Source organism: Caloenas nicobarica, chromosome Z (genome assembly GCF_036013445.1).
Source record: "Caloenas nicobarica isolate bCalNic1 chromosome Z, bCalNic1.hap1, whole genome shotgun sequence".
Lineage (NCBI taxonomy): Eukaryota > Metazoa > Chordata > Aves > Columbiformes > Columbidae > Caloenas > Caloenas nicobarica.
The window spans coordinates 6,176,777-6,320,955 of NC_088284.1; positions in this window are offsets into that span (position 1 = coordinate 6,176,777).

Below are 144,179 nucleotides of genomic sequence, written 5' to 3' on the forward strand. Positions count from 1 at the left end.
TATAGATGGAAATTAAATAAAACATTTCATTGCTTGCAAACAATATTCTCTCACACGTAAAAAAATATAATTATAAATTACAGACTATCTTTCAGAACAAAATCTGACTTCAGAATATTTCTTATCCCAGTGTCTGTTCCTGTAAGGATTTATTTTAGTGGGGTTTTTTTGTTTGGTTGGTTGTTTTTTTGCTTTAAAGTAACACAGAACAAATGCAACAGAGGTAAGCATAATTCTTGGCTCTTTAAAGAGAGAAGAAAAGAGAAATGCCTCAAAAAGCTTACGGCCAAAAGAGGCAGAAATGCAGAGGGCAACATTCAGTATTGACAGCCAGAGAAGTTAATCCCAGGTCATACCACAGGTAAGAGCTGCAAACGGTCAAATGCAGTCCCCAACAGCACTGTATCCTCTTGCTTTTTCAAGTGCTCGTCAACATTCAGGCTGTAACTAGGCTGATGCAAATTGATAGAGGAAGAAAGCAGTGTGATTTGCACACTGAAGCTTTCACACCGAAGCGCCATGCATAGTTGTAAAGTGAAGCCTTCATCACATTCATCGCGTGATCCCTTGGATATCAATGCCAGACATTTCAGGGGTTTATAAACTTACTGCACCTCCATCAGATCTTATCTCCCCTTCTGATGTGACAGGGTAACTACTAACAGGACGTCTTCTAGGCTGATACAGTTCAAAGTTAACAGCTAACTTAAAATGTCATTATTCTTGGTAGTCTTAAACTGCTCAGCAAACTAGTACTTTGATAGCACCTCTTTGACTATATCTCATATTGGCACAGGAAAACAGTGGCTGAAATTAGGACAGCCCCTATCATGACTAGACCACAGTTTATGTTTTCTACTTCTCTCTCAGGGACATTGTGGAGAATAAGGAAATGATGGATGTAAACAATATTCAGGTAAACGTATTTTATGTTTACAGTCCCAGAAAGGCTTTTGAAAGGCAAGGGAAAGTGTGGTTTACAGGAACTCGGTGTTATTCTATACAGTTTACTCAGAGGAATTTGTTCAGCTGAAAAAAAATCTAAATCTGTAGAGCAAGGCACATACCCATGTTTTAAAACCCTTTACAAATATGTATGAGACTGTTTTTATTTACTAATGTGCAGATGAAACTGAAGCTTAATATTATTTTCAGACAAAGTAGTATTTCAGGGTAAATTTTAGCTCCATGGCTAGAAAGGTGGGAGACCAATACTGGAGAAGGATCCCTGGGTTTTTTTATGGGTCAGAGGGAAGCTCAGATTGTTAGGTTACCGGGCAAAATATAAGACTTTCAGGAAAAAGCTTTTCATCTGCTCTGGGTATTTTTCTGGGAGAAAGGATAAACCTAACTTAGGCACTCAGCTCCTAAAGAAGATCCATAAGTGTGCCTCCTCAGTAGACAGAGATACCCCATTCCTCCCCAGAAACAGGCAGCATCTATGCTCCACTCTTTCCCTGTCATTTCTATTACATTAAGCAGCACACATAACTAGCTGTCTCTGTTACAATATCAGAGGGCTTTGCTTATGGACTACCACCTGAAATCCATGTCTAGCTTGTGATCTAGCTGATGTACTGAGCATTACACATACTTGCCTACTTCTACATAGATATGAGGAAGTAAAAATACTTGAGAGGAGGAGGAGGCTGTCCAAGCAGTGGGGATAGCCAGCTCTGGTTGTTGCTCAGCTCACTTTTAGCTGAAGTGTAAGGTGTACCATCAACTGAAGAATACAGACCTTCCTGAAACCTCGTATACAGGACTTACTGTGCTCCCAAAATAAAGTTTTAGGAAGGTTATTTTATTCTTTTTTTTTTTTTTCTGCTTGGAGTTTGTATCAAATTCATGGACTAGCTCCAAAGCTTTCCAATGAAATGCACAATTAACAAAGAATACATATATATGTGTAATCGTGTGATGTTTAAGAGTTTAGATGTAGTTTGATGTTTTTTGCATGACAGAGCTATATAATGTGAGAAGTCTGGGGTGATGGTGATAAGGTTTGCTGGTCAGTCTGACTCCACAGCTAGAAGTGAGCCCAAGTTGTCTGGTTTCAGATACTGGAACCTTACTACATTCCCAGCAGTTAATGGGAAAAGAAATCTTGGACTGAAAAAGTAAAAACTGTTACTTCATGGGATACTATGACTGAAGACGAACCTTCTACAAATTAGTTTAACAATGAATTCTCTTAAGAACAGGCTGTCTCAGGAGATTTCTGGTGAGTTTTGTTTCTAGCTGTGCATAAAATACTGCAAGAAAAAAAAATGCCATCTTTCCACACAGCTGGTTTCACACTTTCTCTTCCAACCCCAGTCAATGCCAGGGATTGAAGATGAGAGTGAAAGTGCAAATGTGTATCAGAAGTACATTACAGAACTGTAACGAGCTTTTATCAGCATGAATTTGGAGGAGCTGGAGTGCTAAGGATGCAGCAGAGCTGTGGGGATAGGACAACATGTGTTTCTGTTCCAGTGACATTAAAGCTGGAATCTCTCAACAAAACCCATGTGGTGAATTGAACTCGGTATATAAATGATTTTCATTACACCAAAGAATGCTGAAGTCACTAGTTTGTTCTTTAGGATGTCTGAATTTAAAGACTTCTTTGTGACTTCAGGCTAGATCACAGTGACTACATCCAAATTACTAAGTTTAAGAAGACCAGAAATATTTTTAGGACACTGGAACTTAATCAACTGCAGCATTAAACTGTTCAGAAAGTCTCTGGCCTGCTTTAAACACAAGAGGATAATTTAAACCCATGTACATCCAGCAGCCAACAGCCAGCAAAGGATTACCAGTGCCAGACTTCTGGGGCCGTATTAAATTACTCAGCATCTTTTTGTTTGTTTGTATGTTAGCTTTTCACGTCATTTCTGAAAGATCTGGTTTTACTTCTTTCTCATGATGCATCTGCCTGATCCTTTTCTTGTCTTGTTTCTAGGTTACTAAGGACCCTATCTGTTTCCACGATTTCTTTGGCTTCTGGATTTTTATCCCTGAATTCTGTCCTGAAGAGGTTACACTGGGGCACTCTGGGCTCTCTATCCATGCCTTTGTATAGCTCCTGGGAGTTATGTTTCCCTTTCTTTATTCTTCATCTTTACTCCTCCTTGTCTTCAGAAAAAGTGACTCTGGGCCTGATAATGCAAGATTTACTTGTAATTTTACCCCACTCACATCAGTGATTACTGAATACACTGAACCTTATCCCTTTTTCACTTGCAACTGTAGTTCCTGCAGTATCTCTCCATCTTTCTTACAGGCCTCTAGGTCATAGAATCATAAAATCATTTCGGCTGGAAGAGACCCTCAGGATGATCGAGTCCAACCATAACCTAACTCTAGCACTAAACCGTGTCCCTAAGAACCGTGTCTAAATGCCTTTTAAACCCCTCCAGGGATGGTGACTCCTCCACTGCCCTGGGCAGCCTGTTCCAATGGCCGACAACCATTTACGTGAAGAATTTTTTCTAACTCTAACCTTAGGTCTAAATGCATTTGGCATTTAGTGCTTATCAATGTCTAATCAGGATCCGAGACACTGCTTTACATCACTTGAAGAACCTCGTCTGGTTGGACACCTCATGCGGACCAGAGCAGGCCATTTAAAAAAAATGTAGTATGGTGGCTCCCCATTTCATAACCATTGCTGCCAGGACAGGGAGGGATGCTCATGTCTGACTGCCTCTTGAAAACCGGCCTAGTGATGAGACACTTCACCTAGGACATGGGAAACTTGTTCTGGGTCTGTGTCAATAAAAGGTTTTCCACCCTCCAGCTCCCACTGCCTCGGATCATGTCATACCCTTCAGACGCATGAGAGATGAGGGGAAGATGTAATTTCTTCTACTAGAGGTGGGCCACTGCAAGGAAAGGCGTAGAAGATTCTGGAGAGGAGAAAACAAGAGTGCCATATGTAGCTCTATGATTAAAAAAGCCTGTGTATGAGACAAGCTCTTCTTTCTGCTCCTCTATCTCCTCTTCCTCAGTTAGCCTCACTTTAAAAGGGAAAAGTGAACTCTACTAAATACACAGAAGTGACTCTCCTCATGGGAGGCTTCTGGGGTGGGGATCTTGAGAAAAGAGACAGACTAACCCCTCCTACAGGGACTTTAATCTCTGGGGCCTAGGCACAGCACCTCAGGAGACAAAAATGACTGAAATGTGAAGCCTGCCTGGAAAAGCTCGTATACAATGTAAGCACACAGTACAAGGGAGCAGGACGAGACTGCAGACTGACAGGGGGATGCACACTGCAGCAGCAAGACAATTATGATTAGTGTAGGCACTTATGATTATGATTTAGCTGTAGGATCCCCAATAGCCATTAACATGATACTACATTTTCCTGACAAAAAAATAAAGAAAAGGGGGGAAATTCAGTGGCTAAGCAACAGTGCTGTAACAAAAGAGTAAATGTTTGCCTTGAACAGGGCTGTAAACCACACGAGAGAGACTAATTAAATGAGTCTCTGGCCTTTAGTTATGTCAGAAATGAGAGAAAAGGGGTATTGTTTTTGGTTTTTCAGTTCCCTGACTGATGAAGAGCAGTGGGGGGAGGCACAGCAAAAGGGTAAAGGGAACAGAGATATTCCAGGGTGAAATAAGATTTCCAAGGTTTCTTTTGTTCGCAAAGCCAGCGAAAGGAAATAACAGGTTTCTCCTTTTCTCTCCTGAAGATGGAGCTGTTGTAAAAGAAGAGAGGCTGTTTGAGCGCTCAGGCACACACACGCACCACCTCCCCCACACACAAAGTTCTACATTCTGCAGCAGAACTTCAAGGCTTCTCCGGAAACACAACTGCTTCCTTTCTGTAAGGAGAAATAAAAATCCGTATTATTATAACAGCTGCATTATTGCAAAATTCTACCAAAACACAACGACTGATATTAAGTATCTAACCCCTCTTAATTGTCTATTTCATGGGCTTTAGATTCCTGGATTGCTAAAATAACCATCTGAAGACAAGACTTCGATTCATTTTGTTTTATTAGTATTATTATTTCCTTACAATAATAATAACACTTTACACTTCTACAGCACTGTTCATCTGCAGATAGAGACAATAACGACTGGATTGCTGCTATTATCCTATCACACCCCACAAATGAAAGGGGATAGAAAATTCTCCAGAAAGCTGAGGCTGGGGGAGAAATTTCCTGAAACATTGGGTCCCAGGGGTGGTTCAGACAGAAGGGTAACTGACTCCATGACAGCAAAGTCAGCTGCTTCAGTGAATTTCTTTGTTGATACATCTTTTCAAAACCTATTTGTGTTACAGTTCTCATTGGAATGTTAACTGATAATAAGAACGCTTCAACAATGTCATTTGAACAATCTAGAAGCCAAGAATTTGGAGGTCTAGTTTGATTTCTCCTGAAATATGTGTTCTAGTTGAAGGACTTCTGGACAAATGTAAAATTGGTGTTGTTTAGGACACCAAACCTGGGAGTCTAAATGCCCCCTTTACTCTTCAGATCTGAAAATAAATGAAAGACCTGGTGCTCCTTAAACCAATCACTCAGCAATTTGGTAAGGGCTTTCTAGGAGTTAATGACTTCTGAAAGAATATTTGTTTTCAAATGCATTTCAGTTCAGAAATACACCTGTGTTGTTGGGAGGAATGCCAGGGAGTGCAGCTAGTTCAGCCCCTTCTGCTCCTTTCCTTGAAGCCCAGAGCAAGAAATGCTCTGACTTCAGCAAAGAAAATGGAAAAGGATGGCAGACAACATGGGCATGACATTTCCCTTTTGCTATGTGTTCACATGGGCTCTTCTGCCCAAGCAGGTTAAAAACAGCTCACATAAAATAAGAGGGTGACAGCAAGCTGATTAGAAATTCTATATTTCATTGTTGTTCCATTATCACACTTTATATATGGGGAAATTGAGGCATGGTTTAATGCTATCTAACTGTATATTCCCAGAATGCGGATATCTGAGCCCATGATAGAATAATAGAATCGTTTGGGTTGGAAGGGACCTTAAAGACCACGCAGTTCCACCTCCCCTACCATGGGCAGGGACACGTTCCACTGGACCAGGTTGCTCAAAGCCTTATCCAACCTGGCTTTGAACACCTCAAGGGATGGGGAATCCACAGCTGCTCTCGGCAGCCTGTTCCAGTGCCTCATGACCCTCATGGGAAAGAATTTCTTCCTTATATCTAATCTAAATCTCCCCTCTGCCAGTTTAAAGCCATTACCACTTGCCCTATCACTCCATGCCCTTGCAAAAAGTCTCTCAATACAGCTTTCTTGTAGGTCCATTTTAGGTACTGGAAGGCTACCATAAGGTTGCCCTGGAGCCTTTTCTTCTCCAGGCTGAATGACTCCATCATCATCTCTGTCTTTTATTAGAAAGAGGAAAAAAATCCAGCTCTTTTAGGTCATGGTTTATTTACAATCTTAGCCAATAAGTCCTTATTTCTCTCCACTGACAACCGAAGAAAAGTAGGTGACTCAGGTGAACCTCACCCTCAGTGTATTTAGGTTACGAGAGGTGGAAGGACCATGCCTATAAACTCTGTCACATGAGGCACAGCCAGCCTTGAGTGACACCACTGTCATACTGTCCTTCAGAAAGCAGCAAGGTGAAAGCCAAAGTGTCAGTCTGCGTGGCCAAGTATGCTCAACAAGAATTACTCTCTGCAGGACATGATCACTGTTGTGCAAGGTACAAGACCTGCATCTTCTCAGCTCCAAGTAAGCTGAGCAACATCGCACAAGACATCCATAGCAAAGTCAGGAAAGGAAGCCAGAAATAGACTCCCAGGCTCCTCATCTAACCCTCAGTCACATTCCCTTTCTTCAGTGGCTTAACTGAGAAGTTCCATGTGCTGAGTCCTGCCCCTGACACAAAGGGAGAAACTTACTGCAGGGACAGAAGCAGGTGACGCAAACCGCTCTGCTTATCTTTAAATACGAAAACAACAACAACAAAAAAGCATGCTCATTCTACCTGGCCCTTGGCTCTCGCCTTTGGTGCCGCTATTATTCCCATCTTAGGCTCTCTACTATCTCTCTTGCCAGCAGGAAAGAAGTAACACGGAGATGTTTTATGCCAGTGAGACAAAGAGGTATTGATCCTTTTTGCCTCTGGAAAAGGTTTCTAATAATTTCCAGATATATTGTAGATTGTGGTGCTGCTATCTTTAATTAAAACATGACACAGAATAGAAAGCAATTATTCGGTGGGTTTGTTCTCTGTTGTGATTTTTTTTTCTCCCAGTTTTTTTTTTAAGTGTAGATTCCTTTTTTGTTGTTTTTTGTTTTAATCAGCTATGGTACCAGATCAAATGACTTGCAAGTTAAGCATACAGGAAGTGGAAAGTGAGAAGAAGAATTTTTGGTTTGGTGCTTGTTGTTGATGATATTTAAATATGATGTTTTCCGCTTCATGTTCAAAAGATTTCTTCATCTGTGGCTTGTTAACTCACTTGGCCAGGGAAGCTGCAGAGGAAAAAAACAAATCCTCTATCCAAAGGAAGTCTATCCTCAGATCAATAAAACACACGAGTCTGTCAGCATCGCCCCTTTGCAATGACTGCAGTAACACCCCCATGCACAGGCCTTAGCCAGGTGTATTTGAGAGTTACCTGTTGGTGCAATAAAAAGGATAACGTGAACTCAGAGTGACCCTCTTTCTACACAAAGTACTTCAGGCAGAAGGAGATGTGAAGGATTGACTTCCCTATTGCTGCAGTCAGATTGAGCTTCATTCTGGTCAAAATGGTCTGTAAGATCCAAAGCTTTGCCACTCTGCTGGTAATAGGTACATACTAGTGAAATTTGGCACCAAAGATTGACTTCATTATTATATTTATTATGATGGTGGTAAGTATTATTGCTTCTGGTTTACCAATGAATTGATAAGGCTTCACCAATTCTAGCATAGAGAACAGTTAGAGCAAGGATCTGTTTTATCTCTGATTAAAATAACTCTTCTAGAAACTCATCCAAATACTATTTTGGATTTCCCTATGCTGAATTCAGGTGTCTTTAGAACTTTAACCTGGGAAGAAAAAAATACAACATGGGTTCAAGGTACTTAGAGTACTTGTAGAGTTTGGTATTCTCTCTCTTTTATAGAATAAACAACCTCTGTTAAATGGATGAGGCTTGAGATTTTGCTTTGTCCAACACATTAATTATACTCCTTTCCAGAACTCCAGCCTCACAGGCATTTAAATTTATGATTAATTTTTTCAGGAACACGTAGAAATTGAATCAAAGAAGCACTTTGCAAAACAAGTCTGTACTAAACACACGGTTCTCTCATTAGCAGTACAAAAGAATTGTACAGCATGTTTATGAAGGAGCAGACATCTCCATGCCATCCTGCCCACATTTTTGGGAGTCTGTGGGGACCCTTTGAATTGTTACAACCCACCACAGATTCAGTGAGACCCATGGGGATTCATTCTTCCTTACACCCACTTGCACAAGTTCAGTGGTGACCTGTTGTGAGAGAGAAAGACCAGTGCCCCAAATCTGTCAGTGTTTAAGAGGTATTTGGACAATGTCCTCAATAACATGCCTTACCTTGGTCAGCCCATGTCAGAGTCGAACAGGGTCTTATTTTACCTGAAATCATTCAGTCATCCCTTGTCTCAAACAAAACATTAAGAGACACACAAAAAAATCCTAGCAGTATCCCAAGGAATCAGAAACAATACACAAGCAAATAAATAAAACATTTGTTTAACACAAATGGGAGATTCTGGGCAAAAGGAAACACACGAACTACTCTTGTTGTTTTGAGATTTACAGATCCGTATTTCACAGATGCCCTATTGCTTTATTCATACTGTTAAGGGAGAGAGAAGCAGCCTCTAACCATCAACACCCATCATTAAATCATTACAAAACCTCTCTTGTTAAAGAGACAGAGTATGTACATATATAAAATATATATACACAGCTATGTATATATTTATAAAATTCTATGTATTGCTGTGTGTAAATATGAAATGCTTCTTGAGACTACTTAGCTTTATAGTGTATCCAGTGCTACCACTTGAAAGAAATAAATGTTTTCCAGTTGCCACATAAAAAGCAATCTTAGTACAGTTTAAGTTACCAAACAGAAAAGAAAAAAGAAAGCTGGAGGATTTTTCTAAGCAGTGGTGAAACAGAAAGGAAAGTTCGGTGATAAACACTGGATGCTAAACTAAAATGGCAGGAGGTGAGGTACAGGAATCACAAACACTACACCATGGAAGTCCTGTGAAAGAGAAACACATTTCAGATGGTATCAGGTAGTAAGGGCTTATTTCTGTGTGCTAGACATGATCTCAAGAATGTCCTGTATACAACACGTGTCACAGATGAACAGACCAGGACAGGTGATTTGGAGGAAAAAGAATCAGCAAAAACAAAAATGGGGGGGGGAAAAAAAAAAAAAGAAGTAGAAATAAGGACACCGATGAACCTGGCTAGTATAGATACAAAATCTTACCTAAAGATCCTAATCCTGAAATGACCAGCACAACAAGCCCCATCAGCTTATCAGCTTGAGCAGGCCAATAGATATGGCCCAGCTGACCTTTTGAAAACACTTAATTCTGTCCTCTACTAGTAGTGCAAAACCCTCCAACTCCTCCCTAATAGTGAAGAGCTTTGCCTGCAGTCTTGAGAAATTAGGGAAGCAAGGAATTAACACACTTTATTCAGACCCATTATCAGCTGAGCCAAAATTCCTGTTTCTAGCCATTACATTTGGAAGAGTGAAGAATCTTGATGTTAAGTAGACAAAAAAAATCTTCCTCCCATATAAATTTTCTTTTGGTCTGTGATATTAAAAGTAATCCTTATTACTAAACCCCTTGTTTACCTTTACCTAATAGTCTTCCAAAACATAACTGTAAATGAAACAGTCTCACTAGAAAAAAAATAACCCTCCTCAAACTCAAAATCTGATTTACAAATCTTCCGAAGAAGTAAATCTCCCTTGCCTTTGTACACTGTTGTTGGTTGGGATGCTCAGCACTTGCCTGTAAGGACACACTTGACTTGAGTGATAGAGGCAAATTCTGGAGCCATTGTGATGTCCAGTGTGACTCTAGACATATATTCAGAGAGTAAAGAGAAGTTGAAACATTCAGGGATGAAACAGCAACCATCATGAAAGAAAAGTGAAAAGAAGGGAAGAAAAAAAAAGTAATTTGGTCATTATGCACCCTGAAACTTCTGATTTTAAAGGGTTTCTTAAGAAACTTTTAAAGTCAGTAGCTAGAAATCTAATGACTCCTAAAAAATCATACAAAGGCACAGAAAATAAAAGAATAATTTACCCATAAAAGAATTCATAACATATCTCACTGATGCTACTTCAGGCAGGAGCGTAATTTATGGGTAGAAGATAAAATGGAGGAGTTTGGTAAGACTGAGGATCCTTTTTCAAGTGTTATAGAGAAACATCCTTAAGAATATTAGGAAATTTTAGTGAATCACTGACTTGAATTGAATCTACATTTCTCTAAAAGCAAACCAAATACTGGTAATGCACATCAAACAGTAATGTAGGGAAGAAAGTTAAATTTGTTGTTTATAATGGATTATTCTTAAGTCGTTTTAGTGGCCAGCTGAGATTTATCTCCTTATGATCCTGAAGTAATACATGCATAACCCCTAACACTGAGTATGTTTACACACATACACGGAATGTGAAGTATAGCTTCTGTCTGGTATTTGCCATTCCATGCTGTTGGTGGTCAGGATATTCACCACCTGGAAAGCTGTTAAAAGAACAAACTCAAAGAGATATTCCCTATTCCTAATGCTTCTGTGGATAAGTGCCCTCCAAGTCCTGTAAAAGGATGCAGATGTACCTCTGAGCAAATCAGCTGGGTCCACAAACCGGTGCAGTGATTTAAAAGGTCATTCCACCTGCTTTAATCTCTCCTTTTAACTATTTTGATTGTCTGACATTCCACATTGGGAAGAAGCAGCTATAAGGTTGGGAAGAAGTTATAAAGTTGAGACAAAATTTGTTTAATAAAAATAACGTGTTCTTCACTCACTCTGATGATCTACTTTGTTCCAAATAAGGAGTTTCCCAAAACGCCTGGTCCTAGATGATCTGACTTTTGTGTTTCTTACCTGCATCTTCCTTTATGAACTTTTTAAATAATACTTGTATATATGCTTGATAAAATGTGTGTTTGTAAGACTGCTCATAGCATAAAACAAACAGAAGATACGGAAGGGTATGGAAGGAGAGGGAAAAGAAGGAAAATTAATAATTTTGGGTCAGAAAGGAGAATGGTTTTCTCAGTTAAAAATGCTGCACTGAAGAAAGCACAGTATAACTCCCAAGTGCTGAAGTAGGATGTTCTATGCAGTGGGAAGTGTCCTGGATGTGCGTAAGTAGCTGCTGCATTTCATTGATGGGAAAGATGGTGTGTAAGTATGAGCTTTTGACTTCTTTTTATTCTTGTCTTGCTGGAGATGAAATAGTTAAGCCAGTGGAGCCAAAAAGAATAGATGAGGTCAAAGTGCTAGAGAGAGGAAATAAAGCATTCCCTATTGCTGATGATAAGCTGTACAGAAAATTCTTTCATCAACTATTTATCTTGCACCTAAAACCTTCAAAAAATACTTCTAGCTATAAAGAGTTTTAAGTCGATGGACAAGGCTTAGCTTGGCTCATGAGTCCAGTGGGTAATTCACCACCTCCCCGTTGATAAGGAAGAACAAATGTCACCACCTGGCTTAATAGTGACCCGTGTTCTTTTTCTGCCAGAATGTGCTGAGCACAGACAGCAGAATCGAGGTTGTTCCTCCCACAATAGATGAAATCAGGAGCTGATATCATTATTCTCATATATGAGTTCAGTTTTCTGTGGCTGAAGTTGTCCTGTAGCACTCATCCAAATTGATCAACCAGAATCAGAAGACTATTATATTTACTGGAAAATATTTTACTTTGGAGATCTGTCTGAAACTTATGTGGTTGTAATTAGTCTGGGAGGGCTCGAAACTACTGAAAGGCTGTAAATGTAACAGCAATGCATTGACTAAAAGACATAATTATGGGAAAGTTTCCATCATGCTAATTGAACCACACAGCTTATTGATGAAAATGAGACTTTTCTTGCTTTGGACACTACGGACTTTAGCTCTTGGGAACACAACAGAGCCCTGTTGTATGATCCACACCTGTGTATTGTGTGAGGGAGTGGCGTGACCACACAGGAGCAAGTGGAGGAGATGTGACAGATCAAAAAGTCATATCAAGCAGGAAAATGCCCTGTGTACTTCTTGGACCAACCACATTTAAAAGGGAATAGATTTTCACCTATTTTAATATCTCTGGAACAAAGCACATGAAACACCTACTGTGTATAACAGATGCACAAATTTACCTTAGGTGATTAATGTATTTTGAACACAGAACTGTCATCTCAGGTTCTATATGTCTGTGTCTGTTTTGGTGCTGCACATCTGCAGATGGTTGATAAAGCATTTGCTCTGCAATGAAGACAACTGCCAGGTTTAGTGCTTTTGCCCCTTAATTACCATCTCACATCATACACGTGCACATATGTACACAGAATAAATATGCTCAGGTAGTATTACAAAAATTAATAAATTGATGAGGAAAAGCAATAATAAATGACTGGTCCGGTGTTTGGCCTGGGTAACACTACAGGGCTGGATTAATCCACCATTCGTGGACAGTGTGTGTTGAGCAACCTTGTGGATCTGTGAGAAACCTGGAGGACAGTAACCTTGACCCATAGCTCTACAATATCATTATATGCCTTTCCATAGCCACACCTTTGACTGGGTTATATTTCAAGTTTCAGAACAAGCTGAATAATAACCTATCATCAAATTACAGGAGCACAACTGCTCGTGTTTAGTTAAGCACGGTAAGAATTGTAATGATCCAACCAAAACCCAGGTGTTGGACCAAACAATAAGTTACAATAATACAAAAAATCAAGTGTAAATCTTTCTTTTTAGCACTCAAATGGTGACAGGGTTTTAACCCTAGAAATAGCCACATCTAACTTAATAAATCAATTTTTACTTTAAGTATGGAACTTTAATTGATTTTCACTTCATAAAATTATATATTTCTAATATAACTATTGCCATTGCATAAAAAATTAAAAAAAAAAAAAAAGAAAATGAAGGAAATGCACCTTTTGGTTAAGGTATTAAAACTGAAAAGCTGAGCATTTAAGCTTAGCATGTAGTTTGCACCAGAAAAGAACATTGCTCACTGACAAAAGACTATGCAGTTCTTGTGAATGTATCTGCATGAAACAATAATTTTACTATAGGTCATAGTCATATGGTCCAAAATATTGCTCACTGTTTCATGACCTATCAAACCAAATCATTGTCATAACCATATATATACGTGCATGCTTACAATCTCTGAAAATTATTTGGGTAGAAGATTTACCTGTCTTAAGACTTACTGTTAAAAATGCTCATATTGTAGTTGACATTTATTTAAAATATATGCAACTGTATATTTCGGGTTTACATACCTGCATGTTCTCATCACAGCAGGGGGGACATACAAGCTTAATTTGATCATTATTTGGTTATACTACAGACTATTTTTCTTCTTCAGAATGGCTAGAAATAACTCACATTGCAACCTTAAATCACTAGCTGAGATCTTAGTTGCTTCAGCTGTACTATTTAAAGTGCACATGAAGCTACACACTAACAGAAAGCAGAAAATTAAGAAGAATTCCTCTCAAAACATGGCAAAATGTACCAGGGAAAATTCACTCACCTCTCTTGGAAAACATAGCTCTTTTTTGTGGGTGTATGTGAGTGCATGGTAACCCTGCAGTTTTCATTAAACTAGTTTGCTGCCCATGGCGCTGAAGAGACAATAGATGGCAGTATTGACACATCTATGAAAGGCAGCAGTTCATTGACTAAACTAGACTATTAGACTTCTTTGCATTTCATTTTTATAGTTTCTTTTTCATGTTTTTTTAAATTATTATTTTTCTTCGCCCCCACCCTCCACACAGACCTTCAAAAAGAAAAATAAAAAAAAAAACAACAACACAAAAAACCCCCCAAACCCCAAACAAACAAACAAAAAGCCCACACAAACCAAAACCACCCCAATGCCCTCCCCACTATCCCCTTTGAAATTTTTTCCTTTTCCACCCCTGTGAAACCACGGGAAATAAATAGATAGGATAATCTGAAAAGATTTTCTGGTATATTGAAATAAAGAATCAAAAACAAACAAAAGAACAGCAAAAAGGAAAGAGGGGCGGAAGGAAGAAAACATGATAAATTACTGATTACTGAATGGAATTGTTTCAATCAGGAGCTCTAAAAAAAAAGAAGGATGGGGAAAGAATGAAGTTGCTTCTTTCCTTGATTCTAGCTTTTTGCAAGAAGATCAAAGAGATTTATGACCTGTATCTCTTCGAGTCTGATGCCAGAAAATAACATGTTCTCATTAATAGTCATTTTCTCATCAAAATAGGGGTTTTATGCCGACAATGTGCAAAGCTTTTATAAAGCTGATTGTTGACAAAATTTTCAATAAGTTTCAGAGCAGCAAATGGCACACAAAGAACAAAACTAAAAGGGTGGCTGATAACTTTTATACATTCTGCAGGAAAAATAAAATCTGTCTTCAAATCAAGCCTCACCAATGAAATCTTGTGAGAATCACTACTGTGTTAGCTTGCAAGGGGAGAAGCTCAATGTTTTTGGATGATCTTTGCAGTGAAAAAACAGAAAGGCAGTCAATTTTTTTCTGTCTCTCTGAACTTAAAGCTGGAAATCTTAAGAGAATCAAGTTTTCTCTTGAGATTTCCTGTACATTCAGGTTTCAGATGAGTTAGTAACACAGGCAGCTGGGGACAATCTCCCATGGTATATTACTGCATAATTAGTTACAATATGGGGATTTTATGCCTCTCACTGCAGACTCCAGAGACCAGATACTAGGTAGAACGGGCCATTTGCTCGTTCTGGTATAGTGGTCCTTGTTACCAAGTAGACATTCTCACTCTGTTTAGATAGGATCTTCTAATCCTAAATAATAAAGTGATCTGCAACTATAAAATCAACACACATAAGAATATTTTTAGTCACAGAGGAATATAAAAGAGGGATGCAAGGTATTTGGGGTTTGAGGTTGGGATGAGGACCTCATCTGAGTCCTACCTTTAGTTTGGTCCACACTACTGCAGGAAATTCAGCTGAGAAGATTCCTGCTCCTGCCTTACCCCAGAAACTTGTTCCCTGTTGTGCTTATTGACCTGTTTTGTGGTTTTTGTTTGTTCGTTAGTTTGTTTTGTATGTGGTTTTTGTTTTCTTTTTGTTTCTTTGTTTGGGGTTTAGGTTTGGGTTTGGTTTTGTTTCTTTTTCTCCCCTGAAGTAAGTTTTTGCTATTCTTGTTTTCTAAACCAGAATTTTTACAGAAGTATTTTAAAGAATGTAATGAAGGCGTGGCAACACCTTTTGAAAACATGGAAGTAGACTGAAACAGGGACATTAGCAGAACCTTAATGCTTCAGCTTTCCCATCCCCTGATTTGTACTGAGGGACTGCTTTTTTTTCTTTTTGTAGTTTTAAAAAATTCTTTAATAGAGAGAAGCTGCTGCGTCTATGGGTAGACTAAAGTTCCACCAAACTTTTGTAATGTTTCAGGACTGAAGGAACTACTAAGGACAAGCTCTAGAATGGATTCAGCATGGCAGTCTGTAAGGTCTACAGCATTACAAGTGTAGCCCATTTGGTGCAAAAATAATTGTAAGGTATTTCTGCATTGCACAGTTCCTCTTTGATGGGTTGGAACCAAGTCCTGGGCAGTAGCTAAAGGAGCAACAGAAACCTCTTGAGTTTTTGAACAGTTTGTCTGGCAGAAAAGTGAATTTAATGTATTTTCTCTTTCTGCAATGCACACACAAGCACTTGCTATGTAAACATATATATCTACATACACGTAATGCATGTATGTGTATACAAATATATCTGTACTCAAATATGTGAGTACAGATTTTTTTTTTTTTTTATATATATATATATATATACACACAGATATAAAAGTGTGTTTTTAGGGATTGGCTGTAGACCAGATCATGAGAAGGAAAAGAATTTCTGAAGGCCATATTTTTTATATTCTGTCTCTCCCTTGTTTGCCTCACAGTTCTTTATATTGTCTCATCTTGACCTTTTGTAGGAAGGAAGGAACAAACAAGTAATCATGGAAAAGAGCAGGAAAGCTCTCTATTAACTTGCCTTGCCACTAGAAGAAATGTAACATCAAATTACATCCTCGGTAAACACCAGTCGCCCAGTATTCCTGCAGCATGGGCTGCCAGAGAATCACAGTCATAGAATATCTCAAGTTGGAAGGGATCCATAAAGGTCATTGTGTGAAACTTCCTGCTCCTCACAAGACTACCTAAAACTAAACCATATAACTAAAAGCATCATCCAGATGCACCTTATTGCCATGACAACCAGCCTCTCAGTGAAGAGCATTTTCCTAATGTTCAGGTGGAACTTCCCCTAGCACAGCTTCATTCAATTTCCTCCTGTCCTAACGCTGGTCACCAGGGAGAGGAGACCAGCATCTCCCCCTCTGCTGCCCCCCGTGAGGAATCCGTAGACTGAGGTGGGGTCATCCTTCAGTCTTCTCCAAGCTGAATGAACAAAGTGACCTCAGCAACTCCTCATAGGTCTTGCCTTCAAGACCTTTCACCATCCTGGTCACCCTTCTCTACACATGCTCTAATAGTTGGATGTCCTTCAGGTGCCCAAAATTGCACAGAGTATTAGAGGTGGGGTCACATCAGTGCAGTGTGGAGTGGGACAATCAGCTCACTTGACTGGTTAGCTAGAAGTTTGGATGGAGGCACACTGGAGGAGACTATAGCAATCTCTAGCTCTCAAGTTTGTTTTCTGTGACTCAAAGGATGTAAGTAGTAAGACATAGCAGAGCATGCAGTAATGAAATGAGGAGAAACAGTGTTATCTTTCACAGCTCTTAAGGAAATTTCTAGGTCAAGAAGACAAGGAAACACTTGACAGGCTCACCTCTGTGCCTGGGCAGATCATGGAACAGATCCTCTGAGAAGCTGTGTTAAGGCACATGGAGTACAGGGAGGTGATCTAAGACAGCGAGCATGGCTTCACCAAGGGCAAGTCCTGTCTGACCAAACTAGCAGCCTTCTGAGATGGAGTAATTAAATCAGTGGACAAAAGAAGGGCTATAGATGTTGTGTATCTGGACTTCATAAAGCCTTTGACACGGTTCCCCACAACATCCTTCTCTCTAAGTTGGAGAGGTATGGATTTGATGTGTGGACTATTTGGTGGCTGAGGAACTGGCTGGATGGCCACACCCAGAGAGTAGCGGTTCATGGCAAAATGTTTGGATGGACACCAGTGACAAGTGGTGTCCCTCAGGGGTCTGTACTGAGACAAATACTGTTTAATGTCTTCATCAGTGACACAAACAGTGGGATCAAGTGCACGCTCAGCAAGTTTGTGGATGACACTAAGCTGAGTGGTGCAGTCAACACACCTGAGGGACAGAATGCCATCCAGAGGGATGCTGGACAATCTCGAGAAGTGGACCCATGGGTACATCATGAGGTTCGACAAGGCCAAGTGCAAGGTCCTGCACATGGATTGGGGCAACCCCTGGTATCGATACAGGCTGGGGGATGAAGGGATTGAGAGCAGCCCTGCCGAGAAGGACTTGAGGGTACTGGTGGATGGAAGACTGGACATGAGCTGGCAATGTGTGCTTGCAGCCCATTAGGCAAATCATATCTTGGGCTGAATCACAAGGATTGTGGCCAGCAGGTGGAGGGAGGTGACTCTGCCCCTCTGCTCTGCTCTGGTGAGACCCCCCTGCAGTGCTGGTCCAGCTCTGCGGTTCTCAGCACAGGACACACATGGACCTGCTGGAGAGGGGCCAGAGGAGCCACAGAAATGATCCGAGGTGGGAACAGCTCTTCTGGGAGGACAGTCTTAGAGAATTGGGGTTGTTCAGCATGGAGAAGAGAAGGCTTCAGGAAGACCTTATTGCGGCCTTTCAGTACTTAAAAGGGGCCTGTAAAAAGTCGGGGACAGACTTTTGAGCAGAGCCTGTTGTGACAGGACAAGGGGTGATGGAGGGAAGATTCAGGTTAGACATGAGGAAGAAATTTTTTACCATGAGGGTGGAGAAACATTGTCCCAGGTTGCCCAGGGAGGTGGTCGATGCCCCCAGCCCTGGAGACATTCAAGGCCAGGTTAGACGGGGCTCTAAGCAACCTGATCTGGTTGAAGATGTCCCTGCTCATGGCTAGTTGGACTAGATGATCTTTGAAGGTCCCTTCCAACCCCAACAGTACTCTGATTCTAAGATTCTCTGATGCTTCACTGCAGATTTGAATAAAGCGAATGTGCCAAGTATTTAAGCTAAGCGCCTTTTTTTCAACATGTTCAGCGTACCTTCAGCGTACCTTCAGCATACTCATTTCTGAACCACAGAAAGTATTTGGCTGACAAGAACTCGAAGTGCAGTAAAAGATTCGGCCTGCACCAGTGTCCTGATTTAGAAATCATGGCAAGAATAATAGATTTGTCATAATAATTCCTGGTGTTCAACATTTTTCTACACCATCAAAAACTCCTGACTTCATCGCATTCTAATTTCACCAGCTGGCACAAGTGACATCAGTAAATAGCAGTCAGGAAGGAGGTAGAATAACAAGTGAAGGCTGTTCTTGGGATCAAATTAATGACTTAAGCAATCAACTAAGCCCTATGCAGCTACAGAAAGAGCAATTGTGAAGTTTTGCGGGTGCTGACAAACACTTATGAGGTTTGTTTTCTTTTTTTTTTTATTTTCCCCAGTGCACTGCAGCAGAATTCTTTCTCCACAAACTTGATGCACCAGGATCCACCAGGAAATGTTTTTTTTGTAATAATGCAGCATCTCAGTTGACTGAGTGGTGATTGCGTATAACGACACTAAGATTTAAGAAATGCTGTAAGCACTTTCAAATACACAGCCTAGATATAGCTTGATGAAATTAAATTTATGTACTTCATAATATCACCAGGAAGATGCTCTCGTACCTTCCATGTGTTATAGCAACCCAGCTGTGAATGTATTGTCACTAGATGACAGTCCTCCCATTTTAGCATCTTAGAGCAGAGCCATTGTCCTGAACAAGGTGAAAGAAATAGTAATTTTAAGCTTTTTGCTTTTCATAAGTGGGTGCTGAGATTCATTTTCAAGTCCCGGTGATTGTTATGACACTACAGCACTTCTTTTGAAAAAAATCACTGTGCTTTAGAATTCCCACTATCCTTTTCAAAGAAAGACTACATTTTTACACCCATAAAAGTTATTTTTAAAAGGTAGAGATGTATTATGTAGATAATTAAATGCTATTAAAAGTCACTACATTCTGTAGTTAAAAACTGACTGAAGTCTAATGATACTCTTATTGAAGCGTATGTTAGTGTGTTTATATAAATATATGCCTTCAAAACATGATGCCTAGCTCACAATAGCTCCAACTGCAGCCATGGACATATAGCTGACTGCACTTTTTCAAAAGGAAACAGGGTTAGAAGAATTAATGCTATGCTCATTCATTTCAGACCTTGAATAATAGAAGCAGGTAGCTGACTTATATATGTTGTGATTTAGGAACAGAAGACACTGAAAAGACTGCACATATATTCATTTGTGAGGTAAAATGGTGAGATGAAGAATCGTCTCTAACATTTCTGATATGAAAGTGAGGTCAGTCCAACAGTTCAGACATATATTTTATAAGAGGAATTAATAGATGAGTGTTCTTATAATATTCAAAAGCCTTCATATAGCACTTTTTATGTGTAGAGTTAAAGTGTTTTAAAGGAAAAATATAGGCCATCATCTCAGTATTATAGCTGTGCAAACCAAGTCTCAAGGAATGAGGATGTGTGTAGGAGAAGTGATTTAGCCAGTACTGCACAGGAGAGCCCTGTTTGAGTCAAAGCTGGATCTCAGCTAGCCTGTCTGATTTCAGTCAAATTTATATTCACTCACCAACACACAGGGGGAGAACAGTAAGTCCTTTTCTTGTTTGTTTTTATTTTTTGTTTGTGTTACAGTTTCTGGGATTTATTCCATAATAGATCAATTTATTTTGCAATAAATTATATTATTTTTATTTTAAACTAGTGACTTCTTTTTGCAAAGGTAGCATAAAGCTACACAGATATTGTTTTGTCCATTTATCTCTCTAAGCCTCAGGGCCTGATTGTCATTTTCACTGAGGCTACTATATACTGCTCTAACCATGACAATGAACCTTACAGTCATGGTCATAAATGTAATTTACACCTACTTGAGAGTTCCTATGCCTTGCCAGTAAGATGTATCTTAGGAAGAAAAAGGCTCTAATACACTTTGAAATCTAAATGTGGATCTCTTTTGAGGGAGAATTATTGTATATTCACTTCACAATCCAGAAGATGTAGGTAACGTGTGATGTTCCCAACAGGAATACTCTAAAAGCATCTCCTGCTCCTAATCCAAAAAATTATAACGGTCATTCTTGTTCACTTATAAGGCAGCTGTAACAAGGGAAGAACAGGGGAGAAACAATAAAAATCAACATCTGTGATGGTTGGAAAACACTCCATCCTTATTAATGTTTCGTGACTACAATAATGAAGTTGAAAAACACCCAAAGAATTAAAATGAGCTCCATTACAAGATCCTATGACAAATTCTGATCAGTAATTGAGCCTGAACTGGAGTTATACGTCTGCATCCTCTTACTTTCCAGTACACTTAGTTTCAAAGGGAAACCTACCATGGACCAGCCACAGTATAGCTATGCCCACCCATCAGTCTCAGAACGATGTTGGACCAAGACATATTGCTGAGCTAAAGGATCATGGTGGAGAGTACCTTCACTAACCCACTGGAGTGATTCGGGTTCTTTATTAGGTACAACTTTTCTCTGTTCAAATTTGTCCACTAACTCTACTATCAGAATCAATAACCATGGCATTTATCCACAACATATCTGATATTTTCAAACTGAAAACCACAGACTGTAAAAAATATTTTACAAAACAAAGAAAAAGAAGACTTTTCTAGACTTCTGGTGTCTGCATGTGCAAAGAAAAAATAAACCTATAGAAAAGTATTATAACTGCCATCTTGTAATAGATGTGTGTTTCTCATCCAGTAACCTATCTACAACTCTAGTCAATAGAAACAGCAGCAGAGAATTCATATAAAATCAAATGAACAAACAAACAAAACCACAAAACAACCACCAACAGTCAGACTGTGAAATTAAATATTTCTTTCAAAATATGTTAATGGGATTTTCTCTTAGTGTCCATACAGTTTTCTTAATCTTTCTTGATATTTATGGTATCTTTTGGCTTCATGATATCCCGTGTAGAGGAGTTCCACAGTCCATTTATGATTAATGTTTTCAAATTAATTAGTCAGTACCATGCGGACTTTCAGATTCGGTGAGTATCTGCTTCTAGGTCATCTATTCTCTCTGCCACCCAGAATGAGACATATTTTTGCTTTGTCCTCTTTTATGTATCTCACAATTATTTCAAATGCTAATCATGGTTGTGAGTTCTTTGTTTGTCACCCAAACTGGGACATCAACAGCTCTCTACAGAAATCTTCCCACTGGGGACAGTGTTGCAATGCAAACAGCAGCCTGTTCTCTTGAAGTTGAGCCTGAATTGCCAGCTTTTTCATTCTCAGCATCATATATTGTGTGACCCCGAGCAAGGCACTTAATTTTTCTGTCTGAACCTGTAAAATGTGGTAATAATGTTTCCTTCCTCACACCTTTCCTCTGGCTTGTCTTTTTGAAACCTCAGTTGTGTAATTGGCTCAATGTTGGAAACAATCTGCTGTAAGTTAAATGCAAGATCACAACTATATATTGTAAAATCCTGGCAGGAAGGACTTGTGATCTTTTTTACAGCATCTACCAGACTGGAGCCCTGATCTTGATTGAGGCTTCTAGACGGCAACTTGTGTCTAAGCTAGTAAAAATAATAATATTACACCTAGTATTGACGTCATGAGAGCAGGTAAACTGTCTGGCTTTTCATTCTCCTGATTGAGTCTTTTATGGACTACAGTACAGTTTTTAGTAAAGATTTTTTTTTGTTTATTTGGGGTTTTTATTCATTTGATTTTAATTTTTTTGTGTATGTCTTCTCAAGCCTGAGCAGGTTAAATTCTTGTCAGACCAAATTATAATTTATATCAGCTAGACAGATATTTTTAATATAATTAGTTATTAGTTCTGTTTATTATTAGTTATTAAATATTTGATTATTCCATTTGGAATAGAAGGTCTAGAAAGTAGTGGATTAAGACCAGAGCTGACTTTGAATGTCATACTTTTAAAATTTTTCTCTCTGTTTCTCATTTCTTTTTGTTATTTCTCTCAAAATCCTGCTTTTCTGCCAGTTAAGCATTTTACTGCCAGTTAATCACTTTTCTGCCAGTTAATCACTTTTCCATCAGCAGGACTACCCAAAAATTTGCAGCAAATTTCCTATCCAAGAATTTGTAGGAAATATGGCTGTGAATAAGTGAAAGAAACCTTTGTTCTTGCTGTAGCATTCTGTCTCTTTCTGATACAAAAGAGAGAGAGAAGGCAATGATGAAAGAAGTGAAAAAAATAACTCCTTAAATCACAAGCTCTCCACGCGTGTAAACCCAGTACTTAGTATACAGCCTTGTCACCTTGACATTTATTCAGCTTGCTGGAGACTCGTGTGCCCTCAGTCAAAGCTAATTAACACTTAATTGACTTCATGAGAATTTTGTTCAGCAGTTCTGATTTGCCACTCATCGTGAAACACATATCTGTGACTTTTGAGAGCTCAGCAGTTGTGGGAGGTTTGGCAGGTGTCAGGGGAGTCAAAGAGCGAAGGGGGAAAGGGGAGTGTGGGAGTTTCTGTCTCGTTCTTTTTTCTTTCCCTGTCTCTCATTGAAACAGATATAAGGGCACAAGAGTAACAAAATAAGGCATTCAATAAATTATCATTGTGGATACATTTTATTTAGCTAAAAGCACAATTTACAGTAGTTGAAGTTTGACTGATCTGTTGATAAACACTAATGTTTTGCAGTTGACAATTTCTCCGCGTTAATTTCCTTAACTTTGGCAGTCCTGGCTGGCAGGACCCTATAAATAGTATCAGTGTCATCATCCTTTTTAAGTTATTAATGAGCCATCATGTTTATAGAGGTTGAGATTTGGGGACAGGCTGTGCTTGACTGCAGTTTCTGACATTGATGCGTTAGCAGTTGGAACTGGGTCTAGTTTAGAACAAATAGGGGAAAAAAAGGGAAAAGGAAAAGCAAAAAGAAGCTCTGTGCTAGCCAAACGCATTTGGAGTGGACAAGAACTGTTAATAATTAAAAGATAATTAAAAGTATATAGAAAATTACAGGATACTATACACAATCTGCTCTGATGCTGCTGCCATTTGAAATACACGTCTCACTAATTATCATTTCACCTGTGTTGGAAGATTCTTTTTTTTCAGCCCTTCTTCCCACTGTGCTGTGCCTTAGCCTATGTCCAGACTTTCATGATTGCCAAGGACTGACAAGACACTAGAGAAGGCATGACTAATTAACTAGGCTAAGCAATCTACTGGCTGGATTCACAGCAACTTCAGTCAAAGATGCCAAACGTGTAAGTACATGTTTGGATAAGGATGTCCTTCTCCAATTTTGATGTTCTAACAAGCTGTTAAATATTTGCTTACTACTAAGTAGAAGGTGCTTTGTGTTACAAGAAGCATAGTGTCACTATTTTGTATCCCTTGAAAAGTCAGTGCATCCACCTCTTTTGTGTAGATGGGCACATCACAACCTCTTTCCTCCACTGACTAAATGACATGCTTGTGACATTGTGATGGCCTCCAGACTCTAACAGATGCTACAAATGTCCTTAATGCTATTGTAGGATGACACATGCCAGTAGAGGAGCCTCTTTTATTTTCACAGAGACAGCAACAATCCTGGGTGCAAATCACTCTGCTAGATAAATGCCTGCTCTGATTCTTCTGCTGGCAGAATATATAAAATGTGGTCTGCCTGAACCATTTTGTACTCTTTGGAGGTTCCTGTCTCTCCTCACAGAATCACAGAATGGTTAGGGTTGGAAGGGACCTCTGGAGATCATCCCACCATCATCAACCCACTGGCTAAAGCAGATTCACCCAGTGTAGATTGCACAAGAATGCGTCCAGGTGAGTCTTCAATGTCTCTGGAGAAGGAGACTCCAAAACCTCTCTGGGCAGCCTGTTCCAGGGCTCTGGCACCCTCAAGGTAAAGAAGTTTCTCCTCGTATTAAGATGGAACCTCCTGTGCTTCGTTCTGTGCCCGTTGCCCCTCATCCTATTGTTGGGCACCACTGAAAAGAGTCTAGTCCCATCCTCTTGACATCCACCCTTGAGATACTTATAAACGCTGATGAGATCCCCCCTCAGCCTTCTCTTCTCCAGGCTGAACAAACCCAGCACTGTCAGTATTTCCTCACAAGAAAGGTGCTTCTGTCCCCTCATCATCTTTGTAGCCCTCCACTGGACTCCCTCAGTAATTCCTCATCCTTCTTAAACTAAGGACCCCAGAACTGGATGCAGAACTCCAGATGTGGCCTCATCAGGGCAGAGTAGACGAAGAGGAACAACCTCCCTCGACCTACAGGTCGCACCTGGATACCGTTGGGCTACTTGGCCACAAAGGCACATGGTTGACTCATGGTCACTCTGTTGTCAACCAGAACTCCCAAGTCCTTCTCTGCTGTGCTACTTTCCAGCAGGTTGACCCATAATCTGTACTGGTGCCTGGGGTTGTTACTCCCCAAGTGCAGGACCCTACAATTGCCCTTGTTGAACCTCATTAGGTTCTTCTCTGCACAGTCCACCAGCCTGTCCAGGTCTCGCTGAATGGCAGCACAGACTTCTGGTGTGTCAACCCTTCCTCCCAGTTTAGTATCATCACTAAACTTGCTGAGGTCCTCTTTCATCTTCATAACACTTACAGAGAAATATATTTTATTTGTAATTAACAGGATCATTTCCTTATATTTATGTGTGTGTGTGTATACTCACATATGTATGTTTTTTTATACGTATGTACCCCAAAACTAACACAAACACACATGCATGTATATACACAAATCCAAAGATATTAAAACAAGCCAAAATTTTTTTGAAAACAAAATGATTCAATAATTAAATTTTAAAAAGTTATCAAAACATTTCTACCTTGAAGTATTGAATTTGTAAGCAAAGGTCTAGAGGAAACCACTAACATCATGACGTAGAGTGCCTTGAAATTAAAACCAATCATGAATATGTGGATAAGATTTACCTTATTTCTAGCCTCAATTAGAAGTTTATTTACTTGTTGGAATGTGTGTGTTTGTTTGTTTGTTTGTATTTGGATCAGGACTGCATTTATCTGACAAATTCCCTGTTCTTCCTCACTGGCTATACTCTGATTCACGTTGTGGAATATGTAAACTAGATTGTGCACAGATGAAACTGCTTTGTATAATGTGTTTCTGGAGCACATCCAGTGTAATTCAATCACAAGTGGACATTCAGTCCACTGGGCTGTAGCAGAGCTGATCTGAGGTGAAAAGAACGTATCTGCTAGGGACACCATATCATCAGCAGCTCTACAGATCCACACCTGTTGATCTTCACTGCTTGGTAAGACAGACAAATTCTAGTGAAAAACTGATTTAGTTATTGTCTAGGCTTCCTCTCTAGTCAATGAGGAGAGATAGACACCTTCAAGGGTGTTGCATCGCACTCACTGTGCACACTTACCTGAAAAAGAAATAAACTCCCTGTAAAGAAGATGTGCTTCAGAGAAGGCATGAAATTTGAGAACTGTTTATTGCTGAATTTAAGACAGACTTCTGCTAGGCATCTAGGTTTTCCTGGATCACATTTCTGAGGTATCTAATTATCCCAGTGCACATAATAAAACCCAAGTTAGTGTGAATTTCCTTTTGGGGATCAAGCTTGTAAAGCTTAGGCATTCGAGCAGTTCTGTAAGAACTGATGTTATTTGTTTAATTTAGCTATAAATTCTCTGAGAAAGAGACTGTTTTGTTTTGGGGTTTTTTTGTTTGGTTCGGTTTGGGGTTTTTTTTGTGGGTTTTTTTGTTTCTTTTTTTGGTTGTTGTTTTTGGTTTTGTTTGTTTGGTTTGTGTTTGTGGTTTTGTTTTTTTTTTTTATATGTGTTTGTTTGCATAGCACCCAGAACAATAACATCTTCGTTAGAGAAGCAGCTTTAAGACTGGTATTAATATGAATATACCTATTCCAAGGGTGAATGATCTTTTCAGGAGTGGCAGAAGGAAACTTAAGAATAAGAATACAAAAGCACAACTTCCATATCTTCCATGCTATAAAATGGGTAATTAGTTTATATGGCTGTTGTGTATTGATAAGGATCATGGCCAAAACCATTGTGGCAAAACTAGTTCCTCCAGCCCCTGGATTCAGGAGATGACACATTCAGTACAGGATGAACTGCGATTTACATATCAATGACAAGCTAACGAGCCACAGCCCAGGCCAGCTGGCCGATACTGGAGCTGGGGGATGTGCCGGAGGGCACATAGCTCCATCTTCTGATATGCCCAGCTTGGCACACCAAGGGGAAAAGCTGAGACCCTTCAACATGGCCCGGGACTTGTCGATCTTTTGCAATACCCCTTCCCCCCAGACTTTCCTTTACTCGGAGCGCTATAAAAAAGCTCACCTAAAACAGCACTGCTGGGGAACCCACCACCCTGAGGACCCTCCGCGCACCAGCCTTTGCTGTGGGAACTGGAGCAGACACCGGAGGACACCGCGCTCCTGAACTACAAACCCCAGCATCCTCGCCGTGGGACACCAGAGGCCATACGCCATCATACAAGTCTTGTCATCCACGCTGCGGAGTTGTAAGAGTGGTTGGATCCCTCACCCTTTTCTTCCTTTCTCTCTGCTCTTTCCTTCTCTCCTTTTTTCTATCTCCCTATTTCTTTGTCTCTCCTTCCGTGAGTGATATATTATTCTTTTTCCCTATCTCTTATACCTTAGTTTTCCTTCCCTCTCTACCACTATCTTTCTCTCTTTTCGTTTTTGAACATATAAGAGTAACAATATCTTAAGCTCTGCTGTTGGATTCTCGTTAAATTTTGTACTATAGCTACTAATGATTGCCAATACATTGCTTGTAGAAGGACCTTTTGCTGTTATACTTTTGCCAAGACACTATTCGCTGTAACTAGTATTCCAACACGTACTTTTAGTAAAACTCATCATTGAATTGGATCCCTGGAGTGATTTATGTCATTCACTTCGCATAACCGTGCAGAATTAACCCAGAGTTAAGTCACACCTGGTCTCAACTGTTGAGTCATGCTGCGTGTCGCATTCAGAGTTTACTCATCCCTCATCCCATTTGTTGGGACGGGACAAGGGCATGTGGTAGAAGACTCAATGAAACTTTCCAAGAAGAAAGAGAAAATGCCAGCCTAGAATCCAACATGGATTGAACTCGAAGTTCCAAGGCTGTAAGAAACACACCAAAGAACAGTTTTGAACTCTTACACATTACTTTTATCAGTTTCATCTATTTATTTTACACATAATCAGGCACTAAAACATACATCCAGTACCTCAGGCAACTTACTTCACCTTACTGCAGTAAAAGGTTCATAGAGAGTTCAATTATAGAAATATTGGCTGATTTCTATGGCTTGTTTTATCTATTAAGCCCTTCACAAAGACTTTATGAATGTTCTAATGAATACCTTGCAAGAATTTCAGTGTAATGAAATTTGTATTAAAACACTATAAGGAGTGTCCCACAATGTAAGGTCACTTCCATTTGTTCTCATTACAGTCCTAGAAGGACAAAAGAAGAAGAATACCTAGGTTTTCTAGTTGGGTTTTTTTGTGGGTTTTTTGTTTTGTTTTTTTGGGGGGAGTTTTTTTACTGTAGAATGCATGTTAACTTTGAGCACATAACTTGCAATGCTAACTTGCAGGCAATGCCACCACTGGCTTATGGTGACCTAGGAGACTGTTGAATAATATTGCTAAATTGATCTAGACTGGGCAAATGCACTCTTTCTCTTCAGGGACTAATACAAATGCAACTGCAGAATGTAAGACTGGGTTACAACAGTTCATGGTTGGTGGAGAATGGTACAAAGCAAACATAAGTGAGAAAGGGAATGATTAGAATCAACTGATATGTGAATACATATCTGTTAACTGTTGCAAAGAGGAACATGAGAGTTTTAAGACTATTTATACAATTTGAGAAACAGAGTACAAAGGGACCCTGACTCACCAGAAATTCTAGGAGAGTCATTTGAAAATAATAAGCCCAACAGCCTATCCCCAAAACATGGACCTACAAGAAGAAGACACTACTCAGACAGCAAAGACATGGAACACTACTTATAAAAAAGTATGCATTTTCAGTACACTGATTAATGCATTTTAAATAACTAACTTTGGCTTTCATGCAACCAATATGTTAATTAATCACTAATTTTTGTGGCCTGTGAAGAACAGGAGTCTAGCACAGTAGGTCCTGCACAGGTATGTGATCAGACACAGTCAACACTTGAGTTAATTTCTGCATAGTTTCACACAGACTGAAGTTGTGGCTTTACTTTATCTGAGGTGCAGTATTGCGTAAATGTTATGGGCTTGTCTATACGGAAGTGAGACACTTGCAAAATTATCTCAAATTTTTAAAGTGGATTATTTCCATATCATTAGACTGTCATGTGGATCTCTTACTGAGAATTAAAGTAGTCTTATTTTGATTTTGCTTGATTCACTTTCAAAGTTACATTGAATTAAGGCTGCTTAAATTTTGAGTATGTGCCCAGAGACCTTAGATCGTTCCACCATAAATTTGCTGTTCAATGGAGACTAAATTACTGAATGGGCTTGTGTACATAAAAGCAAGTATAGAACAATCTCAAGTTCACTATATTTAGACAAACATTAATCAATCGTTATAATTATTCATTATTTGCTTTCCTTTTTCATCATGCAAGATGGACAACAAGATTACATGCTTGTGGTCAGTTACACTAGTTCAGCTGATAGATTAGTACATTTTTTGTAATAGATGGTGTTTTCTCACAATCTAGCAACTTTTAAAGGCACACAGAGATATTAGAATGAGATTAGTTTTCTAAAACCTTGGACCCAGAGACAGATTTATGAAACATATCCTTCCTTCCTTCCTTCCTTCCTTCCTTCCTTCCTTCCTTCCTTCCTTCCTTCCTTCCTTCCTTCCTTCTTGCCTTCCTTCCTCTCCTCTCCTCTCCTCTCCTCTCCTCTCCTCTCCTCTCCTCTGGCTCATGGAGTACTTACACCTCTGTGGTGCTCAGTGTCTCTCTTCCCTCTGTCCATTTGCATTGTTGTGCCATGCACACACTGCTGTACATGTGCCTCTTCCAGATGAGTTAACTGCAAAATCTTCCTCCAACTGCATGTCTAAGAGACAGAAGCAGTGGAAGTGATTGGCACTGCAGATGATTTAGGGACTCATTTGATTCTGCTTTGAAACAAATGAGGACTACTCTAATGGCTTCATGTTAAGTCTTTACTGCCGAGCAATCCTAAATGCCTGAAGGCAAGAAGTGAAAGGTGAAAGGCAACGATTTCATAGACATCTCGGACTAGATAGCAAGCATTTCCCAAATATCTATGTTGGGGTTCATGTAAGTAAATGTAACGATTACAGCACGGGCACCTGTTTCTAAGCTAGTCACTGTAGGCACCCTTGATATGTAGAGGAGAGAAATGGGCACTTTTTGTGACAATCATCTCATCATAAAGTAGATGTCTGAAATTATGTCCCAATTATGTCCCAAAAATGGTTGGTTTTGTCTGCTAATTATAGAATAATGCAAGATGCCTCTCTTAGGTTCACATAACTAGTGCAGATGTAATTAATCTTACCCTTTTAGTTTGATTGTCTTGCTGCTATGCTGCATTATTTGGTTATGTTTTGTCATGATATATTACAGTCTTGTTTGCCACAAGTGAGAAATGATCAGTGCATGACAATCTCCTGTAAAGTTAATTTTTAAAGATGAAAGAAATTCTCAAAGTTCAGTTTCCTCATAATATGGAGTGCCATTTGCTAGGCTTCTTATCTGTTTACTTATATAACAATATACCCTGTCAATAACACCTTTCCTGAAAGGTATTTCCATTAAAAAATTAGTAAGTCACAGAGTGGTGGAGGAAGTGATTTTAGACAAGTTATCATTACCTAAATAAAAATAATATTTATTCTTACAGTTGATATTAGGATAGGGTGGTCACGACACTTATGCTGACATTCAGTTCATTCTGGTTAGATTTTGGACAGCAATTACACAAAGTCTAAACCTCTGACTGAAGTCTGCTCCATTCACATCTGAACTCTGAATGCTTGGTAGGGGGAAAAGGACGTGCAGCCCCAGGTTGCGTATTATGGCTCCTACAAAGAACAATATTCTGAAACGTGTACTTTCCTCGGAAACTGTGTTTTCCCATCCAGTTACAGAAAAGCATGATAACTCCCCCTGGAATGCCACACTCAGTTCCTATTCCTTTTTTTGTTATTTAATTCATTGAGTTGAAAGCCAACAGAATTTAAACTTAAAGATATTTACAATTTTTTGCAGAGTTTTCTGATTTCAAAGGTTTTTGCTGTGAGGTGTGACAAAAGCTTCTGAAGAGTTCAAAGCAACAAACAAAGATTGTCTTAGAGAAAAGAAAAAGAAGGTTTAGTTTCTATACTTGCTTTTCTTCTGACTGGATCATCCACCACTATGGAGACTGGTCTGCTGTTGTGAACTTCTCTGATTGTAATAATTTTCTACCTTTTATGCAAATTCTGGGCAAATGTCCCATTTGTTTTTGGAAAAGATTTTCCAGCATTGAAAAGCATCTTCGGACATGTTTTCTGACATTAGAAGGAGCTGCCTTACATCTTAAGCTACATCTTAACTGTCTTCAATATTTTTCAGGAGGGCAGAGGAGAAAACATACCTTTAAGAAGACATTATGAACCTTTAGATTAAACAGTCGGACAGGTAGACAGGCAGGGATGGAAATACTCTATTGTGTCTCAACCATCAGAGTCACTCAGGTCATTGTGGCATGGATGAATCCTGATCATTCTGCTTTCCTTCTCCTACACGATCCTACAGTTAAAAACAACGATTCAGCTTGCCTCTCTGTTAACATCAATTTTCCCACTTAAGATCTCACTTTTTACTGACTAAATTAATGTACAGCCTCATAAAGCAATAGAAATATGTGTGGTAAACTGCACTAAATCGGAATTCTTCTCTTGCCACTCTTAGTAAAGGTATTTCCTCTACACACTTACACTTTCATGAACCACCATTCCCACATGCATATGGCTACTTATTCCTCATGGTATGCTCTGAGCTCAGAATCTGAAACTAACATTGAAAGGTCTTTGTTAATTTTATTATTGTTCTCAAATCCAAGTCATCTTGAGAAAGGTTATGATGAGACACAGGTGTTGTATTTGCTTGTTTTCTCACACAAAAAAACTTCTGTTATCACCTGGGACGTCAGAGAAAATAGTTGTCTGTTCAATGAACTGCATCTTATGTACGAAAACCTTAGCATTGCAAATAAACATGTGCAATTATCATTAACCTGGTGATGCTAATTCTAGCCACAAAGGAAGTTGATTTGGCTAGAAAAAGGAGCATGAAAAGAGGTATCTTCCAGTGCAGAAACACTGATGATGTGCAGGGTAATCCATGACCATGAGATGCATCCTGTAATTTAAAGAGATTAAAGAACCAGAGAAGTCAAGTCTTCTTGAAACACTTCTAACAGACACCCACAACTCAATAACTCTCAGGCCAAAGAAACACGAGTCTGAAAATATCTGGAAGATATGAACATGTGTGACCAGAAAGACACAATCATACTGAACCCCTAAACATAGCACAGTTGCTATGCAAAAACGACCTGAAACTGAATGAAGTCTTCCTGAATATTCCTGATGTGTGCTATTTGTATGTGTGAGGGAGAAATAGGAGGGAGGTGAATGGAGAGTTCCATGTAAAAATGTTGATGGTGTGTGGTGCTTTAGTTTTAGTGAAAAAGTGCAATAGGGACATGAGACTAAAGACTTTATTTCTTCAAGAAACACAACTGAAATCAAATTAGATATGCACATTTCACTGGGAATAGCTCACAAACAATTTTCCATGGCCATATGCACTTCATTCAGTCCAGAGTTAATTTTGCATTTTGTTATCCTCAAAGGATAGCTTAACTTTAGCTCTCTTTTAAAGATGTAATGAATAGAAAACAGCGTAGTGTTGTATGTGTGTATGTGAAAGAGAAAATATTTGTTTATTTTAAAAATGAGAAAAAGAAAGATCGAAAATGTTTTTCTCTCAACTTCTCTTGAGTAAACTGTAGGTAAAGAATGTCTTGATTTAAGACAATTTACTGCAAATTCTGGATTAAACATATTTGTAGGTCTGAACAACAACTCCATATGCTCAAAAAGCAGATTTTTCAACATGTACAAATCACCATTTCGCTTTAAAAACTAATTTATTTCCACGAGGTAAAATGTTTCCACAGTTCAGTGCTACTAAAGATATCACAGTAAAACCTGAATTCGCCACAAATAGGAAAATGACAGAAAGTTTTGTAAACCAAGGCTGTATATTTGAGATAAAATGTGCTAGTTTAACTTATTATGGGAGGCACTATCATTACAGAGAAATATGAGAATATCATATAGGAATAACTGCATGATCTTGAGGACAGGAGGAATTGAAATAAAATCAATCTAACAGAGTGAATTGCCAGGCTATTTGCTTCGAGAAGGATAGTGAGAATTTTTACTTTTACAATCAGTCCTGATAGGGATGAAGATAATAATTTGGGGTGTATCAATCTTTCACCAATTATTTCAAGCTATCAGTTTAATGTGGATAGTTCTAAGATGTGGGTGATACAGGAAAGAACGAATGTCATTTGTACAATATACTACTCTGACTTCATCTGAAATACTGGGAATGATTATGGGAACAAAATTGAATGGGAAAAAGCACAAAGGAGGACTACTACAGAGTCTGGAGAGTGGAGAATCCATCAAACCATGGGAGATGAAAGCAGCTGCGTGTATTTAGCCTGGTAAAAGAAAAGGTGACAGGATATGACTCTAGCAAGTAAACATTTTGAGAGGTTAAACACCAGGAAGTAAGAGAGGCTATTTAAGCTAAAGAGCAATGTTGGTAGAAGTGAAAATACATGTGTGAACACTGAGAAACAAATGAACTAAAATGACATTTTATAAGCACAGAAAACCAAGGTTCTGGAACTGACTTGGTAGCATAGTCATAAAAGCAAAACAAAGCTGAATTCACTGAGTTTTCATTGTTGTCCGTATGTCACATTTGCCTGCAACAAACTGTGTCTGGACTTTATGTCTCAGGAGGTACCTTCTTGCCAACATCCTGAAGGCTATGGTATGTTTTGAAACTTTGCCTTTCGGTAATTAAATTTTAGAAGCAGAGATCTGAACAATAGATAGTTTGACTCCAGAGAACTGAATAGAAACAAGGTGGAACATGAATGATGTTACTAGCCTGAGTGGGTAAAAGACCTCAGTAAGTGTGTCATACTGGAAAAAACAGAAAACTGGAACTAGCTGAAATAACACCATAGAAATGAGAGGGATACCTCCAAAATCAGAAATTCCTGCACAAATCAGGAAGCCATGCAGAAAGAAATGCCACTTGAACAATGGTAAACTTTGGGTAAGAGTAACACATATATCATTAAGAAGTAAAAATAATGCTGAACTTAATTTACAAAACAAATGTAAAATTATTGTTGTCTTCGGTATTTACTTTCTTTTTGCTTTTTCATACTGAAGGAAAGATGTATGGGCATAAGCAGAACAAGTCATTCTATTGATTTCATTCTAACTACTTCTTCAGTTATGGAAAATCCTGGGTCATTTTTTGTATGTGAATGTAATTTTTATGGATTACTTTTAAAATGAAATAAAATAATTTTTAAACTGAATGAGATAAGATTTTCATAAAAGTCTGTACAGAGTTTCACAAAAGAAAAAGGAAAACAAACAAACAAAGTAACTAACAATGACAACAAAAACCACCACACTGAATAAAACGTAGGTCTTCAGTTTTGTTGGCTTTTCTGGAAGCTGTTCTCTGGTTTTTGTGTACAGAACTTTCATATTTATCACCTTGTTGCTTCTCTGCTTTTATCCTGCTGGAAAAACCTGTTTTTTACATATGGTAACTACCCATGGGACATTGAGCTAAAAAATAAAAATAAAATTGCTTAAATGTCCGATGCATGTGCTGAGCAACTCTTGATTGAGAAAAAGAGGCAGATGAAATTTGTTTTCCAAATTTTCAGCTTTTTAAAATAACCATCAAACAGCACTGGTCTCTGAAGGTTTTTATGTTTCATGCATGAAGGTTTGTTTCATGAGCAAAACATTTTGCAGGGTTCCAGTCACAGCTCACTGGATGTCGTTCTGAGGAGTATTTGTCTCCACCACTGGAAGTAACTGCCTGAAAAAGGCTGTATAGTCTCTTGACTGTACAGTTGACTGGAAGTTGGCAAACACGATGCCCATCTACAAGAAGGACCAGAAGGAGGATCTGGGAAACTACAGACCTGTCAGTCTAGCCTTGGTGCGGGGAAAGGTAATGGAGCAGGTCATGGGGAGTGACATCACAAAATACATACAAGAAAACCAAGAGATCAGGCCCAGTCAACATGAGTTTGTGAAAGGCAGGTCCTGCTTGACCAGCCTGATCTCCTTCTACGGCAAGGTGACCCACTTGTTAGATGAGGGAAAGGCTGTGGAAGTTGTGTACTTAGACTTCAGTAAAGCCTTTGACACCATATCCCACAGCATTCTCCTGGAGAAGCTGGCAGCTCATGGCCTGGATGGGTGTGTCCGCGATGGATAAAGAACTGGCTGGAGGGCTGGGCCCAAAGAGTTGTGGCAAATGGAGCCAAATCTGATTGGTGACCGGTCATGAGGGGCGTTCCCCAGGGCTCAGTACTGGGGCCAGGTCTGTTTAATCTCTTTATCAATTATGTGGATGAGGGGATTGAGTGCACCCTCAGTAAGTTTCCAGATGACACCAAATTGGGTGGGAGTGTTGATCTGCTGGAGGGTAGGATGGCCATACAGAGGGATCTGGAACAGCTGGATTGTTGATCTGAGTCTAAGTGTTTAAGGTTCAACAAGGCCAAGTGCATGTTCCTGCGCTTGGGTCACAACTACCCCATGGAGTGCTACAGGCTCGGGGAAGAGTGGCTGGAAAGCTGCATGGCAGAAAGGGATCTGGGGGTGTTGATTGACAGCAGCTGAATATGAGCCAGTAGTGTTCCCAGGTGGCCAAAAAGGCCAACAGCATCCTGGCTTGTATCAGGAATAGTGTGGCCAGCAGGACTAGAGAAGTGGTTGTGCCACTGTACTTGATGCTGGTGAGGCCCCATCTTGAATCCTGAGTTCAGTTTTGGGCCCCTCATCGTAAGAAAGACATTGAGGTACTAGAGAAGAGTGCAGAGGAGGTGATGAGGCTGGTGAGGGGCCTGGAGCACAAGTCTGATGAGGAGCAGTTGAGGGAGCTGGGGCTGTTCAGCCTGCAGAAAAGGAGGCTGAGGGGAGACCTTATCGCTGTCTGCAACTGCCTGACAGGAGGTTGGAGCATGGAGGGCCTGGTCTCTTCTCCTGAGTAGCAAGTGATAGGGCTAGAGGAAATATCCTCAAGTTGCACCAGGGGAGGTTTAGATTGAATATTAGGAAAAAAATTCTTCACGGAAAGGGTTTTCAGGCATGGGAACAGGCTGCCCAGGGCAGTAGTGGAGTTATCGTCCCTGGAGGTGTCTAAAAGGCATTTAGATGAGGTTCTTAGGGACATGGTTTAGTGCCAGAGTTAGGTTATGGTTGTACTTGATGATCCTGAGAGTCCAAAATGATTCTATGACTTCAGAAACATTTGAGCTTGAACACCAAAAGAGTACCTTAGCTCACCACCTGTGATATTTTTTCTCTGGACAGAACCTTTTGATTCCAAGGCTGTTCATTGTATATGGACAGTAACATTGGACAAACTGTGTGAAAGCGGCTATTTCACACAGAGGACTGTTTTGTTTGTTTGTTTGTTTTCCTATGTTTTTATAAACCTCATGATGCAAAAAACCTTTAGCAGTTCCTAACCTCTGTGATGGTTAACATGTTGTACTTGGAAGGTATCTCACATTTAGTATGGAAAGTGACTTTTTTGTGTATATTTAACATTTGCTTTAACTTTTTTTAGGAAAAACTAAGTGGAATAAACTTTACATCTCTGACAAGATACCCAACCAGGGTGTTTTGTTTTTTTGGCTTGACACTGGTCTCTGTCTGGCTATCATGGTAATTTTAAAGAAGGATAGAAGAATCAGGCCAGCTCTGTTTATCCTGTTTCACTTCAGTATATTCTGTTATTCAAAGAAGTGAATGAACATGTCTGCAACTAACTTGGGCTCTTTGCTGGAGTTTAGTTCTAAAAGACATGTGGTATGTTGGACTAAGCTACTTTGTATCCTGCAACATCTCTACACATAGACTTTGAGGATGAATCTACATTGGGATTTGAATCTGAGGACCTCCTGATAGGCTGGTGTTTTGGTCCTGCATCTCCTCACAGCTCTGTGGGGTAGCCTGCCAAAGCCAGCTTTCTTGCAGATGCAAAAGGCACAAATACCAAGAAAGTATTTTCCTTTGTCTTGGTTAGGAGACATCGCAGCTAAAACAAGGGAAATAAATGAGTCACCACTAGCTATTCTTCTGAAGTGTATTCATTCAAATTATCACAAAAAGTTTGGCACTTGGAGAGCAGATAATGGTGAGGAGGATACTTCCCTGGGCTGGGTTAAGTATGTAGAGAGAGAAGAGGGCATTGAAAGTTGAGCGTGGGGATGACTGAGCATTACTTCCTAATTGTAGTATGTCCAGGTAAGAAAAAATAAAGAAATGGTGGTAAGAGGTGTTGGCATTCCTCTAAATGACTTTGACCAGTCTTGCTGCATAATAGAGGGTTTCGAGAAATTAAGATCTGAACAAAGAGTCTGACCCATATATTTATCTATCTTGCTCCTCCAAAGGGTGTGAACCTACTGTCCAGAGCAGAGTATAAATATTATCAAAAAATGGCACAGAGCATACAAACTTATTTAGCAAATAATACAGCTTCTTCCCAGGTTTGTTATCATGGGAAATATTTTTGTTTAATTGGGAAAAGCAATTAAAAAATCTGCCAACCCACTCTGCCTTTGTTTAGAAACACAGATTCTCCAAGAATATTGTCTTTTATCACACATTAAGGGAGACATTATTTTTTGCTGTTTGAACCAGATCTGAATATTAATAGCGCAACATTGCTCTGGTACTTACCCAGAATCTTCTGTTCAAGGCTCTGTAAAAGGGCTATAAAACCGTAGCGACAGAGGACAAATCTCCCTCATGTAGCAGTTTCTGAAATCAACCTGTTGTCTGCTGTGTGTCTGTGATCTTTGCACTGCTGCCTGTGTTTTCAACACATTTCCAAGGCAAATAATCTTTTCTCAATTTCCAGAAATTAATACTGTTACAGATGCACTGACGCAGTTTCATAAGTAGACAGCAAGTGCCTTAATGAATAATATGAGTGCACCATGCAGAAAAAGCGACTTCCAGCTGTGACAAGTTCACCAAGTGTCCTGCTGGCTCTGCTGGCAGGAGGCCTCCCTTCTACAGAGGATCTGTTATGTCCATACCAAGTACAGGAGTCTCCTAGGGACTAAGCAAGTTCTGGTTTGAGAGCTGGCCTTGGCTATGGTCTCTCGCATGGGCTTCTTATCCAATGGATAACGATGTCCATACAGGAGATTTCAGCCAATAAAATGTCCTAGCCTTATCTTAATTGTCTTTCAGTGGTGAAGTAGATAAATTAATTTCAGTTCCCTGAATGATGGGTGTGGACAATTCTGGACAAAGTCCTTCTTCCCTTTCTAAAGCCTCATGGGCTTCTCAGCACTCTCTCCCACCTTAACACTTCAGCAGCCAGTGAAACCTTCAAGAAGAACGTGAAACGAGTCCAAAACATACCCAAAATTTAGGATTGTAAATAAATTGACTGATGTTCAAAAGGGTTGATCTCCTAGAAAAACATAACTCTGCCGTGTTTACATGTGTTAAGGAATCATAAATTAGGCTCCAGTTTCAGAAAATCTTAGCTAAGAAGATTAACTAGAATAGGAAAGGTTAAATCTGCTTTAATTTCTGGCAACAACTGTGATGAGTTCATTAGCAAAGAAAATGCAGTAACTGAGCTATGCAGAAAAGCTATTTTTCTGGAGCTCTTAGTATGGGGAAAAAATAAGATACTATCAAAACTGTTTTCTTTTGGAAAAACTGATATGAAGTATTTAATTTTCAGTTTAGTTCTCATAAATTATGTCATTTTTCAAAAGTATTTGCGAAAGTATCTTATACAAAATTTGTCATATTATATGTCATTATTGTGACTTTTCTTATTGAAAATCTAGTTTTGAGAACCATGATATCATGTGGCTTAGGTTTTCTGGAGGATTGTATAAAAAAAAAATTCTTTCTGTGGTGTATATTTTCATATTGATAACCTTGCTTCCATCTAAAACCAGATAGATATCTCTACAAATATTTGAAGATATAAGAGAAGAAAAGTTAATCAGTCATTTGCTACAAGAAAGGATTTTTCCTTTTTAATACACCAGTAAAATATTTTTTTCCCCACTTCTGAATCATAAGGTAAACTGTAAAGATCAATTAATGTAGTCTCTCATTGGGCTATTTTTTATATGAATAAGCATGATGGAGAAGAACACTTTCTCAAGTAATGAGATCTAAATGGAGAAAGGACACATTTTGCTGAATTTCAGAAATTTTAGAAATGTTTTTTCACAGTGAAGTTTATTGAGTTGTGCAATATCTCTCTAAAGTAGAAAAAGTTTGTCTTCAGACAGTTTGGAAAGTTCTGTAAAAGTTTTCAGTCAAAATTATGGTATATCCCTTTGTCTTAGGTTTATAACAGAAATCTTAACTTTTTCATTGGAAAAAAGACTCATATTGTTTTTTTCCTTCCTAGCCATCTTATTTTCTTCTTTAAATGTGAGGCAAGAAAAAGGATAAATAAAGATACATATGGAAAGAGAACGTGGTTTTGATTTTAGAAAATAGAGAAAAATCAGTCAGGTGTATTAAAAATGCTCATGTTAGGAAAAACAATCTTTAAAATATTTAATATAAAATATTAATCAGTTGTTGCTACTTTCAAGTAAAGAAGCCAGCAATAGCACTGTGTTTCTATATCTACTCCCTCTAATATACACAGTGGCACTATCTTGCCTGTTTACTCCTGGAGAGACAATATTAGTGCCTGTTGCTTCTGGAACAATCACCATCTCCTTGGTTCTTAAAACTAGTCATCACTTTAAATTCCTATTTCATCTTTCTCCATGTTTTCGATCTTAAACTCAGCTGAACACTGTCTGTGTCAACTACAGAAGACAAAAGGAAGAGTAACTTTTTAAATGTTAAAATCTAGATATCAAAATAGAAAGTCTATTTACTCAGAAGATTCAGAGAGAAATTGTTATCCCAATGTATATTCTACTCTAAATAATTTCAGATACGTTTTCTGTTAAGCATCTTGTCTTGAACCTTTTCAGTTTTGATCTCATTCACTTTTTTTCCCTGTTGACAAAAGAAAAGGTAGATAATGTTAAATGCTTGTCCTAGAGCAACATTCCTCACTTTTATTTTAAGTAGATATCTACAAGTATGAACATTTCCTGAGTTCAAATCAGGTGAACTGTGATGCATACATGGAGCTCTGGGATTTATTGAAGACAACCTTGTTTGTGTCCTGCACAGCTGGGCTGCAGGCACATCAGTATCACTGCCATGAGCAGGTCATTGTGCATGCATCCCCCATACATCTAACGACTGCTTCTTAAGGTATGCACTATCTTATTTTTTTTGTATATGGCAGCTACGGGCTTCTCAATGGAAAAATGCTATCTGCTGAAGTTGGGCTCATCCTGAAAGTAAGTACTCTCCATAAAAGACTTCCCCTCCTCATTTTCAGCAGTATCAGCATTTTTTTCCATGTCTTTCTTTTTCAAGGAGACTTTCTGTGTACTGACTTCGTCACAGTCAGTGACTATACAGTACACTTCCACATAGTTGTTCACCTACATCTCACTTGGAGATGTGATACCTGTCCACATCCACCTTGCTTATTTAAAATAAGACACAGGTTCACTTTGGTGAGGTGTACTTGTAGTCTTAAGGACTGCGGCTGCAGCAAATTCACATGTCATTGGAACTAGTTAAGAATCTACTTCTGTCTTAGAAATAATTTTTATGAATGTACTGAAGTGGTGCCATCATGAACTGTTTAAAGAACTTTGGACTGAAGGGAGTTTTGACTTGATTACTTGGAGGTAAACCTATTTCAATAGCTACAAATGCGATGACTTGAGCTTTCTACCAGTATGGCAGTTAAACCTTTGGATTGCATGAAGAATTGTGATTTCTAGGATTGATTTCCCCTCTCACTGTTTACAGGATAGTTTTTGGGCTGGCTGAATAACATCTTGGGACTCTGGATCACCTGCTTAGTGTCTGTGTGGTCTGGGATGAAGGAAGGTATTTATAAAATAGCAATACTTGCAGTGGATATCTATTCTAGCAGTTCTGACCAGAAGAATGCAAAATATGTAGGGCTGCATATTTTATACTATGTTTCAATTTGCCTTTCTCAGGCTATTCTGTTTTAGTGCAATATTCATTAACAGGCTTGCCATGTGAAACACAACCTTTTGAAAACTTCAGGGTTTTTGCAAAGCCCCTCACAGTAACAGGAGCATTTCCAATGCCTCAGTGTGCCTATCGTCTGTTCTCTATTCCTTACATATTGCACAACTTGCTCATTAGGAAAGACTGCGTCTTGCAGAAGAGCAAGTCAGCCTCGGCATGACTGGTGAAATTGTATTAACTGACGCTCATTTTTCTTTAAGAATAGAAACAAGCAACAAACATAGCCCTTCCAACACTTATGGTAGTGCTTTTGCCTTTGCATCATAGTGTGGTCTCTGTAGAATCCATTCTCAGGCGGTCTTATTGAGAGAAGGAATCTCCAGACACCCTTGAAACATCATAAGTTCTGTAGGTGAATATACCACTTACATGTTTGTCATCTAGAAATCTGTAGTAATAATGCATGTTTTAGGCTCTGAAGCCAGTTGCTCTTCCAGATTCTCCAATTTAAAAGCCAAATGTGCATTAAATTCTCTTGCTGTTATCCTCTCAGGGTGTTTCTCTCCTTCTTAAATTTAATTTAAAATATAAACATACACATATGTACATACAGACTCTGCCCTTCACTTTTTGACCCTCTTGCACTTTATACATTTTTCTTTGTGTTTTTTTCTTTTAAGGGAAGAATTTTTTCTTATTTTTTGTCTGGATTCAAACTACTCGCTAATATAAGTTTAATACACTAGCAAATTTTCTTATTTAGTGGCATATGCAGTTTTTTTCCAGGAGGAAAAGGAGAAAGAGTATTGCATTAATGAAGCAACTAAATGTGTAATAAGGGCACCATATAGGTAGGAATAAATGAAATATATGTTCATAATTTATAAGAATTGTTAAAGAGATAATGATACAATATCGAACGTTCTATGTAATTATTTTCCATAAAGACAAAGAAGAATAAAGAGAATTGATTTTAATTCTAATTCTTTTTATTGTGTCAAACCTGTTATTCATTCCACAAAGCAGCAAAGAACACTGTGGTAACAGAGCAAGGAATTGGACTGTATTTCAAAGACACCCTTAAGTGAGTACACAACCACATGCGGGAGAATGTATGCTACCATAACAGACATAATAAAAATGTTCTTGAATATTTTTCAAGCTGAAAACAACAAAATATTGACCTAGTGTTTATTTTTAATAGAAAACAGACTTCTTGTAAGAATACCTAATATACGTAAGTATATAAGTAAATGTGTATTAATTCATGTGTACACATGTGTAGAAATGGATACAGGGAGACAACAGAATCAGAATAGAGAAAAATGGAGAAAAAAAGAAAAATTAGAAATACTAAACATGTATCCAATAGTCTCCTCATTCTCAGGGAACCTTGGATATTATATCAAACAAATGAACTACAGACTGGTGTCAATCATGACATTTCAATAGAGATCTGCATTATACCAGAATTCAAGTGCCTTTGATTTTGGAGACGGGGTTTAAACCTCTCTCTACTGCACAGAGGGAAAGATCTTTCTGCTCTGCAACTTCTCACAGAAAGGAGCTCATCAACGACTTGGGCAGCACACTGAAGCATCTGTGTGCAGAAGTCTGGAAGTACAAAAAAGAAGGAATGGTCCAATTTCCTGGCTGTTGTGTTTTATTCAGGTAAGGCCAAAGTGTTAACAAATCCAGCTACAGATTTTTGCTTATATTAGTGCAGTGATCTGGAAATGCCTGATATTTCCATTGCCTACCAAGCCTTTTTACCACTATAGAGGACTCCAACTAACATTAGATTATTCAGAATTTGCAGGAAGAGTGAATCAAAATGAATTTTATCTTGAAAGACTCTGTTCCCTTCTTTATATGAGTTTATATTCTCAGACATTCCTGTTTGGGGGAACAAAACCACACAAGCAAACAAACAATAACAACTAAAAAGGCTATCAGGATTTACCAAGCTCATATTTCCAAAAGAATTATTCAACTTGCTGCATAGATGCAATGTTTCCAATGGATTCCTACAAGGCGTTTTCAGAATGTGCATGTCTCCATGTTGTGACTTACAAATAGAGAAACGAGGACTGCATCTATTCACAGAACAGCAAAAAATATAAAATAGCAAAGAAAAACAATTCCACAAGAATTAATAAATTAATGTCTAGCTATTGATGGCAAAAGACCAGACTTAGTGACAGAAAACAGTCCTTGCAGTCATGTTGCTATGATTAATTGTTCTGTGTCAGTAATTTATATCTGCAGTTGGTTAAAAAAAAAGGAGTGGGTGATTAAATATTCTTTTTTAATGTTTTTATGCTTTTGTCAAACTTTGATATTTTTTTGTTTAATTAATCAAGAGAAGTAATGAAAATTTCTTAAATTCTTTCCCCCACTATTTTCTCAACTCTGAAAATGTCAGATTCCCACTGTGTCAATATATTTAAATATGAAAGAAGAAAATAACTCTTGGTTAAACTTTATCATTTTAACCTCTAAATTTTGGTTATCATTAAAATGGGTTAAAGCAGAATTAGCATCAGTTCTGGAAATCTGCCAAACAGGGAGATTTTTGAGGCTATGTGACTTTTTTTTAGGGAAATAGCAAACTCCTCAGACCAAGAGTAGATGAATTACAGAAAAAAATATAGTGAGAATTCATCATGGATTGGACATTGTGTAAGATCACAGGACTGGTCATCCTTTTGCTCCCAAAAAGAAACAGGACTACCTTCTGGGGTGGAAAAAAAAAATTGCATAATTTTACAGTTTTATTTACCTGTTTTTCAGACTGGGAAATACACAAACAGGCAGAATGAATACAAGTGCAATAGACAATTTACAGAACAGAGTTAGATGAGATGACTTATGACTTGACGGGTTCCCTTGCTTTTCTTATATTTCTAGCTGGGCTTTTCAGAAGTTATTGACATCGGTTTAGACTTCGTTGCCATCAAGAATTGTGGTAAAAATCCCAAGAATTTCTATGGAGTAACTTTTAAGATGCTGACTTCTGTGAGTCATTTTCTAAAGTCATCCTGATACTTCCGTTGACTTCAAGAGACCTTGACTAATATACAAAGGATACTTTACCAAGGATCTTGCTTATGACTTAGTTTGTGTTTTGTGAATCAGGTGGTATCCAGGAGTAGACCTCTCTTCCTTTTTATTCGTTTCGCATTATTTGTTATTTGTATGTTTTCATCCTGAACATCCGCACCTGTATTTTTCATAGTGGATTTCCTTGTTCTTTGTATATAATTTAGTTCTTGTTCTGTCTAAAGATATTAATTTCTTCTTTTCACAATTTCTCTTCACACAGTATCCTGAATAGTTTTTGTGAAGCTTTTTGTCCTGAGCTCAACTGCTCCTTAAGAAAACAATTTTGCAGACTCTGGTCTCAATCCAAAGAAGCATTGCAATGTGTTCTGAACATCACTGAACTATTCCTCTAGTTCAATCATCAAATTTACTAGGTAAATGTCTAAGTGATTCATTAGCAAGTAGATGGACAGGTCTTGGATTTTTAAATCAGCTTTTCTATATTTTTATTTCTTATCAAATATTTTGTTTCTCGGTTTTCCAATAAAATTGAGTCATATTTCTGTTACATATTACTCTCTGTGTTCTCTTTTCTCTCTTTACTGTTACTCATTATTTAACTTCTGTAGCTATGTTGTTCACAAGAATTTCTATAAAACTAATTTATACTGTGCTGGAGTAAATCAGTACGCTCAGTGGCCTCCTGTCAATGTCAAACACTGTATATGATCCTGATAACTTCAAGAGTATCTTAATCTCAAATTAGTCTGTGTACCTCCCCTAAAGTATGAACTTCTTCTCTTCAAAAGAGCACCATATGCATCTACTTATTAAGTGACTATGTTATAAAAGTAAAAGTTATATGTCATGTCCATCGTGCTCTATTGTATTCATTCACATATGATTGTTTACAGAAACTATATCTTACATTAATTATTTCTGGTAAAGATTCTTCCTTTGTATTTGATCATCCTTTATACCATCCAGAAAACATGTAAACACATATCACTTTAGTAATTTAAGTTCGAGATTTTTTCAACAGTCATATGTTACTCAGTGCTAGGTAAATTGGTAAATTTGTGAGATGTTTTTCTACCATCATTCCATTTTTTAATTAGTGATCTTAGCTTATACCTCACATATTCAAGTAAAAGGTCCACAAATATTTTATTTTAGCTCATTAAATAAATAACAAGTATATGGGCAACAGAAAACCTTTTTTTTTTTTTCTGGAAATCTGGGCATTGAGTTTGGCTGTGCATTTATTTGCTATTTAAATATTATTTTTCTCTATTTTTTCTTATTACAATAAAGTAAAACTGGAATAATATTAATAACTTTCATCATTTCAGTCATCTTAAACTTGCACCTACATGATCCGAGGTACTCCTTTCTCGCCAACTTCTCCCCTAGGATAAAACTCAAGAACTGTAGAATAAAGCTTCTAACCTTTGTGCCTTGATGCATAAGATAGGTAAATATTTAAGGTCACAACACTCAATTCAGTGCCCACTGAAGTCAATAGAAAACTTTTCATAGATTGAATTTGCCTGAATTTTTTCCATCTTGAATCACTTTTATGTCTCAGTTTTACTATATTTCTGTCAAATTTCACAGCCGTGGCAAACTCTTCATTATTCCTACAGTGAACTTTATCCACAAATGCTTTCATATTGAAGACAGTGTCAGGATGACTCTAGGCACATCATGACCCATGCTCTTCAGAATCACCAATATTAACAGGAATAAGTATTAAGTAAATGGAATGGAGTGAAGTGGAGTGGAGTGGAGTGGGATGGAATGGAAGGGAACGGAAGAGAAGAGAATGGAAGAGAATGGAAGAGAAGAGAAGAGAAGAGAAGAGAAGAGAAGAGAAGAGAAGAGAAGAGAAGAGAAGAGAAGAGAAGAGAAGAGAAGAGAAGAGAAGAGAAACAACAGAATAGAATTTCAGTTAGAAGGGGCCTACAGTGATCATCTAGTCCAACTGCCTGACCACTTCAGAGATGACCAAAATTTAAAACATGTTGTTAAGAGCATTGTCTAAATGTCTTTTAAACACTGACAGGCTTGGGCCATCAACCGTCTCTCTTGGAAACTTGTTCCAGTGTTTGACCACCCTCTTGGTAAGAAACACTTCCTAACTTCCAGTCTAAACTTCCCCTGGTGCTGCTTTGAACCATTCCCATGTGTCTTATCATCGGATACCAGGGAGAAGAGATCAGCACCTCCCTCTTCTCAGGAAACTGTAGAGAATATAAGGTCACTCCTCAGCCTCCTTTTCTCCAAACTAGCCAAGCCTGAAGTCTTCAACTGCTCCTGATATGACACATCTTCCAGCCCTGTCACCAGCTTTGTTGCCCTCTTCTGGATGTATTCAAGGATCTTAACTTCCTTGTTAAATTGTGGGGCTCAGAACTACACAGAGTACTCAAGGTGAGGCTGCACTAGTTCTGAATATAGAGGAAAAATCTCCTCCTGGCTGGTTATAATGTGTTTGATGCACACCAAGACGTGGTTTGCCCTCTTGGCTTACAGGGCACACTGATGACTTGTACTGAGCCTGCTGTCAGCCAGAATCCCCAGATCCCCTTCTGCAGGGCTGCTCACCAGGCGCTCCTCCCCCAATTTAAATTTGTGCCCAGCATTACTCTATATTAGGATCAGAATGTGGCATTTTGACTTGTTACATTTCATCCCATTAATCATTGCCCAATGCTCCAATCTATCTAGATCCTCCTGCAAAGTATCTGGTCCCTCAGGAGATTCAACAGCACCTCCCAATTCACTGTCATCAACAAACTGGGTAATGGTGGGTTCAACTAGATTGTTGACAAATATATTGAACAGAACTGGCGGTAGGATTGAACCTGGAGAAACATCACTGCTGACTACTTGCCAGTCAGATGTAACCACACTGGTTACTATCTTCTGACCTTCAACCAGTTCTTCACCCATTGCGCCATGAACCCTCTCATTCCATAGTCGGACAAGAATGATGCTGTGAGGGATAGTATCAAGAGTCTTACTAAAATCCAGAAAAAACTAGGTCCACTCTCTTCCTTTGATCCACTAGGTGGGTGACGTTATCATAGATGGATATCAAATTAGTTAAACAAGACTTTCCCTTTGTGAACCCAGGTTGACTGTGCTATATGTATTTCTCTAGATCTGTTATTTTTCTTACAGAGATATCACAGATCTGTGTTTCTCTCACATTGATTTTTACATTGGTGTAGCTCTAGTGACAGTAATCAAGTTATTTCTTATTTCTGCTTGTTGACATTAGAGGAGAACCAGAGCTCAGGTATTTGGTAGATAAGTTCTCATGGGCTCTGTCTTAATCCTGTAGCCACATTTTCAACTTCTCTTCAATGGGCGGATTGGGTAAATCATCACACGGAACTTTCAGTTTCTTCTGAGCTTCACAGTAGCCTCTACAGCTCCCATTCTCTTTTTATTAAGTGCAATGGCTATGCTAGCCTTCAATCCAGATACCACCGTGAAATATCTGAAGAGAGTGAGAGGCAACCAGACTCTACTTTGTTAGTGCTTGGAATTATTCTTTGGGAGAGATTGTTTCTGTCTTTGTTGACCAGAAGAAGTTGCCTTCTAATTTAAGTATCTAATGTAAGTGGGAATATGCCTCTGCCACAGTGTCATGCTACTAGTGTGCATATTTCTCTCATGTTGCTGTTGATACTTGTGGGACACTCTTAGAGAGGATTTGCCAGATCATTTTCCCTTTCCTTCTTGAAAGACATAGGGAAGCCTTCCTATTTGTTTATAACTGTATTTTGCTTTGTTTAGTCCTGGAACTCATTTGTGCCTTCTTGTTTCTGATATACTCCCTCCAGCTTCTGCTTTCCTGCTGTGATTTCTGTTGCACATGTTTAAGCCCCAAAGGCAAAACTTGGATAAAATAATCATTGTCAGGGCACTAACTTCCATTCCCATCTCTGCTCATTATTTACACTCTTTGTGTTGCAAATTGCACATCAGCATTGGAAGCTTAGTTCAATTTACCTACCTTGGAGTTATTCTCTGAGGTGTAATATGTTAATAAAGAGAAACAAGTAATTAAAAACTAATAAATTACATGACTAATAAGTTTTGGTGAGCATTTCTTTTTTTTTTTTTTCTTGTGGAATACCTACATCAATTTTAATACTCCTAATCACAATACACATTTAATCAACACACTTTTTTAGTCATTTTTGGTGGTAAACAGCTTACTCAGTTTCAAGGACTAGAAAGTTCAGTGTTGAGCACAGGCTACTTTCTTAAATTCTAGTTATTTGCAGGACAGCTTGCCTCAGACTTAGACAAATAGTTTAGATCATGTGTCTAAATTTGATATAAGCAAGGTTGTGTAAAATATATCTATCCATCATGGATCAACTGTGATCTATCTTCTGAAAGCACTAGTTGCTTGACACCCAGCTACCATGTTGCTATAGTTATTCTATGAATCTGCAGAATCACAGGATGTTTGGGTTTGGAAGGGACCTCTGGAGATCATTGAGTCCAACCCACTTGATATAGCAGGTACACCTAGAGTAGATTGCACGGGAGTGCATCCAGGTGGGTTTTGAATGTCTACAGAGAAGAAGATTCCACAGCCTCTCTGGGAAGCCCATTCCAGGGCTCTGTCACCCTCAAAAGAAAGAAGTTTATCCTCAAATTCAGATGGAACTTCTTATGTTTCATTTTGTGTCCATTGCCCTTTATCCTTGCATTGGACACCACTAAAAAGAATCTGGTCCCACCCCCTTGACATCCACCCTTGAGATATTTATAAACAATGATGAGATCCCCTCTCGGCCTTCTCCAGGCTGAACAGACAAAGCTCTCTCAGCCTTTCCTCATAAGAAAGATACTTCAGACCCCTCAGTATCTTTGTGTCCCTCTGCTAGATTCCCTCCAGTAATTCCTTGTCCTTCTTAAACCGGGAAACCCAGAACTGGACCCAGAACTCCAGATGTGGCCTCACCAGGGCAGAGCAGAGGGGGAGGAACAACCTTCCTTGACCCGCTGGTCACACTTTTCTAATGCGCCCCTGGATACCATTGGCCTTCTTGGCCACAAGGGTACATGGATAACTCCTGGTCAATCTGTTGTCCACCAGGACTCCCAGGTCCTTCTCCACAATTCTGCTTTCCAGTGGTTCAACCCCTAACCTGTACTGGTACATGGAGTTACTTCTCCCTAGGTGCAGGACCCTACCTTTGCCTTTGTCAAACTTCTTTAGGTTCATCTCTGCCCAACTCTTCAGCCTGACCAGGTCTTGCTGAATGGCAGCACAGCTTTCCAGTGCATCAACTACTCATTCCATTTTTGTATCATCAGCAAACTTGCTGAGGGTAGTCTCTGTCCCTTACATCCAGGTCATTGATGAATAAATTGAACAAGACTAGACCCAGTACTGACCCCTGGGGAACACCACTCACCACAGGCCTCCAACCAGACTCTGTAGTGTTGATCACAGCCCTCTGAGCTCTGTCATCCAGTCAGTTCTAGATCCATCTCACTGTCCATTCATCTAACCCACACTTCCTGAGCTTATGTACGAGAATGTTATGGGAGACAATGTCATGCTGTTCCATGTCTATTTGTTGACTGGATGAAAATGAACAGTGCTTCCTTGCTGTTTTCTTCTGCATTTTTTTTCTTAAAGTGGAGGATTTAGGGTGTGACGATACACATTAACACTGACATGCACATTTGTGTATGTATATTGAGTTCATATGTGCATTAGTTCATGAGAGAAGCTGTTAAACTACATTATTAGCTTCCATGACATGTAAAACCAAAAACCACTTGAGATATTTCTGTTAATCTCTTATGTGCCTACTAAAAATAACTATTTTTATTCACTATATAGTATAGACAATCCTGGGATTTATTTCAAATTTCTCTTGCATTTCTTAACCAGCTTAGGTTACTTTTAATAAGGTCTTTTCTCTCTTCAATACTCCAGCAACATAACTGGAGAAGTAGTATATGGAAATATCCATAAATGTATAACAGCTACGGACCTGTGTTAAATATTCATGGACCATTACATGAGAAAGACTTACATTTCCACATTTGGGATGTATTTCAGTTTATAAAATTAATTTATTTAAGAGCTGATTGAGTTTTTGTTTCTGTAGGTGACTTTAAGTTCCAACTAAGAAAGAGTATTGTTTCCAGAAGGTGAAGGAGAAAAAGAAAATTACAAGTCAACATTTTAAAATCACAATACTTAGTGTCAGACAATTATATCTAGACTATTAGAATCTTAGTCCTTTATTCGTTTACCTTTACATGCTGATTTACAGCATTTTTGGGGTGGAAACATTGCTTTATCAGAAGAATCTTTTAGATCAGTTTTTATTTCACCACTATGGGTCTCATGCTAGTTCATTCTGTAATAGAGACAAGAACGATGAGGCAAAACACTCTGTCTTGTGTATGGAAAATAATTGCCCTCGACTTTTTCAAAAGCAGTTTGAAAAAGAAAAAACAAACCCAAAGTTTGGTTTAGAATTGAAACTAGAGCATATTGCTATGAGAATGCAGGACACATCGTTTAATTCTTTATAAATGCCTTTTGAAATAATTACAATTACCACTGTGTGCATAATGTACCGTATACTAAGAATTCACAGCCATCTTAACTACTTATGAAGGTGAAGTTATAGAACGTATTATAGCAGATGGAAAATGACTACTAACTTTTGAAAGGTTCAGACAAGCTGAGACACATAAAACTGGACTTTATACCTATTCCTAACAAACTTGAACAAATAGATTTTCTTAATTTTCTTCTGTTCCTATTTCTTTTTATGTAATTTGTTTTTCTTAGGTGCAGCCAGGCACAGTAACTCTAGACATAACACAGTCTTGTCTTAATTGTGTTTACATCTTAGATTAGGGCTTGATCTCATGCTTGGTGTAGTTGTTTATTTGGCTTCACTGGACATTGGATTTGGCCACAGGGACTTAATTCAGTGACATACCTCTATGTGCTCCCAGCTATAAATTCATGACAAGCTTCACTAACTCTTTTGAGACTATTTACATGTTAATAGTTAAATAAAAACATAGCAAAATTAAGATTTCAGAGACAAATTGCTGCAAATTTGTGAAGACATTGTTCCATTGTTCTGGCTTCACATGCTGAAATTGCTTTTTACTGGCATATCAAACCAGATACCTCATCTTTCTTTTCGCAGCAGTACAGGAACGTACACCACGTTTCAAAGAAACTAGTCGCACCTTTCACAGCAAATAGATGTGCAAGTCTAACTGAACTCAATTTCTTAACTATTTACATTTCCCTAAAAACATCTTTGTTTTTTTTCTTCAGAGTGGTTCAACATCTTTCCTTGCCAGGAGCCATGTTATTTTCTGTTACACAGAGTGCTGTATGGAAGGGTTACTTAGGCTGAACATGGATATTGACTATCCACTGGTGTATTTACTCTATGTCCAAAAGAGCAACTGGTGTTTGGTTCCTCATCCCTGCCAGATACTTAGTGGCCCTGCATTCTCTCAAAAACATTAACAAACACAAATCTTCTATGCTTATCAACTAATGTCTACACTCTGGTCTTCAAGGCTTTGTGAAATCTATTCCCTTCAAGACTTTAAAACATGCATTTGACAAAACTACACCTCCTATTAGTTGAACTTGACAAAACTCTAAAATGCTAAGATGTTGCCTACAGAATTCAGAAAATAATACCTATGGAGCTAAATAAATAGGATGAAACACAAGTCCTAGTATTCGGGGATTGTTTCAGTAAGCAAGTGTTGTGATAACTCAAAGGATAGGTGATCTACAGAGAAAGCTGGTGGTCTTAGAGAACTAGTTTATTAATTTGGTATACTTTTTATGAACATCCCTTCTGGCTTTTGAAGTACATAATATACTGCAGCTCCATGAGTACTTTGTAACCAAGATGCTGTTGAAGGTCCACAAAAATCTCTTGTCAGGGAAGATTACAAGGGGAGAAATGATAAATAGCTGCTTCATGACAAAGAATATGTTACTTACCTGGAAATTAATCTAGTGAAAACATGCATTAGATTGATGAAGTTTTGAAGATCACCACAGATGAAAAGGAGAATGAAATGAAGGTGTGAAAGATGTAGCTTCCTGCAAAATAGGAAAAAATGAAAATTCTGATCTTGGATTATCTTCACCGTAAATCAGTGGTACAATAAAAGTTTCAGATGTGACCTGCCTTGAGCAGGAAAGATTATCTCACTTTCTTTACACAGACATTAGTCTTTTAACAAATCTGAAATAGGGAAATATAAAATAAAACCTTTCTAACTTGAACACCCTACACAACTAAGTGTGCTATTGAAAATTCACATACTCTTTCAGATCTAGAAGTTTCCTTGTGTTTCTGAATTTTGGATGAGCTCTACAGAGGCTGTGCAGAACAACGTAACTTCTTGCAATTAAACATATACTACTAATGCACATTAATATTTTGGGTCATGTGAGCAGTGTTTTGCTCCTTGCCTAATATTGTGTAACCTGACAAAAAGGCTCAAGACAAAGTTATAACTCTTTTAAGCACTCACATAATGATCCATGGGGTTTTTTTAGATGCAGAAATCAGGGTTATGTCTTGTTTTCATTCTGAAATATTAGCAGCAGTTTCATTTCCAGGACTGCAACTTGGGACATGGGAAGTTGGAAAAACATTCACTAAAATCTGGGAATAACTAATACAATTTGTTTATTTTGCTTTCAAATACCAGGCCAGCCTATTAATTTGGGGGTTGCTCAGCTGAAGCTTTGAATTTCTTATCATCTTTATCTGCAGTAACATTTTCAACTGATTTACCGTGATAAGCAAAAACGAATTGTGAGCACTGTTCTTGTTTCTTCTTTTAATTCAAAAATATTCATCTGTAAGGAAGCACCTCACTCAGGCTCGGTCAATAGTCTAGCCACACTTAGCATTTTATATTGAACAATTTATAACTTCTCTGCTTCAGTATTCCTGTCTGTAAATGGGGGAAGGAATACTTGATTATGTCTCAGAGATGTTCAGAAGATTGGTTAACTCATTAGTCCCAAGTTTTGCAAGATGTGTTCTTGTATCCAGCTTTTTTGTCTTAAGTATTACTATGCAAATCCATAATGGCATATCTAATCCCTTGCCTCGTTGTAATATTTAGTATTTCTAAATGATCTGTCTTGCCAGACTAAAAGTCTATATGCAGCAAGGACTCTCATCTGTAATTAGTCCAAGAGCTGTAGTGGAACTAGTTGCAGAAGTAATGCTAATATGCTTTATCCCTTTGGGAGAAATTCTCCCAGCTACATGCTGCCGGTGAGCCACGTAAGTCCCTCTTAAATCCTATTTTGAAGGCTTTAGTGGGATTTAGGAAGTGCAAAACCCTTGTTCTGCATTCTTACACAAGAAATAATTTTATTCTTAAGTTATATTTAGGGCTTCAAAAACTGCAAAGTCCTATAAGAAAAGTAAATCGTTATTATTTGAAAATGTACATTCACAATTTGTACACTGAAATGCATATTCTACTTTTGAAATTATATGGGTGAATTCACATATTTTCCATGTATTTATTTTTTAAAATGTAGTTCATAACTCTTTCTATATTTTTGCCAATTCTTCCTCTACTCCTTTTCTTTTCCTCTTTTTTAGTAACCTAACTTTTGCTTCAATTTGCATATTTGAATATGCAATATTTCTGCTTGACCTCTGAAAATAAAAACTCGCTAAATTCCTAACAGGAGTATTTCCTTTCTCTTTCCTTGTTCCTTTTTTTTTTTTTTTTTTTTTAGCTTGGGACTGTGATTTGAATAACAACTGAGAGAGAAAGTAGAAGTTCTGCAATGTTTTTCATAAATGAAATTAGTAAGTTTTACAATTTAAAGGTTCTATTTGTAATTCTAAAAACCTTTTCCATTCCCCTTACTTGGCTTGGGGCATGAATTTAAGGAGGAGATATTTGCTTTTCTTCTTGTTAATGGATAACAGATAACTAAATGCTGAATTTATGAAATACTTGCCTGTTGTGAGTTTTATGCATAAGCAACATATTAATAACATCTCCAGATCCTAACTGAATAATATCTGTAAAGTTAGTTCACCACATATGGGAAAAAATCTACATTGTTTAACTCTACGAGCCTTTTAAACGATATCCACAAGTATTCAGCATTAAAACCTTCCCTTGGAATTTGAATTGCAAATGCTGAATTTTCCATCCAATGTTCTAGTCTGTCACACAGTCAGAAATAAGCTTTGAAAGGAAAAACAAAAAGAAGTTTCAAATATAATTAGAGTGGAATCTTTTGCAACGGTATTGTATGAAACAAAATCTACCAATTTTAAAGTGCAAATGATCTAAGTCAGGGAATGCTGTTAAGTGACTGGAGCCCAAGGCTCATGTGTATTCTGATGGCAACACTACAGGACTTTGCGGAATTAGAAAGATCACCTTGCCTCTCTGTAGCTACTTCTGTATTTCTAGAGATACCTGTCTAAATGGCATTTTCAGACATAATGATTAATATCACTAGTTACAGCAGCAATTTAATTACCTAAATAATGTTAGTAATGCTTTTTAGACAGTATAGTTGGCTGTAAAGTCCACAGAAGTGTTGAAATCTAGTAGTCTCTCAGATGAGGCAGTTAAAAAAAAATAAAATGGGTCTCATTTGCCTAACACTGGTGTATAGCTTGCTCATGAATGTGTGTCACTAAGCACTGACTCAGACATCTAAAAACAGGTGGAAGAAATTTCTGTCTGGATGTCTTCAAAACACCCTTCCATTTTCCTCTGAACAGTTTAATTTAGGCATTTATTTTAAAAGGTTACTTTTTCTTGCCTAAAATTTAATTGTAAACTATGCACAAAATTTTGGCAGTCTTGGAAGACATTTTGGCTCTGTCAAGGTGATTAGATAATACTTTGAAAAGGCAGATGTTGTTAATCCATCTGAGGAGGTGGTTAGAGCCAATATCATAATATCGGGCACTTTATGGACTAAAAAATCTCTGGTATGGTAAAAGCTGTCTCTCTTTCACAGCTTCCAGGGAAAATTGGCATGCTCCTTATGAAGCAAGGTTGTAAGTCTTCTTCAAGCTTTCATCTTTTTTTGTATTAGAACTGTTGAGATAGGGAGGAGGGTGGAGAGGAGATCGATTATTTTACTTGGCAGCAAAGTCAGAAACTTTGATGCTGTTATTTATGATTTAGTAACTTGCCTTTGGTTCCCTTTAATCTTCATAAATATTTGCATCTCACCCTTTCACTTTCTGCTGTGGGTTATAACATCTTGAAAAACATCCTTTCTTTGTAAACCTCTCACCCAAGCACATGGTCATCCCAGAAATATGCTACTAAAACTCCCTTCTCTATGGTGCCTTTTCTTTGTGACCTGCATGTCTGCTTCCATGAGTAACATGAAAGGCTGAGGCTAAACTTGTTCTCTTGCTTTACAGCCCAAGTATGCCATTTGTGTCTCCTCAATACTACGTTATTACAAATCTGGGCATATCTTCTTTATTTGCATTGACATTCTCAGGTCCTATCTTCAAGGCAGTATAGAAGTCCAGCTTAGCAATTCAGTGCTGTTTTTCTTCTGTTTCTTCTCCTGTTCTTCACATTCCCTTAAGATTTGACGTACTAATTTCACTCCAAACTTTTAACTTTCTTCATTGTGCACTTTCTTTTACTAGATTACTTTTACTCTTTTCCTCATCTCACCTTTCCTCTTTCCAATTCTATCCTCTTCTTCAACTATGGTAACAAAATAATACCTTTGAACACATTTTAGTCTGGCATAAATAATATGATTTACGTATACTGTGTACCTCACAAAAATCAACCATTCCATCAGTGACATGGAATATTTTGGTGTGGTTTTACAAAATCATCTATGTTTATTTTAATTTGTTTGTTTGTTTTTGGTTTGGTTTGGTTTGATTTGGCTTGGGGTTCTTTTTAGTATGTTTTCCATTAAATGTATGGACTGATTTGGAGTTCATCTCCTAATTTTTATGATTACTTACCTAAATATCAGTTTCCAAGACTGAAGCAGTAATCAAGAGTCCCTTTATAGTCAATGACAGGAGAAAGGAGCATCTACAGGAAGACTTCCGGCCATTTAAAACAGGGATCTAACCTTATGAGTTGAAGTTTTTTATGGTGGTTTCTAACTTTTTCTATTGACTATCAAGGGAGAAAGGACACCTAATTCTAATAAGATTATAAAAGTTACGAGAGATGAGTGTCACTCCTGAATGGGAAACTAAAGGGATTTGTTCTGCAGTATTAAACAGTAACGTGAGAACACCGTGCTTCCTCAATATCTGCAACATTTCTTCCCTCAACAGGCAACCTGGAAACATATGCCGCCATCTGTACTCATGTGCATCTGTAAGCAGGTTTCTTTCATAAGCCTTGTATGCAATATGACTTGGACAATAAACATGTGAATAGCTGCAACCTGAAAGGCACTCTCCCTCAAAAAAACCCCAAAAACCAACCAAACAAAAAAAACCCCTCCTCGATAATGGGACTGAGAACTGGAAGAGTGTGTGTTCAACCTTAGTGGTTCAGGAGCTATCTCCTCCTCTCAGAGAAGTCTCTACATTTTCACAACACACTAAATAATAATAAAAAGAATAACTGATTGAGACTGCTTTTTTCTTTCAATAATCCAAGTGTGTATAGAAACACTGTGCTTTTATGTTGGCATAATGTTGAATGCTAGTAGATATCAGACAGACAGCTTAATAGGTTAATACTGTATTGCACATTCATAGTCCACAAGGCTTGTATAAATGCATCACCAACATGGAAAATCCAATGGAATTTCTGTGCCATCAGCCCATGAGATTACATTGACATTTCCATTTCAACAAATAATAAAATCCATAATCTTTATGCAGCCAGTGCCACACTCCATATGTTACCTCTTATTTTATTAGCTCTTTAACTTTGGTTTAATTTGATACACAGAAAACGAAGTCTCATTCTCATCGTGAATCAAAAACCAACAGCAGTGATAATAAAAAGACTTCAGTTTTGATCAAGAATCACAATCCAGTTATTATAGTCCTTCGTTTGTTAATGACCTTGCATTTCTACTCCCTGTATTGTGTCTACTTTTGAAACAGTGGTATTGACTGAACACTTCATCATTCTGAGCTTCCTTTTCCTTCTGTCTGGACAGAACCCAAGGCAATATGACTTCTCATTTATTAATTTGAATTCAGTCGAGTTTGGTCTTGAGAATTTTAGTTGTTTCATTGTCTATTTCAAAACCTAAGTTTAGATTTTTGTTTGAATAATGTTTCACAACTATCACTAAGATGTGTTGGGATTTTTTTTTGTGTGTTTGTTTGTTTTTCTGCATACCATGGATCCTTGCTCAGCCTGTATTGCACACCAGCTTTGGTATTTAAGATCAAATGAGAGGTGCTGGACTATCACCACTAAAATTTCTCAGAAATATCTGTTAGGGATGCAAATAGCTAAGAGAAGAAACCAAGTAAGGTAGGAAAAAGTGATCAGCCACAGATTCATGCAAAGGAAGGTGAGAGGAAGAGGGAACAATGTACTGAAGAAGTGTAATTCCATTTCACTGTTTCCAGCAGGGTGATGAGTTTTAGCAGTTGACCTTATGATCCAACTGTTATAGCCAGATTTATCCTTCCTAATACCCCAATTGCTTCCTGGGAGCACTAAATTTAGGCTCCTGTTCAGCTGTGTTCTTTATCCTGTCAATGGAAGGAAGAAATAAGTACCTCTGAAAGACAATTCAGTTTATTTTAGATCTGACACAGCATCTGCAGGTGCCTTTTTTCTCTCCATTGAAGGTAATAGGAAACTAGGGTGACTGTATGCCTCAACTAGATAACTTCATTAAGTGACAAAGTCAGAATACCTTCATCTAACCTTTAATGGGTAACCAGTTCACTGAAACTACAGTAGATACAATGATGATAAGAGTTAGTGAAAACAGAAAATTGAAACTGCAAGAACCTTGGGCAGAGTTGGTAAGGTCATGATCCAGGGTTTCTGAGACATGCCCAAGTGAATAGTGGATATGATAAAGCAACTGCAGGAGCATTGTACCTTTTGGAATATCAACAGATACTCTAGGATATCTCAAAAAGTAATAAATACCTATTATTAGTCAACAGAAATTTTTCTAGACACAAGATATCACCTTTTCCAGTACCATTCTTCACTAAATTAGAAATAGAACCAAAAGGGGCAAGGGGAATATCTTCACAGTGTTCTTAAAACTATACTGTACTTCTTGAAACTTCTAAAAATTGTGGAATAGTTAGGCTGCTGGTGTACTGAGATCACTACCTACCAAATGATGGCAAATATTTTCTTGTTGATTGTTTGTATTACTTTGTGTATTACTTTCAAGGCTTTGTGTCTTCTGTCGTCCCTTCATTATGAAACCCAAATTCATCCTTTTTCATAGCACTCACTGAAAAAAGGCATTTAACTTTGGTTTATAGTCATACATGGGTAACTTTCTTGTCAACAAAGAGAAAAACACACCATCAAGAGGAGGCGTGTGTTCAAGCCTGAATGTTCATCTGGAAGTCCTTATTTCTCTAACAGTATAGAGTAAGAGTGCTCCCAAGACAACTAGGCACCTCATTTAGGAATTACAGTAAGGGATCTAAGGCTGGAGGAAGTTAATCTGGATGTGAGCATTTAGAGACAAAAATGCCTTTTTCCTATGCTGATATAGCATATAGACAATGAAGTCTATTCCATGATTGCAGTTAAGCGTAATAATAATAAAAATAATACAGAATAATAGTAGCCATAAATTCTCTGGAAATGTCCCCTTCACCTACCTGTAGTAATATTACTAAATTACAAAAATGGAAATAATTGTGAAAATTCCGTCATAAATAGTGTACATTTCCTCTATAAAATTTTTTCAGATGATTTTTTAACTGCCAACTATACAGTCTCAGGCAGGGACCTGAATAAAGATTTCCTCATCATACCTGACAGTTTTGCCCTTGCACCAGGTGGAGGAAGAACACAGGAACATAGGAACTGCCACACCAGATCAGACCTGCAGTCCATCTAGTCCAGTCTTCTGTTGCTAATATTGGCCAGTGCCAGATGTTTCAGAGAAAGGTACAATAACCCTTCCATAGATGTAGTCAGACTTTCCCCTGTGAAAATCTTGTCCCAGCCCTCTGTACTTAATGATTTTGGGCATGAGATATGCATTTTGAAGCATGAAGGATATATTCCAGACAGGTAGAATATATCTGTCCCCAGATTACCCTGATTGCACTGCTGATTGTAAAAAAATATTATTTTCCTGTCTCTTCAAGCTTCGATTCACCTTAGAATACTTTAGAAACTTAATAGTGGCACCTAAGTCAGAAGTCAAATCACTCTCAGCTATCCCTGAAGTTAATGACGCAGGAAAAGTCCTCTGAGTACTCAAGTAAGTAAAGAAAATTTAGGTAAAGATAAATTAACAAGTTGAGTTTTCAGGTAAATGACACTGAAGACTTTCGACAGCTATTGAAAAGACTGCAGCCTTCACTGAAAAGGTAACCACAATAAAGGAAGGTAGGGAGGAATTATGCTGCAAAGGAACTTAATATTTAATGAGTTACTCAAGGACCAGTCTCTTGTCTAATACTAGCAATATTTATATTTACAATTTTTACCTCAGAAGTATGAATTTGATGATGGAAAGTTCAGTTCATCTCACTTTAGATTCTCACAAGTCATCTGCAAATTTGGCATAATTACCCAGGCTCCCCCTTACAGTCAATGCAGAACTGACAGGTAGTTATTTACACTCGTATTGGTCATCTTCACGCCCAGACTTTAGACTACTTCTTGTGTATCTTGCATATATGTCCTTTAATATAATTTCAAGACCGTGTTGGATTGGAAGAATGTCTAAGAACATATGCTTGATCTTCAGACGACTCAGATTAAATGGGATGGATGTCCCTTGGATTTCCTGATGAAGAAAAATTTGAGGCCCTACCAACATGAAGGAAGAACTGTGATAGAAACAGGCCAATGACACAGTACTGAATGAAAAGTACTGTGAAATTTAGGTCTACACAATGTAATTGGATATTAGAAATGATAATTCTTCTATAAGATGGGAGGCTATCAATTAGAAATGACAAAAAAGGGGGATGTAATATGTTAACAGATCATAAAATATCTATTAATAACCAGTGTGATACAACTGTGAAAGAGATTAATGCAATCTTACGCTCATATTTATCAGGCAAAACATTTTAAGTACTATGCGCCTGACTAGTTTTATTTGGACATTGGTAGCTCATGCTGGTCAACCTTTTTTTAAGGGAAGTTCAGAAACATTATTAGAACTAGGCTGTCAAAAAAAAAAAAAGAAAAAGAAGGTAGTCTTACACTAAAATAATTTGGCTTAACCATATGAAGGCTGAGAGGAGAATATGACTTCATTCTACAAATCTAATGATAAAAGGTAGTAAATATGAGAATGGAATTTAAAGAAAATAAACAGATAACATAAAAATAGATTTAATGAAATTAGATTTCAACTAAAAATTAAAACATAGATGTTAATTTTCTGAGTTTTGAAGTTGTAGAACAAACTGTTGGTAGAATCAGAGTGGGTAAAAAATAATTTTAAGATGTGAAATGGTGTATTTATACACAGGGCTAGATGACATGGCCATATTAAATGGAACTTGACTGTTTATTTCAGATATTATTTTCAGTCCTCCATTTTTACTGTTGAGCTACCTTTATAATTTTTATTAAATTTTTAATTTCCACAATATTTTTAGAAAGTTTGTCTATACATTGTTTGCATTTTTTAGATGAGAAAATAAGTTGTATAGAAATGCTAGAGAAAAACAGGGCACTGATCAATTCCTGGAAGGTGCAGATTAATACCATACTGCTGGGCTGGCCTTATTTTTAAATTTTCAGAGAGAAAGGGAAGTGGGGAGTGAGGCAGGGAGGAATGGAGGAATAGAGGGAGGGGGAAGAGAAGGAGGAGAGAGGGAGAATTGCTTGTAGTTGTTACAGAAGCAGGAAATAGATGTGAAAGGCCAGTTGTCACATCTCAAACGTGAGTCAGTAAATTAAAGGGCCCAGACTTCATTGATTTTATTTTCAAGTAGCATGATGTTTAATTCAGTCCTACTGAATGCTTTATAGTGGCAATGTTCCATTCTTTTTTCTCTTCTTTTTCAACCCAGAAATACCAAAGTAGACACAGCCATGTTCCAGCTTTCTGCATCTAGATCATCAAAGTGTTGGATGAGACGAAGGTGCAGGTATTTTGGTCATGCCAAGGTTCTTGGGATTCTGTTCAGAAGAATGAAGATAAATACATAGTACTGTGAACAAAGCTGGAATGCTAGTCTGCTTTCACACATTCAACTATATCTCAGTATAAAACCATGAAACAAGACTCTTCAACCACGGCAGCATAATGAGACAAGTAATTTTCTTCAGAACTAAAATTTTCTGCATTGTTTAAAGTTTGAGAGAAGAACTGAGATTCTAGTGGCTGCTCGTTCAGGGTAGCAGCTACATCGTCTCACAGGGATCTTACGGTTGTGAACCAGTGCAACTTCAGCCTTCTAGCTGCCTAAAATATATTGGTGGATATCTCTTGTCCTCCTTTGGCATACGGCAGTTTTAGATGAGGAAAGAAAAGGAGGCAGGAGGTGATGCCAAACCAGACAGAAGTTTTTATTAAGCAAAAACAGGAACACATCAAGAGAAGTGAGGCAGCTATGAGTATGCTGGCAGCTGCGTTTGCTCTCTGAATGGATGAAAACACAAAAATAACAAGGCTTTCCAAAAAAGCAAAAATTTGGGAATGTCTGATCATTAATGCCTTCGCTATTTTCCTTCTAAGATGGGTTAGGGACTTCAAAGCAAAATAACAGGCTCCTTTTACCCCTGAAAAATCTTTACTTTTCACCCTCATTTTTATGTTGTGGATTTGTTTGTGTAACAAATTTATATTCAGTCTTAGATATAAAAAAGTAATAATTTGCAATTGTTTTCACTGTCTACAGGGAACTCTTTGTGTTGGCTGAGGAGTCTCGAAGCTTCTATATTGCAACAATAAACATTCTAGTGAGCTATTTCACTGTGTTGCATACAGGCAGATGGATACATTGGATGCATATCTTTATTTTCTTTGGTGTTTTAGTATCTGTCCATCTCTTTTTCTTTTTAAATTCCAAAGTATCATTAACATTCAACAACTCCATTAGAAAGTCACAGGCAGTAAGAGCCCATCTGTGCCGTTTTAACATTTAAGGAGGAAATAAAAGAGTAAAGTGGACAGGTGGAGTAGACAGCAGGAAACAACACCAGGCACACAGCAGGTAGGGAGTTCAGCAGAGGAAAATGCCAGACATTTAACAGGTAAATGGAAGGGCAGCTGAGTTTCTATGCCAGTCCATAGAGAGTACAGTGAGGGAGTAGTGGCTGACAGAAATAGGAAGATGTCACATCTTCAAGAAAGAACACTTCTTTTCTTTGAGAATATTAACTCAATTAACTGATCTTCTGAATAATTATGATTGTTAAACAACTTGACTCTTTTGTTTTCTAGAACCTCTTATAGGCTTTGATGCAAATGGTCTAATCTCCATGAGGCTTGGAAAGAGATATACAAAAGGGACATGTTAAGGAGACATAACAAGGGAGAATGAAAACCCACAAAAGGAGGCAGGGATGGACTGGATTGGCAATGAGAGGGTGATTTGGACAGGACACCTCCTAATGAACAAAACAAGGCTGTATGTGGCATATGTCAATCATACACACACAAATAAGAAAATGCCAGCAGGACAGCATTATGGAGAAAGTTCTTCATATCTTTTTAGGAAAATTTGTACATCTGGGTGCCTCTCTGAAATGTCTGTACAAGAAAGCACATAGCATGAGGAAAAAGTAGGAGGAATTAGAGGGCTTCATGCAGTTGCAGTCTCATTAGAATCACAGATAAGGGATGGAGGAGTTTACATGCAGGCTCTTTAGGAAGGACAGTCAGGGCTGACGAGGAGGAGGAATTGCCCTTGATGTGAAAAAGCAGTGGGAATGCCTGGAGCAATGCCTAGGAGCACATAACGAGACATCTGAGAGCATGTAAGTTATGATTAGCAAGCAGATCAACATGGGTGATGTTGTGGCTGTCTGCTACAGGCTGCTTGATCAGGAAGAAGTACATGAGGCCTATACTTTCCAAACTTAGATGACTGAGGAGCTGATGATGGGAGATGATCAGCTAGACCTCATGTATACAAACCAGGAAAAGCTTACAGGGGGTGTGAAGGTCAGGGACAAACTTAACTGCAGTGACCATAAGCTGGTGCTTTTCAGCATCCTGAGAGAAGCTAACAAGGCAAATAGTAAGATAACAGCCCTGGACTTCAGGATGGCAGACTTCAGTCTTTTTAGGAATTTCCTTGGAAGAATCCCAAAGGATATGGCCCTAGAGAGAACAGAGGCCCAACCGAGCTACCTGATTTTCAAAGATCACTTCCTTCAAACTTAAGAATGCTCTATCCTAGCTGGCACAAAATCAAGCAAAGGTGGCAGTAGGGCCATATGGATGAGTAAGGAGCTCCTGACAGACCTCAAAAGTAAAAACAAAAGTGTAGAAGTTGGAATCAAAGTCAAGTCATGAAGGAGAAATACCAAGGCTCTCCAGATGTGCAGGGATAGGGTTAGAAAAACCAAAGCCCATGTGCAATTGTATCTGGTAAAGGACATGAACAACAACCATAAAGGCTACTGCAAGAATTTCGGTCACAAAAGGTGTACTAGGCAAAACATTAGCCTGCTGCTGAAGGAGGCAGGGGAAGTAGTGAAGAATAACATTGTAAAGGCTGAGATATTTAATACATTCTTCACTTTCTTTTTGACTATTAAAATTTGCCTTCAGGAGTCTCACACCCCTGAAACCAAAGAAAAAGTCTGGAACAAGGAAGATTTTTCATCCATGGATGACGAAGAGATCAGGGAACTTTTAAACTGGACACACGCAAGTCCAGTATATGTTCTTTATCTTGACTTCTGCAAGGCTTTTACACTGTCTTACATCCTAATAGACAAACTGATGAAATATGGGCTAGATGAGTGGACAGAGAAGTGGACTGAGACTGCTGAACTGCCAATAATCAGTGATACAAACTCCTGTTTGCGGCTGGTTCTGTGTTCTTAACAAATGAGATACTTGAAAGTATCTCTGGCAACTTGAAAGAGGACCCTACTGGAAGCATATGCTTGAGGATCAGACAAACAAGAGAGATAAAATGTCACTACTTCAGTGGATATACAATGGGGTCTCTAGGTAACTTTGGACAAGTCTCTTGAAGTCAGTGAAGTCAACTACTGTTACCAAATACTGTTGAGAGTTAAAGATTGAAGTTAATAAATATGTCAAGTGAACTGCAACAAACTTCCTTTTACAACTGTGTGTGTAATCAACAAAGTAATGTTACCGTGCTTTTTTTTTTTTTTTTTTCCCTGACAGAAAAACAACTGGAAGCAGTACCCTCCGACATTACGTGGACAAAGGAACAGGGGAACAGTATGATTCAGGTCATCTGAGACAGCTTTCTGACATGTTCATCTGTCCTAATTGAAGAGAGATCTTCAGGTGTCTCTTAATTCCTTTAATTAGTTCTAAAATTGGGTGAATGAAATTCGGACCTGAGTTTCTTCTCCTTTAATTGAGGGTGCTCAGTGGCTTTATACTAAATATATATTGGTTTTATAAGTATAATTTGCTTAAAACCAGATATTGCCTAGGTTTCGAACTCTTTCCTGTACTTGTGCAGTACTAGACTATGACTCAGGTCCTGGCCTTTATTTCTGCACCACTCTTAATATCTAGGAAATGGTAGGCATGATGACTCTGAAGCTTGGCACTGCTGCAGACATGTTGCTGTTGAGAGATACATGCCAAGTTTCCTGTAACTTGGCTTCACCCCTGGAAATTGTCAGAAACAAAAGAATAAGACTCTGTTAATTTATCCTTTTTGGTGAGGGCAACATAATTTGTCCCCTTGCCACTTGGCTGTTCTTGCATTCTGGCATGCCATCTCCGACTGTGTTTGCAACGCAGCATGGTGGTTGTGTGGTCTAGAGTTTCGCTAGCAGCTGCTGATCACTGTCTGGCTACTGAGGCAGGGTACTAAGGAAGAGGACAAGAACTGGAAGGCTGTCATCTGACAAATTATTCCAAGGGAAAAAGCATAGGCACATAGCAGGTTCAACTTGGAGACTCTGCAGAGAATCCTAGAATGGGAAGCAGAAATGTATGAGTAACCCAAACAGCATATTTATTAACAGTGCTCATCCTCTTCAGTTATCCCTCTGCAGTTATATTAAAGGATTGTTTGCGCATTCAGGTTTTTAAACTCCTCGTGTCTCCACAAGAAAAGAGCAGTAACATATCTGCCTGAGGAAGTAGCAGAGCACTCTTCCTTTGTGACATGCTATTTTTTAACAATGGAACGTAACAATGTCTGCATACCGTTTCCTATTTTTCATAATGTTTTTATCAATGTATAGACCTAGAAATTAAAAATCTAGTATGGCATGTGTTATCATATTTGATGTAATTTTCTTTTAGTCACAACCAGCTTTTGGATGTGTCTAATTGTATTACAAGTGTAAGACAAGTGTAGAGTGTTGCATCTGAGTAGGAACAACCCCAGGTTCCAGTATAACTTGAGGAACGACCTGTTGGAGAACAGTGTAGGAGAAAGGGACCTGGGGGTCCTGGAGGACAGCAGAGTGACCATGAGCCAGCACTGGGCCCTTGTGGCCAGGAAGGCCAATGGGACCTGGGGGGGATTAGAAGCAGGGTGGTTAGTAGGTCAGAGAGGTTCTCCTTCCCCTCTACTCTGCCCTGGGGAGACCTCATCTGGAATATTGTGTCCAGTTCTGGGCCCCTCAGTTCAAGAAGGACAGGGAACTGCTGGACAGAGTCCAGCGTAGGGCAACAAAGATGCTGAAGGGAGTGGAGCATCTCCCTTATGAGGAAAGGCTGAGGGAGCTGGGGCTCTTTAGCTTGGAGAAGAGGAGACTGAGGGGCAACCTCATCAATGTTTATAAATATGTAAAGGGTGAGTGTCACAAGGATAGAGCCAGGCTCTTCTCAGTGAACAACAAATGGTAAGACAAGGAGTAATGAGTGCGAACTGGAACACAAGAGGTTCCACCTAAATTTGAGAAGAAACTTCTTCTCAGTGAGGGTAACAGAGCACTGGAACAGGCTGCCCAGGGAGGTTGTGGAGTCTCCTTCTCTGCAGACATTCAAACCCACCTGGACGCCTTCCTGTGCAACCTCACCTAGGTGTTCCTGCTCTGGCAGGGGGATTGGACTGCATGATCTTTTGAGGTCCCTTCCAATCCCTAACATTCTGTGATTCTGTGATTCTGTGAATATCCACTTTCATTTTAAAAAATAAGATGATCACCCATGATTATTGAGAAAAACAGAAATAAAAGAATCTGCAACTAGAGTTCATTCAAATGTGATATAACCAAAGATAAATAGATTCAAAATATGAAGTGTATTATTGCAAATTTTATTTTTAGATATTATAAATACAAAAATAGTGTAAAACACCTCATTTTTGAGGTAACAAGTGGATGTGTGAAACTGATTTGTTGGGTTTTGTGTTTGGCAGTCTTGAATGCTAGTGATGCAATTTCTCACATAATTTGTGGGTAGCTGTTAATGCTCTCTGATTTTCTTAAGTATTCTCTATAGAAGATCTTTTGACATTAATGAGGGGAGAGGAGAACAAAGGAGAAGAGAAGAAAGGAGAGGAGAGGAGAGGAGAGGAAAGGAGAGGGGAGGAGACCTCAGTCTTACAGGGCAATTTCTACTTTGAATCTGTATTTTTTAGTCAGTGTTAGTCTCAATCTGTTAAGCAAGATTCATCGCAGTTTACTGTAGCCTCTTAATTGCAGTGTCTACATTAGGAAACTACTTACTTTATGCTTTTCCCTTCTTGAATGGAGAAACACAGACCACATCAGGGGTCTCAGATGGGTTTTCTCTCCCCAGGGGATGCTTAAACAGCACAAGATCATTAACTGCAATTTAAGAAAGTCCATTTGGTACCTAAATTAATTTGCATTATTCTATCCCTAGAAGAGCCCGCGTTTCATATAGCGTCACTACCTCATAACAGCTAATTTAGAGAATAATACTGGTATGTGCCTTATCCATAGCTAGACTTCAAACTAGCATTGTAATAATGGGAACATTATTACTCAATATCAGCCTCAAGCTCTTGATTTCAATCTAAAATGACCGAACTAGATTTAGCAATTTGTGTGCTTAATAGTGCTGTGTATTTATACACTGTTTTTAAACAGTGTTTACTGTCTGGAAGACCATGGTGCATAGATGTAGATTCTTCCTTTTTTTCTGCACGGTTTTCAACAAGTCTTCCACATGTCAAAAGGAAGCAACAGTATTCACAGACTTCGTTGAGTTGTTGTGCCACTTGGTACACTATTAAATATTTATTTCTGCAGTGCTCTGAGCTTTTAAAGAGCATGAAAATGTAATTCAGAATAAAAACAAGTTTGGGAAGCTCTGAGGGTTCCATAACACTTGAAGAAACTTATAAACCATGAAAGAAAATTGTTTACAAAATTCATTTAAGAATATTGTCAACCTGTAATGGGATACAAAAAACATTCAGGCAAGCGTTGCTAAACCTGGTGTCATGACTCTTCTCCCAAGAAGAACAAAGTGAAACTAGACAGGAAAAAAGACATTGCTGAAGTCAGAATATAACCAGAACATCAGAAAGGGAAAGGAAACAAGGATTCCCTTTGGAAATAAAACCAAATATAATAGCATTATTAACAACATCTCTATGATCAATTTTATGGTTGTTAATCTAAACTAGCTCATGGAATTGTGGCCTTTCTGTGGTTGGTGATATATGTACTCAGCAGGACATTGTCCCTGTCCAGAGAGTCAACACTATAAGTACACAAGAAAGACATACTATACTTCCCATTTTCTAGATGGGTAACAAAGACATGGAGAGATTAGATGACTTTTCCAAGGTCAGTGCTGGAGTCCAGAACTTCTACAGCATATTCAGATCCTGAGTAGCCTCTGAAGTTAAATATAATTTTAATTTCTTTCAAGATATGAGGCATAAAATATTTCAAAATACTGTTCCAACACTTTCTAAAACTATCTGCTACTGTTACAGCACTTAATTGCAATTAGAGGTTACTTTCAGCTGCAAAGTTGAAAGGAGTCTGCCTGCCTTTGAAGAAAAACCTATTACTGAAGTAGGTGTACATTTGGATGACAGTTTGCAAAGACAGATAAACTGACAGACAGACTGATTAACTGATAGATAAACAGACAGCTCAGGTTGTTCAGAGTCAGATCTTATTTCCCTGTTGTCTCCTAGAGGTGATTTTTTTTTTCCTTTTCTTCCACCCTTGCACAAGGGCCTTCTGCTAGAGATACGACACAGAGAAAAGTCAAAGTATGTGTATATGAAAGTACAGATAGTAACTTAAAATGGAATAAAAATGCTAAGCCAGCATTCCCAAGATAAACCTTACAGTATTTATTTTAATTCAGGTAAAGACTGAACAGCCAAATCACAGCTTGATTACTCATGAATTTTCTTTTATGTTTATTGCTTGTCTGATATACTCCTCCTCATATATTTAGCCCTATTTTCAATGTCTGGAGACATTACGAGTGGCTAGGTCTCCAGGCAACACTCTCAAAGACTTTAGATTTCGTATAAATCGTATGTCATATTTTGTCATTCCCATTCCCATTTTGATCACTCAGACTTCATAGGTCATCTCAATAGATGCCGTTGTTCAGGCAACATAATCTTGCTTTTAACATACTTCAAAGTTAACACTAATTACCATGAGATTTTGGAAGCGGAAACAATTTAATTGTATGAGTAATGCTAGCAAAAATTATTTTCCTATGTTCCTAATAGTGTATTTAGTTCAGTGTGTGGTCCAGGAATAACTTATGAAATGTCATTGATCTTTTTTTCACACACAAAAAGGGAGAGAGCTTTTCATGTCAAAGGACACAGATCAGTAGAGAATGATGTGATATGCTTTTGCCATACTGATCTCAGTACATTTGGTTTTCATCAGTAGCAGGACATTTTGTGCTTCAAATTTGATAGCCATGATTATCAGATGCCAATTTGTCTTTAGGTATCTACAAGGGGTTTGAGAGATGACTTTGTTTGCCTGTTGCCTTTTCTAATTTACGCTGCTTTTCAGCAGGAAGTTACTCAGAGGAAAAAAACTTGCATTATGCACTGTTAATGGTAGCCAAATATCTTGAGCACATAAGTGAAACAGACATTCAGCCATGCATTAATCCCTGAACAAAAGTTTAGTCTTAATTGGCTAGAAATAAATAGAGAAGGTAGGAGTTTACTCTTCTTTTCCATAAAAGTTGAATCAAGGTGCTCTTAGCAGGGTTATATTTAAAGAAAAAAAATGCATGGTGCATATGACTAGAGTAAATGTTCACAGGAGTTCAGCTTTGCACAGAGTGAGGACTCAGTTCTTTCTGAAAACTTGGTTGTAAATAAGAAGTTGTGAAAATTTGGTCTCTAAGATTTGGTTGAAAAAGCCAATACTAGTACCAGAAATATAACCCACTCTCCCCAGTCCCACTTCAGTCCCTGAAGCCTTCAAATTCAGGAACACATCCATCCCTGTTTGTCGTGTTTATTTAGGTAAAGCCTTGAAACAGATTTATTTATTTATTTGGAACCTGAAGTACTGTTAATCTATGACCTATGCATTTGAATTTGAGTAGTATATTAACTTGCAATAAACTCACATGATTCTTCAAGTCTGATAGTAGAGAGCACACAGATCACTGGCTTTTCCTTACACAGACCTTCACTGAATTGAATTATTAAGTTCTGTTGCCATTCTGTATAGACGTTTGCTTTACACTGTGTTACATATTTTCTCATTACATTTTCCTATGATTTATTTATGACAGTCCTATGCATATAAAACCTACGCACTGAAGTTCACATTGCAATGACCGAACTGACATTCCTGGAAAAGTTCACTGTGATGATTCACAAGTGATTCACTTTCGACAAATGCCCTTTTCTCTCCTGAAGTTAGTCCTTGACATCCTGAGTTTGCTTAGAGAGGAACCGACTACTTAAATCCTCAACTTGTGATTTTTCAGGATTATCTGTCTAGAAGAAGTGCATAAATGGCTGTACAAGTATTTCAAAAGTCTGCATCTGAAATATATTCCAGTCTGTTTACGTCTACTATTTATGAACACATATCAAGACGGTTGTGAAGCATTTGTGCGTGTGTGTGTGTGCGTGTGTGTGTGTGTGTCTGTTCATTCAAAGTGCATCTCTCAGGCTATATGCAGCATTTGTCCAATCAACTCAAATATGCTGGATGTCTGCTTGCCACTGCCCTAATTAAGAAAGAGAAATGACAGCCCAGTGAGGACAGGATATTATTTACTAACAAGCTGAACGCTTGTAAGTATTTTATGTGTGAGTCAGAGCTCAGTGTATAATTGTGGACAAAGCAGACAACTGTCTGGGCAGCACACTACTAGGGGTATGAAAGTCATGAAATGTCTCTTCAAGCTGCACTTACAAATCCATAAAGGTTAGCAGCATTTGTGGAGGAATTTGAATGTGCGCAGGGTCCCAGATGGAAAAGGGGGGAAAGTGTTTCAGAAAACATGGGAACAACAAACCATCACTCCAGAGCCCTCAGACCTACTTTCCACTCCAGCTCTTCATTCTTTGCCCCTCTCCTGTGCTCTACCTGAGAGTCACGCCCTGATTCTCTTGGGAAAGGAGTCTGGCTTTTCTGCTGAAATACTTTTAACTGACCGAATTTCATAGTCAGAGGAGATTTTCTATGGCAGACTCTTGAAGGATGATATGTCTCTCATGATATTGCTGGTTTTTTGACAGCTCTTATCCTTTTTACTTCTCAATTCATAAAACAGGTAAAGCAGTTATGACTTGTCCATGTCACATTAAGTTTGGGGGAAGAGGAGGAGGGAGAAGAACAACTACTATTACTGGAATTGCCCACTACAGCTTCTGTGCAGTTCAGCTGCAGTACCTACTGATACATCTCATTAGCCAACAGGAAACTTGTGACAAGGGCTGCAAAACAATCTGGTTCACAGCCAGTCAAAAACAAAGATTCAGATATAGATGCTGCGGTTCCCTTATGAACTTCTCTGGGTCTGTTCCAGTCCCATCCCACAATCCCATGCTGGAATCGCAAGGACAACAGGTCCACCTCTAAATTCTTAACCTTGCGTAGAGTTCCTTTACTTTTGGTTTTCTGTGGTACATACATCTGTCTTACAGCTGCTGACCATTTTAGGATTTGGGCGTGCACATTGTTGTATCATAGGATCGTAGGGTCATAGGATAATTCAGGTTGGAGGGGACATCAGGAGATCATGTAGTCCAACCTCCTGCTTAAACCAAGGTCAACTATGAGATTAAATCAGGTTATTCAGAGCTTTCTCAGAAAGACTGACAGTTTTGTTGGAAATCATAATGGTATCCAAGATTTGAATGCAAGCTTCCAAGGTTATTAACGGTTTCAAAACTTTGCTAATCTTTTTGAATGCTTTTCCTCTTTATCTTCATACACACACTATACCAGAGGCCTTCCAAGTAATTTTTCTTATCTGATTTTTGTGTAAGACCACTGGGAGGAGACAATAGCCGTGATAACCCTGCTCCATGATGTGATATATATATATATATATATATAGAGAGCCTATTATCTCAAATATTGTGTCTAAAAAAATATAAGAAAGTCATAACTGGAGGAGTTCTACTCTTTTTTCTTGTTTGGTTGCTTTGGTTTTATTTGTTTGGGCTTTTTTTGGTATTGGTTTTGATAAGGTCCTAAGTAATTTAAGGACTGGAGGGAATTTCAGTATCAGAACTCTGTGTGAGGCAGAATTATTTTTGCTGCCCCCCATTTTGTAAATGGGACCTGGAGACAAAGAGGCAAGGTACACCTAAGAACTAGATGAATTGATGTTAATTTTTGGTAACTTGTTAGGAGTGTTTGTTTTTCAGTGATATCCACAGCTCCTGGAGCACAGTGCTGCGATGAGCTGAAGTCTGTAAAATAGAATTCAGAAGGTCCACGAGAAGGAAGAAGCTGGTAAGAAGTGTAAGTTGAGGGTCAAATTTATTTTCGTTATGTCTTTTGTTCAAACAATTACTGAGGATAAGCAGTACAGAATTAAATTTTCAGATTTTTAGATTTTCCTGTCACCTCAGATCTTAATTGTATGTAAGATTAGACACACAATTTCAGCTTATATTCTACTTAACCAATAAATTGACTGATTTCATTGTGGTGAAAACATCCTCCAAATTTCTACATATGATTCACAGATTTGTTTTGTTTGTTTTTCCATATTTAAATTAAAAAAATGGATAGATAAAAAGTCTCAATATTTAGTTTAATCTAATCTACAAACATATCTTATCTACAGTCTTTCACTATTTCTAAAATTACAGAAGTTAAATCTAATAGACAAACTCTTTTGTAATGGATAAATAGGCTCCAGTTAATTCTTAACATAACTTAGTTGACTTTGGTATGAGTTGCACTGGAGGTGAACTTGGCTGGACGTTTATAATGCAAACATCATCTAGAAAAATTAAGTTTATAATGCAAACACTGTTGGGAGGTTGACTTGATACATATCGTCTCATAATATTTGATTAGGTTTTATTTCAAATGTGAATTTACTATGGTGTCATCTTTGCAATCTAGAACCGTTTCAAGGTTCAATAATTCTGTTTCATTGTGTAGTGATGTAGTCACCAGAAGATAAATAAATGCAAATAAGGGAAGCAATGAAAAGCCACATATGTGATGTAAGAGATCAAACAAAGTGCCTGCAGGTGAACAAAAGAGAAAGGAAAAAAAGCTCTAATATAAAGGAAAATAGGACAGAGCAAAAAGATATATAAAGCCATTTTTATGTTTCATTCACACCAACACATGATTTTCCCTTGCGTTATGACTTCAAAGGCCTTAATGCATCCAATATTTTTTTTTTTCAAACTCAATTCCATGATTTCTTTTGGGACATCTCTACTTACTTCATTACTTCACTAGAGCTCGCAGCTGAGCCCTATAGTGTTCCCCAGGGCCAGTACTGGGGCAAGTTCTGTTCAATATTGTTATCAATGACCTGCATGGTTGGATCGAGTGCACCTATGTAAGTTTGCAGATGAAATCAAGTTGAGTGGGAGTGTTGATGTGCTTGAGGGTAGGAAGGCCATACAGAGGGCTCTGGACCTGCCGAATCATTGGGCTCGGGCCAATTGTGTGAGGTCTAACAAGGCCAAGTGCTGGGTCCTGCACTTAGGTCACAACAACCCCATGAATGCTACAGGCTTGGGGGAGAACGGCTGGAAAGCTCCCTGGTGGAAAAGGATTTGAGGGTGTTCACAGAATCATACAATCACAGAATGTTAGGGATTGGAAGGGACCTTGGAAGATCATCTAGTCCAATCCCTCCTCCAGAGCAGGAACATCTATATGAGGTTACATGGGAAGGCGTCCAGACGGGTTTTGAATGTCTCTAGAGAAGGAGACTCCACAACCTCCCTGGGCAGCCTGTTCCAGGCTCTGTCACCCTCACTGAGAAGAAGTTTGTTATCATATTTAAGTGGAACCTCTTGTGTTCCAGTTTGTACCCATTGCCCCTTGCCTTATCATTGATGTCACCAAGAAGAGCCTGGCTTCATCCTTGTGACACTCACCCTTTACATATTGATAAACATTAATGAGGTCACCTCTCAGTCCCCTCTTCTCCAGGCTAAAGAGCCCCAGCTCCCTCAGCCTTTCCTCATAAGGGAGATGCTCCACTCCCTCAATCATCTTTGTGGCCCTGCGCTGGACTCTCTCCAGCAGTTCCCTGTCCTTCTGGAACTGAGGGACCCAGAACTGGACACAATATTCCAGATGAGGTCTCACGAGGGCAGAGTAGAGGGGGAAGAGAATCTCTCTTGTGGCTCATGGTCATCCTGCTGTCCACCAGGACCCCCAGGTCCCTTTCCCCTACACTGCTCTCTAACAGGTCATAACCCAACCTATGCTGGAACCTGGGGTTGTTCCTACCCAGATGTAAGACTCTACACTTGCCCTTGTTATATTTCATTAAATCTTTCCCCGCTCAACTCTCCAGCCTGTCCAGGTCTCTGGATGGCAGCACAGCCTCTGGCGTGTCAGCCACTCCTCCCAGTTTGGTGTCATCAGCAAACTTGCTGACAGTGCACTCTATTCCCTCACGCAAGCCATTGATCAATATATTGAATAATACTGGTCCCAGAACTGACCCTTGAGGCACTCCACTAGATACAGGCCTCCAACTAGACATAGCATAAGACAGTCTCTGCCCTTAAAAACTTATAAGCTAAGTAGACAAGCAAAGTCTAGGCGGAAGGAACAGAGATGTAAAGGGTGAAATCCTAGTCTTACCAAAGTAAATGGAAGGTTTGCTATGGCTTTAATTGATGCTAGGATTTCAGCCGAAGTAGTTTTCCAAAAACACACAGGAAACCTGTGTCTGACCTTGGAAGTGAACCTTGATCTCTACAAGACCATCTTCTTAAGAGTGACTTAACACTTGATCAAAAAAAAAAAAAGAATCTCCCTTTCTTTTGCTCCTTCCATTCTCCACATGTGATGGGAAGGGGGCAGAATTCAGCAGTGTCCCTTTAAACTGCTTTTGATTCCAGTATGTAACTCTTCTCCTGGGTTTTAGTGGCATATTGTAATATTAAAGTGTAAAACTCTGCATCTGCTAAGGCATTTGGCTGGAAAAGCAAGTATGTCAACGGCTGTCCCTAGCTGCCATCACACATATGGATTTTCTATGTTCAACTCTGCCATCTGGTAGACTTAAATTCTCTCCTCGTTGAATAAGGACTATCTACCATACCACACTTCATTCTATTTTCTATCACTTTTCATAGCCTTGTTTTATGAAACTTTATATGGTGTTTGTGTGTCCCATATGTGTGAAAATGTTGAAAGTGTTCAGAAATATTAAGAAAACACTCTCTCTGGATATACCCCAGCCTAACATGCACATAAACACACACACACACAAACAGAACTACCTTATGCAGGGGAAAAGCAATAAAAATTTCTACCTGCAAACGTCATACTGTAAATGTAATTTCTTTGTCCTGTTGATTAGAACTTGGAAACGAACAAAACAGTCTATAAACAGAAACTACTCTCATTTGAGAAAGACCACTAAACAGTGTAGTGAGGATGTGAGTTAATAGTCTTTCAAGTCTCTTTTCCCTACTTGTGACATCTTTGGTGGTAGCTTGATCTTGTGACATTTTCTCCCCTCATTACTATTTTGTCACAGGAGTAAAGCGCTGAGATTTTATGGCCTCCTACCAGAGCAGGTGCAGCTGTCTTGGTTTGCTTTTTCAGTCCTTAGATGACTTTGCTATCTTTCCTTCTCCTTGCCAGCCTCTGCTTATGTCATCTGTGTGCACACATTTTTAGGATGAATTAATGGGTCAGTGAAAGATATAAAATATTGAAAAGTTGAAAATCTTGGAGTCTGCAACATGCGATGAGAGCTGGAACTCTATATTGATTTCAAGGGCAAGGGCTATTTTCTTAATACTCCAAGAGCCAAAAATGAACCCTGATCTCTGCGGATTACAAGATTCACATATTTCTAGGATTATCACAGTTATTTTTTCTTTTTGGTGTTTTAGGAATCATGCTGGTCACCAGTAATGAATTCCTTTTAAACATACTCTAATTCTTAATCATCCCTGGAGTCTGGATTGCCCTTATGCTGCCAGCAAGGTAGAGAGGTGGCTGGTGGAGAGCTTTGATGAAGACGGATAGAATAGAATGTAACAGTATCAGGTGATGTTGCAAAAACCTTCAAATTTGAGTAGACTGTGTCTGTTTAAAACAATTTTTCTATTGTTTGAAATATTTTTGAGGGATGGCATTAGTCTGGGATAGTTACTGGTTCCTAGAAAATATAATAAAAAGGCAGTGCTGGGTCTTCAGTGCGACACATTTTTCATGCTTTTCAGTTTCAGTGAACGTAGGCTAGAATGTGCATAAACCATTACATAGCCATGGGTTTGGAAAAAAAAAATCATATATATAACGGTGTCTTAAATTTCTGTGGTGTAACCAGATTCTCACTGTCTCCTCCCTCATTCCAGCCATTTCTTCCAGACCTGAGGTTTTGTTCTGACCTTGGTTTGATTTCAGCCTATCTGAGCTCAGCTGCTCAATTAAGGCCCACAAATGAGGTGGCTATGGTCTAGCAGGGAGACGTAGAGAGTGAGTTAAGTCCCTACCCATGGATGTCTAGATAATTTTGGGTTACTGCAACATACCTGAGACATCCCTATCATTTGCAGTGCAGTTTCTCCTGAAGTGCCAGGCAAGATAACCCAGGAAATCTTAAAGGACACTACATGTCTCTGTTTAGGCACCTGAATCTCACTCTTCTTGCTACCTGTACAAAGTGGTTCAGCCTTTCCAAGATCTGAACCAAAAAGAGCACAAAAAGAACAATACAAGCAGAAATTAAGCATTGTAGCTTTTGACTAACATATAATTGGACTTTTAACCATAATGTGTGATTGGTTGTGGAAATTATCTAATACTGTTCTAGATGTGCTAAATTACCTGGATATTGACACACAATTGTCCTGTGACCAGGATTTGTGGAAGACTTATGCTTCTCTGGAATAGCAGCTGGACACCAGCTAGGATCTTAGGGCATCTCACTTGGCTCTAAACACTGACTAAACAAATCTTATCATACGAAAATGGTGGTGGAAGTAAGGACCTTAAAGAAGACAATCCATCTGACCTGTCCGATCCTTCCTGAAAGGAAGAGAGAAATCACACCCTGAAAGCACCTTATAATTTCCATAGACATCAAGTGGACAGCCCACCCTGAAGTTAAACCTGTGAAATTTGGTGAAATAAATCCCATCTTATTGTTAGTTTAACCTTGAACAACTGTGAGATACGGGGAGAAAAAAAAAATAGACATGGTCAGATGTCAATAAAATAATAGAATCATAGAAACATAGAATCATTTTGGTTAGAAGAGATCCTCTATATCAGTGAGTCCAAACATAACCTAACTCTGGCACTAAAACTTGTCCCTAAGAACCTCATCCACACGTCTTTTAAACCACCCCAGGGATGGTGACTCCATCACCTCCCTGGGCAGCCTGTTACAATGCCGGACAACCCTTTCCGTGAAGAAATTTTTCCTGATATCCAACCTAAACCTCCCCTGGTACAACTTGAGTTTATTTCCTCTTGTCCTATCACTTCTTATTTGGGAGAAGAGACCAACCCCCTCCATACTACCACTTCTTTTCAGGCAGTTGCAGACAGCCTCTTTTTCTCCAGGCTAAACAGCCCCAGCTCCCTCAGCTGTTCCTTATAAGACTTGTGCTCCAGACACTTCAGCAGCTTCATCGCCTCCTCTGCACTCTCCCTAGTACCTCAATGTCTTTCCTGTAGTGGGTGGCCCTAAACCGAACACATTATTCAAGGTCTGGCCTCACCAGTGCCCATTACAGGTGGACAATCACTGACTTGACCTGCTGGCCACACTATTGTTGATAAAAGCCAGGATGCTGTTGACCTTTCTGACCACTTGGGCACACCATGGCTCATATTCAGGTGGCTGTCAATCAACACAACCAATGACAAGACAAGTGATTGACAAGACATTGATCACAAAGATGAGTCAAAATAGCTAGTTTGGCTGGATGTTTAAATTCTAGATAATGAAATTTAACCTAAGGGACTTTTGGATCAGGTCATAAGACAAGGCATCCTAATGCCATAACTTCCCTTCAATTTTTAAACATTTTTTTCTGTTGATTTTGAAGAGGAACTCCTAAAGAAATCAGTGTCATGCTATTACCCTTGTGCATACACATGTTCTTAACAAAGTGAGGCTTATAAATCTGGAGGCAGATAGAGAAGACCCACCATACTTACAAAGCTTTTTATCAGGACCATCCTAAAAACATGCTTATTCTCCACTCGAGAGATGTGCTGGCTGACTAAACCTTATCTAGCATCAGTCTTATTATTTTAGGAAATTATCTCCGTTATTAGCTTTTGGATTAAATAAATAGAGAGAATACAATTTCATTTTCAATACTGTCATAAGCCTTTCCGCTAAAATGAAAAGGAAACATTTTCTGATTTAAATATATCTAATATCCTGTAGCATAGATCTCTGTGTCATTTACTTGTGGAAATGCTGCAAACGCAGTCCATACTCTTACCCTAGCATGATGCTAACTCAATAAAGCACTTACACGTGAGTTTAAATCATATTGGCTTTGTGATCTCCTGGATTTGGAATATTGTAAAATCTAAATTTTATATTGTTCTTTTCCCTTATGGACAATTTATCAGATAAAGATAATTAGTACAGTACTAAATATGGAAGGAAAAAATAAAACAGACAGAAGACATGCTATCAATTATACGTAGGGTTTTTTTGAGAAAAAAAAATCTTCAGTTCCTGAAATGTGGTCAGTTTCTACAGATATTTCTGCAGGAAGCTTAGCTGTGTTTGGTTTTATACTAAGTTTCTGGAAGGAATTTAAAATAAAATTAGAGACATATTTTAATAGGCTTTGACAGAGTACCTTCAGATTTAAAAGGGTGGAAGTAGAAGAATGAAATACTGTCAGGATGCCTAAAAGAGAGAACAGAAGAGTTAGCATGTGGGAAACCATTCTCTGGTTATTGTGAGGTCAGTTCAATAATAAGAAAGGATGAAAAAGAGTTTCTCAGAAATTGTTTAAGTCTAACTAGAGTTATTGCAACACAAAAACAAAATTACTTTGATTTCAAGACATTTAAAGGCGATGCAGAATTTGTCCTGTTAACCTCAAAAGAGCTAAGTAGGCTCCAAGTCACAGAAGAACTAGGGTGTATAAATATATTTCCCAATACATTAAAGCCTGTATATAAAACAGCTCATTTGCAATACTGTATGAAATAGTGTAGCTTTCTGTTGTGCTCAGTGAGAGGTAGAGAAATATAGAATTCTTGGCCAAACAAATTGTTTTCTGTGTTAAGTCTCCTCTGTACACTTTGACTATTGTGATACACTGAAGAAGTTAAATTATACTTTTCTTCCTTCTTTGTCTAATGACAAAAGTTAATAAATGGGACAAGAAAGTCACTGGATAGGCTTTTTTTTTTTTTTCATGTTCGCTGAGGCAAACCAATCAAGAGCAATGTCTGATCCTACATAAATTCTTCAGAAAGACAGAATATACTTTAAAACTAATTGCTCTATGGCCAAAAAAGTACCCTTTTATTTGTTCTACTAAGCAAATTATTCACATTTATGGACTGAAATAAAAAAGTGAAATAAAGGACTCTTGCAGGCAGATCATTTTCCTTCAGTCTGTTGCAAAGATTCACATTTCTCCTTGAAAATCTCTGCCCCAGTCCTCTGGTTCCTCTATCAGTAAGTCGTTAATCTAAGGCAATAACAACAATGCTATGAGTTTAATGGAAACTCCTTTTCTACTAGAGAATCAGTTTTGATGAGAATGCAAGAATGTAATCCAAACAATAATACATACCCCTTTACCACCACCATGTATGATCACTTTGTCAATATCACTGCAGCAAATGATTCACAAAGATTTTCTCCTAGGTTATTTCAAAAACACTTCCCCAAGGGACCTGAGGGCATCATAAGACCAGAGGCTTGTGTTGGAGCACACGAAACTCCAGAAACAAAACCATAACAAATCAAAATAAAACAAAAAAACCCAACAAACAAACATACTTTCTTTATCTGAGAATTATCTAAGTTGTTTTCATGATGACCTAGAAGGGCATTCTTATTTTTTCCCTAGCCTTGCAGTGTTATTCACTGATAAATATTGCTTTATAACAATGTCATAATAGGAAGAAAAGCAGGAAGGGTAGGAAATAGAAAAGGACAAGAGAAAAAGACAGGTAGAAGGAAGAACTAAGATATATTAATTATTCCTAGTTATTTTGATTATTCATTCTCTGGAGAATGATTTTGTAGAATATTTCATATATGAATATTACTTTACAAAACTCACATTGGCCATTAATTTTGTGTCTCACATCCTAAAATCTGCTTTAGAGGAGGGATAGAGCAAGAAAAAGATACAAACTAAGAAGGACCTGGTAGGGTCATTGAAGACTGTAGATACACTCTGAATAGACAAGTGCAAGGACAAATCATCTGATTGATCTTATAAAAATCACCTGATCGATCTTATATAATCATTTGTATTCTGCCCAGCCCTGCATTGCATGTGTTCCTGGCCACATCCTGACAGCTGCATGTCTCTTGGTTGATTATAAATCCTCAGCAGTGATAAAAGGGATTTTTGATAAGGTAATAACTGACCTATCTCTGGACCTTCAATCATGTCCTCTGAAAATGGACCACAAGGAGAGTAAGATACTCTGAGATGTTATGATTTTCTGAAATGACTTCATTAAACTGTCTAGGATTTCTGGCCTAAGGTCTTTCTAACAAGATGATAAGTGATTCTTGGATGGTCATAGAAAATTGTCTTTTTGTAATTTCTGCTGGATGTCTACATTTGCTACAGTAACATTTAACTTAAGTGCAAATTTGGCTCTTTAAACATTATGGAGATTGGGTAAGTGTGATGTGATCATCAGGTTTAATTTCAAAGTTAAGGGAATCACTGTTTTCTCAATTTGTCAATTCAATGGAAAGACTTAGAAGGATTTTTGTGCCAATGGCAGTCCAAATTAGAAGTAAGGAAAATGGTAGGAATTCAGCTCTCCTTGCCTAGACTGTCCCTGATTAAGTCTCAGCTCTGTTTGTTTAGCATGTCTCAAGAACAAAGCATTAGAAAAAAAAATTTGGAAAATAAAGTGTCAGACTACAAGATGAAAATTCAATTACTTAAGCTCTCTATCATGCCTACAAGTAAAAGAAAGCAGATTGATAGGTTGCTGTAATGTGGCCCATTAAGTGTTTCTCCTTCAGGCTGTATCTCTGTGAAGATTTCTATTTCTCATAGATACATGTTAGAATTCACTGTATAATGTGAGGAACCAAAAAGAAGCAAGAACAAGGTCAATAGGACTGAACTGAGGAACTTCCCTTTGTATGATCACTTGTTTTTTAATATTATTTTTTCACCTTCCAGTGGGACTATGAGTGTAAAAGCTATACACACAAACTCTGATTTTAAGCCTGTACTATATTTTCATAGCTCCCTTGACATTCCTGACCATCAAGGACTAAAAGTCCATCTAGTCTGAAACCTTATACCATGTGGGCAAAACAGTTTCTCCCACAGACCTCCGCCAAGAAGTGAGATGCTCACATGAAACTTGAGGAAGGCATTCTAGTCCTTGCCTCTTCCTAGACCTCCTGGTGAGGGTCATTCATTGCCGAAGGTCCTTGTTTGTATTGTGCAGACATTCCAAGTTACATTTCCTGAGAAATGAATACGAAAAGTATAGAGCACTGCTCTTTGTGAGATAAATTAATTTTTTATGGAGTATATGAGTATGTTACTCAGAAGCAGTAACTTATTCTCAGACTTATTAGCTCATCCCTACAGTCAATTTAATTTGACTTGAAAAAAAAGGTGACTTCTTGGTTTGGATAGACTGCATGCTTTCAGAATGCAAGCTGCTGTGTTCAGAAAAATCAGTTTATTTGTAGCTAGTTAAGCTAGCTGAGTATGCAACTGAACTTCTGATACAATATCAATGAATTGGATAAGTTATACGAGGACAGATCATATAAGTGGTTCAGAGAAACCCAGAACTACTGTGTGCTTTAGGAAAATATGTAGTTGTGAGGAAAAATCTTTACATAATGAAAAAGTCGCCTTAGCATACTTGTAGGCTATTTCAATTGTTACTAATGAATCTTAATATTAATTAATATTAATACTATCTGATGAACATCAAGTGATATTAATTACATTTAATTAAGGGTAGTTGCTAGTTAAGATATTGGTTAAACCTCCTACAGTAGCATTTAGTTTCAGAGTTAACCTTTTTTTTCCCCCCACAATTTTCTCCTCAAACCTTAATGAACTTCTATCAGTTGTGCTGTTCTGGAGGACCACATTTCTCTCCTCAGCTATGACTCTCACAGCTAAGTGAATCCCGTGCAAAAATAAGACCAGAATGTTTTTTAATTAGTTTTCCATTAAAAGCATGCGATTCCCTGACCTTTCCTTTGCATTCCCAGTGTCATTTAATCTTAGTGCATTTTTTAGCTGTTTTCGTGAATTTAACTTCAAAATAAATAAATATACAAATGAATAAAAATCTATGTTTGTAGTTGCTAGTGTTACCAGTATGGTGTTTTACCATTAGAAATTAAACTCTCCATAGCTTTAGGCATGGATTGAGTAACTTACATGGTACATAATCTAATAACTGAGAGCTGAATAATGCTCTCTCCATACAGCTTCTAACCAACTTTAATATTTCACTGAAAAATTGAACATGCGTAAGAGCTAACCATATTTAATATCTTGTTTCTGTCTGATATAAAACTCTTACTTTACTATTCTGAAACTACAAAAGCTAGAAAGCCTTATTTCTAGCTTGTCTTCTTAAATTTTCCATTTGTATGTGTTTGTTGTTTTTATCTCCTCTCCATGGCCAATAAAAATGTGCAGAAGATACAACATGTGGGGAGAGATTAGGAAAAAAAAAAAGTAAATACCTAATTATAAGTCATAGTGACAGGGGAATTGTACAACATTCCTTCCTCTTTTCATTCAAAGTTTATTTACAGTTTCTGATGGAGGGAAAAAAAACCTAAAAGATCCTCTGCTCTGAACAACCCAGTCAAAACTGTTTTTATACTGAAATGCCCTAAGGCTGTCAAAAAGGACCTTGACTGGCATCTGGAACGAGCCGTTCTCCTGGCAATGGTTTGGCATATCCCAGGATGGTGTGTATTAACATATCCCTGGATAGTAAAAGTTATCATATGCCCCAGTAGCACAACTTGCAGATTTTGGATTGTGTTCATGAGAACAGATTTTTCCAACAAGTAACTTGCCAAAGGCTTGATATAAAAAGTACTTATGCCTAATGTCTGTCATTCCATCTATGCCAGTTCATTCTTTCTGGGCTGGACTGGATCCACACTGGCACCTGAAACACAGTAAACAAAGTCACAAGCTACTGAAGACATTGATGTGACTTGTGTTATTTTTACAGGCGGTTATCACAAGGATGCTGACTTTATGCACCATGTTATGGTTGACCGGTGGTCTGATATTGTCTTACATTTTTATAGACCTGTTCATCTCAAAAAGACTTGAAAATGCCTTATAATTTGAATACATAATGAAATTGTCATCTCTGTGATAGAACACAGCTGCTGGTAGTACTTCATTTGATCAATGGATATAAATGCATCCTGAAATTTAAAGCATATATTCATATGCTCTAAGGCACTTACAGCCACACACATAACACATAACTAGGAAATAAATGCCTGTCGGACATTTTATAACATACCAAATGGACAAAACAAAGCAATTCTGACTAGACTATGGAAATTTTATCTTTGTGGGAGACGAATGGATTGATAGGGAGATGGGCAGACAGATCCATATATTTCAGAGATTTTCAAATTATTGGAAGCTTTTAATTTTTTTATATCCTTTAGAGTGAGATGACTCAGGGTCTGTCTGTCTGTTCACTCTAATTATAAAAGGTCTTTGTATAGATCTTAAGGTTTTATTATTCTGCAAAAACTTTTTGGTAATCTAAATATAGAAAACAAATGATATCAAGACCAATAAAATAATCTTGGTTTATTACATTATGTTCGTTCACACAGAGTTCAGTGGCATTCTTCATGAAATAAAGTCCTGCTCTATCTGAGGAGAACATCACAATTGTCTGTTTTCTTCTAGCCCTTTATTACAGAATGAGTAAAAATAAATAAGCGGTACATCTTATTTCTACCAATTTAGGCTAGCATAATTTATAGAATATGAGCCAAACACTATCAGCTTCAGAACTCTAGAATGATCCTGTATGTTTTGAAAGGGAAATATAATTAAAGTGAAGCAAAATCATATTGTTTTATCAGTGACTTCAGCACAGCCAGGATTTTACCAATAGCACATAATAAAAGCACAGATTAGATCATTGTTCAAACAAAAATCCCATGTATGCTTGTTGATTCCTTAGAGATTGGTATTCATAATCTCTTGACTCTGTTTCAACAAGGTTAAGGGTTTAGCTCAATATTTTTCTAGCTACAGAAAGAAACCTTTATAAATAGAATCTGATTGCCTGTAAGAGACTGTGTGTTTTTAACTTAGATGGTTTCTCTTTCCTTTCTTATCTGCCTTTCACCTCAGTGCTCTCCAGAAGAAACAACAAAAAAGATATGTAAATTTCATACTTATTTTATTTTCCCAGAAAGTACCTTGTTCTTTTATGGATAGTCTATAAATTTGAATGTGGATGATAAAACCTTTTTTTTTTTTTTTTTTTAACTTGTAATTGGTCCATATTCTGTTAGGATATATGACGTATTAATCGGAAGAGTTTAGTGAATGATCTTGCAAAGTCTTTTTACTCCAGCATCTTTGTTCACCTAGATACTTCTGTCAAGTTAAAGGGAAACTGCTTTTTTGAGTGACCTTAAAAAATACTTCTGATTAAAATTCTGGTGGTGTTGAAGTCAATAATAAAATTTGTACTGACTTCATTGAAAGTATGAGTTCATCCCGTGACTCTTGGGTTTGTAGTTTATAAAAACTCCCTGTCACTAGATTCCTGATGAGCATACGATAGACCTCTGTGGATTTACAACTTCTGGAGTTTCAAGCAAAAGTCCACGGGAAGGAAAACTTCTAACAATCCCACCTGAGGTCAGTTGTCACAGTAAAAGGATTGGGTCTTAGCAACATATCTTCCCAGAGCCTTGAAATCTGACCTGCTCTGCAAAGTTGCATTTTTACTGTTCAGTACTAATGCTGCTTGTGACGCTGGCCCTGCCTGACAGGACCCAGCCCCATACAGAGCTACAAGAATTTCAGGAAATCCAGGCCATATCAGAGGTCGAAACTTTGCTGCAAGTAATAGTCACAGTTATTTGACAATTTCCATTAAACTGAATCCTCCTCAGTTGCTGTTGTTTTTCAAACTTCCATAATTTATGTGGGAAATCGTCATGCCAGAAAGGTGTCTAAGGATTATTGTTATTTTTTTTTAAATTAGGAGTAATTTTTTTCAAAACTCGATGACTTGTTTACCTGTACCATATTCCTATTATTTCTTCATGTATTTCGATGAAGCAATATTTTCGATATAACAAATGGGGTCATTGTGTGGAACAAGTGAGATGCTATTCCCATTTCCCTCTGATACCAAATAATTTCAATTAAAATGTTATGTGGCAGTAGTTCCCTGGTGAAAGAGACTCCAAAAAATGGACTTTTTTTTCATATAAAGTCATCTGAAAGTTTTACAGGGAGTCTAGATGACTAATTTTCATTAAACATCTAATTTAACTTAACTTAACTAAGGCTGTAGCTAAAAAAAGACTATGTGTGATATTATGCCCTTACTAAAAGTTTTAAACAGTTCCTTGAAATATTATTGAACTAAAGAAGCTTTCAACCTGACTTCTGAATGGAAATACAATGAAGACATATCATGTTGCATATTTACTTATATCACACTCATCTGCTTGAAAATACCTGACTTATCTTGGCAGGAGTGATCAAACTCCTCATTAAGCTGTTAAAAAAAAAAAAGAGAGAGAAAGAGAGAACTCTAATTAAGCAGCCTGATAAAAAATTCTGACCCATAATAGATTAAATAAGCTTTCTCTTCAGCAATAATTCCTCATACTAAGTGAGTCCACCAGGAGCAGGTATATCCAATACTGCAGTTTGATAAATGTATGCATTTACTGTTTGAAAAAGCTTCAGGACGAGGCCTATTTCTTTTTCTTTCACTTAATTATAGCAGATTTCAGAATCCACTGCAATTTTTGGCATGTGGAAAGAAACCACTGAAATCTGTGGTTCTGCCAATTCTTTGATAAGGTGACTGATACCTACTTTTGAAGGGGCAAATTTCTCAATATGTTTTTTTAAATAATTGTCGTTAATAGGCAGGGGTGGTGGTGTTGGTGTTTGATTTTTGTTTGTTTGTTTGGTGGTTTTGTTTGGTTGTTGTTGTTGTTTGTTTGCTTGTTTGGTTTTGGTGGTTTTTTGGTTTTGCTTTTTTCTAAGGAAAAATGCCCCTTACTGCATACACATGATTGCCTGCACAAAACATCTGAGGATTTCAAGTCTTGGTCACATGAACCATATATTTTACAGTATGCCATTAGTTGTAGCAACTTGAACCTTTCAGTGCAAATCAGAAGGACAGTTCCATGCTACCCAGAAATTCAACCTAAAAAGTCTTTGAAGGACTGGTGCTCTGAGATAAACTACATCCAAGGATATACTTCTGTATTTAGGGTCCCCAAATGGAAACACGGCTGTACATAATCAGCTGGTGTTTTAAAAAGAAGGACAAAGGAAGCTGGTCTACCAAAAGTTGGGATAACTACTGGTTTTATGTTTGTTATTTTTGACCTCAGCTTTTTTTCTGGCTGTATTTGCTCAGGGAAAGCCTTCAATGGTCGCATTTGCTTAAATATTTAACAGGAAGTTAGTTGGTGAGAAGTCCATTCTCACAAAGCAGGGTATCTTCTTTTGTTGATCTCAACTGAGGTGTGATGACCTTCATGATGGTGGGATAAAAAGTGCACCAGGTTATGTCCCTGCTCTGAATTCTTTCTGTGATTAAATTGTTTCTCTCACATAGATGCTTTACTGCTGCGGATATAATTTGCCCAGCATGAAATCTTACAGAAAATATGAACAACAAAAAATACATTTGAGTTCCAGTGAAAGCAGAAATTTCTAAACTTTCACGAGAAAGAAAATTTAAAAAAAAATATATATATATTTCTCATCTATATATGTATATATATATTGCCTTTTGCAATTACTCTGTAATGAACGCCATTGCTCACTTATGTCCACCTGTATCATAACAACATGCTGAAGCTGAACCTCAACCAGGAACTATACAGTGCGAGTTCAACTACTGACAAAGGTAGCTACAAGGGGTTATTTTATGTGAGAACACAGTGGAGCAGACCCAGCTATACATTTCCCCTACAAAACTGTAAATTAACTCACTGATATATATAAAAAATGATGTTGATGTGTGGTGTCATGGGGCTTGGGCAGAGAACTGGGAGGCTTTTTATATTCTAGCCCAGTGCTCCTACTTTCAATTAAAAATGAAAAGCTTGCTCGAACGAGGGAGATGATATTTCAACCAGGTTTCTCCACTTGAAGTCAGTTTCTGAGCAGTGTCTCAGTTGCCTTAAAGCCTCAGGGCACCTTTCTTTGAGGATCATTGCTTGATTTACACAAAACAGTTCATTGCTATACATCAAAAATACAAACTCTGTGTTGATTTACTCTGGGCTGTTGTTTACAGGAATCAGATGGGTTTTTTCATAACAGAAATAAACTCTGAAAAGTGAATCCTTGCAAACTCTGGTTTATACCTATGAATAAGGAGTAAAGCAGCTTAGCAAATTTACACTTTTTAAACAAATTATAAGGAAAACTGCCACCACCTTTTTTTTTTTTTTCTTTTACCATTCAAGCAACAATTGAGACATTAATTTTATTATGTGAGTTTTATGTAAGTTTTCTAGAAAATATACAGAAAAATTATTTTTCGTGTAATTTGGGTGATGTTTTATTTACTCAGTATAAATATTCCTCTGAAATACAGAAAAGCAGAGAGCAAGAGCAATTTGCCAGTGTATAAGAGCTGAAAGTGAAATCAACCATTAACAACAATGAATCCAACCGTGAAGAAAAGTGATGGAGTAGTAGATATTTAGGGTAGGACTCATCTCAGTTAATTTTATCTGTCTCAGATTTAGGCATCGAATTTAGGCTGGTATTCCAAACTTCTTCCATAGTCAATGAAGAAAAGCAGTCACTGGAAGAGGGTGATTGATCTCCCCCCATCTCAGATATCTTTTTGTTGATGAATTTGTTGTTTATGATTTTTGTTGTTCGTCAGGAAGTGATACCCTTTCTCTGCTGAGTGTAGCAGGTGTTTTGATGCTCAACTTAAACTCATGCCTTACATTTAGACAGGCAAAATTTAGAGGAGTGAATACCATACTCACTGTTTGTTTGGTGTTTTTTATTTGATATAGTGTTTAACCTGGATCCTTTTCTGTTTGTTTAAAAGCACATCTAACTTGCTGGTTCAGAAACCACATTAGTTGAAGTCCTGGTTGAGTTTTTCCAACACTCTTTTGTGTGCTGTTTAATCAGAAATATCTCATTAAAAATATGTCCTTCAAGTGTCAGAGAGGTCTTGGTTCTGTTTCATAATGTGAGGTTTGGCTTTCGGTCTGATCCCAGATTCCTTCTTTGCTGGGAATTTGATGAACATGCACAGCTCTGCCTGTTATAAAGAGGAATCTCAGGAAGGAAGAAATTCTTCTGCTTCTGATTTTTATGAAATCAAGTGCAGGACTATCTGCTATGAAATATAAGATACTGAGGGTGAAATAGAGATGACAAGAGTTTTCATATGAAAGAATGGTCTCTTGATGTTAAATATGACAATGTGAATGGTCTATGTCTCATTAACTGTTCAAACCCCTTGCAAAAACTAGCACATTTGCTTCATGCCCTGATTTCTTATACCCCTTCTACAAATACCTGCTGCTACTCATTTACAGGTGATAAACTCTAGCTAGATGGTCTAGTCTAGACTATTTTCATAAAGATTTTAAACACAAAAATTCAAAATAAATGGCCAGGGTTTTTTGTGTCCTAAATAATAAAAATGTCAACAACAACAACTAAGGAAATAAAGCACTGCAATTCATAGCAAAACTCAACACCTGAATATTGAAGAAACTTTTTTCCACTTGTGTTTTATAACATCAGTCTTGGAAATTATTGCTTCTCAGAATTTTGGTCCTTTTTCTTCTTCTTCTTGAGCATTTGGAAATAATACAGCCTGATAAGGGAAACAGGTGGATGAGTCATGATATACTTTAGTACAACTCTAACTTTCTAAAATACTTTTGAACATTTCTTGTATTACAACAGAGGTCATACATTCAAAAAGCAGAGTAACATGTTAAAAAATATTTTCATATTCCACCAGATGTTTAGTACTCAGAAATCCTCTAGGTCAGTAGTTCATCCTTAGCAATACATTTTTAGACCAGATAAGGAGAAAGTTATACTGGTGTTTTTCTACTCTACAACCAGGGTAAAAATTCATCATATAATTGTAGCACAGGTGATATCAGGGAGAAGGAGAAAGCTACAAACATATTAGGTATTAATTGATTAATAACTCCATACAAGTCCTGCTTATATTTTTTCCTTTGGGACATGAATCTCCGAATATCATTCTTCAGCACTTCAACATTGGGGTTTGGGGATCACGACAGAAATAGTCTTTCTTAGAATCAAACAAACATGCCATATCACTCAGGGCAACTCCACTCTAACAGGTCCTATTTCTTAATGAATATTTGAAGTATTTCTAGTTTCCATCTTTATCCAGTTTCAGGGTTTCTGAGATGTCACTTTATCTACAAGATTATTCCTGCATTATTTCCCTAAAAACTGACAGGTCTTCACACTAACTGGTAAAACAAAAGAAGCACAATAAAAATAACTGAACAGGCACTTCTACTTTAGAAGAATGCTTTCCTACCCCAAATCAGGCAATTGATCTAACACTGAGAACAGAAGAAATAGACATAAATCAAGCTCTTGAGAAGGAGAAGGTTGCAAATCCAGAAGAAACTTTGATCACACACATGCAAAAAAAAAAAAAAAAAGAAAGAAAAAGAAAGCCTCTCTTAATCTAGTGGAGACAATGTAGACAAACCATGAAGTGGATGTCAATTGTCAGAACAAATATCAAATGCCTATGATAGCCAAGATGAGAAGCTGCAGGAATGTAGGAAGTGAGCTCGTCTTTGTTCCACATTTCCAGAGAGGATGAGGCTTCAGCAGACTTCCTTGCACATCTTTGTTGAAGATCAGAACCAGGGTGCACAGCTAGCATTGGGTTGATCATCCATAATGTAAACTAATAGCAAGCCAAGCCACCCTTCTCAGTCAAGTAAATTTATTTTCTAATTCCACCTAAACTTCATAGAACAGTGCCTCAGAACAAAATAATCTGGTGCTTTTCGTGGTGTGTCCAGTGATAACCCATAACCAATATCTGATTTTCTAGGTATCTGATTGACATGTTGGGACACAAAAGTTGGAGTTGTCCTGCCTGGAGAAGGAAAGCTTCCTGGGAGACCTGATCATGGCCTTTCAGTACTTAAAAGGGGCCCATAAGAAAGATGGGGACAGACTTTTTAGCAGGGTCTGTTAGAACAGGACAAGAGGTAATGGTTTTAAACTAACGGAAGGAACACTCAGGCTGGATGTAAGGAAGAAATTTTTTATAAGGAGGGTGGTGAAACACTGGCCCAGGTTGCCCAGAGAGGTGGGGGATCCCCCATCCCTGGAGACATCCCAGGCCAAGCTGGACAGGGCTCTGAGCAACCTGATCTGGGTGAAGATGTCCCTGCTCATGGCAGAGGGGTTGGACTACTTGACCCTTAAAGGTCCTTTTCAATCCAAACTCTTCTATGATTCTATGATTCGATGATAAGAGCCAGTTCTCCCTAACAGCATCACTTAAAGGTACAACTCTAGACATCCCCACTTAGTGAGATCTCCATAAGCAATCTGTACTGACATTCTTCTGGTGCTTTTTGTGTTAGCAGCATTGCATGCTGTATGATAAAAGTTCTGTTTGATAGTATTTCACAGGAATTACTGCAGAACTCTGTTAAGGTTTTCTGACTTGTCAGATTAGTCATCAAACTCAGGGCTCTTGGTCAAACTTTGTATCCTCTGTACTTGTTTCCACAGCTATCTAAAGTATTTCACATGGGAAGGATTATTTTGCAGGTGTATCTTTTGCTTGGGATTTTTTGTGGATTTTTTTTTTAGGCAAGTTAGAGAAATATTCCCTTTTTCCCTTACCTCGGTGTAGAACTCTAGGCAATTGTGCTATTACTTTCTTCCTATAGATATGTATAAAGGCTTGAAGGCATGGGAACTGCAGAATTTTTTTTGCTTTTGTGTTTATATGTTCTTGGATATTTTCCCCATACACTATTCCTACATGGAAGAATATGCAATAACCCTGCTTTCCTCAGGCTTCTTACATCTCACTGTGTCCAGAAGGGGAGTCCAGGATACATGGATTAACCCTGAGAGGTGCAGACTATCCCTTAACAGTGTGAGGAGCCCTCATCTCCTAGTGACTTGCTCCCAGCAAGCAACTTACAGGACTGAGTCTGGAAAGCTCAGATGAACCAGAACAGCTAGGAAATTAAAACAGGTTACCAGGCTAAAGCCCAGGATTGCCACCAGCCACTGGGTCTTTTTCTTATCTGAAGAGGGAAAACAGCTTAGAGTTAAAAGGAGAGAAAGAAAATAATGAGAAATAGGGTATTCTGAAATTTGAAATAATAAAGGTCTCAGATTTCTGCAGCCTCAAGGAAAAGCTGTTCAGATTTAAGAGCTTACTTCCATCCAGGACAGAGCTAAGCTCTTAACCTCTCAGGCGAACCTTTTCCCTAGCACTCTTGAGCCTCCAAACAAACACAGATGTACTTTTCAGTTCCCTCTAATCAAGTCTGCCTTTCCTTTTGCGTTTTTTGTTAAGATGAATAGGATTCTCTTGCAATGCTGCGACAGTGGTGAGGTGGTACATTTGTCAAACAGCAGATCTTGAGCTCCCAGCCTATCTGGATAGACGACAACAATTGTAGCTGTTGTTTAGTGTATCTATTATGGTAGTGCCTAAATGGCTTGGCCAGCCTGGGACTCTACCAAGGTCACTGTTGTATATACTAAAACACAAATAATAGTCCAACACATGTACAATCTATAACACTAAGGTAAATCAAGAGGATAAGAAATTATGACTTATGAGGCAGCATCAAACTGTGTGGTATCCGACTGAGTGACTCTAACCATGAAACCTTGGTCCCGTTAAATACACTAGAGGAGTAAAAAATGCATCCACAAATTCTGTATGCTATCTTTCCACTTAATGATTCTGGCATCCAAACAAACTACGTAAGGTCATCTAACATCACCAGCGTTAATGATGAAGTCTCCCCTAGCAGCTGCAATTCTCCACTCATCATACAAATGCACTACAAAGTTTTTGTTGCGAATCTGCTATGCTTAGCACAATAGGGTGCTGCTGCACACAGAGACAGCTGACAACAGTATTATTGGCAATTAGTTATTCTGTAGTGACTGAAATAATTTTCTTATCTTATGTAAGATCATAACCATGTTATTCTTGCAAGGGTGGAAGCAGCAGATAACACAAATGCTGTTTTAGGACATGCAATTTTGAATTATGGATGAAATATCCTGCTTGATTCAGCTGACATTCAGCCAAAATCCATGAGCTCACATTCTTCTATAATAACTATATTTACCACTACTAGAACGGAATTCAAATCATTCAGTGCATAGCCCTAATAATAAACCTATATGACTAGGGGCTGCTTCTTCAACATTATTTCCACCTAATTTATAATCAAGATGTTCAATTAATAATTTCAGCATTTTACACAGTGTTAAGTCAGCTGAAAAGCATGTGATTTTTTCTATTTTTCATTTTTCACAATGCTGAGGAATGCATAATAACCCAACAGAACAAGGATGCCAGGAAAGCAACAATTATTAACAGACTAATGGGGGGAAAAAAAAAAAAAGTTCAAAAAGAAAAGCTAGAAAGTTGATTGAGTTTCACGCAAAATTTAAATGCATTAGACGGTTCCAGAATAAAAGGTAGTAAACTCTACAATGCATTTCCACAGGTATTACAACCCCCTTGTGAATAACAGGCAAGATGAGAATTTTCTTAGAGAATGAGCACCGTGCCACATGCTCTTCTCTCACATTTGTGTGCTTTGCACCAGTGCAACTGCACCAATGCTGAAGTAGTTGCATGGCATGCCCAGGTGTGAGGAACAACCAAACAATGGCAAGTCATTTTTGCTTTGCTGGTAGCAGTGTTTCCTACAGAGTACTGGGGATTTACTCACCAAATGGATACTGCATTGGATCAAATATGGCCCAATTAGAGAGTGCTGTCTTCTTCTTTGACTGCGTGATGACTTTTGTGAACAGGCTATAAAGTCACTGAAGGTAACAGAGAAGAGGAATGTTGAGATCTATGGCTTGTGTCATATACAGTTTTCATTTACATAGCTGTATTGACCTCTTCTGACCTTCAAATGGGCAGATCTATGAAATATTCTGGTAGCTTCACTGAAAATAACCAAGTTCAATTCCCTGTGTCCATAATCCCTGGCACTCATTATTGTCCTTGTCAGAAAGGCCAAAGACTGAACAGATACCAAACTAACTGCATATCATAGGTATATGTTTTTCCTAAGTAGAAATAATACACATTAGCATGAAGAATGTTACTCTGGTATTTAATATTACTGTTGCCTATGCTGTACAACTAAGATTAGAAGGTTCTTTTGGAGTCTTCCATCATAACTAAATAAATTCAATAAATAAGACAATAGAATCTACCAGGAGATAATTTAGCCACACATTTACAGCTGAATCAGGTTTCAGAAATGCTTCTACTCAATAGTCTTAGCACCTTATCCAGATTGCAATGGCTAGGAGGGGAAAAAAATGAGTTTTAGTCTGCAGAATTTAAAAACTAAAAGCATATTCTTCTATATGGCTTAGATTCATCACTGGCAGTTTATGCAGAAAACATGTAATTTGTGTTTAAGAATTTGTAGTTGGGGCTTTCACAATGCAGTATAAACAATGAAGGGATTTTTTTTAATACTCTTTTTCCTTTTTTGATTCTAAAGTGTCTCAGTGAACCGCACCCGTAGTAATGAATGCTTTCTTACTGCGAATATATCTCAAAAAATCATAAAATTTAAATGCTTCACCTTTGTTTTCTATAGAGTGCCAGTTTATTAACTTCCCGATATAATAGCACTGATAAATTAAGGAATATTAGGCCTACAATTAGGATTACTTAGATTTTTTTTAGATTCATCACTACACCTCCTGTAACCTGAGTAAGTAAATTAAATGGTCATTGCAGACTTCTGAAAAGGTGTAAGTAATATTTTTATATCTCTGAAAGGGACTTAAACGATAAATAAATTAATAATGAGGACACTGGTAAAACTCCCACAGATGCAAATCTTTGTCACTTTGCACTGCATATTTTAACATTTTATATCTGTTTCACATAGACATTTTTATAAAATCCTGAAAGACTTTTTTATGAAATACTTTCCTAGACTGAGATATGCTTCCCTTCTTATGTCCTGTCAGGTGGTTTAAAGGCCTACTAGTGACTGACTTAAATGTTTTTTCTGGTAACGATATAACAGTCCACATTGTCTCTTTCTCCATATTTCCTAACTTCTACACCCAATATATTTAATTTTGTGAGGCAGAATTCAGTACAGTTTATCACTGAACGTGCATGCTATTCTCTGTGTTGGAGACCTGACTTTTATTCTGTCTGGTTTCACATTTTCGTTCATCTAAATAGAGTCATCTGGACAGGAAAAAATATCGCTCACCTTTTATGCATAGAAAAAACAGTCTGGACACCCAGAGATATATTCTACCTGTGCTCATGACAGAACAGTCTTGGAGGTCCACAGCTGTGGGTCTGCTCCAAGAGTCATTCACAGTCCTTTAGACCCTGAGATCCTAACATGTGAATTTGGCATGCTACAGCATGTCCCCACACAGATTTTAGGTCCTTTCCTTTTCTGCCACACCGTGATGGTGTCCCTCTCTTACTTGGGCTGCTGCTGGTCCACAGAGTATCCGTAACTGGTACATCGTGTCCCAGGGGGAAAGAGGCACATTGGTGTCATCCTGAAAATACAGTCAACACAGGTTCTGCAGCCTGATTGGGATAAAGGGTGTGAAAATCTTACATTCAGCTCATTAAGTTTGATACACCGAGGGCAGAGAAGACCAGCAAGCAGATCCAGATTTATTTGGCATGTCCTGACTCACTTCCTAACAGTGAGTTCAGGGTTGTACCTGATATCTGCCCCGTTTTGCTGCCTGGTGGCTCTTTTTTCTCAGTTACCAAGTTGATCAGGGACTTCAAAGAGAGAGACTGATATTGTTTGCTGAATATATAAAGAATACATGCTTCACACTGCTGTAGAAGGAACCATATAACAGATGAGGAGAACATTACAGAGCTTCAGTTGTCTCACCAGGTTTCTTCACCACATTCTCCTCCATTGCACAGACGCCTATCAAGCAATTCTATTTCTTATAAATGAAAAGTCTAACACTCCTTCTGAGTGCCTACAGGACCCTAGACAGCAGCCTTAATGAGCTTTTTGGTTTTTGTTGGCTATCAGAGGCAATTTTCTCCACTCAATGGCTTCTGGCCACTCTATGAATTCAACCAGAATGAGGATGAACTAATAATTTCACTAGGAAGCAAAGACTTCCAGTCAGACTTTACTCACAAAAAAGGTTTAAAGATTTCTGAAAATTGTTCGGGCATTCAGGTCACAATGAATCTCATTATGTTTCTGGAACTTCACACTTCATTACTTATGTGTGGCTTCAGCAAGTGGCTTGCTCTCAAAATTTAGGGACAAAGCATTTTCTTGGAAATGGAGAACATTCTACTCTCATACATATAGTTATAAAGTTTTGTTTGTTTGTCTGTTTGCTTGATTGTTTTGCTGTTATTTACAGTGCCTCCCAAGGAGGAACCCAAAACAATGCCCCACTACAAGTGATATCTGAGGTTTAACACCTCCTTAGAAGATATATTTAGGTTAGGATGAGGAGAAGTTTCAGGCATGATAATGTTGAAATTCTGCTTTTGACAGTGTTTTAAACATTTTTGGGATTGGTAAGGCTTGATGTGAAAAACTTAGATAACTAGAAGGTGGTGTGGTCTAATCCCAGCAGGCAACTAGGACCATGCAGCTGGTCACTCATTCTCTCCCCTCCTGGCAAGTGGGATGGGGGAAAGAAACAAAAAAAGAAAGGAGAAACTTGTTGGTTGAGATAACAGTTTAATAGGACAGCAAAGTAAGAGAAAATAATAATAGTAATAACAAGAATAACAATAGTTATACATACATGTAAAAAAGATGCACAATGCAATTGCTTACAAACACTGGTCCTGTACAGACAACGTCAGAAGAGCAGAGACCCAGACAGCATCTCATGCTCAAACACAATGATACTGAACAGCCAGGAAAAGAGTGTCCTGGTCCTGAGCAGCAGATCCTGGAAAGAGAGCAAAAAATAAGAACAGAGCAGGAAAGGCTAGCTCCACTATATATAGAGCATGGCATTAATGGTAGGGAATATCTCATTAACTAGCCTGTATGTCAATCTAGGTGCTGTCCTGTCATATTTCTTCTCAGCTTCTATGGGCACCTGCAGTTGGAAAGTTGAAAAAGTCCTTGGTCTCCTTGGCAACAGCCAAAAACATCAGTGGCTTCTCACAGTCTTTTCATACCAAAACACAGCCTAAACACTGGAAAGAAGAAGTTAACTCCATCTCAGGGAAGATTAACTCCCATGGGAAGTTCAGTGCGTTATTACATTATTCTCATACTAAGTCCCAAACAAAACAAAAAGTTCGAGCTACTATTAAAAAAAAAAATCTAACTACTATGAGGACAATTAACTTGATCCCAACAAAAACAGCAGAGAAGGAAAAAAAATAACAAGGTATTGTAAAAGAATGGATTAACAGATGTATAAAACCATAGACAAGAAGTAGGCATGCTAATGATTATTTTTATATCCCTGGATATCCCAGAGATTCATATTTTCAGAATCAATACTTGGCAGCAAGTTTAGAAAAGGCATGATTTCCCAAAATAAAACAAACATTTAGCATTACCAAGACTGCAAACTTCCATCCATTTTAAGGGGGAATGAGTAGCAGCACAAGGAAGGACAGAAGGACGGAAGGACGGAAGGACAGAGGGAAGGATGGAAGGAGAGAGGGAAGGACAGAAGGACAGAGGGAAGGACAGAAGTACGGAAGGACGGAAGGACGGAAGGACAGAGGGAAGGACGGAAGGACAGAAGGAAGGAAGGAAGGAAGGAAGGAAGGAGGGAAGGAAGGAAGGAAGGAAGGAAGGAAGGAAGGAAGGAAGGAGGGAAGGAAGGAAGGAAGGAAGGAAGGAAGGAAGGAAGGAAGGAAGGAAGGAAGGAAGGAAGGAAGGAAGGAAGGAAGGAAGGAAGGAAGGAAGGAAGGAAGGAAATTTTATAACTCAGAGCTTTACCAGTTATTTTTAAATTTTTTTGGGTCTCACAGTCAATTCAACATTCCAGCTATGTTGGTGTTTATCACAAAAATTCAAGAATTTTCTTCTTTACCAACAACACACACATATGTCTACAGGTTTATTAGACTTTCATCACACATTGTCCCCACTCCCACTCATCTAGCAAGGAGGTGAATTAGCACAAAAATTGCCAAACACAGCTTTATCCCTCCCACAGGAAGGGGGCATCATCCTGGGAGGGAACTCTATATTTTCTTAGTGAAATTAACTCAGCAAGGAACAGTCTTCTGCAGTAAAAGGATATTTTTAATGGCTCCATTTTACAGATAGATTTCACAAGAAAATATCCCTAGTTCCTTGTTTCCTGCAGATGGATTTAGAAATTTGGTGGAGCTTTTCATCCTTCAAGTTTCCTAAAGCTGCCCCTGATTTCTTTTTAATAAGATGCATTGAAAATGTTCTACCACCCTGAAACATTATACTGAGGCTGCTAAGATCTGGGGGAGGGAAATACAGAGGGTTAATTTTCAGCTGCTGTCATGAATGGCATTAAACATCAAAAGTGCTTTAAATTAACTTCTTCCTCAGAAGAAATATTTAACAATTGCTATGTGATGTGTGCCTTGACATTTTGAAGGATTATTCAAAATCTTTTTGTGTTTAGGATAATGACTTTCAAAGCACTTACCATCCTGTGCCAGTCAAATGCAGCTCTTTTGATTCATCACCATGAAGGTATTAATAATTAAAGGTGTTAAGAAAATGGTAAGATTGTGTGGCAAACTGCAAAAACTTGAGCTGAGGTCTTGGTACATCCCAACCTCACCTTGATGTTCCCTGTTGTTATTCTATTGCAAATAAGGTCACATAAATATTCCTTTTTTTCAGTTCTATGTACATTTTTTTTTGCAGTGCACTTGCTTCATACAATGTTATAAGCCTAGGAATGGCCCCTAGGTCTAAAGTCTCCTAGTTCACAGGTTTATTTCACGTAGGAACCCAGGGAATCAGATGCGTGATATTCCACACACAGAACTATAGGGAAAACAAGCTGTACATATCCAACTTCTGGTGTATTAATTTGCTCACTTAGTACATGCTTTGTCAACCACATCCTATGGAGAATAACACTCACTAACTGGAATCACGTCATTGATGTAAACTGAGCCTGCACATTTGAAAAACTGTTTTACCATTATTTTTGTTCAGTTAGACACTGTTCACCAAGCTCAGGACCTTACAACACCATGCACAGGACCTCACAACACCATGCACAGGACCTCTGTATGGCAAGGGATAGTCTTTGCTTCTCTAGCACTTTCTGTTTAAAAAGAGAGATGGATGAAAAGGAGAACAGTAACAGTATTTGCCACTTATATAACAAAGTTTTGAATTAGTTGAGAGGCGAACTGAAACTTCTTCAGTCATTGTTTGAAAGCAGAGGTGTGGAAGGCAAATCTGGCCTTACTCTGCCTGGGGGCATTCACAGAATCATAGAATTTCCTGAGTTGGAAAGGACTCACAAGTATCATCGAGTCCAACTCCTGTCCCTGCATAGGAAAATACCAAAATTCACACCATGTGTCTGAGGCCACTGTCCAATTGCTTCTTGAACACTGTCAGGCTTGGGGCCATGGTACCTCTCTGGGGAGCCTGTTCCAGTGCTCCAGCACCCTCTGGGTGAAGAAACTCCAATTTTGCATTGGAGCATTGGTAGCTCCTATTTTGCAGCCACCTCACAGGATGCAGCCCACAGAAGCAATGTTGACTCTGGGGTCAGTCTGCTTCAAGAATCTCTCTTTGTGATGCTTACACTATGTGTGGGACCCTGAATCAGAACCACTCCAAAAAAGCTCAGAATCGCTACCTTTCTGATGGAGCTGCAAATACCCATCATTCAGAAGCTTTAGGAAAAAGCTTTCGCTGAAGGACAGGTGACAGTGAGGAATCTTATTAAGACTTTACTTTCTTTCAGGTTTTATTTTCTAGTTTGAGGGTAGAAAGAAGATGATGGTGTCAAATGAATGATTTTGAATTCCCTATAGAGCCGAATTAGGCTCAGAGTATTTAACTTGAAGGATGGGTTAACCTCAAGTGAAGTGAAGCTGAAAAGGCTACCACCAGAGTATTGCTGACAGATGAAACCCAGACACATCAGAAATCTCCAAGATTTATCTGCTATAAATGGAAAGATTGATATCAGTTTATATACAAACAAAGCAGAAAGAAAGACAGAGTAAGCTTGTCTTTTAAACTATTGTTCTAAAAGTTCTGACACACTTAAACAGAACAAAAATAAAAGTTGTTCCTTTTTGAAATGTAACATATGTTGTATAAGTAAGTATACTTCTGTGTTTTTGCCAAATACAAAAATGGTTAAGTCTGGCCTGGATATTCAGTCTTTCACTTTCATGAACACCTTCAGAAGAAGCAGTAAGAAAGTTTTGTTTTGTTTTGTTTGTTTGTTTGTTTTTAAAATGAAAAGGGAAAAAATAAATAAGTAACTAACAAAGAGAATTGAAAAATAAATTATTTTGCAAGTACTTTTAAGTATTGAATGATTGATTGATTGATTGATTGACTGATTGATACTGTATAGATTATTGAGATCCTCTTTCATTTGTTTATGGGCTACTAGACCCAGGTGTCAGGATAAATGATGGCAGTTGGCTGGCTGAATTGATGCACTATTGTTGTGAAATCCTCTTCTCTGTTTTCCTGGCTCTCTAAAAGTTTTATTTCAACATCACAATACCCATCCCACACTCAGTTCTGGAAACAATGGGCTGAAGGTGATAAATCTGTGGGGAGTGCTCATTCATAAAGATCCTCCAGTTTGGTCTGTTGTGTGGCAGCCTATGTGAATGAAAGCACTTTCTCAAATTTATAATAAATTCTTATGCTCAGATCTAGAACTGAGCATCGTATTCTTATGACATATGCTGTTTTACCAGTTGAATTCAAGAAATTTATACTGACCATATGTGCTCTTCACCTCCAGGGCACCAACTTCAAATTCATGGCTAGTCAAGAATGTAACTGTAATTATATTACTCTAATGGTGAATGTAATGCTGAACAGTAATGCTGAAGCCATATTATCATGGGACTTCATAAATTGTCCTTAAATGCCTTAGTTCAGTTGTCTTCACCATTTTCAGCATTGCTGCTAAAAAACCCCATCCTTTGAAAATGTCCACAAAGAATCCACGGGCTGCATATATTGGGTCTTGTCATATCAAGGAAAAAATATCTACTGATGTCAGGAGACCAGATATACCTCCATGCCTCCATGCCTCTTACAAGTTTCAATAAAGGTTTAAAGGTGAGATTTACTGTATGCATTTTCATTCTCCTCTCTGCCTATACCTTCAATTTTGCCTCCTTCATTTGACTTATTAGAACTTCCAAAACATCTGTGTTAATTTGGAAAGAGAAGAGCAGATGCTGGACTTGAAACCATATGTTCAGTTCCAACTGCTGCGAGTTTCTAGGAAAACTCAGCTAGCTGCTCCCAAGGCTCATTAGTCCCTCAAGGAAGTCTCCAAAACAGAAAAAAAATGGATGCAGAAATTATAAGAGAGTTGTGTTTTTCCCATTGCATGTCCTTTGTTCAAATTTTTATTCTTTATTGTCTTCTTTTTATCCAAATTATCTTCTGCATTCATTTTCTCTTTTTTTTGTTTGTTTGTTTTTCAAGCATATCGTCAAAGATAGGTAATTTTAGAGGTAAAAACTAAAGCACAGATGCTATCCACTAATCTACTATTAAGAAAAAAAATATTTGCCAATTGGAATTCTCAATTTTCATTTAATTGTTCCCAAATTCCATGGCCTCCATTCATAAATGACTACTTTCCTACTTTCTAATTTGAGTTCATGAAAAGTTGACACAGTGACTGGCTGTAGGGATGGCATTATTTCCCTCTGCTGTGGAAATTAATTCAGTAGAAACTGAAAATCTAGCAAGTAAGATTATTGGGAAAAAAAAAAGGAAATTAAAAAAAATAAGGTAAAATTATATTATCTTTAAGAGTGTACAGGTTATTAAAAATATTTTGCTGATAACTCCTCTAATGACATAACAGTATTTAGCTCATTTATGGGGCAATTTTATGTCTGTTAAGACATTTGTTATAAGTTACTTGTCTTTCCTCCCCTTTTTTTTACCTCTTTATCTCCTCTCTATCTGGAAATAGGAGTATCTATTTTTCTTTTTATTTTTGCTGCTCTCTAGAAAGTCATCACAGCATATGATCATATTTCCCTGGAGATTTTTTTTATTGTGGTACATATGGACTAAATATTCAATGGATGAATTTTAGGTGCACATTTAAGTGCAATGAAGTAAAATTAGTAATAAAAGCAATTGCATCAAATTTACCTATCCTTTGAGGAAAAGATTTTGCATTTGCAGTTATATATTTACTCTGACTTTTGCCCTTTTGCTCATTGTTCCATAACTTTTAATATTTTGATAAAGTTTATACTGTGCTTAGACTGTTCTTCGTAGTCAGTTGAGCAGAAATCAAAATCAAGCAAAACAAGCAGAATAGAAGAAAAAATATACTTATGTTTTATTTATTCTGAATGTCAAAGTCATTTAATGCTGTATACTTCTTTCCATTTCCCTCCCCAAATATTTTCAGTTCCTCAGATGTTTGGGCCAACTACTCTGCAGCTATTTCACTCATTTAGTAGAGCTAAAGCAACTTATTTGTTTGTATGAACCCTAGAGTAATAATCATTAAGTTATTGAATTTGTTAAGAAATTATATTTGGTCTCCTGGCTCCTAGTGATTTTATTAAGATCTGGACATAAAATATTAGAAGATAAGGAACAGATTTCTAAATGAAATCAACACTTCAGTTTCACTCTAAGTACAGTTTTGGAACATGATTTTACCAAGTAATATAATACATAAAACCTACTCAATAGCCCAGTGACGTGGATGATCCTCAAGGAGGTAAAAGATCTGCCCTAGAGAAATTGTCGTACAAGCATAAGATCATACAACAGCTGGACAACAGGAGAGAAAAAGAGCATTGCACTAAAAACCAACCTTGATCAATCTCATCATGAGAAGGTAAGTGTACTCTACTCAGCCAATGCTAAGATATTTTTATTTGTGCGGAGGTGGAAATGGCATTTTGGCATTTGTAGACTGATTGTCTGTACCTAACGAGCATGAAACAGTCCAAAGTGACTTAAAGAGGCGTAGGAAGGGTTTATATGGCTAAATCCATTGCAATCAGGTGTAGGGAAAACATTCCTGCTGATCTATGAATCAGGCTGTCACTACTACACACTGCACAATTCAGAATATAAGGAGATTTAGCAAAAAATTCAAATTCCTGATAACCTTCTTGATCTCAGGCAATGTGTCCCAGTTTTAGCTTATCTTAAAAAAAGCAAATAAGTTTTAGCACCGGGATAAGTTCAGACTAGTCTTGGGGCCATGTAGAACTTCCCAAGTTCAACCATGAACCTGATATTTTTATTTCTTCCTTTTCATCACTGTAGAGCTCACAGACTCATTCAGAATGACAGTGAGCCACATATGAAAGAAGAAAAACAAGTTCACTTGATATGTTTCCATTTTACCTTTCCTGCAACCCTCCAAAGGAAAACCTGTGTAATGGTAAAGCAGCAGGGAATATGCTGTGAATGTGTCTTTTGCATGGACGTTGTCTTTTTTTGTTCAGCCATTGTCTGTAGATGTGTGTAAGTTTCCTCTTCTCTCATGCAATTTTGTAACTCTTGTGGGAAGGACAGTCTTTTTGTTCATGTTTTTCTAGCATACATCACAAAAAGAACCTGAGTAACAAACGGGGTTCCTATGTCATGAAAAATTAATATAGCCCTGTAATTTTACTATTAGTAACTGGAGGGGTGGCTTTGGGATAAACCATTCAGTGACAGACCATACTTTATGTTTGAAGAATTGAAAGTCTCTAAAAAATGGCAGGAGATTAAGCAACTAAAATTGGCTGCTTACACCTCTTCCAAAAATATGTTATATTTTCAGAATTAAAAGGACTGTTTGAGATTAACTCGCAAGCCTGAAGCAAAGATGTGTGGAGGTAAATTTAACACAGAGGTGATATGTGCAGTCTCTGGGGAAAGAGACAGAAATGATGGTTGGTTGTCATTTTCATCTTATCTCCCTTAACAGAGGAAAGGTTCAGCAATTATGGCGCAATGGAAAAAAAAAAAAAAAAAAAAAAGAAACGATAATTTAAAAACCAGACAGAAAGAAGAGGAAATAAAGCACTTCAGTGCATTTTCTTCTAATGATATAAATTTCAATTAACTGAATTGATAAATTAAGCTATAAAGCAATGCAAACATGCAGAAGAAAAATTCAAATAATTTTTTTCTTCATGCTTCCAATTCTTTATAGTACATTACATCAGTTAATGGCAATTTGTATAATTTGTGTAATGATATAAATTGCCATAAACTCTCACAGTGAGGTGTTGTAAAAATGATAAATCAGGGATAAAGTATGGACCAAGTTCGTAGTTGCTGTAAATTCCATTAAAGTTAATGCAGGTACTCTAGTTTACACCTGCTCACACTTCATTCCTACCCCACCCTCCATACATGGCCAGTGAGGGAGCACGGGGAGAAGAAGATGTGAACTGTAAGTAATGTGAGAGGGAATTCAAGGTGAATGTGAATAAGTCACTGAAGGTCCGAGATAGAAGACAGACATGACAAGGAAAGTGTGAGCTTGTGATGGTGTAACCCACAACAGGAGTGGGTCCCTCCTTTTCAGCGGCTGGAACACAACAGTTGCTGTTGTGACCCTGGTCCTCTCTGACAGTTGCAATTCTTCTTCATCTGGCAGGAGATTCAGAGATCCAGTCAGGACCTGGTTTTGATCCATCTCACTGACCACACCGTGTGTCAGGTGTGCTGTTGATCAGGAGGACTCACAATATCAAATGACCTCTTTTCCTGATGTCTTTCTGAATATTTGCACCAAACCCTAGAGTAGCATCATTCTTTCAAATCAGCATTATCTCCCAAACTGCCAGGCCATACCTAAGGGTCATCTCTGTTGCACCTTCAAAAGTTGTGTCTACACTCTTAGACAAGAGCTGAGGAATGACTTACAGCCAACATCATAGCTCATTCTTAATGTGATGCTAAAATGCACCACACCAAGTGACACCAGCACTGAGACATTGTCACAAGGTGCGACAGGCAATGTCCGTACAACCATTCTCACCATGTTTGTAGCACAAAAATTTCTATATTTGGACACATGAAGGGAAGGAATTGGAATTCATGACTTTCTCCCCTCTCTAAGAGTAACATGAAGGCTGTTTATAGCGGCTAAGTGCTCAGTTAATTAAAAACTAGCTGTTTAGTCATAACTGTTGGCCTGCACTTACAATACAATCTAGCCATGCTGACTATTCTGAAGTTGACTGACCATTTTCATTCAGTTGAGATGCATCTGTTATGCTTTTTTGTCATTACCTCTTCCTTATTACAGAAGAGGTAGATAAATCTTGCAGAGATATTAAAATAATTCAGTCCGGCCAGTAGATCCTCATAAAAAATTGAATGAACTCTGCTCACAGCACTTAGTGGGTGTAAATATCAACTAAAGAAGTGAGCTTGTAGTATTTTCCAGAAGGGTCAAATACAATGAGCATGACACAATTGAAAAAATTTATCTCTCCAGCAAAATTCAAGAGGAGTTTAGTAAAAAGACATATTTTTTTTTTCTGGAGTCTGGGATAATTTTCCAATGAAGTCATTATGCCCCATGTGACTATTTCAGGATACAGTTCCACACTGACTGAAAAAGGGAGAGTCTCACAGCTCCAGAGATTTACTTCTCAGTAGCTTCTGTGACTCCAGATTTCTAAGAACCTTAACAGTATTAACTAAGTCAGCCTTGTAAACCCACTTGGTTCGAAGCCTCTTGGGTTTCTTTACACTGAGATCCAATGTCCGTCAAATGAAGATCATTATCCTCATTCCTATTCTTGAGCTGAAGAAATGAAGGTAAAACCAAAACTGGTAAAGCTGAGAGGCAATTTTACCAAACAGTAGATTGTCCTTTTCCATCAAGGCCTCCTTCTAAAAGAAGATGGGATTATGGAAATGAAACTCTTTTGTAGAAACATTGGGTTTAAGGCAATGTCTTCTAATAAAGAGTAAAAGAGCTTCAAAGCGGGGACTTATGCCTTGAGCTTTTATAGCAGATAAGAATGCTCTAAATATGCAAATACTGCTAATGCAACCAAAGGACTTTTCTGAATTGTCATTAATAACTTTGGAAAGAGTGGATTCTTTTTAGTCCAAAGTAGGATCATGGTAAAAAGTTAGTGCTAATATAGTGTACCTCTTGTGGACCTAGATATACTCACAAACAGAGTTTCTCTGAAAAAAAAAAAAAATTACACTGAAAGTAAAACAGAAATAATAATATTGAAAAACAAACCCTGAGGGGGGGCAGGGAAGGTCATTCAATCTGAAAATAAATTATATCATATTTTACGTATCTTATTTGTTAAGTGAAAATATGTTTCTAGATAAATGTCATTTAAATGAAATAAACCAGCCCCATCTCCTTACTTTTAGAGTCCACTAGAAGCATGTTTTCAGTTCTTTCTATTTTTTTCTTTTTTTTGTTTTCTTTTTTTTTTCATTTATCTGACAGATATACAAAAGTGAATGGTAAGAACAAATCCCTGAGTTTGATCAGACATTAATTACTATGTTAAGAAAAGCTTAAGGGAGGCAGATCCTGACTTTAAAAATACTGAAAAGTCTGAATAAAATGCAGGGATGTGTTTATAATCACTAAAAAAAATTATTGAAGGCAAATATATAGACAGTAAATGAGGCTGTGCATATGGGATAGCAAGACAGAACTTATTTGTTCTAGTAGTTCGGAGATTATCCAATTTCTGCTTTTATAAAAGATAATTAGGAAAAACTGTCAAGTCTGCAGATTAATCCTGCATACATCTGCCTGGAGTTTGCTTTGAAACCTCTTGGATGTAGAAAGACAATCTTGTGTAATTAGCTGAGGCCACTATAATCCATAAAAACATCTGATCACATTGATTTTCAGTCAATCAGGCTCTATCTGTCAACAGCAATTCTACAGATCATATGAGAGGTCTTGCAAGTACACAACATAGCCAACTAAGGTCATACAAACTTTTCTTTGGCTTTTAAACACAAAACCATTTCCAGTCACTGGCTGCCAAGAGTTCCAAATAAAATGAAGAAGTTGTCAAAAAAAAAAAAGCATGTGAATTTATATCTCTCTGCCTACAAAGATGTAGATATACAGGTATGAATATATAGATAAGGTATTTTCATATCTGTGCATGTTGCCATAGACATGCTAGACAAGTGATTTGTACATGTGTGCTCTTTTTGTTTGGTTAGGTGATTTTTTATTAATTTTTTATATAGCAGAGGAAACCAACAGTCCATTCAAACTCTGATTTGGCCTACAACTGTGATGAATACCACAGATATCATAGGATAGCAAAAACTCTAACAATCCACCTAATACAGTGTTTAAAGCTTCATGGGGAAGGGAATGCTTTTCAGTCTGGATTATAAACATCTAGCCCCGAGACCAGTTCACAAGGTGTTGAAAATATTTCACTGCAGAAACATTGTCTTCTGAGTTATGTGATCTCCTTAGGTGCCTCAACCTGCTCATTCTACTGCAGTGTACCTGTTAATTTGCTGTTAACCACCATTGTTGCTCTGAAGTAGCTCTCTTTCACTTCACCTACCCTTACCGTGATGCTACCTTAGATTTCTGTCATCTGAGCCACTGCTGTTTGGAAGAAGGGAACTCAAGTTTTCAGACCCTGGCATAATGAAGCAGAAAGCAAGGTTCCCCATCCCCAGCTCTGCAGAAGTTCTTACATTTTCTTTCTTATTTAAGGTTTTGGAGAACCTTGAACAGGGGAAGACTGAGGTCTTCAAGTTGTCACATGGAATGTTACTAAGCTTGCTCTTTATCTCACCTGAGTTTAGCCAATATAAAAGTTGATTTCTACTCAAAACTAGTAATCTACACTGTGTTTATATAGAATACAAAGACTAACTTCTTCAGAGTCAAAGTTAACCCAGATGTTTTTGATGGCGTTTTTTTACAGGGTGAATTATTCTTTTAACCCTCTTTATTCAACGCTGTTCAAGCTAGGCTCAAATCCCATCTTAAAACTTAAATTTGGCTGAATTTAACACTAGGTTTATTGCTGCAAGTCTGGTGATGTATAATTATCTAGAAAACATAAGGGAAAAAAATATATATGTTGACACCAAGGAAATTTTCTTGGTATCATGTGGAAAAACATCCCCAAGTATTGTTTTTGAGTAAAAGATGAGTGACTTCTATAAATGATATATTTTTATATACATTTATATGTGACATCAAACCACCTATTACCAAACAACTTTCAGTCAGGATCTACAGTGAAATGTGGAAAGATCCAAACAATATTCTGGTGAGACAAAGGATCATGGCATTTACAAGTAGATTTCAATTTTGTAGAAATTAGATTATCCACTGCAAGTATAATTTCTATTTGTAAATATCTCAACTGCCTCAAATGTCTAGAGCCCTTTTTGTAATGACTAAAAATATACATGGATTGGGTGACAGAATGAAGCATTCCAGTTATCCTAAAACACATTAATAAGACAATGGGAAGTCCAGAAGGAGATGTCTGTGTTATCATTACCTAAACACATTTTTGATGGGGGCTGGACAATTTCCTTTTGACTCAGTCATGAGTCCATGAAGGGGAACTTAACATCAAAAGAACCATTTATCTGTACAGGGGAAACTCCAGGTCATCTGTGCTGCCAAAGTACCTCAAATTCCTCTTGACATAGTGAAGGTTCAAGTACAGCACATAATTTCTTCTACATGAAAGCATTTGTTATTAAAATAGTGTTGATGAGGAAAGGCTTTTTTACAAAACTACTTGATTTCCGAAGCCCAGAAAAGAATAAATATGGAGTACGTGCATATGTGAACATAAGCAAGCAAGAAACATCCACACAACCAGACAGCTCCTAAATTATATGTTTGCTTGGGGACATGCCTGGCAGAGCCATGTAGCATACCCAGGGCTTCTAAAGAGAATGAAAACTGAGTAACATACTGTGTGACAGCAGAACAGAGCCCTGAGTGTTTAACTTGAGTATAAAAGTAATTATATTAAAGAAGGCATTAAATGCATTTTTGAACCAGGTTGGTGAAGGACTCGGGGTAAGTTTGCCTTTGTAAAAGGTTGCTTCCTTCATTAAGATCAGAATTCTGACTTTGCCCTGGATGTGTTCCTTTTACAGTTTTAGTCTTTCATATTTTTTTCCCCATTTAAATGACATGGTCTACTCAGGGCCATTGCAAACGTTAACAGCAAAACCAAACTACAGAAAAAGAAATATTAAACAACAACAGAAAAACCTTAATGAGTGACTTAGAAGCTCAAGCTGGCTGTGCTGAGATCAGATGATCCTGCAGGAATTTGAGACTATTGACAGCCTTTCACTTTACACAGCTATTTGTTTGTTTTATTTTAAACACAGAATTCTCTGACACTGGATGCTTTAGGATATACTTCAAATTAGGGACTCTAAGAATCAGTGCAGAACTCATGGGTTGCAGCTTATGTGGAAAATTGTGCCATGCTGTCTAACCCTAGGAATTTAGATGAAACCACAAGTGCCTCTCTAGTGCTTGAGCTCAAGAGTGATGTTATGATACTTCACAGATAACAAAAACACATCCTGTGGGTAATACAAAGGGCATCTCAAGACATGTCAAAGGCCCAGGGATGGCAAGAAAACAGTCACACTCCCTTGTTAATGCTCCCCATTCACTATTTTCTTTCTAAAATAGGAGGGAAATCCGAGAGAAAAACAAGTATGGAACTAAGAAAACTACTTTTTCAGGTTTTGCTGATCTTAGTAATTTCACAGATAAATGGTATGCAGTGACTTTCATTAGTCTTTGCGGGAGATATGAATATCTGCACGAAGAGAGTAAAGAATGATTCTGCTGTCCCATGGGCAGAGATAAGGTTCTCACATAAAGTCAGAAGGTTATAGAACTTGCTTGGTTTGGGAAAAGAACAGGTATTTAATAATTATGACCATGAGGAAGTAAATTGGGTCTGTCCTTAGGCAAATATGCAGAAGGTTATAAAGAAGGACATCCTCTTCCTTCCACATCAGAAGCACAGGGAATCAATGTCATCATACTCTAGGACCAGTGTTGTTTCTCCCTGCAGTGACTCGCTCTTTAGCAGAAATTATGTTCCTGAGACTCTATCTGAAAAATCTTTGCACCTGGAGATGACTAAGAATAAAAAATTATAATAAAAAAGAGTAAACGAGAAAATAATATATCTGAAAAAGGACTTGTCACTTGTGAAAATGATATATTCTTCTAGTGCCCACCTAGGGACTTGATTAACAAACTCATAGGACTTGTTTAACAAACCAGTATGAACAACCAGAACAGTCTTAACTTCTGTTTTTCCAAAGGTATAATCTTTGCTACTTTGCTAGAGGCCTATGGACTGTTTAGGAAACAGCACAAAAGAATTCTGTGTCAGCTGGAGAGTCTTATACAAATCAGAAAACTAGGTAATCTGTCCCAATACTGAAAGAAAAAAGGGAAAAAAAAGAAAAATGAAACAGTCCTCAGCATAATAAAAAACCTTACCTGTCCATCAGTAAATGCCATTTCTACATCTGCCCAATGTGACAGTCATCTTAGGGACTAATATACAGACAAACACATTAGCAATGCCTTTTAATCACTTTCAATGAAATAATCTTTTCTCTGCTTATTTTTAAATGGCACTGAGATTTGTGCTGGGGTTAAACCATGACAACCTGGCTTTAAAGATGTTATAGGATGACATTAGCTTGGCAGCTTCTTTTCAGAATTGCAAACACTACTTATATAGAGGGTCCTGGAGAATGATAGATCAATAACTCTGCAGGCCTAGAACTGAACTGTCCTAAACCAATGCTAATTGAGATCCAAGCTCACATGATGCAGATCGGAAAGAACTTGAGGAATCCATCAAAACAGATGAAAATGAAATATACATCCCAAAGGAATTCAACATTCATACTGTCTAGATTGCAGTGCAGGATAATGGCTGTAGAAGCTCCACTGTCCATTGCTAATTGCTAAGAAGGAGTTTTTTGGAATGCAGTTTATGTACAGATATAGACAGTGCATGATAAATCATTTGGAGTACATTTTTCATTTTGCATGGATTAATGCAACTGTAAGAGCAAAACAAACTGCAAAGTACTAAGCACAGACAAGATAGGAAAATAATTTCTTCTTTTACTCCACCAAAGTAGAACAGGTATAATTCCATCCAAGATAATGCTGATGTAAAGCCAGCATTGAAGAAAAGAACCAAGTCCTGAAAGTGAAATGATAGAAAGCTGCAGTGAAGGAAGCAAAATCAAGGAGGCAGAATATTTATCACCTGTCTGTTGGGTTAGCTGTAGCAGAAGAATGACTCTATAACAGGCTTTGCCACAAATACTTACATAGCCTTATTAATTCTCTAAATATCACAGGAACTTTAATATTTTAAATGCCACAGAATCTGGAGAAGGGAAATGTTATTACTCCATTGAGAATTGAGAAACTGAGGCAAAGACAAAGAGATTTCAGAATATGCCAAAAAGAAGAAACTGAACTGAAGTCTCCCAGATCCTAGAGGCGTATCTTCAGAACTGTCATTCTTCAATTGACAACTATTAGACGGGAGCCTGATTAAAATTTTGGCAAGATCAGTAGACAAGCTCACATATAGACACAACACAACATTCGGCCTTCAGCAGGCTTCAATATGGTTCCAAATTCTCCAGTTCAGTTAATAACAGTTTGATCACAGGCAGCTTCAAGTTTTCGTGATTGACTTGAAAACAGAGACATCCAAAAGTTGCTGGAAGACAACTACACCAGTTCCTAGCCTCCATTAAACCTACCCGCCTGCTTCTTTCCCATCAAGAAAAAGAAAAAGAAAAAAAAAATCAAAAGGAATAGACAAAAAAAGGCCTTTAATTTCTTCTCCCACTGTGTGACCTTGCAGAGTTGCAGGAGTTAAATGGAGCACAGTTCGGGAACATCCATTGTTCTAATCACAGCTGCTCCAATACCATATTGTCAGTGAAATGGAAAAGAAATTAGCAGCTCATTTTGTGCGACGTGAACTTTCTCTCTCGCTCTCCTGCTTGATGAGAACACTCTCTTTGATAAATCAGCCATCATACCTTATTGCCATGCAGAGACTGGAAGTAAAAAAATGTCAACAACATTTTCTCCCTGAGTCTTCTAGAAGCAATCAAGTTTCACTGCTGCAAAGGTAATGCTTAATTTTCCATCGTCGTTTTTTTGGCATATAGAAAGTTAACAGAGGACATATCTTTTAAAGCTACAAAAATTGATTGGACTTGCAACAGACGAGACGTCGGCAATGAATGAGATAAAGAGCGGATTCGGCACATTATTGCAAGAGAGGTTCCCATCGGTGCGTACCATTCACCGCCTTGTGCACAGACTTCAATTAGCAGTTAAGGATGTGTTGAAATATGTTGCAGGAATTAGTCATTTCAAAGTCTTGGTAGGGAAGCTAAACTATATAGTGTTTGCAGTCAGCCAAAAAAAAAAAAAAAAGAAAAAAAAGGAATAAAAAAGGAAAGAAGAGAAACTCAGCAAGAAGTAGCTGAATGAGCATATGTGGTATCATTGGAGCGTCTAAAAAGCAAGCCAGTAGTCAGGATGTGCTGAGTAGCCTGGAGTTCCAAGACGGTAAAGGCTGTTTTAAGGTCATAGAAACCACTACCTAAACACATCACATTTCTAAGAGACACTATGGAGAAAAAAGTCATTTTCTCAAATAAACAGAGTAATACTCTTTTTAGTTCCAAGGAAATATTGTTGGAAATTTGCATTCTTTAGAAGGATTTTCTTTTCATAGACCATGTCTTAATATGCCATTGCCATTCTGGTCACTCATTCTGTTGGATCTTATTTACTCATTAATTAACTGTATAATTGAAAAACAGACTCATTAAAAAAAAAAAAAAGGAGTTGGGAAACACTGATAATTTCTCTAATTTTTTTTCCATTGTCAGAAAAAAAAATCAATAAAAATGTATAGCCTGTAGAAATAGAGACGATAGACTTAGAGAAAAATCCTATTCTCTTAAATTATAAAGGCTGATATGATAGATTCTTGTACTGAGAAAGGTCTTAAAGTAGAAATGTGCGTATGTGTGTGTGTGCGCCTTTTTGTGTTTCTTTTTGTGTTTTGTTTTGTTTTGCTTTTTTTTCCTTAAAAATAGAATCATGGCCAAATTGTCAATATAACTGGATTTGTCTCCTCTTTATTAAATTCTATTGACTTTTCAGCAACAAGTTCACCCAAGATATATACTCATAGATGCCTAGGACAAAAAAAGTTAATGAGAGGTCACTGCATCATTTTCCTGTCCCAAGGCTGGATCAGCTATGTCTAAACCATTCCTGACAGTTTTTTGACTCAATAGTTCAGAAAAACCTCTAGTGCTTGAGTGTCCGTGACTCCCTTGGTCAATCCATCCAACTGCTTATTTACCCTTACTGTTTAAATATTTCCCCTCAACTTTATTTTTAGTCTGTATTTTCTCTTGCTACAGATGAAGCCCTTCTGCTGTTTTTCTTACCTGCTATAAACAAGGAGGGCAAATATTTTTTTCCCTGTTAAAACAACTTTCAACAAATTTGGATGGGCTCATGTGACCATGATAAAAAAATTATTCCTAAGTCTGTGCAGATGTTTCAAAACCAAAGCATGTCACAAGGAAAAATAATCATAATCAGTCATGAAAAAATAATTCTAAGAAATTAATCAGTGTAATAATTTTTCTATAGAAGGGTTAAAATAACCTCTGCAATTGTTTGGGAAGATATAAATCTCTATTAAATGTGTAAGGACTACAAAAACATGCAGCTGAAACTTTTACGCTTTTAGAAAATTCAGATGGATTTCTTTGTATTGTAGTCACTAAAACACTTGCACTAAGATTAGAAAAACAGATTTTAATCTGTAGGCCTGATTCTGTCTTCACACCTACCAGGAAAACAAAACGAAACAAACCAACCAGCCAACCAACCAAACAACAACAAAAAAATCCCTCAAAACCACCAGAGGAATTTCTTGTGAGACTGGTAGTGTGAGCATGAAGCCAATCAGACCTCATACCTCTACATAAAGAAGATTTAAGCTACTTAAAAGATTTACAGCAGACACTTGCTCATCAATGTTATGAAGGCTTTTTAGCTTCAAATATTAATGAACTCCTTTTGCTAAAACAGACTGACTATTGAACATCTGCAAATGGCAGCATGAAGTTTGAACCCTAGACAGTTCATTAACCAGTTTGACCCAAAGCCATATTGTTCAATACTGGATTACAAAAGGTAAGAGAGACTTTCTGCCAGTTGGAAAACAAATGAATCTCAGCACTGCTTCTATAAAGATCAACAGTGACTTAAAAATAGCCTGAGGTTAATATTATAAATCTTTTTAAAAGACATTTGAGTGCATATTCTTCATGCTAGCCTTGGATCAATCTTGCAAAATGATATCCTTTCAAATGACACTGATACAAATATCGGATGCTGTAAAAAGTGAGACTTATTAGCTAGCTAGGCATCTTTTCCTTTCCCACCAATGCAACAATCACCAAATAACCTCGGACAAGGCCAGCCGACACCAGCCAGACACTGTTGTGGCAGCTTCCATAGCTCTGGGTGGCCTGATGCCTGAATATAGGTATACTATTACCACAAAATAAATAAAAATGGTGCATGGGAAGCCAAACAAATCATTGCAGACAGGAGCTGCCTGGAGCAGTATGCAATCGTACAGAGAACAGATCTTAGCAGGAGTCAGAGTCCATGATGCCCAGAGCAATACAAAGGGTGAAGCTAGAAGTAGCCTAATCCCCAAAAAGCACTCTGACCCAAGTGGACTCCGTGTGCTCCAGCCGTACTCCCTGCTTCTCAGGGAAAGGGGCTACAGGACTGTGTCAGCAGAGGGAGGAGCATCACACAGAGGATACGGTGGGAAATGGGCATGTATTGGCTATGTTACAATATTCCTTTTTGGTTGCGTTTGCTCCACAGGACAAATAAACTACGCCAATTTTTCCTACTCCCCGAGTGAAAACTGGCTCAGGCATTTCACAAGCCACTTGCACAGAAAGGAGTACCATTTTCTTTCTAGGTTATTATTTTCTCTGCCCATTTTCATATGTAGGGGTACTTCAAATTTGGGCCCCAATACCCAGATACTGTTAATTTATTTCTAGATCTCTGTGCAAATATAATTTTTCCATCCATTTGTCTATCTGCTGCAGTAAGGTAAAAATACTTAGGTCTAACAGCACAAATATTATGGGTGAGTCACAAATGCTGCTCATGGCTGATGTGCAAGGAGTTTCAGCTCTTTTATGTCACCCCACATATCATAATTATCTATGGTACAGGAGGATGTCTATTTATAGTGGATAATGTTCTACATCTAGACCTCTTTATCATAATCTGAAAGTAAGAAATCACTGCTTGATGCCAGATTTGCTAATCTGAAACTTCAATAGGCACCATCAATCGAAGTCCTGTTTCTTGTACTTCAGGCATGCTTGCCATCCGAAATGTCTGTGCAGCTCCCAGTGCTGCCCACAGGAGAAGTCTGTGGGCATCTGGGAACTGAAACTACTTCCTATATTTCACAGCAGTAGGGAAATCTGTGTAAAGCAGAGTAACATGTCCTGATGTGAGAGGATATAATTTTGGCTGTGCTGTAGTAAATGTTGTGACATTAACTGCAATGGTGAATGGACGTCGCTCATTTTTAAGTTAATATAGGGACTTTTTTCTGCATAATTTCCTTTGTCTGAAAGAGTCAGAAGCTTTGTTGAGCAGTATGTCTCCTGCCTCTGAGTTTTTCTGCTAGCATTTGCTTTCATCTGTAGCTCCTCTGGGCATTCCCAAGCAGGGTGGCATGGCTGAGGCTCTTGGGAGCATGATGAATAGTCTCTACCACATGTATTCTTCTCCATATGGGATAGACAATGTGTTTCTGCTCCACCATTAGAAGAAATGGGATCAGAATGCCAGTTTTAGCTTTTTTCAGACCCGTTCTTGGCTTTCACACAAAAGCCCAAAGGTAGTGAACTGTTCCCTTGAGATTTTTCCCAAGAACAGAGGGCAAGAGGCTATGAAGTAATCCATGATATGACATTTTGGTTAGTGAGACCTCAAACAGACTCCTTGGATTTGAGTGATCACTCAACAACCCAGTTCCTTCTTCTTCTTCAAATACTTACACAGGACCAACCACAGTATAAACTATTTGGCTTTAATTATTTGTTCCAGGACTTTTCCCATTTCAGTTAGGTTCGGCAGCAGTATTATACATATCTTATTATACATATCTTAAGTAAGGCGTCCTCCATGCATGGTCATAAAAGGTTGGGTTCACAGTTTCATCTCCATGTGCATAAATTCAATGTCCTGCAGTTTTCTCATGAGGCCAGATGAGTGTGCTGTCTGCATGGCATTTCAGTAATGAAAATACTAACATAAAGAAATATGATTCTTGCAAGGTATGATGGACTATGCTTACTAACCCATGAGCAAAACACAGATGTACAGTGCACAGGACCCTGCAAAACACACGGATGTGATTGTATAAGTGAAAGTAAGGTTTAAATGCAACTTGGGTTGTGGTACTGTAATTCAGGATTAAACCTGGTCACTGAATATGAGTAAATGTGCATCCTGGAGGCCACAAAAGGTCGCTCTTAATCTCTTAGGGTGATTGTAATGTTTTCTTAGATTCTTTTTGTATATTTATGAGTAAATTCAGTGTTTATGAAAGCTGTAGTCCTGTCAGATTTGAAAACAGTTGTGTGTACTTTATGCAGAGAAGTAGATTAATGGCAAAGTCTTATTTCTCAGAGTGCCCCAACCATGGCCTCCAAGTCAGCCCTTAAGTCATAGCCATGGCCCATTCAGTTCTTGGCTTTTGTCCTGACAGTTTTCCTCCTGAGACTAAATTGCCACTGAATATCAGTTCAAAGGGAGCTTTGAGAAGTCTTGTCTGATGAAAACTACATTTAGATCAACAACTTTTTTTTCTCTTTTTTTTCTTTTAAAGACAACAGAATGCCAAGGTGACAGAAAAAGCTTTATTAATGCATTGTTAAAGACTTTAGGAGGAGCGGAGGCCTTTACCTGCCTGAATTTCAGCATCTCGAAATGTTTTCTAGGATTCAACTCACAGAGTAAGACACTGAAATGTAGATTTTCATAAGGAGGTAGCTACAGCTGAAGAGAAGGTCATCTAAACTCCGACTGTAGTGAACAAACTTGAAGTCTGTATGGTTCTTTAAATCTAAATATTTATTCAGTTTGCCAAATGCAGAAATATGTCCTTGTTGGGATATGCCTGAATAAATTGTCATGTTTCCACTCTATTTTTTTTTTTTCTAGAGGAAGATTATTTGTTCCTTTTTAAGACAGGGCTCCAAGACAGACAAGAGTAATGATTTATTAGTCAAGTTAATTTCTTTTCAATAACTGGACAGCCCATAAAGTGTCTAGTCCAGCCCTGAGTATTTTGTTTTTAGACACTAGAGCTTGTGCTAATAAATTACACAAGAAATGTTCTCCATCCTCAGATCTCTAGTCATACAGAGATGGCCTCTACATAAGCAGACAACAGGCTTTTTCTTAAATTCTTGTTCTGTCTTCTGGCTGTCACTGTATTTGTAGGACTACAGAGCACATTGGATCCACTCCTATGCTCTGAGGCTTCGCCAACAGAGCATCTCCTTTGTTCTCTGAAGCACTTGTCTGACAACACAGAAACCAGGCAATGAGAAAGACATGTCAGAGCTGACTGCCTTGGAACAAATCAGTCCCTTACTGGAGTCTGGACCTAGAGAAGGTTGGGACTATCCAGAGAATTTTTTCTTTGGAAACTATGGAACCATCTAAGTCAGTATCTTTATGAGGAAAGTGAAATCTTCAATGATTTTTCCAACTTTAAATAATTTCAATAAGAAACTGCTAATACCTGAAGTGGGAATGTTACTTTTAAGTTCAAAACTTATTTTTTATTTAAAAGTGTAAATACATTGAAAAGTAAAACTTTTACATAGAATTAATCAGGATTGGCTTTCAGGGTTAGCCCTCTGTTCCAGTTTTGATTTGTGGAATTACTATTGTTAATTTTGTGGTTTCTGTGGTGAGATTTTGACTACTTCTGATTTCTGATGAACAAAAATTCAAGACCACACTTACTAGGTTCACTTTGAAACACTACTGATCTCCACTGATTTTAAAAGCTTCCATGTTCCTGAAGTGCCTTCAAGTTAAGAGGGATAGTTCAAGGGAAAAACTCAGTCATATTTATAAAATAGTTTATCTGAGTCTTTCTCGGATCACACCTATAGGACAAGTGTTGAAATTGTGGTTGGCACAGATGAAATGAGATTTAACCCATTGCTGTCTCATCTCCACTGTTTGCTTCCACCTTTCTTATTCTTGGCTGTAACTCCTGTGGGAGTTGAACTCCCTGTACTCTAGATAGTTTCACCCATAATTTGAAATACTGGTGTCTAGAAAGATTTTTATTTTCCAACCCTTCTCCCTGTGTTTGTAATTAATAGCATGGCAAGAGTGGCAAAAGTAGTATTCCTATTTAGAAAAGAAAATAAAGTAATATAAAATATAATATCTATCTATCGCAAACCAAAATAGCTTGGGTAGGTGTTGTGAATAAAATAAATACTCTGATGGAAAAGAATATATTTCTTTTCAGGTAGGTCAAACCTGACCGTTTTTAAAAATCAATTTACAGTGTGAAAAATAAAAAGTTGAAAAATATATAACTACTTTTTAACATAAAAAGAAAAAAAATGCCTTTTTTGCATTGTGTCAACCAAATATTTTCACAGTGTAGAAGAAAAGCAAGTGTAAGACAGAATACCAAAGAAGTAATGAAGATGGGATAAGTGCAATCAGCTCCTGAATTGACGGGACCTTCTTGTAAGGAAAGAAATATACCAAATCCCAGAATACTTCAGCACAGTAAATAACTTCTTCCCAATGTTATTTCCCTCTGTTTAAGTAGCAGTAGGTTTGAGGTTTCCTTTATAGAGGTTTTCAGGAAATCTGTAAGTGCCATCACAGCCTCCACTCAGGCAACCCATATTTGTACCGGACAGGAAAAGAGGAATTGAGTACCTTAATACCATATGCCTCTTTTGTGGTCTCATGTCCCACATATACTTACTTGAAGTGGTTGTACTGGTTCTATTTTCAAAATACACACAGAAATCCTACATTTGATTCATTAGCATTCATTAAAAAAAATATTTGGAAAGGAGAAAGAGAAATCTGCAATGTGTCATTTTATGTATCAGAGAAGAAAAAAGATGTGTGTTAAAGAAGTTTCCCAAAACTAACTTGGCTTGAGCTGACTATAAACAGAGGATGTTTCTATTTTCCACACCATTTCTCGAGGTATCTTTCATTTCACTCAAGGCCTGCAAATAGACTTTTGTTGTTAGTGGCTGATTTGCAGGAGTGGGTGTTTGGTTTTTGGTTTTTTTTGGGGGGACAGGAAGACTTTTTGTAGAATGTCATTTGGGATTAAAGCATCTATTTCTGTACTCATTATACTGACCCTTCACAGATGTCAATCTGTGGTTTATGATAGCTTTTGTGCAGGTGAGTTCCAACTAAGGCTTCCAGGACATCAGCATTATAATCTGCATGGGACCCTGGTTCCTTCCATTACATCTAATAACCCTCAGACACAATTGTTGCAGTCGCTTAAGCCCAGTTTGATAACACAAGGGTGAAGAGAAAGGGAAAAAGTCCATTTCTTTTTGAAAGAGAGACAAGCAAGCTTCCACAATCATTATTAATGTTTGTCCCTGGAGAATAAAAAGAGAAACATTTAAAAGAATGCTTGAATGGCTGAACAGCAACAAACCACTCAATTTTCAGGAAAGCAATACTCAGCTTTCACAGAATTACTAATTTCCTTTTAGGTGGAAAAATGCAACTGCCATAAGCAGGAGTAATTATGCTGGAAAATTAGATTAGCTCACTACACTAGGAATCTCCCTTGAACAAGAGTAGTGCTCAGGCAGAAGATGTGGTCAATTGGAAGGAATGAAAGTTATCAGTGTTGCAAGAGAGATTATCCATTTATCATTGTAATTTTCTGTGTAGTATTCAAGCAATGGCACTCTTGCGCTGAAGGCACAGGAATGGGCTACTTATATGTCCTTCCTGTGCAACTTCTAAGCATTTTATGCTTTAGTTCCTCATCTCTGAAATGTGACCATTATCCAGAACTGGCCAAAAGAAAACAAAACAAAACAAAAAACACAGCTTCAAAAAATATCGAACCATTTCAATACTAGTGAAAATAAAGATAATCAACAATTCCATTGCCATGATGTTTTTTATCCAATATTTTGACTAAAATAGATGCATGTGTATATGTCTCTTCCCTGGATCTCTTGGATCAAGCCAAATGTAGAAAGGGTAACTAATGTAGAAGGTGACTAATTCCCTACAAGTTTCATGCAAGTAGGCAGCTGTATAAAGAGGCAGAGCTGTGAAAAGTGCCTTAGCAAATGTGAAGACCCAGTATGTGAGCTTTAAAACCAGAGAATCCAAAAGATGTTTTCACTGAAGACTGGATATTCCTCTGTGCCAAAGTCAGCAGATGATAAGAACACTTATGGAAAAATAGGATTCATCAGTTTTGGAGATCATAGCATGATTCATGCTCTTAACAGCATGGATTTCCACAGAGCCATGGATGGTGTAATCTGGGATGTCTCCATCCCCCACCCAGTGCCCTGTGAATTCACTGGTAGCTCTGACAGGAGGACTGATTTATGTATGACAGTTTAACTACCTTATATCCCAAAGATAGGCAAATGCTATGGGAGGGACTGGAGTTTGAAAATTGGCCAGTGTCACTGTATAAAATGTTGATCCCATTCACCAATGTCTAAATAATACACAGTAATGCGCAGGTAGTAGCCTTTATTTCCTTGTCAAAACAATGGGTAAAAAAATCAGGTGTATGTAAAAAAAGCGGAAACTTTTAGCATATCTAATGAAGCACAAAAAAATCTCAGAAGCTCTACTACAAACATCAATGGCTTTGGGGCTTCTTTTTTTCCCCTGATTTCATATGGAGAAGGAGAAGGAGAAGGAGAAAGAAGAAGGAGAAGGAGAAGGAGAAGGAGAAGGAGAAGGAGAAGGAGAAGGAGAAGGAGAAGGGAAAGAAAGAAAGAAAGAAAGAAAGAAAGAAAGAAAGAAAGAAAGAAAGAAAGAAAGAAAGAAAGAAAGAAAGAAAGAAAGAAAGAAAGAAAGAAAGAAAGAAAGAAAGAAAGAAAGAAAGAAAGAAAGAAAGAAAGAGAAAGAAAGAGAGAAAGAAAGAAAGAGAGAAAGAGAGAAAGAGAGAAAGAAAGAAAGAAAGAAAGAAAGAAAGAAAGAGAGAAAGAAAGAAAGAAAGAAAGAAAGAAAGAAAGAAAGAAAGAAAGAAAGAAAGAAAGAAGGAAGAGAGGAAGAGAGAGAGAAAGAGAGAAAGAGAAAGAGAGAAAGAGAAAGAGAGAAAGTTAACCTTTTATTCACAACAGTTGAAAACAGTACAAAACTCTTGGTTTGGACAAAAATTAAAAAGGAAATATTAGCTTCCAGAAAAATTCCAGTAGCTAGATTTGCAGCCTGTACAGACTGATTTTGAAATGGGGCCTAGAACAACAGAGCTGAAATTCTTACTGTCTTACTTTCATTCTTCCACTAAGACACCACTTTAATCTATTATAAATGTTTTCATGCTTCTTTGATAATTTTATTTCAAATAACTGTTCTAACCATACACCAGCATTAAGAGACTTTTCTAAGTGGAAGAGGTCACTTACTTTATTACTGAATCACTTAAATATGATTTTTTTTTTAATGACTCACCTTTCAGTGTTTTTTTCTCAGCCTTATTGCTTCAAATTAATGGTTTATTTGGGCTATTTTTCCCCTCCTTTTTTATATGTGTCCTAGTAGGAGTTTTATATGCTAGGATTAAGCATGAGTGCATCACTTGGATCTTAAATTTTAATAATTTTGGTAAGTTCACCCAAGATAAATGGCATACAGTGGGTATGAGTGTAATAATTCAAGGATATTTAATCTTCTGTAAAAACACATTAAGATTATCATTAAATGGGCAGGTTTCAGGTAAAAGCCTTAGCTATATCACTGTAAATCCATTCACTTCTTATTTAGGCACTGTTTAGGCTTCACAGAGATTTGGAATTTTGGTACAGAACACATGATGCTATGCAAAGTATTTACCCACATTAATCCATGACTGTTACGGTGCTCATGGGATTTTATTATGCCAGTCATTTCAAGTTCTTACTGATTAAAATTTTGCTACAACATCATCATTTATTCAGCAGGACAAAAAATCTACTGCTGCTCATCAGCTGACTGAAACACTCCTTCTGTCCATAGCTAAAACAGCTTCAGCTGGTTGTCAATCAGCCAAGAACATATACAAGATGTGGCCCCGATATCTGAAGAAGTCCTGAGAAGACTGCATGCCAATAACCTGGCTTTCTCTAAGGTTCATGCACTTGGTGTTACTAGTCAGGATTGCTACTGTGAGGAAACAGAAAATCAGGTACAGGATCTTCTGTAGACACAGAGAAGACTGAAAAGCAGAACTTTCGTGTCTTCTTCTGGTGACTGTTGTTAACTCACTGTGTCACCTCAGGAATGTCATTTAGTGCCAAATTATGAGTCCCTTAGGCACAAGAGTGATTACCAGTTTTGCTACAGGTTTTGAAGAAAAAGCCCGTATCAGACTTTACTTACTAGACTCTTTAGCTAAGTTGCACTCTTGACTTCAAGAGGATCAAGTCAATGTTTATTAATCTCTGACTTCTTCAGTTTTTCCCTCTTAAAATGGAAACAATCTTTGTATTGCTTCATTCCAGTGTTGTACGACTGAAAGCATTTCTGCAAGAAAAGCATGTGGTCCCTACAAAAAGGTATTGTATATGCAATTCTATGTATACAGCATTATTTATAAATGCTTTAGCAAGTGGGTAACTTGCTTTGGGCTTTTTCTGGATAGAAGTTACTATATAAATGCAAATTATTTATTTCTAGTGGTAATATTTGTTTTTCAGGCAAGTTTATTTTCCCTTTGTTTCCTGGCTCTGAACACCCAACAGATTCCACTTCACCTGTATTTTATTCAAAGTTTGTTTCACTTATGCCCACAATCTCCTTGTTCTATAGAATAAATTGCTTTCAATTACACATATATCACAGCACTTAAACATTAGTCTCACTTTCCTGTGGTTAATAATTCACCTTATATTCTAACATCCATCAACATAAAATCAGCATAACAACTTTTATGAATCCCTTTATCATCAACACATTCCAAATGCTTATACAATTCACACTACAGATTCATATAGGAACTGGCTTAATAGCCCTTAAAGTCGCTATAATGTTCACATCCTTTCAATCATAGAATTATTGTTCATGTTTTCAGACAAGACCCTTTTTAGTCATTTTAGGTTATTATCTCATATTTCTTTACACCTCTCAAGCTGGATCTGCATCTCAATAAAGCTGGTGCAAACTGGTGTAAAAACCACTATTATTTAAAGAGTTACTCCACTCTTGCACCAGCATGACTGAATTAAACTTGACTGGGTGTTCGTAATACTTCATGGGATGAGGAAAGTGGGAAGGTGGAGGAGAGAACTGATTCTCCAGGAGATTTCTATAGACTTTCACAAGGTAATAGACTTCCTCTGTTTTAGCTTTTAAAAGTATTTATTTTTGTTAGAGAAAATATCTTACTCACTGACAAATTTCAGCCATGGGATATTGAATAAAGTTGAAGTCATCGTTTTTCCCCAGAGCTTTTTGTTCCTCATGTTTGCCCTCCTTCTCTGAACACAGTTCAGTGGTTCTAAAGTCTGGTTTCCCCGTTGGCTCCACGTGCACACCTCCTATTGAAGTCAATGGGAGTCGTATGCACATCTGTCAGGATAATCAAGTCTCAAGTTTAGTATCACCATCAATTTAAGACTTAATTTTATCATTTGCAGAGGCCATCTGGGCTTTTTCCCTGTTAGAGTTTTCACAGTGACTTTGCTTTCCTATATTTCCTCCTATTTCTGTACCATTTCAATAACCCATTCTCTTCTGAGGGGACTGTTTTTCCAGACCTCACCTCTTCCTTCTCCCCAAACCAAACTTTATTCCCTCAGGCTATACAAATGCCCTAGAAATAGCCACAAGGGAGGTGTGACAGAGAGACTGCTGAGACTTTTCTTCCATTGTCAGTCATTGTTGGGTAGTTTTCTGCTGTATTTTTAATTAATGGCAATTATTAATTCATGAATTCATACTGCATTAGCACCTTGAAGCTCTATTATGAACCCCCATTGTGCTTATTAATGTACACCCACATAACAAGCTGTTAACTTCACATTTTGGAGCACTGTATGAATAAAAAAAATGCAATTACAACTGCGACTATATTAATGGTCTGATTCTTCATTCTTTTACACTGTGTATATGCCAGAATATGCAATAGGAATGAAAGGAGAGAAGCTAATGCATCAATATGCTGGATTTATAAGTATGGTTGAGATTAGATTACCTATTATCCCAGAATATTTGAGTTTTCCACTCCACATGTGCTACAGTGATGGGGCTCCCCAGAAGACATGCACCTTAAATACAGGGATATATATGCTCCCTGATTATCTCTCTAGAAAATAAATCAGTCTCCATAAAAATTATCCACTGCAGCAGGACAGAGTTCTGAGATCTTAGCAACGACTAATTACAAATACATAAGGATGTCAAGCTGTAGCAAGTTTATATATTTCCATTCTTTTTATTGACCAAATGTTGTCTATGATTCCTCAAATATTTGCACAAATTTATCTAAATCATTAAGGTAATCCCGAATTAACGAAAATAAGTTAGCAACATTCTTTGCCTATAATGTTTTTAGATAATTAGGAATCTGAATTAGGTCTCAGGCCCACACAGGTATTCATTCTTGTCCCCTAGTCATCAGGAAACTGTTGTCCTAACCATTATTTCTCCTTTAGAGGAGATGAAGACAGGAAAGAGATAAGATCATGCCAAGCACAGTTCTAACTCCAGAAAGTCGCACATATGAAAGACACTGTAGGTCCCGCAAAATGATGTGTAATGATTTTTCATGAGAAAATGTCTTAGTTTGTGGTGTTGTATAGCAGTTAAAATCTTCCTAGGTGGGGATGGATGTAGTAGTTTAAATAAAAATAAAAATAGTTACAATAATAAGATATTTTAACATTCAATTCTTTGATTAGAATTTCTTTGCCACCAGAGGGGCAGCTGTTTGCAATGAAAATTAGACACTACGTTGATGCTTTAGAAAGCTTGCTTATACACTTTTCCATATATTTAACGTGTTCAAAGATTTTACCCTTTCTGTCTAGGTTAGATTTTCAAATTACATCAGATACCCAAACCTCACTGTCAAAAGGCTGCAGGTTCCAACAAAAAGGACTTTTGCTGGCAGTCACCTTCCAAAGCTTGTCTCAAAATTATGTTTCCTTAAGAAATAAATGGTTCCAGTCACCTGAGAAACCTGGTGATAATTTCTTCAATTGGTGGTTCAAACATTTCCTTCTTTCTCTGCACTACAGGAAAATTAAGCTAAGGGACACAGTGTAAAATGTACAGATGAAAAGTATTTTTCTTCTTCATTCAGAAATGTAATTCATATTCTGGGGATAATGTCTCTAACAAGCCCTTCTATCATAACTTTTAAAAATCTCACATTCTAATATCCAGGCAGCATTTTCCTTCTGTGGTCTGTACTGGTTGGAGAAAACCACCAACATCTCTATATTGTTAACTGACTCTACAATTTAGATCACACATGATGTTTTTCAGATATCATTTTTTTCATAGAGATGTGATGTCACAGCCATTGCCACACCTGGCAGCACAAAGAGGTCCAGTTGTCTTGCAACAGCTGGGGGCTTCTGCATGCCCTAGCATTTGTTTTTCATCCCCTTAAGCCTCAGAGTGAGAAAAAGAAGAGAAATATGCAGCATCACTCTATAGGCCAGAAGTGTTTTTTCAGATGTTGTGGACACCAGTCAGTTCTCTCATGTTTTCTGGCAGGCAAGTCCCTGAGGTTTCTGCCCCTATATGGGAGCTGGGAAATGGACTGCTGCTTTTGGAGGTATGCCACAGAAACCAGAACAAGCTTTACCAACCCTTTCTTAACAGGGTGGTTGTAGTTGTTTGGTTTGGTTTGGTTTGGTTTGGTTTGGTTTGGTTTGGTTTGGTTTGGTTTGGTTTGGTTTGGTTTGGCTTGGTTTGGTTTGGTTTTTTCCTCCCCGTGTTCTTTCTCTCTTTTAGCTACAGCAGTAAGTGCATTAAAGAAGTACATTTAGGTCACTTCACACCAGAACATTAAAACAAATGCTGATAGTTCAAGGTTAATGGATGCATAAAACAAAAGTAATTCCATGTCAAAGCTGAGATGACAGGTGATTTGACTTGAGACTGCCTTGCAATCACTCTTTTACATGTGCTCTGTACTGAGCCTGGCGGAAGGTGTTATGTTTCTGACATTTACTTGTCAGAAAGGTATGACAATAGAAATTGTTTCTATCTCTGCTGGTCCCAGATGTTAACCTTCTAGCTTTATTTTGTAATTGGGGTTCCATGGAGCTTTAACATTTTCTATTGATTCAATAGAAGCGATAACATTTCCAATCATAAGAAGGCATTATAGAAATATCAGGCAATTCACATATCAAAATGTTTGATAGCTGGGCTCACCACATTAATTTCTGTCACCTTTGCTAGGAACCCTTTATCCTCTTTTTAATACTGAAGGACACCTGAGAGTAGTTTCTGTCACTTTTATTGTTCAATAAAGTAGACAAAAGTTCCAATTAACAACCAAGGAGCCTCCAGGAAATTGTGAATGAGAGTATATTTTATTCATTTTACTGTATTTCTTTTTTCTAATGTGCCAGCTGTGACTTCTAAGCCACGCTTCACAGGGGAGAAGGGGAAAAAAAAAGTTGATATAAGCTTATACAGTCTGAGGGCCATATTTTTAAATCAACTTGGGTTTAGCTGTGTGAGTCAGGTGTTACAAACATTTTGAAAATTCAAGGCTGCCTCTGGATGCCAATAACTTAAAGACTGATTTCATCTCTGAGGTTCAGTTCAGATCCAAAGAAAAGGAAGAATGAGCATAATATGTGGTGTATTAGGTTACAAATAAGATGCAAGTACGGTATCCTTTGTAAAGTGGTGCCTCACACCAGCATCCTGTTTAAAAGCTTGGATACTGGGTCTACATTTAGATATTTCATGGCTGCTGAACAGCCGAAGCCTGACCTGCTAGGTCTCAATGCCATTTCTATGCCACACATCCTCTCCTGCAATCAACACTGGTAAGTTCATAGAGGTAAATGTCATGGCCAGACTGTCATTTTACCCTCAAAAACTCTTATGTAGAAACGATCCCGTCAGGTTTTGATGAACCAAACATTTGTCCTGGCCAGCCATTCCACAAATCAGAGAGGTGTAATTACAATATTGCAATATCCCTTCTGGTGATTTGTTCCTTGGGTACCTCCCGCTGTTGTACCCCTCTATCTGAGCATTCAGTAAAGCACGGTGCAATGCTACCCTCTCTCTGCAGCTCTGGAGTCCTCCTGACTTCAAATCTTCCCCCAACACGTCCCCCTCCAAGGTGCCACACCTGAAGGACAGCGTCACAACCCTGTCGAGACTGAGTGACCAAAAGAACAGTTTTCACACAGTTTTAGAGCCATGTCTGTTATCACATATTTCAAAGGATACACTGTAAAGAAAGATCAGTAAAGAAAGAACTGACAATTTCTCTTTTGAAATCTCTGTTTATTTGTGTTTTTATTTTAAAGTCTGAACATATATTTTGTAACTGGTATTGGAGACTAAATATTTTTTTATATTTTTCCCTGAAGATTATAAAACACCTCAAAAACACTACTAATTCAATCTTTCTTGTCCTCTTCATCCCCAGCTTGTGAAAGAAGAGAATTTATACAAATTTCCAATCCATCTAAAAGCTACCAATGTATAAAGCAGGATAACCATTCCACAATGTAATAACTATAAACACAGTTCGATAGACATCAGTGTCCTGGAAACAATTGTTAAATTTCTGAAAAAAAGTTCCTTACAACTGTATAAACCACCTGTCACAATGATTGCATAGGATAGGTAAAGAACTGTATCTGGTCTTGGTTGTTTTATTTTCTCTGCATTCTCATTGCAGGACAAAACAAGTGTTATGAAAAAGAAGTCTTGTATTACGTTAAGAAGCCAAACGGCCTTTTTTCCACCATTCTTTCCTTTTTTTTTTAAACAGATGCTCAATCTATGTATGTGTAAAGGGAGCTGTAAAACCAGCTGGTTACCAGATAAAAAGCAACATCATCTAGCTGGATTGTCCATAAGGACTTTCTTAGTGATTTTGACCAGTGGATTCTCTTCTCTTCAAATTTCTTCTTCCTCATCAGACACAACGTGAGCTATCAACTCCCTGAAGCAGTGCTCCCTTCTCACAAACTAAAGCTGACGTTCAAATGCTTTGTGGTTCAAGTGCAGACTAAGTTTGAGGGTGAGTGGTACCTGGTTCTCTTACAGGTCTGTGCCAAAGGCTACATCAAATAACATCAAATCACAAATGCTGGGGTAAGGCTTGGGCAGTTTCAATGTATGATTGTGATTTCTAGATACGGGGATTTGTGAATTCTTGAACTAGTTTTAGATAACAAATGAGTACAAACTGTTAATGAAGACATTAAAACGATTTAGTCATCATACAACTTTAAGTCTGATTTCAGGTTTTAAATACACAGTTTCTTTTTGTATTGTTTTCTTCCATGAAACCATCATCCTGAAAAAAATGTATGCAACATTTTATGAGTAACAGAGAAAACATGAGAAGAAAAAAAATAAGAGTAAACAAGAATATTCTTTCATCGTGATTTCATAATCCTTTTTCCCTTATCTGTAGGAAGCTTTTGTAGGGAAAGTCACAGTCTTTCAGGTTATATTTTTTTTCTTTTGTAAAAGTGGGAAAAAAACTCCAAATTACCTATTGCCATTATTGTTTAAATTCAGTCCTGCTTCTTGATGATGAACATATCCCAAAGGAGAAAAGTTAGCAAAGGACATACTGTTTTTTCTAGTGAAGATTTCCGAAACTATTTTGCTCAAGAAAAGGAGATGCAGGGTCTTTTATTATACATTTTAAGGTGAATCAAACTTACAACCCATCTGATTTCTTAAGTTATTGCTCCTTCTCTGATACTGTGTCTATTCAGGGTGCCCCGCATAACTCAGGGACATCATAGAGAAGGTTTTGGTAGCAGAGAATGTGCCATCTTTGATGGCAGAGCTCAATTTTTACTTTCTATTCAGCTTCCTGGCATCAAAATATCCTTTCCTGTATCCATTGTAATATCCATTTAAGACTAATTGTCAATATATCAGTCGTAATAGCTTATCATACAAGATATGAGGCCAGGATTTCCAAAAAAAGCAGTTTGTTGCACTTCATCCTCCCTTCAGCTCATTTTATGTGTCAGGGTGACTTGGACCTTTGCCTCTGAAAAGACAATTTTCTGCACAACACAATATAATTTGATGTACTTTCAGGGGTAGGAAGGACAACTTTTCAGTGGTAGGACCTTTTCTATTTCACAAGTGTGGTGTTGTACAGTGTATATCAAACTGACTTTCCAAAACCAGAATCATTTAAAAGTCACTATCAGTGGCTAAAAGGCTTAGTTCATATTTCATATTTTGTCTCCTTTTAAGTTTTTAACATTCATAAATAACCCAAAGTTACTTATTACTCTATGTTTCAAACTACAAATTCAAGTGTAATCCGGTATGAGTTACTAAAACTCCCATCATAATATTATTTCTATAACAGCAATAAAGAACAAAGTAATAAAGAGATCGCAAAAAAGTGAACAAGCTTGATGAAAAATAATTTTGCAAAATACCTATTTTTATCAAAATATTTTAGGTTTCTTTTTAGTTATTATTCAGGAAGCAAAATCTGTATCTATTTTGAAAAAATATTTCTGTTAAAAACATTTAATTCTTCACTATTTTCTCAGAAAAAGACACAATTTTTAAACCCTAAGTTTAAAATAAAATGTATGAAATGTTCTTTTACTTCTTTTTTTCCTGAAGAAGATGATTTTCCCACCTAGGGCATGCTGCTGTATGCCACATCAGAACTCAACAAAGAGAAGAAATAATATCTCACATTCATAAAATACACAACACATACTTAATTTGGATGTAAAACAGAATCAAAAACCAATTCAAGATGTAAAAATATATAGGAAATGGATGAAAATGACCCTAATGAGATCCAAGATTGAGAGGAAGAAACCATCACAATCAGCCTCATATTCTCCCATAAGAAGGAAGTGTTCAGGTGTGAGTGACGTGTTGTTATCCACCCCAGCCAAATCCATCATCCTAAGGACTTCAGAAGATGGTTGCTGGTGTGCGTAACATCAAAGAAAAGGGACAGAAATTAGAAAGTGTAGGTATTACAATCGTGACTGTATAAGAATAAAGTTGACAGATATATCTGTGTCCTGGCCAGAGATGACTCTGAGACCACCCACGCTCAAGCATCTTCCTACAGATGATGCCCATAGGACATGCCGTAGCATGCTTGTTCATCACTGACTCTTCTAAAGGTGCCACAAGGAGGAGATTGCCCTGGTCACTGGGTCCCAGAAAGCTTGTTCTTGGAGAACACATCACTCCTGATGGCCCAGAAACTGAATTTCCACATGTGTTTCCCTGGGATTCACAGCACCACTGCCCAGCACATCAGCAGCACACTGAGAACATGTGCAATAAAATAAGATGAGCCAGTTAATCAACATGCCATGTCTTGGGAAAACAAAAAAGCTTCCTGCCTCCTGATAAGGATGAGCTGGCTTTTCCAGTGAACCATGTCTGTGAATTTCAAGTTTTAAATTATTTCTAAAAACAGGTGTTGTATGGGTGTTCTGTTATCAAGGATTAATTTTATTTGAAGAAGTGCAAAACATAGGTGAAAAATCTAAAAAAAAAAGGTGAAACTGTAGAAGTTACCGCCTCGCTTCAGTGTCTCGGACACTTTACAGATTATCCCTGCCAAAAAGAAAAGAACTAAACTAAATCAAGTAGGTAAGGGGTTTTCTTCCTTCATGCTTTTACTTGAGAAGCTACATTTCTTAGCCTCACTGATATATTTTGGGATTCTGTGCACAGATACCCTCAGCACTTTCAAGTCTCATTCCTCTGTTCAGAGTTACTGTTTTCTGTTATGGACAGTCAGTGCTGCAGAGGAGGAAGTAATTTATCAGATAACCTGTGCAGATCCCATGGAGAGCTGTGACTATCAAGACTAAGACCTTGAATTTGATTTTGTATTCTTTAGAGAGCCAGTCCAGAGAGTAGAGCACTGGGGTCATATGCTTTTGGTTGCTAGAGGACTTTTTCTTAGTGAGCAGATTTTACTGAACCTAGTACTGAACTTTCTTTTGAGAGAAATAGCTTTATAAGTGGCCTCTGCTATTGCCAGTAAGTACTTGATGTTCTTTTGTTGCACAGACTCTGAAATGTTACATGATGACACAACAGAAAAAACCAATACTGAAAGTATGTAGAAAAGAGGTGAATTGTGTAATCAAACAAGACTGTATACAGGGAGGTAAAGAAAGTTTAGATTGTGGAAAAGTGAACAGAACTACAGATGTCTCTGATTTGAGATAAGGACTAATATGACCTTCCAACTGTATACAGGATTGATTTTATGTATATAGAAGTTACACTAAAGTCAGTGGAATCATTTAAGTAATTAGGAAGTGGACAGAATGAGCAGAATCAGGGTCTAGATGTACATAAAATTTATGCTTTACATTAAAAAAGTTATTACTGTTGCACTACAAGCAAGAAAATATCAGATTTGTCTGCTCTTAATTATGCAATCACATACATCTACAAACCACTGAGGTTTTTGTCTCTACTAGAAAAGCACTATGTAATTAAGGATGACATAACTTGTGCCTACACATGAAAAGATCTAATTATCTCCTTCTCTCCCTTTTAAAGACTAGTCTTCTTTCATTGCTTCCCACCTTTGATCCTTGGTCTCAGCTTAGCCATACCTCCACTCTCTCACTCATGTCTGTCTTACACAAAGCTCCTTCCCTCTGTCCTCAGTTTCAAGGTTTCTTCTCTCCTGTAGTTTATCTAGGTTCATTCTCAGAAATATTTCCAGGATTCTGGCTGAAATTTTAAAAAAAACTTAGCAACCCAGAAATCTGAACCAAACAAACTAAGCCGTTGATATTTGACAAAATATATTAGCAAATAGAAGTGGGCTGAGGTAATGGGGAAATGCTCAGCACCTTTACTAACTGGCTATGATATCAGCCCCCTCCTGTAAGAAGCTGTGGTCATGCTTGTGTATCTACCTAGTTACATGCATGTAAGCATGTATATACAGTGATTACAGGAAATACTCTGCAGTCAGATATTTCTGTAATTCAAATATATAATAGGCTACTTCAGGAAGAATAGCATACAGGAAAAAGTACGATTAGGGTGTGACAGTTGCGCACTCCCTGATGAGATCCGAAGCCTTCAACTGGGCAGTTTGTGCCCCACTATGCCTGTCCCCATGTCACCCTAGGGTGATGCCAAGGTGCTGACAGTCACATCCTCCCCCACTCTGGGGATGGCGACTCCACCTCCTCTGGGCCAGGGGGCAGGAGGGATGGGACTCAGTCAATAGACAGGGTCCTCAACAAATGAGGTGTCCAGAGAAGCTGAGAAGCCTTTGGACCATGTCATGACGACCACGTCATGATGACCACAGACAAATCCAACCAGGCTATAAAACAGGGTCCCCACTGAAGACCCCCTTTGAATGGTCTTCTCTGAACAGTAAGACTGTGAAGTGCAGCCCTCCCCTTATATTAGGATGCCGTCTAAGGAGAATTCCCAGGATTGAGTGCCCCTCACCTCCTCTTTGGTGAGTGTTTTTCCTTTCTGGATATATCCTTGAGTGAGCCCTTACCTACTCCAGATTATCCTCTACTGGGTACCCTTGAGTAAAAGAGGCCTCTAGTTTTGGGTTTTTTTGTGAGCAAATGCATGCATGCTGTGGATCGCCATTATTCTTATGTGGTATCCGAACAGTGGTATCCGAACCTTATGTGGTATCCGAACCTGTGGTTTATGTTGTCAGCCTGCTAAATAACTTAGATAAACCCCATTTCTATTTGGTTTATTGGCTATACCTTTCTGGCTAGAGTAAAGGCTGTTTGGAGCTTATTGTCTGCACAAATTGACTTTTGGGGTGCCTCTGTGACATACGGCTGCTGAGCAAACTAGCCTGCAATAGCAAGTACTGGTAGAGGATTTTGACACAAACTTGTATTACCTTATAACTTATTAACATTTCTTATGGTTCCAAGGTCAATGTCTCTTTCTCAAATAACATTTCGGACCTGTAATTGTTCATCTACATGCCAGCAATTATGGCCAAATTGATCAGCCAGTAATTAATGCTATGCTATTACACTTTTTAATTTGTAGATTATGCAGCTGCAAGCGTTCACACATTTTTAATTTGTATATTATACAGCCACAAATGTTTACAATGCCCTTTTTAATCTCCTTACACTACCAGTGCCATTATTCACTATAGATTAATGATACACCGAATGCTGAGGTTTATTTCATTTACCACTCTTACCAAGAGAGCTGTTAACATTACTGTGCTCTATTACTTAATGTCTTACTGCAGCTGCTAGTGAGCATTGGTTACCCTTTAAAATATTACCGGCCGGTTATTTTGTCTCTTTCTCCTTTTTCTTTTTCTTTTTTTTTTCTTTCCCCTCCAACACTCTTGCTGCTTGCAACAGGAGTCTGTGGTAATATTACACTTTATTTCCAAATTTATTTCAAGAGTTTTGTTCCAAGGTGTTTCAATCTTTTGTTCCAAACGATGCTAACTTTCTCGCCCTGTATGTTTTGCATTCCCCAGCCTGTTGTTTGTTGTAGTCTTCCTCTGTGTGACTTCACTATTGCTCTTCATACTATATCATAAGCTGGGCAGCTAACCCATAGCCTTACTTTAGGGAAACATCCCTGTTGAGGACAACATTTCAGCACGCCTTTAACTTAAAACATGTTCTCCAATTGATACAGAACCACTTGCTCTCATTGTTTGCTTCAATAAGACACTGTGGGAGCAATCTTTTTTTCCACAGCCTTAATCCAGAGTCTACCAATGCAACCAAGAGCTTTGTCCTCATTTCTAAGATAAAGAGAATTTAGGGAAGTTGCTTAATTTACTGTTAATATGGAAGTGCTATGCTTCCTCTCATAAAATGATTTGTGATATACAAATTAAGGTCTTAAAATCTGAAACTGTTTCTCATCTGTCAAGGTTTAATTGCAAGGTTTAATAAAATAATAAACCATGGCAGATGCTCTCTGTTACCCCCTCACTCACCCTCCCCTTAGATAAGAAAAAGTGATAAGGAGGAAGGAAGAGAGACTTCAAGTTGGAAAGGTTTTAAAGGCTTTACTAATGCTACTAATAAATAGAGAAAATATAAAAAATATACAAAACCAATCTCAAATCTCCTGGGGTAGAGCAGTGTTTAACCTTTCCCGCGCGGAGCTGGCTTTGCTCCAGCAACTGCAGGGCAGGCACCTGCAAGTCCTGGGCTGGACTTCACAGCAAACCAGAACTGGATTCAGGGATGCAGGGTCTCAGGCCATGGATCACAGGCATGGGTGGCAGAGTCCTCTTCAGATGCCGGCCATGGTCGAAGAGAGTGAGACCCTCGTGGTGCCCCTTTTTTATAGGATGTATGGCGCATATGGGATAAAATACTCAGTTGGTCAGTTTTAGCCACCTGTTCTCCCCACCCCTCCTTGCAAATATGTCCTGTTATCAGTAAACCTTGGTCACCATAGTAATAAATGTAAACACGAGCTTCTTCTGCTTTCCATTGGTCATCTTATCAGCCCAGAGCGAACAGTGTCTCAAAAAATATGTAGCTAAATTCAGAAAAGTGCAGTTACTTAGAAAGTACTGAGAGGAACTTAGCTGAAAGGAAAATTCACTAAAAGAGAATTGGTCTTGTTTTTAACAAAACTGGGACAAAATCATAGAAACCTATTTCACCTCATAAGCTCTTATCTCAAACTACAAGCAAATTACTTTTGTTTTTATATACTTATATATATTTGCATTCACATGTAGTAAACATTCTATTCAGTCTGGTTGCTTTGTTATTTGTACTTTCCTTTAGGGGAAAAGATCTGTTTTCCTCAAAACTACAGCAAGCAAAACAATTGCCTACTTTCATCATGTAGAATCATAGAATGTCCTGAGTTGGAATGGACTCACAAGGATGATCGAGTCCAACTCTTGTCCTCCCAAAGTTCACACCATGCATCTGAGAGTTCACAACATGAGTCTCTGTACTTTCATCTTCTTCTAGATGCAAGGAAACATTTTCAAATTAAATATCAGGATAAAACAAAACTCCCCTGGTTCCTTGTTCCCATACAAATAAAAGACTTAAACCACCACCATGAAGTTAAGAGGCCTGTTGCAAATCACTGTCAAACCAGACAGATAATTGAACAAAAAGCTTTGACCGGATACTTCATTAGAAACATCCTGTAAAGTGTTTCAGTTTTGTTTTTTAAATACTAAAATACCTTGACTGAAAACTGAAATATCTATTACTTTTTCAAGAGAACATCCTGAAAGATGAAACACAGTTGAAGAACTGCCTCTTGAGGGAAGGTACAGCACCTGATCAACAATCCCACTAGAAATCATAGTGAACTATCAGAAGTAAAATTCTGATATTTAAGCCCAATTGATATGTTCCTTGAATTAATTTTCCTCAAAACTACTTTTTCCCCAGAATGCAGATCCCTTTAACATGTGAGTAGCAAAGAAAAAAATATTTTTCTGTTGAAAAACAGTTTTGGAGGGGAAAAAATTTCTACCAGCCCTAGTCAATGGTGTTACAATGACTTATACCAGTTGAAGATTAATACTTATTATCACACTCACTTGGGCATTGTGAAGATTAATGTTTGTAACATTTCACTAGAAAGCTAAAATTATCACACAATTATCTCTCACAAATGTTAAACAGTGGCACCTGAGATAACTCATGTGTTACACTTTATCCTAAGTTAAAAAGATTTCTGAAGGGTCTCAGATATCACTATTGGTAATTATAAAGTCTTCCAAAGGGGTCTTGCTAATAAGCAGCTGTAGAGAAATGTAAGCATTTGTGCTTAATTTTACTTTAGTTTAAAATCTAAATAATCTCTGGGGAAAAAAATAAATTACTTCTATATTTTTCATTAAAAGATTTATCCCTCCCATTGATCTAAATTTTTATCTTGGACAACAGAAAGTTTCTATAGGCAGATTGAAGTATGTTCTTTTGTCTCAAGTCCTGTAAAAGTTTAGTTATTTCCCAAGCTTTCTGCTGGGGATAAGCTCTTGAGTGTGATCCTAATACCCTCAGTTTAAATGGAGTTCTGGTCCTTGACTGAAGAAAGCTGATAAATTGGTTCACAAAATATAATAACTGATAATAAGAGACCTGGGTTCTAATTTCTTCTGGAAGTACCAAGCTTTTACATTTATTCTCCTGGAAAATATCTGTAATATTTTTGGATAGAAGGACGTTGTAAGAAAATAAATCTAACACAGTGTGGGACAATTTGAGGATGCCATCAACAGAAGGAAAACCTTCATGCAGACATGGAAAGCAGAGTTTTGTCTCTTGCTGGCTGAAGGTACCCCTTGTGTGCTGTTTTGAGGTGGTTTAGCAGAATAACAAATCTTTTAAACCACAATTTGATGTCCCTTGCTGTCACTACCTTGTAACAGGTGGCTGTACTTCATCCTAAAGTACCATTGAGCTTGCAGTAACAACTGCATGCCTATTCTCTTTTCTATGTTCTGTTTGTTTGTTTGTTTGTTTGGGGTTTTGTTGTTGTTGTTGTTGTTTTGTGGTGTTTGTGTTGGTTTTTTTTTCCTAATAAGGACAGATTTGTTTTTTAGTTTCTCTGACCCTGGTCCTCAAAATTAACTTTCGGATGATTAATTTCCATTGAGTTTTCACCAAAGATATTTTTTTGGATTTGTCTTTTGCCCATGTAAATACTCTTTTCCACCTAGATATGGAGTTTAGAAAATGTTCAGACCTGCCATTCTCTGGGCACCATTTAGGTAACTGTGAAGATAATATTCCTTTCCTTTACCCATGTAAAGGGACAAAAAATCTCTGAAATTTCCCTGAGTCATGCAAATTACTTTTTTCACTTTCCCATACCCCACGTCTCTTTCACCACTGAGATTAAGGAGTTTATAAAATACAACTTGTTACAGCCATGAGGGATTACAACTATATATTATCACTCACAGCTCATTAACCGCGAAGTCCTGCTAACTAAGAAAATCCTCTCTAATGAGGTTTCCTTCACTGCACTAAAGAACAAAAGGTCTCAAAGTTTTGCCTATTACCAATCTCCCTCAAATTATTTTCCTGCAATTAAAATGGAACTTTAAGGCCATTAAAATATAAATCTGAATTTCTTCTACACAAGAAAATCCATGTCCACTCTTTTCCCATGCTTACAAAGAACCTTCAAGCTGTTAAATAGAAGGGGAATGCATTTCTAGTAGTTGCTGCCTTTTATCAATTGTGAAAAATCCCACTTTTGAAATAAACTATACGACTTCTGGGCATATTAGACTTAATTCAGTTTTGGTGTAAGCAACCCCTACTTTCCTTGACATTAATGGGAGTCAGGCTAGTTTTCTACCAGGTTAAATTAGAATTCTTTGTCAGGAATTTGAAAAGCAACTGGACAACTTGTCAAGTGTCCCAGTGATAAGTGTGATGGAAGAGTCCAAATTAGATTGGTTTGACAGAAGAAGAAAAATAAATCTGTTTACTCTTTTTTACATTATAGTAGTACTTAGCAGATACAAAAAGAGACTGAGAAACTCACTCTGAGACTTCTGCGAGAAACAAAATCGTATTACAAAATAAATCATAGAGGCATTAAATGTCTCAGATTCCTATGTTATGTGGGTACATGAAAATGTCTCTTCCTTATGCTTGTGGGTTTGTGGTTTTTTTTGTTCTTGTTTTTGGTTTGGTTTGGCTTCTTTTTAAAATAAAGGGATTAAACATCAAATCCTCAATGATATTAAGGTTTCTTGTTTCTATCATTTGATAAACAACTTCCAACTTTTAGAATTCAAGGCCAGAGTATACATCTCATGTATTCATGTGGTAAATCAAAAAAACAAAGCAAAACAAAACAAACTCCAATAATTAAAAGAAAAAGGAATTGATACTCGCACAAACAAGAAGTAATTTAGGGATGGAGGTGCAATGCCTTTCAGAAACCAAATTTTCAGTATATTTTTCAGGATTCTCTTGACTTCTCAGGTTGACAATATCAGTGCCCATAATTGTATTCTTTAAGTGCTAGGGTAAGTGCTTTCTGCACATTTGTTTCTTAAATTATTCTTCTGGTACCTGATGTGTAACTCTGCTATCATGATTTCAAATTCAAGTCCCAAATGAAATAAAGTACAGTTATTTCAGCAAAACCTCCAAGTTACTGGTCCTGATAGTTGTTTGCTACTTAGTGAACTACTCTAGTGATTCAAACACTCCATCCATTTTTATATATTTAGTATCAAAGACCAGCAGAAAAACTGTGAAAAGAAAGCTTAAGTTAGGTGTCCCAAAGTATTTGATTGTTTGACCTGCTGCATGTGATACCTCTGTCACCTCTGTGTTCCTTCAAAGTTGTCACTGTGGGAATTTGAGATGCTCTGTGTTAGGTGACTACTAGAAAGCTTATTCCTTAGACAAGGACTATGCAAATAATTTTTTAATATGCATCTAATGAACTGTTTCTGACTTGGAGACAATGTCTACTTACAGGTGAGAAAGTCCTTTACAACAGAAATGGAGATTCTTATACTTCATTATCAGTGATGGCAGGTCCATCAGGAGCTAAAGGATAGGCAGTTCATGTCACAGGACAAAAAAAATAAAAGAGGGAATATTTATACCAATAACATCTATACAAGAAGTTAAAGTGCTAATGCCCAAACCGAGATTGAGTAAGTGGCCTGTGTTATTTTGGGTCTGATACATACAGATCTTCCCTGCCTCTGTGGCTCATTGTGGCCACTGCAAGCAATGGCACCAGCAACATTTCTCTTCATCATTATTCTAAATATTTCATTTACATGTTTGAAAATGACTTTGTGTTCACTTCCTAAACCAGGAAGCCCTGTTGCCGTGTTGTCTGCCGGTAATTCTCTCTATAGGAGACAGACTTTGATTCTAGTTTCTTTCAGAGGTAAACGATAGGAAGCTAAAAATATGATGAATCATCAGCAGATGCTCTCAGCAGAACTTTCCTCAGACAGGAATGTTGAAACAAAACAAGAAAGTACTTTTATGTATCGAATGTGCTTTCTTCACATAGGACACCTAGAGTGACTCAGTTTATTACAATTACCTGCCTCACTAGTAAAAATAGGATCTTCTAAAGTCTTTATTTCTATTTTTGGTTATTCTAGTAACTTTGGTTGAATCATGTAATTGTTCCATTTTTCTTTTCCATCTTTTCTTCTGTGAATTTGTTTCTTTGAGGTGTTTCCAGCAAAAATCATCTTACAATGACCTGGCAGAAGAGCCGCTTCATAGTATCATAGAATGCCCTGAGTTGGAAGGGATCCACAAGGATCATTGAGTCCAGCTCCTGTCCCTGCATATGACAACCCCACAGTTCACACCGTGTGTCTGAGGACTATCTTTGCTTAGTGGATTAAGCAGCTGTAATGATAAATACTATAGGCTTTCTCCTTTTTTTTTTTTTTTCTTCTTTCTTTTAATGATGAACTATGCTTATTCTCCTAAAATGGGCTTGAATGGGTGGGATTAACTGACAGTGCTAATTTAGCACTAAAGTTTTGCACATCCCAAGTCTGATACTACAATGACTGGTCATAGGGTGATCAATCTACATGTAGCACGTTGGGGTTCTTTTTATACTCTGGGTGGTTTTTTTTGTTGTGTTCTTTAAAAAAAAGTATAAAATATCCTTCTTCTCCCATGGTAAAGGCTGAGTTCAAATGCTTCAATGATTTCTGTTGGTTTTACGTCCCTCAGAGTAATTATTTTTTATTTTTAATTTGTTTGCTTTTAAAAATAGATATATTTGTTTAGTTATTTCCTCATTAAAATCTAACATTGCCAGGTAGCTATGATGAAATTTAAAAATGAAGAAGCACACAAAACTTCTATCAGCCTGTACTGCACAGCTAGATTTTCTTTCTGTATCTACTATCAAATCTTAAAACAAAAGACAATCATTCATTTGAATCCCATGTGATGTGGGCTGGATAGTTCAAGGGTACAGGCACACCTGGAGCAGTTGTTGCAACACCCTCAGCTCCCATGGGTTTATATGGATGAGGAGACTAAGCAACTTTCATGAAAGAGGGTGGATCTCTCAGGACCTCTACACATGCAGCCATTTCAAAAAAGGGTATGTAGCAGATCCACCAGGCGATCTAAATAGAAGCTTCCATCTACTTTACCTGTGATAAGACTCTCTCTGCTTGAAGTGGCTTAAATATACATTGCAGCAGGTTTTATTGTGAACTGCTCTTTGTCCTTCAACAACTAGTCAATAGCTCTGCAGATTATATTCTCCTCTGTCATCCTGATTGCTAGAAGCATTCATCCAGAACTAAGCCACTACAGTAAACAGAGCAGGGTTAGAATTTTTCAACCAAACACTTTTTCATCAGAAATAGGTGATTCATTGAAACTGAAACCTTTCACAGAAAAGTCCTGTGTTCATTGTTTTTTGTGGTGGCAAAAGTTGTGGACTTACTGAAACGTTTTTCTTTGAGGTGCTTGAAGCAAATTGCATTTTACATTTCACAGGGTATTTGAGCAAATGTTAATACAAGATTACCTTACCACAGATACTTGAATAATAAAAATAAAATATTTTAATTGTTTTGAAGAAAAGTGACCTTTTTCCTCATATTTTAATTTTATATTTTTTTAAAAAAAATCTTTATGCTATTTCTGGTTAAACCAGGATATTTTTTTATAGAGTGGTGAAACAGGTTCCCATACACCTATGGAGAGGACAACAAAGTGCTCAAGAAGATTTTAATGTTCTTTTACCAGTGACTAGTGAAATCAAGTAGAAGACAATCTTCATCAATACTCTGTCTGTACCTATGTTTTAGAGTGTAAACATGGCCATAAGTTATTCTTTCTGATTATTCTGAAAAAAAAATCATTGACATAGTAATCTCAATAAACACTATGTGAACTTTAATAAAGAGGAAAAGTCATATCTGAATAGGCTGCTCATCCCATGAAATGTCAAGATAGAAATATTAAATCATCATTATCAATTTGACATGTAGTGAAAGTAGAACAATTGCCTGTTCATTTTCTTGTTTCTTTGCATCATAGAATCATTTTGATTGGAAGACACCCTCAGGATCATTGAATCCAATAATAACCTAAATCTAGCACTAAAATATGTCCCTAAGAACCTCATCTAAACACCTTTTAAATACCACAAGGGATGGTGACTCCACCACTTCCCCGGGCAGCCTGTTCCAATGCCTGACAACCCTTTCCATGGAGAATTTTTTTCCTAACATTCAATCTAAACCTCCCCTGGTGCAACCTGAGGCCATTTCCCCTTGTCTTATTGCTTGCTACTTGGGAGAAGAGACCAGCATCCTCGGTGCTACAACCTCCTTTCAGGCAGTCGTAGACAGCGATAAGGTCTCCCCTCAGCCTCCTTTTCTCCAGGCTACACACCCCCAGCTCCCTCAACCACTCCTCATAAGACTTGTGCTCCAGGCCCCTCAACCACTCCTCATAAGACTGGTGCTCCAGGCCCCTCACCAGCTTTGTTGCCTCCCCTGTGCTCTCTCTAGTACCTCAATGTCCTTCTTATGATGAGGGGCCCAAAACTGAACTCAGGATTCAAGGTGGGACCTCACCAGCACCGAGTAGAGTGGCACAACCACTTCTCTAGTCCTGCTGGCCACACTATTCCTGATACAAGCCAGGATGCTGTTGGCCTTCTTAGCAACCTGGGCACACACTGGCTCATGTTCAGCCAGCTGTCAATCAACACCCCCAGATCCCTTTCTGCCAGGCAGCTTTCCAGCTGCTTTTCCCCAAGCCTATAGTGTTGACTGGGGTTGTTGCGAATCAAGTGCAGGACCCGGCACTTGGCCTTGTTAAACCTCATACATTTGGCCTCAGTCTAATGATCCAGCCAGTCCAGGTCCCTCTGTATGGCCTTCTTATCCTCCAGCAGATCAACACTCCCAGTCAGTATGGTGTCATCTGCAGACTTACTAAGAGCACACTCACGCCCCTCATCCAGATCATTGATAAAGCGATTAAACAGAACTGGCCCCAATACTGAGCCCTGGGGAACACCACTCGTGATGAGCCGTTTACCACAACCTTTCGGGCTCAGCCCTCCAGCCAGTTCTTTATCCATTGCAGACACACCCATCCAGGCCATGAGCTGCCAGCTTCTCCAGGAGAATGCCATGGGATACAGTGTCAAAGGCCTTACTGAAGTCTAAGTACATAACAGCCTTTCCCTCATCTACGAGGTGTGTCACCTTGTTGTAGAAAGAGATCAAGTTGGTCAAACAGGACCTGCCTTTCATAAACCTAGGCTGACTGTGCCTGATGGCATGGTTTTCGTGTATGTGCCATGTGATGTCACTCAGGATGGTCTGTTCCGTGACCTTCTCTGGCACTGGTGTTAGACTGACAGGTCTGTAGCTCCCCAGATCCTCCTTCTGGCCCTTCTTGTAGATGAACATCACGTTAGCCAACTTCCAGTCAACAGGGACCTCCTCAATTAGCCAAGATTCCTAATAGATAATGGAAAGTAGTTTAATGATCACCTCTGCCAGATCCTTCAGCACACTTGGATGCAACCCATCTATCTCCATAGACTTGTGGGTGTCCAGGTGGTGTACCAGGCTGCTAACCACTTTCCCTTGGATTTTTGGGGCTTCCTTCTGCTCCCTATCCCTGTCTTTTGTCTCAGGAGGCTGGGTAACTGGACCAAAACTGTTCTGACTATTAAAGACTGAGGCAAAGAAGGCATTTACTACCTCAGCCTTTCCCTCATCTCCTGTCACTATGTTTCCCCCTGCATCCATCAGGGGATGGAGATTCTCCTTAACCCTCCTTTTGTTGCTGATATATTTATAAAAACATTTGTTGTTTTTTACAGTGATAGCCAGGCCAGGTCTAGTTGGGCTTTGGCCCTTCTGGTTTCTCCCTGCATAACTTCACAGAATTCTTGTATTCCTCTTGAGTGACCTGCACCTCCTTCCAAAGGTTATAAATTCTCTTTTTGTAACTAAGTTCCAGCAGCAGGTCTCTATTCAACCTGCCTGGCCTTCTTCTCCATTGGCCAGCAGGTCCCTATTCAACCTGCCTGGCCTTCTTCTCCATTGGCCATCAGGTCCCTATTCAACCTGCCTGGCCTTCTTCTCCATTGGCTCGCCTTTTGGCACATGGGGACAGCCTGCTCCTGCACTTCTAAGATTACCTTTTTGAAAAGAGAGGTACTGAAGCCTGAATGTTTCAATGAACTTTTCAAATAAATTTCTGGAGAGGGTGGTACTATATAAGGTGTCATAAGCAGAAACAGGATGTGAAAAACTACGGTGTCTTAAGATGTATAATGGATGCGGGAGAGCAGAAATACATCTAATAAAAATTTTCCTCATAAATTCATGGGAATAGCATGAAACTGTACTGCCTAAACCAAAGTAGAGTAATGGGGAAAGAGAAATTTCGATACTCAGGAGTGGTAAGACTTTTTAGGCCTGGCAATCTGCACGGGATAACCAGGACTCTGTTAAATTGATTGATCAGACAAGAATATTAAAATATTAAGGCATACAATTTGAAAGCACAACAAAAAATAATATAAAGGAAAAAAAAAAAAAGAAGAAGAAAGAAAATAACATGTGTCACAGTAAGGGAAAAAAAGACCTCTCTTGCTTGCAGAGAAAAATAGCATATGCGGTTTGCCTGCCTCAGCAGAAAGGTGGTGAAAGAAGGTGAAAGGAGGTGAAAGAAAGCATAGAAAATGAAATGATCATAGTAAATTAATATGGACCTTCCGAGAAAGCAGA